This window comes from Anarrhichthys ocellatus, unplaced genomic scaffold (genome assembly GCF_004355925.1).
Source record: "Anarrhichthys ocellatus isolate YVR2014 unplaced genomic scaffold, GSC_Weel_1.0 scaffold8, whole genome shotgun sequence".
NCBI classification, from domain to species: domain Eukaryota; kingdom Metazoa; phylum Chordata; class Actinopteri; order Perciformes; family Anarhichadidae; genus Anarrhichthys; species Anarrhichthys ocellatus.
The window spans coordinates 7,515,499-7,647,871 of NW_022280038.1; the positions used below are offsets into that span (position 1 = coordinate 7,515,499).

Consider the following 132,373-nt stretch of genomic DNA (forward strand, 5'->3'; position numbering starts at 1 on the left):
CTTTACTTGACAATTATGGTTACTAGTTACTTTGCAGATAAAGATTTTGTATATGAAAAACACAATATCATCAAATATGGTTAGTTATAGATTAAAATGCACAACAATATATGAAGTAATACAAATCAGCTCCACTCAAACTATTTTTACTTGAGTATGAGATCTAAGTACTTCCTTCACCACCGGATATGTGATGTATAAGTATTTTCATGTAGTCTAGCCGGTGAGAAAAGAAACTAATTGTTTTTTAAAGAGTCATTCCTTGTCTGTAAAATGTATCACACCATAAAACGCTTCAAATGAACCCGGTGCACTTGGATACATTGATACTTTGTATATTTCAACCCCTGATACTACTAACACAAATAACTTCTATTTAGCAGAGCTATACTCTAAGGGGTATGTCTTTACATATTAACATAATTTAGGTAGAAGTAGCCATGACACGATGTAAAAATAAGCCATTACAAGAAAAAGTCCTGCATTCAAAGTCAATATAAATAAAAACAAATATATTATTAAGCAAAAATGTATTATTAAAAGTAAATATCTTATTATGCAGCAGAAAACCCCCTGTCAGTTTTTATATAATAATGTATTATATTGGAGTTTAATGTGTTACAGATGAATGTGCATAATGCAGTTTAATCTGTAACAATGCCTCATATTGTATTTCCAGATTCTGAATCTGGAAATTAGTTAATTACTCCCTTAATATGTCATGAATGCACTGGAGTAAAAAAAGCAGCGTTAAGTAGAGATACCCCAAATAAAGTGCAAGTACCTCCAATGGAGTAATTGAGTGAATGTATTTAATTAGATAGATAGATAGATAGATAGATAGATAGATAGATAGATAGATACTTTATTAATTCTGCAAGGGGACATTTGTTGCAGCATTATGATACAGGTAAGCAATCAAAATAACAAAGTAAAAAATAAAAAATGCAAATATAAAATTGCACAATTTATACAATAAAAAAATAACAGTATATGTTAATATTAAATGAACTAACTAAACAGTAGTGCAAAGATTTTACCAACAACAAACAAACAACAGTGTAGCGGTGTTATAGTCTTGTGAATGATTTGTCCAGAGGTGATATAATATATCTTTAGAGTTTAAATTGTAACTTAAACTCATTCTAACATCACATTCACTTTATAACCCATCAAACATTGCCATGCTCACAACATCCAGAGGACTGAAACTGGTGAAACATGTTCAGTTGTTCATGGATCTGAGGCGATCCAACAGCACCATCTATAGACGGAGAGCAGGCCTGTCGCTTCTCACCACCCGGACACACACCACCTCACCATCGCTGCAAAACACAGCACAGGCCGGGCTACTGACTGTCCCCGAAAAAGAGCAACGAAGACCACCAAGATGTCAGACATGGAGGACGATTTCATGTGCGACGATGAGGAAGATTACGACCTGGTATCTGTAACTGCAATTTCATTACTTTGTGCATATATACTCTAACCGTTTTATCCGTTTAGCGCTAACAGTTAAGGGTCGACAGTACGGGCTAGCTAATGTTAGCTGTTTAGTTAGCTTGTAGGCTAATATCAAGCTGACAGCGGATGACTTACGTTTAGCCTCCTAGCTGGCTAATGATAGTTGGTTTTAGCCACTAGCCTTATGCAGTTGGCTAATACTAATACACATTAGCCATCCTGGATAGCTAACTTTGGCTATATGCGTTCAGCTGCCCTTTGGGTTTAAATTACTGGCATGAAAAGCAAACCACCCCCCGCTATATAGCACGCCATGGCGTTGGCTAACTTTGGCTAACGTTAGCTCAACGGCTCATACTTGTAGAATTAACCGGTATATTCAGGGGCAATCTATTTCCCCCACGTTTGTTTTAGCTAGCTAAGCATTTCGGTATATTTTGTTAGCAAACGCAACTTGTATGTTAGAGCTGGATTTTATGATTTGAACTTTGACATGATTATGTGATTACATTTAGGAATACTCAGAGGATAGTAACTCAGAACCCAATGTGGACCTGGAGAACCAGTACTACAACTCCAAAGCCCTGAAAGAGGATGATCCCAAGGCAGCACTCAGCAGTTTCCAGAAGGTGGAGTTGTACTCCAATAAAAGCAATCTGTTCTTGTTTCAGTTATTTAAAAAGCACAATATTTACTGACGTCTCTTGGTGTTATCGTGTGCTCAGGTGTTGGAACTAGAAGGTGAAAAAGGAGAATGGGGATTCAAAGCATTGAAACAGATGATCAAAATCAACTTCAAGCTGGTAGGCTGTGCAAGATGTGCCATCATTTTTTTTTTACACCTTTCCTACCACACATGAATTCTTGAGAAGTTGTTTTCTTTATGTCTCAACCCTGTAGACAAACTTCCCAGAGATGATGAACAGGTACAAACAGCTCCTTACATACATCAGAAGTGCCGTCACCAGAAACTACTCGGAGAAGTCCATCAACTCCATTCTGGACTACATCTCTACCTCCAAACAGGTAGGGATAGACGATACGAGACTAAAAAATACAAGTGGCAGTATCGGATGTTTTGAATCTGTCTTTCTGAAATGCATTTCTTGTGTCGCTAGATGGACTTACTACAGGAGTTCTACGAAACCACGTTGGATGCTTTGAAGGATGCAAAAAATGACAGACTGTGGTTTAAAACTAACACAAAGGTATTCAACGGTTCTTCACTGATTTCAAAGCAGTCTTAAACCATAATTTCCTAGTAAACAGGTGTTTCAAATTCTCATTTTTTTGTTCCTCTCCTGCAGTTGGGGAAGCTTTACTTAGAGAGAGAAGAGTATGGGAAACTGCAGAAGATCCTGAGGCAACTTCACCAGTCATGTCAGGTAGTAAGATAAAGTCTTTATTCCTTTTCTACCTGTAAATGCAATAATATGTTGTGGGGTTTCTATTGATACAAAAAAAAGGTTTAACCTTCCAGATGTCTTAGAATAAATTGTGGACTTCTTGATTGTTTGGTCATTCAAACCTATATAATTAGTAAAGTGTATCAGTATCACCATTTATGATGCCAAAGTATTTTTATCAGGTGTGAGTGTATATAAATATATGTAGATTTGATCACAATATTGATCCAATAAGTGGTTGTTCTATATTTATATCAACTACAGACGGATGATGGAGAGGATGACCTGAAGAAAGGCACACAGCTGTTGGAGATTTATGCTCTGGAGATCCAGATGTACACGGCACAAAAAAACAACAAGAAATTGAAAGCCCTGTATGAGCAGTCGCTTCACATTAAATCCGCCATTCCTCACCCGCTCATAATGGGAGTTATCCGAGGTATTATTGCTGCACATATCTCCTTCGTTCATAACGCAGTTGTCTAGCTTTGTGCTCAGCGTGACTTGCACTATAAGTACTGACATCACTGTCTGTTGAATGACTTGTGCTTGTTTGCTCCTGACCAGAGTGTGGTGGGAAGATGCACTTGAGAGAGGGGGAGTTTGAGAAAGCTCACACAGACTTCTTTGAGGCCTTTAAAAACTATGACGAGTCCGGCAGCCCAAGAAGGACGACATGCCTGAAGTACTTGGTCCTAGCCAACATGCTGATGAAGTCCGGAATAAACCCTTTTGACTCACAAGAGGTATGAAAGTCATTTTACTGTTGGAAATGTTTACTTTTTATATATATGCATACTGTATGTAAGAACATGAAACACGAGAGACACAGACTTGTGGTTGCCACATACACTTGTGCAGGTTGCAGTTGAATTTTTAGATAAAGCGCAGCCGGAAAGTCTAATCAGAATCACTTGCTGAACATATTTATTTAAGTTTTAGTGCCAGATGTAACTTTTCATGTTTTTCTTCCACAGGCCAAACCATACAAAAATGACCCAGAAATCCTAGCAATGACAAACTTAGTCAGGTAAGCATACATTAATGTATTTCTTTTGTCTTGCCATATAGCATTGGCAATTATTTCTACCTGTCATAACATTTTACTCACTAAATTAATTCGGAGCTTTATACCAACTTCATGGCCACAGCTTCACAAAGCAGCACAAATGGACAAGCAACAACAATAGTGAGACTACTTTGGTGTTTTTTAAACCTGACTGTGTAAACTATTTCTAAGTGAGAATAAAATATAAGCACCTCAATTGTTTATAACATAATAATTTGAATAAAGACTTTGTGGTTCACTTTATTTTAAAACGATAGGCTTCGAGGATATAGTTGACCTGTCTGATCGTTGTATGGTTGTTCCATACATTCAGTTGTAAACCTTTGTTTGACAGAGTCACTAAGCCACCCACTCTATCACTTAACATCCATAAGTATTTGTGAGGAGAGAACAACTTTTAAAAGAGAAGCAAAGGAGAGGTGCGACATGCTATGACCAGTCCCTAACAAGTCACACATTTAGTGTGATAATTAACCCTCCAGAATCTCAGTTTTTATTCAAACGCACCCTGGGTTTGTGCCAGCATGCCTTCGGAACAACTTTACATGAACTTCACTGTGCTTTGCGTGCTGCATCTTTATCTATCACAACAAAGTTGGTGAGGAAAATGTTATTGTTGGTAAAATATAAAAAAGAGACCCAGAGTGCTAGAAATAAGTGCTGAATGTATTGGTATCTCTTGTATGGCCTGTGGTCAGTATTTCAGCAGTGCTTCTCATTCCCTGTGTCCCAGTTGCATACTAATGCAGTTTGATGCGTCATGTTTGTTCACATTTTTAATGGATCCCTTTTCCTATTTCATCTTTGTACAAAATCATACAATAACAACAATGGTGGCCTTAATGTCATTCGTAGCAGTTAAACAGTGCCCTGTCAACATTGGTGTGCATTTCACAGTATTCGTATAAAGTATGGTTTATGACTTATGTCTTCCCGAGACCTTCAGTTCTCTTCTGCTTCATTGTCTGTTCTCCTTTGTCCTCATACTGACATAAATAACTGGCACTGTCCCAGATTTGCTCAGTTTCCATGCATATATTTGACATTTTTATTGCATAAACAAGAAACTAAAAAAGGAATCTCCAAAACTGTAATAAGAATAGTGTTTACAAAACAATCTAATAATTTGAAATGTGTTCGACAGCTATCAGGATGAGTTTTCTTGTAGGTCACGGAAACACATTGTATGTGGTGTAACAACACTGATTTTATTTTGTTTTTACAGCGCCTACCAGAACAATGACATCACTGAATTTGAGAAAATCTTGAAAACGAATCACAGTAACATAATGGACGACCCCTTCATTAGAGAGCACATAGAAGGTGAGTTGGCGAACGTGACTGCAGTCCACATGTGTGATATAAATGTGTTTTAGGAACATTGAGAAAAGATTATCATTGATTTTTTTGTGTTTCAGAGCTCCTGCGGAACATTAGAACTCAAGTACTTATCAAACTCATCAAACCGTACACGAGAATACACATCCCTTTCATTTCTAAGGTAAGTCCATGTGATCAGAACACATCCTGTCCGGTGACTTTCTATGTTGTCGTTCCTCTTTGATCGCATTTTCATGGAATGTTATTAGGTGCCATGTGACTTTGTGTGGATTGTTTCCATTTTTTGTTTTGTATTGTGTCATGGTCATATCAATGATGAGAAAAGTACCATTGGAAGAAAGCCCATAGATAAGCTTGTTTTCCACACGGAAGTGTCTTAGATTTACTCTAATAAAAGAACAGGTGCCAACAAGGCAGGAATTAATTCACTCACGTCATGGGCTCATCTCTCAGTACCATGACAGTCAACATTAATGCTTGTACATGGATGGTATCTGTTCATGCTTTTTCAACACATTCTCTTTATTTGTTTATATACTCAGTAGTTCACATACTTAGACATGGTAGACTGTCTCCACAGGTCTTTTGCAACACATCTAGCACACCATTTACAATCTGCAGTGTGTTGGATTCTGTGCCTCCTTCCATGTTAAATCATACTAGTTGACATACTTCTTTACAGATGTGAGGATAAGTCTCGTCTTTTTTTTTTTTTCTTGTGTTTCAGGAGCTGAACATCGATGTGTGTGATGTGGAGAGTTTGCTGGTGCAGTGCATCTTGGATAAGTAAGTTTCTGTCCCATGTGCCTGCTGAGATGTCAGAGCAATAAATAGCTCCCTTCCTGTAAATGGATGTAGTTCCTCATTCATCGCATTCTTTGGCTTTTAAGAGAGTCAGGCGGAATGAGTTGGCACTTTTAATTACATCTTGTCCTAGATTGATTGTCATACTGTCCTAGTGATCTGCAACTTACAGCCACACATCCCAGCTGTTCTCTTCCTCTGATGTAAATAACTTTCATTAGGAAGGGAAAACATCAGGTTATTTTGATGTACTGCTGAGGGAAATGTCATGCTCTGACATGTTAAAGGGATTCTTTTTAGATTTTTTTTATTATTGCCACTCATTTTGAAAAAACAATAATATAGTTTGTTGTTTTAATACAGACATCAATGTTTATAAAACAGTTGACCAGTCATTGACTTTCTTTACTGCATTATCCCATAATTTAGCAAATCAAAGATACAGTTGTAACTACAAGAAGACTAGCAACAGTTGAAACGGCAATTCAAGGCTCAAATATCATAGCTTGACTAAATTGTGTGGAGAATTAAGTTATGTTTTTATAGCAATATATGTGGCTTAAATGCTTACTTTGCTTCTTTCTCTCTTTCAGCACAATCCATGGCCGAATTGACCAAGTCAACCAGCTACTAGAATTGGACTACCAGAAGAGAGGAGGGGCTCGCTACACAGCTTTAGACAAATGGACAAATCAGCTGAACTCTCTCAACCAAGCCATTGTTAGCAAGCTCACATGATGGCATGTCAAATCAAGAGACAAGGAAAATGGCATGTATGAATACATCCATAAAGTATGCTACTGTGCTTCTTCAAGTAAATCCTCTGAGACAAGATACACAGCACAGGTTTTGAGAATGCCACCAACTTAAAGAAGACTCCAGGAACCCCCAAGAGCGTGTTCAAAGTGTGTTGTTTTGTCGTGATGAGAGGAAATCACTGGCACTTACTTTTCTGTTTTTTATGTTCCTGATTGGCAGATTCTTCCATGTGCATCACACAAATGCTTCAATTGTTTAAAAAAGAAAAAGAAAAGTCAAAAATGTGTATAAAGACTTGTACACAATATTTTAATGTATACTGTTGCCTGTTGGTAATAAACAGATTTCTCTCAGCACTGAAAGGATTCTGTTGAGTTTGACTAGCTACAGTTTTAACTCTGTAACTGGTGAGGAGGAATACAAATAAAAAATGTTTTTAACTGTCACAAATGAGATATGAATACATCTTTTATTTTACTTAATTTGAATCGCTCTTTGGAGACACTTCCTTGTACTCGTGACATAACTGCGTTTCCTAGCCAGTCAAAAGCTTTTTGAGCCGCGACGGCTTCCGTCCCAGGTGACTCCCATTTCCACACTCACACAGCGACCCCGAAGCTTTCAAGCTAGTCTGGAGAGCGCAGCCAGCTGACGCAGCAACAGTCGGTACTGATCCGTGGGGGTGCAGCTGTCGGTTAGCAGAAACTGGGTGTGAGTCTGTAAGCCTTCAGTGATTATTATTTTGTATTCACAATGAAGAAAATCAAAATGCTCACATCCTGACGTCTGCATTTTGGTCAATGACCGTCTGTCGCGGTGTCGGTGACTGACATGGACGCTAGTGACAATAAGGTAACGTGTCAGTTTAATTTAAAATGATCTGGGGTGTTTTTTGTGTTTTGTTTGGGTTGGATGGCTAAAGCTTTAGCCTGTGGAAGAAGGGGACACGGTTTAGGTAATGCTTCCGAGGCCCAACATCGCACTCTGGTCAACATTATTAGAAAACAATAATTATAAAATGCAGCGATGCTCAGTTGTGGCTTGAATAAGCTATTTGTGTCATTAGACATACAAATCGCCCAATAGCTCTAGCTCCGGTGTTTTGTAATGCAAACTGTTATCCCATTTGGCTAGCAAGCTAACGTGAACACAGCTAACGGTATCTGCAGCTCATTAAAAAAAGGACTCTGGATATAGCGTTCATTCGTGTCTGGTCTTCTGTCTTAGTGTCATGTGTCTTTGGTCATTTTACAAAATTATTCAGATGTATTTCCATGACAGCAATTATATGCGATAAGCTCAGAAAGACGGGTCTTGCGTTAAGAGTTAGCTTAGCTCCCTGTTAGCCTTAAAGCTAAATATCTCTTCTGTCATTTGACGACAGATAGCGTTACAGCCAGCAGTGTTTTCGGAAAGGGTAGCTTTATTGTTTGGGTCACAATTTGGAGAGGTAACCTTGGATGACATAAGGTTTCAGTCGCGTCACCAGGAATGTGTACTGTGTTGTTGTTAGGAGAGGCGGACAGGTTTCGTGGATCGTCGGCAGAGGAATATCTGGTTCTTCTGCATGTATGGCATTCTTGGAGTTAAATTGGGTTTTGTGTCCCGAGGCGAATTGCCAAATGCTTCAGATTAACCGGTTAGCATTGAACGATGGTGTGTTTTTCTGGCTGACATCACGGGGGGTGTGCGAGATTTTCGTGCATCTGATCGAGTGTTGTGATATTCGTCAGTTCTGTTAAACCCCTTAAAAGTCTCTATGCGTTCTGCTCTCCTGTCTACACAGACCATACAGAAACAGACGCTGCCTGTTGGTGTTTTGAACGCAACTTGTGTAAGAATAAGTGGTCACACAAACAAACAGAGGCTTGTGAGATCAGTAGTCTAATTACTCGGAGATCTGTCACCCCCCCCAACCCCATGCACATCTGGGTCTGACCTCATTGTCTTTTTCCACAATCCCAGCTATTCTCACTCAGCCTCTCCCTGACACTCGGATACTACAAAGACACATATGGTTGATTCAAGAGATGGATCCACTGGCCAGCTCTGTTTTCATTCACAACTTTTATTTTTTGATAGTTGGATTTTTCCACTTGTGTTCAGAATTCAGTGCACACGAGGCCTCCATGCTATGGCTTGCCGTATAAATAGCTTATCCTGTAGCACTGTCCCTACTTTATCCTTTCCAGCTTAATCCTATAACACAGCTCCCTATCAGCTATACTGTACGGTGGTACATGTTCAGACCGACTACTCGAGTCCTAAACCCTTGCAGCGATGTCAGTCTGCCACGGAGGCTGCTACTACCTGGGGGTTTGTAAAAAATCTTTCATTGCAACTGTAGTTTGGTCTTCTTCAGTGAACCGGTTGACCTGGCTCCATTCACCATAGATCGGATGGGTTCTATAGATAAACTGAGGAAAAGTCAGAGAACCACCCACGGACAGTAGCAGTGGGAGACAATAGCTGTCTGTGTGACATCCACTGGCCACACTGATGACTCTATTCATGCACCCCGACCACTGTTTCAGAGAAGTGAGGGGGAGCCTTTGTACTCTAAACCCTGTCACCTCTCCTCATCCTCTGCAAAATGGGAGATTATTTTAACGGGACCTCTTGCACGGAGCTGCCACCTCGGGTTAGATCAACGCCACGACGATGTCAAAGGAGGAGCACGATGAGGTGTGAAAGATGTTCCATGACCGCAATGGAAAAATAATACAACCGCCCTTCTTGTGCTGTCCTTTAATTCGAAGAAATGTTGTTTAGTGTAAATTTCATTACGTCAAATTTACAGTTTTATGACTTTATAGCAATAACTCTTTGACATGTTGGGCAAGTCACTGTAAACTGAGAAATGGAAACGTTTGACTACTGTTTACATTATTTATAATTTCAAATAAAAAAGTACACATGACTTTTAAATATGGAACACTACGTTGTAATACAATGAGCAACGCTTTGCTCTGTTGTTTTTACATGTTCTATGTTTTCTGGTTTGATTTTTCGCTCGTGATTTATTAAGCAGATATGTAGGCCTGCCTGTTAGCTGGTATCATCACCAAGCGAATCATATCCATATGAGCTTGGAAGTACTTAAAGTGTTTCAATCTCGAGCCTGACTTGTATTGCCCCGGCGTCTTATCTTTGGCCTTTCTGTGGCCTGCTATAACGTTTCCTACAGCACAACAATCTGACTGTTGGGTGCGTGTCTGGGTCATACATCTGGAGACCCGTGAAATCAGACCGACTAGAAGAAGACGTCATCGAGTTTGTGCACAATGACTTGAGGAGGACATTTTTGGGCCTTTGCCTGCCAGAAATATGTAGATTTTTATTTTTTTTTTTAAACCAAATTGCTCTCTGGATTGATTTATATGGCCTTTTATGTGTTGTACACAGGTAATAGCGTTCTGTCTGACTCTGCCAAAGCTCTAAATGTAACACAAAAGTTACGTTAAGTCCTTAAATTGTTAAAATGATCTACAGTTTGTGTCTCGTCTGGTGTTTATACCTGGGTGCCATTGAGGGACTGTAACAACATGACATTTAATCCTCAAACACCAGCTTTTAATGTGCATCTAATATTACCTTACTTATCTATATATAATTATCTATATATAATGTTTCCAAAAACAAACTATAAACTTGTTTTTGGCTTTGAGGTACAGAGACTCGCCTCATTGTCGACCATTTTGACAAGAAGCTTTTATATTCTTCCCCTTGGTTGATCTAGCTGCAGATGTGAGTCACATGAAGAATTGACTGTCAAAAATAGCCGGAGTCCTCTTTCGACATGTTGTGTACTGTGCTTAGATCCTCTGGCAGTAGTGTGCCATGTCACCTTTGTTTTTATGAGTGTTACGGCTTGATACCTTGTTTATTTATTGTGGTAGACACGCAGGACTGTAAACCAACTAGAACAGTGTGACGAAATCACTAAACAAAGGAGAGACTGATCAATAGACCGTCTACAGCGCTTTGTCTGTCAAGACATTTAGTACTCAAGTTAATAACTTAATAACATCTCTGTATAGTTCTTCTCTCACAATTTTTGGAAAGTTGACGCTTGTAAGTTGTATCATTAGTCTTTAAGCCCTTTAGAGAGAGCTTAGCAAACCTACCCAAAACAATAAAGTTAATTTATGGAAGACTGGAGATGGAGTTGTTACTACGCTGATATGAATTGTTGCTTTCACTTTAGAACTAACCCATTTGATGTTGCTCACAGTCTGACCGTGATGGCTGTTCGTTTGTCTTTCGTGCAGGATGTGAAGCTTTCAGCCGAAGTGGAACCGTTCATCCCACAGAAGAAAGGTCTCGAAGGATCTCTCGTCAGCATGAGTCTTTCTGGCGAGGCAGGCGGAGGGGTAGGTGGCGGAGGAGGAGGAGGAGGTGGTGGAGGGGTGGAAACCACTCCCATACCCAGTTACCTCATCACCTGCTACCCTTTCGTCCAGGAGAACCAACCCAACAGGTACGGTCACTCTTTTTCAGTGGGGAAAGATTCTGGAATAGAAAAAGTTAGACGTTTCAACCCCATTCAACGGAGAGCGAATGGCACCAGTGGTTTAGGTTCATTATCATTTTGGATTTTCCCGATGCTTCCCGCTTTGGCAGAAATATTGCCATTCTTTGTGGTATTGTGGGAAGTCTGGTGTCCCCATTTGGAACCGCCCAAGAACAATCTGCTCTCTTATGGACCTTTCTATTTTCATAACTCATTCAATGTACTATTTACTTCAGCAATAACAAGAACACACTGTGTCCATAATCAGATCCTTAGTGCCATTAGATTGTGCAATAGTTTAAGACTGCTTAATTATGAATGGAAACCCTCCCAGAGTTGGAGTTTACTTGGAACCACAATCAATGTTTCCAGTGGCTCTTTCTTTGTCCCGAGTGATCTGCTGTATCCTTGCACACATCCGTTCCTCTGTTTCCTTCCCCCCCTATTTGAATGCAAGGAAATGCCCACTATAGTAGGCTGGCTGTGAAAATATCATCTGGATCCTTATCAACATTTCTGCATCGCATGTACACACCCCCTAACAACCCAACCACCATGCACTTCCCCTCAGCTTCACAGATGTTAACCCGGGGAGCGTCAGCCTTCTCTCGCTAAATGGGCTTTAGCCTTATTTTGTGGAACACACTTTAATGCATCTCCCCAACACTGTTGCATGTTTTGAGAGGAAACACCAAGTGAGAAATATTTAAGATAAGGGAAACAAAGTACCAAAAACTTCACACACTGCTGTGGTTAACTCAGGATGTTGCAAATCATGTTTCTTGAAACTGAACATGTGAGTTTCTCAGTATTGAGTATCTGCCAGTACAGAGTTTCATTTAGTTTCTTTTGAATCTTTTTCTTTCTCACATAACAAAGGTGCACAGTGCACACCTAGCCTAAAGTTGACCTACAATAGAATAACACTTGGCTGTAGGAGTCAGCGGTTCAATCCAACATACCGGCAGGATAAATCTGGGTGGGGAAATTGAAAAGCAGCGTTTGCCCCTCCCTCATTTCCACCACTGAGGGGCCCTTGTGCAACTGCTCCGGTGGAGCTGCTCAGTGGTCCGCAGATCAGACTGTTGTTGGACTCGCAGGTATGAAGGGGATCAGGGCATTCCTGCAAAAGAGAGCGTTGCTTCCATTGAAACTCCCCCTGAATAAATAAACATGAGAAAGAAAACGCATGAAAACTAATTAGATTAGTATGAAGACAATTGAACCTGCACCACAGCCTTTTTTATATGGTTTCATATATAACGTTTGTGGAGTGTCCTGTGGTATTTAGTTTGATATTTATTGGGGGAGGAGTGACATTCAGTTAATAATATGGCAGGACATTTTGGATTGGATTTGGACAGCTCCTCAAAATGCAGTTATCAACCAAGAAAACATTCACTAAAATAGACAAAAAAAAGTAATTGAACATGTTACCTCTCTGCTCTTTCACAGACAACATCCTATGTATAATGGAGGGGAGCTGCGCTGGCAGCAGCCTAACCCCAGCCCCGGTGGTTCGTACCTGGCCTACCCCATCTTGTCTTCACCCCAGCCTCCTGTCTCCAATGACTACGCTTACTACCAGATTATGCCTGCTCCATGCCCACCGGTGATGGGCTTCTACCAGCCCTTCCCTGGCCCCTATGCAGGTCCTGTGCAAGCTGGAGTAGTCAACCCTGTCTCAGCCGATGTCGGCGAAAGACCTCTGCCTCTGGGGCCAGCGTATGGGATGGCCAGTCAGAGGGGGAGAGGCATGGTGCGACCTAACGGTCTCCCAAAGGTACAGAGGGTCAACAGCCTTATCCTGATACTGTCACATTGACGTCGCATGTTATTTGTGTCACTGAAAAGTGTCCGTCCTCATCCTTAATCTATTTAGTGAGCACGCGCTGCCTTTCTTTCTTTCTCCTACAGCAACAGCTGGGTGTGTGCCAACCTCCAAGGGGTCGTCGGCCTCCAACCAGGAGTGTAGCTGTGCAGAAGGAGGTGTGCACTTTGGGGCCTGATGGTAGGACCAAGATGGTCATGCTGGTGGATGCAGCACAGCAGACTGGTAAGAATACTGCGGCAATAATCAAAGCTATAACTACGTCCTACCATGCAGGGTGTATACAGAGGGTTTTTAAACAATAATACAAAAATCGAACTAAAACTCTGCTAACTAAAGATGAGAAGTTGCAGTTGGTTTTGTTGCAAAGGCTGCATCACATCCGTGGACAACAAATAAGCAGTAGTTTCACAACAACTAAAGACAACGTTATCAACATATGTTCTTAAAAACATTCCAGACTTTGTTAAAGTTGTCTGTTTTGCCTGTGAACAACAAACTTTCCCGTCGGCACACAATGCCAGTAAGTCTGCTGGCCGGTCGTACAGGTTGACGTTGATGATGCCTGTGCTTATCTTCTGAAAGAACTGGAATGCAGAGTTTCCAGGTTAATATAATCCAGGTGTGCATCTCATGTTGTCAGCAGTGATGTCTCCATTTTTGAGAGAGCTAATGAGCCTGTGTAAATATTTTGGCAACTCAATTGTGGTTTTAAATCTCATGAATGATGTCCGACAAAGTAAACTCCGTCCAAGTTTGTGGTTAATGAGTCTCGACTGATTCATCTACTGTAATAATTGTTATTTTGTATGTTAATGATTGCAGCAGTTTGATTCCACTTTGTACCACTGTGTAACAAGTTCACTTCTGGTCTGAGCTTCTCCTACTTTGTCCTCAGATTTCCCGGGTGAGGCGTCAGGGAGGTGCGCTGCAGAGCGGGCTAGTCCCCTGCTGTGGAAGAACAGGCAGACAAAGAGAAGACGGGCGTCCCATCCAGCCGAAAACTACAACGAGCAGGGCGCCAGTGAGGCAGATATAGACAGTGACAGCGGCTACTGTAGCCCCAAGCACAACCAGGCTGCAGGGGCAATGCAACGAACTGCAGAGAATACAGCAGCACCCACAGTAAGTTGGCTGCTTACCACCAGCTCCAGACCCAACAGACTTACAGTGGACTGTAGAATTTGATTTAATAATAATTCTTGATTCCTGTTTTTAGCACATTTAACACACACTAGATATCTCAACATGTCTTTTTCTTCTCTACCCTCTCCATGTCTTCTGTGTTGTACAGGGAGTAGAGGCTGGTGTAATGACAGGTAAGCTTGATGCAACATGTTGTGAACATCCACACATCGTGCTTTCATATTCATAATTCTTATGCAGCCTGTATATAACATATTACAAAGGAATTTAGATTTTTCTTTTCCCTTCTATTCACTAGCGGGTACCTGGGTAAATGTAGCCTCTCAGGCTACCCAGAAGTCCTGGGGGGACAGGAACGGCCAGTTTCACAGAGCAGACCAGAGGAAGAATCCTGAACAGAGAAACTTCTCACAGGTACAGTAGATGTCACTGGAGCAGACGCTGAGTAGAAGGTTGCTGTACGACTGGGGAGCAGCTGTAGTGTTTAGTTATGAGAATAGATGAAATGCTGTTAATGTTGGCGTAAAGACTCTGTCCTGCGAGTCACACTTAAGCTTAACAGAAGGTGATTAGAAAAGCAACAAATCAACATTTTCTTATTCTAATAAATTATCAAAAATAATCTCTTATACAATGCACATCTGTCCGTCACACAGTCAATAAACAATTCAAACAAAACAGGTATTTACATGAGTCCACTTATAGGGAAACTTTTATGAGCAAGAAAACTATTACCGACAATAGTGATGCAGCGCCACACTCCTTTCCAACCATGTTTCCCTCACTTGACAGTTGAGTGGTCTATAAAATGTGAATAATGTCCATCCATGTTTCTTAAAGTACAAGTTGATGTCTTAAAATGTCTTGTTAAGATGTTCAGTTTAATATATTAAGCAGGAAATCCCCATATTTGAGTCTGTAAACAACATTTTCTGCCATTTTTGCATTAAGAATTGCATTAATCGGTCACCAAAATAGGTAACGATTATTTTTCTGTCGATCAACTAATCGTTGCAGCTCTACTTGACAGTATTTACAAGTACACAGAGGATAAAGTTATTGAATACCACCGGTACCCTGTTTGACTTCTTTGTTCTCCGACCGTCTCTGCATTTCAGGATTTCCACAGTGGCTATCCGGGGCGTGTGCAGCCCAACCAGTCAGAACAAAGGCTGCAGCCAGCAGCGGTCACTGGTACTGGGGTCTCCCCAGAGCCCCTCTACTTTGAGGTGAGAGAGGGTTTCTTGTGACTTTCATTGTGATGAAGTATCAGTGCAGCACGGTCAACATCACACTCATTATAGATCTATTTTAGAGTTTATTTGTTGTGCTAAAATGTTTTCTACATGTTTGTCAGGATGAAGATGAATTCCCAGACCTGGCTACTGGAGGGGCTGCCCAACGCAGCACCAAACCAGAATCTACTTCAGCCCAGACACATGCGCAACCTAAACTTCCCAAAAACCTGGTAAGGTTAAAGCTGTCTATGAGGGGTTCATTTTTATTTCAAGTACAACATTTTTGGTTAATTATTGTCAGCTGACCACATTGCCTTCTTATTCCGGAAGCAAACGCCCAAAGCCGACCCGCAAACCACCAACTTTATGAAATCACAGTAGCAAAATTGTCAGAAACAGGACAGAAGTCTGAGCTGGTTGGGTCAACGAGGGCATCACTGAAATCTACAGACTATCTGTCCAAATGAACACCATTGCTATTATGAAAGCACGATTTGTTTATTTGTTTCCACCATGGAAAAGTTTATGACATCATAACAACAGTTCCGCTTCATATTTTCTCGGTCACGCGCACTTTGAGAGCTACTGCTGTAAATATACAGCACGTAGTTCAGTAGCAGTTTAGCCTTGAGCTAGGAGACGCTTCAGCATTAACTGCGTTACTTATCTTGTGTTGACTGCTCCTCCTGGCAGCTGTACTGTCGGTGTACAGTGTTTTAAGTTAGTAGCAAGGTGTGTGGTGCTCTGGGCGTTTTCTTTACAATACCTCTGCGTGTTTTGAAGACTGTAAATGCAATGAAAACATCATGCAGCATTGTACACAATGGTACTGACATTTTGACTTGACTACTTGAATCTTGACTATGTGATTTGGCACAAGTTGCATTCAACGATTAACACACATGCTGTAGCAGGGGTTGGCAAACCTTTTGATACGAAGTGTCATTTTTTAATTGTCTCGTTCATCAGTGTGCCATATCAAAATAAAGGTTAATCTAACTATGACACCACTTCAAAATGTATATCTCTAACAGATCCGGGATTTTATTCCATCCATATAGGAAACGTGTTTGGCAATATTTAAAAAACAACAATCTTTTCCCGCTATCAAGACATTGTAATTATATATGGAGCACGATACAAGGAGGCTGCCAACTTTGTGAAAACATCCACATTTGAGTTGAAGTCATTAATGCTACCAACCATCCACCCATCTTGTTCATCAGCAATAAGATCTGTGTTTGTGTATCTATGCGGCCGAATATATCTGACTCTTGTATCGGTTCATCTTTTCATCCCGACTAATTACTTATTTGTGTCTCTACACTAATCGCAGCTGGATAACCTGCCAGAAAACTCCCCCATCAACATTGTGCAGACACCCATCCCCATTACCACCTCTGTTCCCAAGAGGGCCAAGAGCCAGAGGAAGAAGGCTCTGGCTGCTGCGTTGGCCACTGCACAAGAGTACTCTGAAATCAGCATGGAACAGAAGAAATTACAGGTATGAACACGCACTATGTCAACTGGTCATGTAGGATTGGTTCAGTTTGAGAATGTTGTGGCTTGTTTCATCGGTTCTTGTCCTCACTGCTGCCTGGCTTATGGTCAGGACATTCTGATCTTCAGTTGCATTTGACGGGTTCATTGGTGTGACCTTCTCCTGCCTTTTCTTTCCGCGCCCCGGCAGGAAGCATTCACCAAAGCAGCAGGGAAGAAGAGCAAAACCTCCGTCGAGCTGGACCTGGGAGATATGCTGGCAGCTTTGGAGAAACACCAGCAGGCTATGAAGGCCAGACAACTGAACAATACCAAGCCGCTGTCATTCACAGGTATTCATTAACTCAGTCAGACACCAACACGTGTTTAAGAACAGAAACAATCACACTTTTACAATACATCAGCCTTGCATTAAATGCTAATATTGAGTTCAGGTATGTATCATTGTTCAGCAAATAACCTAATAAGTAATTCAGAAATTCCATAATTGTTGTGCCTTTTTGTAAATGTTCGCATGAAAACCTGTTTTAAGGATATAGTGCTTGTCAGACTCATAAAACACATGCCCCTAATGTTGTTTTAACTTGCATCTACACCTATCCACATTCTGCTTGTGTATTAATGTACTTTGTTGTCCTTCTCTCCAGTTGGAACAACCACTCCATTCCACGCTTCAAGCTTGGTCAGCCTGCCGTCCATGTTGAAGGGCCATCAGCAGACATACTCGGTCCCACACAATTCCCTGGATTCCACCGCACCCCGTATCAAGAGGGGGAAGGAGAGAGAGATCCCCAAAGTAAAACGGCCCACAGCCCTGAAGAAGGTAAATGATTTAAGTTGATCATTTCGGAGAGGTGGGAGGAAGATGTTGTTTAGTTCACATGAAAGTTAGTAAAAGGAATGGAGATCTTTTTCATTTTTGATTTTTTACATTTTTGTTCTGTGTTTCGATAGATCATCTTGAAGGAACGTGAAGGGAAGAAGGGGAAGACGAGCGTGGAACAGGAGTCCTCAGGCCAGGAGGAGCACGGGGAAGAGAGTTTACATTTTACTGATGATCTTGCACGAGAGCCTGCCTCCCAAGAAGGTGAGGGTAAATTATTATTAAGAGGTGAAAACTATTCAGATGTGTACCCATTTTTTTTTATCCATCATACATTTTCTAATTGTTATTTGTGGTCTGCTGTTTGTACCACAGACAACGGTCTGAGTATGCCCAGCGATGCATCCCTTTCCCCGGCCAGTCAGAACTCTCCATATAGCATCACCCCGGTGTCCCAGGGTTCTCCTGCCAGCTCTGGCATCGGGAGTCCCATGGCCTCAAACGCCATCACGAAGATCCACAGCCGTCGTTTCAGAGAGTAAGTAGACGCGCTCAACCTGCGTGGAGCGAGAAACGGAATGTCGAGCCGACATTTTGTAGGAATCCCAAGCATTGAAATGTCTCAAAAATGCACAAAAAATAGTGAGCAAAGCAAATACTTGTCCCACTCGGAAACCAGAGCCTTGGCTGGGAGAAGCGTACTCTGAAAGTTATCGGGTGTTCTTAAGGGCGGAACTGTACAATAATGAATTGTAGAGTATGGCACAGATGCCGAGCACATTGTCCCTTCTTAGCGAAGATGTATGCCGGTTTTCACAAACACAGCTTTGTCCCTCTGTGTCCTCTGCTGTGGGCCTATTGTCCCAGCCCACCCTTCTCTAACAGATTTAGCATTTAAAGCCTCCAAAAGGCCTCTGTAGCCAAGCTCCTCCCCTCAGCTGTGCCGGCCAGGACGCTTGCTCCTCAGGCCACACTACATCGATCTTCCGATTCGGTATTTCACCAAACCATAAAGCTCCTGGGAGTATTCATCCTGTTTTATGTGTGATAGTGTAAACATAACCAACAAAGCTGTATACACTTTGAGTCACTCTAATAAGAGCAACAACGATGAAAGCCACATAGGGCTTCAACATTTATTTTCATCACGGACTGCTTTTGGTTATTTTTTAAATCATGAAATGTAAGAGAATAATGGAAGATGCCATCACAAGTTGACACCATCTAATTGCTGGTTTTGTTTGACCATCACTCTAAAACCATATCTATTCAGTTAACTGTTGCATTAGATAAAAAGAAGCAGCATATCATGACAATTTCGAGCATTATTTTTGCTAGTTACCATTAATGGTGATCATCATTGTTAGCTAGGTAGCCACCCAAAAGATGAAAACACTCTTTTGAACATCCATAACCTTATTTTTTTCTTTCTGCAGGTACTGTAACCAGGTGCTGAGTAAGGAGATCGACGAGAGCGTGACTATGCTGTTACAGGAACTGGTTCGCTTCCAGGAGCGGGTCTACCAGAAGGATCCTACCAAGGCCAAGTCCAAACGCCGCCTGGTCATGGGTCTCCGAGAGGTCACCAAGCACATGAAGCTGAATAAGATTAAGTGTGTCATCATATCTCCCAACTGTGAGAAGATCCAAGCCAAAGGTAAAGAATGTTGTAAAACCACCCAGCGTTAGTCCATATTTTCGTGTTTCATGGTATACCCATATGCCAAATTTCCATAATCTCAAAACGGCAGGTTTTTGCACTTTGTGCTCAAGTCACTAGCTGGTATTTCCTGTTGTTTTAGTTCATTTATTTTCTGAAATTTGATACATTTGAGTCCCTTATTGTTGACTATGTTGCAGGTGGTTTGGATGAAGCTCTGTACAATGTAATTGCCATGGCACGGGATCAGGAGATCCCGTTTGTGTTTGCCTTGGGCAGAAAAGCTCTTGGACGCTGCGTCAACAAACTAGTGCCGGTTAGTGTGGTTGGCATTTTCAACTACTCTGGAGCTGAGGTAAGTCACTTTCAGAACACGTATGCATCAAGTCAGTAGTTTTCAGTATAGAGCAGTAGAAACACAGTATTTTGTTGTTTTTTTGCCCCTCGCTAACTTGGTTAAACCTTCTTCAGAGTCTCTTCAACCGTCTGGTGTCTCTGACTGAAGAGGCTAGGAAGGCCTACAAGGACATGGTGTCAGCTCTGGAGCAGGAGCAGGCCGAGGAGGCTCAAAAGAATGACAAGAAAGTCCCACACCACATGGGGCACTCCCGCAACCACTCTGCTGCTTCTGCCATCTCCTTCTGCTCCATCTTCTCTGAGCCTATTTCAGAAGTCAATGAGAAGGAGTACGGTAAGCTCCCTCATAAGCTCCCTCATTTTCTGTCAGTTATTTAGGGTTATCTATAATCAGTAAATAAAAGCACCAGTTATGGAGCATAACAACTCTATTAATTCCTTCAGAGACCAACTGGAGGAGTATAGTGGAGAATTCAGATGCCCTGGAGCCGGTAGAGGCTGAGCCGAGTCGCCCTGCACCTTCCACAGCCACCCAAAAAGACGGTGAGACTCTGGCAGCCACGGCCAACGCAGCCACGCCTGGCTCAGCTGCTCCCCAGCCAGCCAGGCTAGCACCTCCGACACTGACACAGGGTACCGGTGAGAGAGACGAGGTCCGGGTAGACGACCGGCTGGAGCTGGCCTCTCAGCAGAGCACAGAGACGGGCTCGCTGGATGGGAGCTGCAGGGGCCCGCTGAACTCCTCCATCACCTCCACCACGTCCACCCTGGTCCCCGGTATGTTGGAAGAGGCGGAGGAGGAGGAAGAGGAGGAGGAGGACTACACTCCTGAGCCTATTTCTGTGGAGGTGCCTACCCTCAGCAGCCGCATTGAATCCTGGGTGTCAAAGACCCTGGAAAACCTGCAGCTGGGGAAGAGCCAGGAGAGTACAGAAGAGGAAGACGACGACGAGGAGGAGGAGAAAGGGCAGAGTGAGGAGGAGGACCTTGATTCAGCGGATATCACAGAGACGAGGACCGAGGGCAAAGAGCAAGTGGAGGCTAAGAAGGTCACAGGTTGATGTCGGCTCCTCCTCCTCTTCCTCCTCCCTCCTCTGTTCTCAGATACACTCATTCCCTCTGTTGCTCTCACATTCTTCTTCACAGCAACCAGCAGCTTCTCTCCTTTGTCTCCAACCCCTGACACCAGACATAATCTCAGGTATCAACCAACTGACCAACACTTACACACATTACAGAGAAAGTGACCAACTTACCAACACACACCATCGCAGACCAAACAGCAACTAACACAGTCTGAGGGACAGTCGTCGACACCAACACTCCTCTTGTAATTGAAAAGGATGCCCTCACTTCTTCGGCCCATAACCTGCTACACTTGAATTCAGAGGGAAGTTTGTGACTTTCCTCCTCCGAGGCTGAACTCGTTTAGAGTCGGGGACGTTTCTGGGAGCAAGTGCTTAACAATGGTGAACTGCTGTCTGTAGCTCACAGAGAATGAAGGTTGGAACCGTTCAGCTCCCATCTTATTTCATGCAGAGCTCAGAAGGTTTACAGCTCTGCAAGTATTTGTGTGCTTGTGTGTGTGTTTACAGGCACATAGTTTGCATTTATTTTTTGCTGTGTTCTTTAGCTTTATCTTTGTATATAATGGTTTTTTTTGAGGGAAGGAGAAACATGCATTTCCTGATTACTTCTTGGTTGATATTTAGCTTTTCTCACAGAGCATTACAGTGCCAGGGGGTTCTGTCTTTCTACCAAAACCACGCCCACCCTTCAGTCTTCAGAGTGTTATTTTAATGTTCAAATAATAAGTGTCCCATTCTGTGTTCAGATGATTCGGATGACTTTAACTTCTAAGAAGCAAAATGAGCTTTTGTGTATATAACCATGTCTATGTGGTTCTACTACAGTATATATTGGTTTGTCATATTGATTCTGCCTCGTGTGAAACTCTTTTGGTTGTTTTTCCTCTGACTGGAATTGTCTTGAGTTCCCAGATGTCTGTGCTTCAGAAGAGGAAAAAAAAAAAAAAGAAGAAATGTTCGTGTTGTTCCCTCTGGTGGTGTTTGTTCTCTGATGGGGAGGGCGGTCTCAAGCGGTCTTCTTGGTAATGACATAACATTTTTAGAAGCCCTAATATTGAGATCTGAGGAGATCCACAGGGCATAGTTGTGTAATGTATGAAATAATCCTGGTACTGGAAAGTCATTGTTTTACCAGTATTCACTCCATTTCCTTAAAAATGACACTTAAATCAAGCAGGTGTTTACTGGTATTGATAAAGTTTAACAATACCCAAGTAGACCAAAAGTATCAGATATGGATCAATCCGTTTAGAGCTTTTCTAGATTTTACAGACGGGTTGCCGAAAGTAAGTTCACCACAGCCGAGAAGCTCCCTCATCGTGGGCAGAGGCACCCTGGAAGTGGTCCCACAGTCGTGCTCAGACCTTTGTAAATACATGTGTACAAAAGAGATTTTGATTTTTCATTGTATTAAAACAAATACAATCATCCTGTTCTTAAAGCCATTTGATAAGTTTTAACAATTTAACAGTTTGAATCCAATTTGATAATGGTGTTTGATGGTGAGATGTCAGCCAGTCGACGACGAGGCGGTGTGTTTAAATGCAGTATGCCGGGCTGTATGCAATGTGGAGCCTTGAGAGGGGAGATGACTTAAATATCTTCTTAAGACATCTTAAGACATCTTAATGTCTTAAATATCATACTTGGGATTATGAAAGTATTTCTAGTTTGGTAACAAGTACGCTGTGTGTAGGCTTTCGGTTGCTCTGACTTCCATCAAAGTGTTTGAAGTAAGTTAATTAACAGCAAGTGTGTTTCTTTGCACTATGTAAATACAGTACTGGTAAAGGTCTTGTAACTAATGTGAACAAAAAAAAAACAGAACGGTTCAATGAAGTACTTTTTTTTTTCTTTTTTTTTCAGCGTGTTCCTCGTCTTTATATGGATATTTAAGACCGTCTCCTTCAGACTGTACATCACTAGCAACATTGTTCTAGGCTGTTTCTCATAATCCTGTTATTGCTCTTAACCTATATGAACTGATGATTATTAACATCATTAAAATGTTGTTTAAGTAAATCGTTTGACTCATACCTTGTCTTCTTTGTTGTGTATATGATAGTAAATTGAATTTATTTGGGTTTTGGACTCTTGGTTGGATAAAACAAGCTATTCCAAGAAAATACAAAAGCCATTTTTTAAATAGTTTTGTGATATTCCACAGAAATAAACGACGCTTTAATCAATCAAGAAGCCAGTCCTCGGATAATTGATTATCTAAATAATTGTTAGTTCTAGGCCTAGATTGCAGTTTCACCAAACAACCACTAGGAAGGGACAAAACTCTGCCGCACACTGTTTCATGCACCCAGACGTGTCACATCCAGCTTATTTACATATAGTATGCAGTGGACCCGTTATCTGTAGTTAAATTATTTGTTTTGAAGAAAAATCCTAAAGTCAAAGAAATAGCGCTTTACTCTTATATTCCAGGCTGAAGGATGAAAGTACTTCTACACTCTGTCTGCACTTTGCTTTTGTTTCCTATTAATCTTTTAATCAGTAATGAGTGCGATATGTAAATCACTCTTTAGTCGGCGTCTGACATATTGCTTTAATTGGAATCAAAGGGAAATGCAGATGTTTTAGGTAAATGCCCTTACTCTTGCGTGTTCATGCAGGTCATTTGAATAGCACATGCACAAGGTACAATATGGAATGTATTATTGGGTAAATCAAGTCACTTTGATTAATTTCTACAAAAGATGTCAACCCCTTATGTTCTTAGATTAGGAGAAAACCTTTTTAGGGCAAAGCTAGTGTATTAATATCCCACTTTAACAGCATCTCTGAGGTGCAGCTGATGTTAGACTCAGCACTCATGTACTGTATTGGCTCTGCCTCAGTGTATGTGTGTGTGTGTGTGTGTGTGTGTGTATGTACAGCATGAGTCACCCTACTCGCCTGTGATTGGATGGTAGTTTATGGGTGAGGGAGGGGGTGAGAGCCTTAGGGGGCCATCTGTCAATCTCTCCTCCGCTCCATTCACACATTCATCTGCATGCACCGTCATAGAGAGAGACAGAGGAAGTGAGCGAGAGCCTCTCATTCATAAAAAATTTTTTAAAAATAGAGAAGTTCATTCATAAAAGCTGCAAAATTCCGCCGTGCCTCAAAGAGAAGAGACAGAGGGGTGGAAAGTTGATGTGGAGGTTAAGCAGAGCTGGAAGCCTGGCAACTGTCTGGGTCATTCTAGTGGGACTACTCGGCAGGACTAGAGCACAGCAGACTGGACGTTAGACTACACGGGACATCCGCTGTCCCACGCTGGTGAGTTGAATCTACTGTAACGTACGGTAATAATCTGAGGACACAGTGTGCCAGACGCTTAGATCACTTCCCAAAGATCAGTTGATTCGCAATTGAACCGAAATGATCAACTTCAGAGGCATTTCATGCCTGTCTTTTTAGTCACATCTATGTAATCGAGTCAAACCTCTGTATGAAATAACTGTGATTCCTGTTTCTGCTCTGCTGTGTCCTAGTGCTCCACCTCGTCCAGTTTCTTGATTATGAGAGAGCAAACCTCACCCAGGTTCAAATCACAGACGGGACTTCTACCAGGTAGCTCATCTCTTTTGTAGTCTTTGCAGACATAATCAGTGCAATGAAATGCACTTTGCTGGACGTCTGCTTCATCTTCTACAGGCATGCTGAAGCGCACCAAATACAGTCGTCTGCGCAACGATTCGCTGACGTCCCTAGAGGATCGGCCCCAAAGAATGCTGCCCTCAAAGAGGGACCTTTGCCTTGACTCTGATTTTGCACAGCTGGATGCCGGAGCGCCGACACACCAAGGAACGTCCACCCTGAGGGACTTCATCCCCCGCGTGGCCAACATCCGATTGCAAAGTCCAATTTCCCTTTGGGGCCTGAGGGGACAGACGAACACAGACCGGGACAGAACCATTGATGGACACACTGACAGACCCTTATCCAGGGCAGAATGGGGCTCAGGGCCTGATCAGAGATTTTGTAGCCAACCTTCCCTCAATGTGCCCCTATCCACTGGCCAAAACCTGACCCACTCGGCTCTGCGCTGCACAAAAAGATCCATCACCCTGCATCGGATTACCAGCCTCCCCTGGACCCCCGACTGTCCTCCTTGCTCACAGCACAGAGACGGTCTGTGCCCTTTGAAGACTTCCTCAGCAGTAGACCACTGTGCAGTGGTGGGGATGGCAAGCAGAATGGTTCACCATCACATCAAGGTACCTATCACACGTGCACTAATAACAGCGCATGAATACACTCGGCTGTGCACAAACAGAAATCAGACGGCTGCTAAGAGTTCCTTACCTAATCTTTATGTTTTTCACTTTTTTTTAAACCATTTGCCTAAAATTGTTAATGTTTATTACTAAAATATTGATCGGTTGTTAGTGTAAAGCTTCTTCACTTTAAACTTTGTAAGAAAGTGCAGCTAACCTCATATCCAGGGTCCCATCAGAGACTTGAGGTCTAATTCCCACTGGTGCCAACACAAAAACACATACACGTGAACGAAGAATGCAAACACACATAGAAACACTCTGTCTCACTGAGCTTTATCCACACCATCACACTCACTCTCATACGTTCATCCCCTCCCTCTCAGATAGAGCTTCCTGTGTAGGCAGTAGTGACTCATCCTGACTCTCTGCTCCTCACTAGATCTGCTCTGCTTCTGTGTGTGTGTGTGTGTGTGTGTGTGTGTGTGTGTGTGTGTGTGTGTGTGCGTGTGTGTGCGTGCGTATGTGTGTGTGTTTGTGAATGTATCCGGTATCAGCAGAGCCCATGCTGTCCTAGAACCGGAGGTGTGTCCGCATGGGTGATTAAGAGCAGGGTCTGTGAGCTGACCACTGATGGAAATGAGAACGGACTGTTTGATTGTCCTTTATAAACAAGCACACACATACATTACGCACTACCGCCCACTGACCCCACTCACACATACACACACACACACACACACACACACACACACACACATTTTGATTTAAGTCCGGTGTTCATCAGTGGTCTTACTCATCCTGCCCTCGGCCTATAGAGTCTGCTCTGCTGAAGCTCATGGCCAATAGAAGTGGGACTAGCCAAAGTGTATCCAAGCACATAGTCTAAATGTCGCCTGGTTGCATTTACTACATGTCAAGACTTCCAAAACTATTTCTTTAGTGCAGAAGTTGCATGTCGGATAACTACGGATGGACTAGTCCACAGTCCACAAGCACATCTGCATGTAGATTTAATGTTTAATGTCGCAGTTATGAGTGGAAAATAAAAGTGTCACATTATACTAAAACTATTATTTTTCCTTATTTATAAAAGTCACAGGGAGAAAATGTAATCGTGATGTGTTTTTTTTAGCCATGTTAGTGGCCTCAAAGAATGGCAAAGTTGATCGGTCCAGACTGAAATATCTCTACAACTATGGTTGACATTTTGGGGTTTTGATGTCTTATTATTTAGCTATTACACAACTATTGGATGGATTTGGTTCGGATAACCACTCTGCCCAGAGGATGGATTCAAGTGATGTGGATGATTTCTCCACTAGAACCACAAGCAGTGTTCTTATACTCTGAAACATCTCAGTATCTACTGGATAGGTTGGCACCACATTTTTGTTCAGACAACTTTTCATCTGGCGCCATTAAGAGATTTTGAATGAAAGGTCTCGTCAACTATGTATTACCTTGAAACTTGTTAAACATCCCCCCTCAATGGGGATATAACAACTTTGGTGATTTCTTAATTTTTCATCATCAATTGTCCAATACTTTGATTTGGAGCCTCAGTAGTTTGTATTTTGTTCTAACTAGCAAATGTTAGCATGCGAACATGCTAAACTAAGATGGTGAACATGATATCTGCACGTTAGCGTTGTTCCTGCCAGCATATTAACATGTATTATAGCCCCACAGAGGCACTAACGTGGCTGTACTCTAAGTCGTGTTTACTTGTTTTTGTTAAATCGTTATTTTAACTGATTTCCTCGGTAGTCATGCTAAAGATTTCTGCAACAGCCAAGAAGAGAGAAAAGCATGACCCCATTTAAATTGAGGAGAAACAGGACAGAGACATTGCCCACATCAGCACTCTTTCTGAGATCACATAATACTTTTATTGTGGCTGTATTGCTTAACATTTAAATCAGTGAGTAACTGGTGTTTTGTTGTGTTTTCCTAGTACATGGGTAGTGTGGAAGTGACCCAGTCCATGAGAACCCTCGACTTTAATATGAGAATGAAAGTCACACGGTAGGAAGTCCTCCAACTACCACGCACGCACACACACACACACACACACACACACACACACACACACACACTCACACACACACACGCACGCACACGCACACGCACACGCACACACAGACACAGATAGATCATAATAAAACTAAAGATCTGACTGCTGACACTGTGCATGGAAGAAGAAATATACATACGTATATTTGCCAAGCGTGTGTGGTTTATTTGGAAAAAATGTTTCAAAGGGGGAAATCAAATTAAAAGTATAATGTTTCATAAACCGGGGCTTTCTCCTCATCATTTGATATTGACATCCTTGTGCAGGATGCCAAAACACAGCTCGCTCTGTTCACAACAACACTGCTGAATGATGGGGCAGAAAATCCAATTAGATAAACTTCCTCCTAATGATCTCTCATAGTCTTATTAAGAGGAGAGGGAGAGAGACCTCAATCCATTACATACAATTTGTTTTCAAGGAGAAGAAAAGTACTTCCTGGAAAAAAGTCTTACTTCCTAGATAGTGGGATGTTAATTTAGTGTGCGTGTGTGTTTTTATGGTTTGGCCTCTGTGATCGAAGCATCAGCAACTATACAAAGCTGAGTATGTATAGCTTTTCTAAACAGGCAAGGGCTCACTGATATTCAATTGATAGGTGAAGTACATGTTGGTAATAATACTTTTGCTTAAGTAGGATTTTGAATGCAGGATTTTTGCTTACAACAGAGTGGGCTTAAATTGATGTATTAGTAATTTTATGTTCTTCCAACATTGACCTATACTTGATAGATTGCTTGGTAGTCTGTAACAATGTATGTATTGTTTTCTTTAAATGTTAATCTGCAATAACTACTCAAATAAATAAAGTAATAAGTACATACATATAAACGTATAAAGTAGCATAAAACAGAAATACCTGAAAACTGTACCTGAGTAAATGTATTTTGTTACAGTTCTCCACTGAATATAGTACTACTTTTAAAAGTAATGTTAGTGTATTTTATTTCTCTCATATACTGTAGATGAGCTTCTTGTGATGTAGTTTCCTTCCTCTCATGTTCTCGCATGCAAGTCACATGTTAGTAGCTGGATCCCATATTCACAAAGGTATCTCTGTGTTCGGTGTGTGTGTGTGTGTGTATGTGCGTCTGTATGTGTACATGTTTATAATCTCTGTTTGTGTGTGCAGAGAGGCAATCAGCAGACTGTGTGAGAGGACATCAGCAGTGAAAACTAAAAGGGTAAGGTACACAAACACACACACACACCAATGCAATCAACACAGACCCAACTAGAATAACAGATTTTTGTCATCATCAGCCTGTCTACAAGGGACTGTCTGCTCTTCTGGGTCAAATCAACCTACAGTTTTCAGGGAGCAGAATCATCGTCACTGTCTCCACAGACAGTGTGACTCTTATCGCTGCCGCCTCCTTTCAGGTGACCGAGTCAACACGCTTAACTGCATTATAACTGTCACACATCTTAATTATTGAGGCATGCGGAGTAAAAAACAAACAAACTCTGTGCTTGCTTTGTTCCTCTCTCTTCTCCTCCACAGAAGATTGCCCACCACCCCATGCAGGCCATTTCATTTGCCTCAGGAGGAGATCCAGTATGTTCATATTCTCAAATGTTTCACATGAACAAACATGTGAACACTCAACACTCACACACACACACACACCTACACACACACACACACACACACACACACACACACACACACACACACACACACACACACATATACATACATACACAGAGTGACTAATTTGATTTAGCTTTATTACTGCTTGGTTTGCTGCCATGTGTGGAGGATTGAATTATTTCCGACCCCAACGCTTGAATCTTCTTCACTTTTAATTGGTGGTGTGAGGTCTGTATTTATCAAGCCACTAAAAGTTACATTTTGGACACAAACTCAAGAATAAAAGCTATTCATAAAATCCTTGCAGCTTAAAAAATTACTCTTACAAAGAGGATTTAAAAGAAAGAAAGAATAATCAATATGGAAGATGGGGAAATTCTCATCTAAGAATAATTCTTGGGATAATGCACGACTATAAGCAACAATTCATGAAATCCTTTCTTGTGTCACAACCATCAAAGCTGGTTTGTGCTTTCTTTGTCTTTACACTGTAAAGCTTTGAAACTTGGTAAAGTTTACCAAGTTTGTTTCAAACTAATTACTCTTATGTGTTTTAATTCTCTTTCCCTCCATTCCTGCATTATTTCCATATGAAAGAATTTGGGTTATTCATCCTGAGTGAAACAAATAATATCAATGCTGTTGTCTAAATAGCCAGCAGGACATGTCAGTTATTAGCTGCAAACGGCTTGATGAACAAAAATGCTTACTTATGATTTGGTTTGTGTTCATGAACTCCATTGTTCAGCTCGAACAAACAATGAATACAAATGCTGGGTTCACACTGTACCCAGCATTTGTATTCAATATTTCATTTCCATTGTGATACTGCGACGTCGGTCTGGCCAAAGATTAGAGAGAACAGGAGGGCGGTTTCTCTCAGGGAAACACAACACCACCGCAGCGATGGATGGGATTATAGCTCGCTGCTTAATTAATTAGCTAAAATAATCTTGTAGTGTGCTCTAAGTCTCGGCTCAGTTGGCTTCGACACATAGAAGATAGCGGGGGAATTAAAATCAATCTGCCACAGAGGCTTTATGGTGAAACATATTCCGCTGACTCTGCTCTTGTATTAGTATCAGAGAACCACTGATAGGAAGTGAATTATTTAAACAGAATACACGTGGACGACCAGTTAACTGAAAATGTCTGCTGTGTTTTCCATTATAAATCATGAATTATAGAGACTAAACCCACCAGATGCACAGGTTATAAACTGAAGAACACAACAACAGAGTCAGGAGGTTTAATAGCGTCCTTGTGCGCATACAAATGCTTTCTAAAAGACAAAATAATACTATCTTTCTTTTACAAATTAAAAGTTCAATTTTTGGTTAATAAAAGTCATACTACTCAATTCAATACACTTGCTACAGTCTTACTTGGTCTGATATGACCAGTAGCTTATGGAAGCTAATGTAAGCTAACGTAGACAGTTACGGTTGTATAATTATTGAGTCGTGATCTCACTTATTGTTATCTTATCTATTTGTGCTACTGTTAAACTGTATGTATACACTATATTAGAATTTAGCTTCTTGTAATTGCCATTCGTTGCCACGGAGTTCAACAAAGTTTACATAGTTTTGCTGAAAGTCTTCTTGATTTTTCTCTCTATCTGTTTGCAGGACATGGCTGATTACATCGCTTATGTTGCCAAGGACCTCGTCAATCAGAGAGGTATAGCACAGTTTAATTTCACATTATGATGAGCTCGGCTTCCACTGGACTTATGTCTCTCTCCCCCCCCCCCATCAGCATGTCACATCCTGGAGTGTCCAAAGGGTCGTGCCAGTGAGGTTATCAACAGCATCGGTCAGGCCTTCGAAACACGTTTCCGACAACTTCTGAACCACACGCCATCGCTCCTCTCCAACAATCCCAGGTTGTCTTTCTGTCTACCTTAACTGTCTCATTGGTGTGTTTAATGTACATTTCACCCATCTGATCAGGAGTGCAATTAAACAATTCTGTGCTGGCCAATTATTATTTTCACTGGCTTTTACAACATCATAGTTCTTTGAGAGTTTGATCCAAGGGGCCCTTATTGTTAGGTGACTTAGTTTTTGTGTTTGTATATTTGTGTAGAGCTGAACAATTTGTTGAGTATGTGTCTATCTTTGTGTGTATGTGTGTGTCTGTGTGTGTGTTCTCGCGTGTGCATTATAGTAACCAAAGTCATGTCACAGCTTCTCCACAGTGGAGGCAGTGAGGTGAACATCATGTAACTCTCTGCCTGCAGGTCAGCAGTGAGGATCTGTCACAAATGGAGCACAGAGGAGACGATAACGGAACAAAAGGCCAAGCGAGCCAGCGAGCACCGTGACTACTACAATATGATCCCTGGAAAGACACCACCCGCTGCTGGAATAGAGGACCTGCGGATCACGAGCGCGGAGAACAAACAGGATCCTGATATAATGGGGGTAAGAGTGACATTAACATTAACATTTAGTCAGCTTCAGGGAGACCAGAAAAAAAGTCCAACTTTTTTCCAAAGCTTTCAACCACATCTCCTGGCCCTCCTCAGTATATTAAGTTATTCTGCGGCCATGGAGATGGTTTAGTAGTTCTCTCATGATTAAACAATGGAATATAATAATGATATCATGTATTGGCATTATATCATATAAGCATAGATTAGAATATATATTATACATTGTACTTACCGAATTACTGAGCAACTCCATCCACTGAGGAAGGCCATTAGATATGGTTGAAAGCTTCAGAAACGAGTAAGTTGGAACGTGTGCATGATTTTGGGGGGAAAGATGTAGACGGTATGAGCTAATGCCATTGGATTAATAACTCTTCTTCTGCTTCTTGTTCTTCTTCCTGTGACATGAAGTGATTGGAGTGAGTCCTTGGGTGTGTGCATATACAGTATATTGTATTATATTCCACTCTTAACTTCCTCCACAGTAGTGGAGTTGTACATGTTACAATGGTTTTATATGTGTAGCTGTATATCTCAGTAATACACTGCCTAATTTGAATAAAGCTCTTTTTTATCGACACCCAAAAGATCATTTTACATTTTAAAAGAGAAGAATAAACTAATTTCATCTCCAGAAGCACTTGAGCTTGTTCAAGGACGCCTCAGTTGTTTGTAATAACTTCCCAGAATTATCACGCTAGTCTGGGAATTAAGTCTGCGACTTTCCGGTCATGAGCACATGTCTCTAACCTTTATGCCATCACTGCTCCTGCATGCACACATGCACACACAGATCTTGTCTGTATGACTCATCTAGTGCTGTTGCAGGTTTGTTCATCTCAGCCTCTTTCACTGTATGAGAACTGCTCCATCACAGAAGAAACTCCAGCTCCACCTGCAGGTAAAACTCATCAATACACTGCAGAGTGTCTTCAGACTGTATGTGTCTGTCTGGAACCACTTTGTGTTTCTATGTGCATGAGAAAGTGTACTTCAAACCAAAATTAGGGTTAATTATAGCTGAAGTAAACTTTGTTTAAAATGATTAAACCAGATTTTAAATCCATCCCATCTGTGCTGTGTAATTTCAATGAAAACCTGATAAAGTAAACCAAATTATATGGTTGCAACCAAAGTGCAATATTGGTTTAAACCAAAAGTAAAACTACTATAGTTCAGGATTATTGAAACCAATCAGTAGCCTACACGGTAGCCTACATCTGAATGAGAAAACAACATTATTTATATGTCACATAATTAGAGCATTCTTTTTATTGGATTGTTGACTATTGGACTCTTTGCTGATGCTGCAGTGACTTAAACGTTCAGAATATGTTATTCAGCAGGGTTGAATCTGCCAATTTCTCTTTCAAAATGCAGCCATTTTAAAAGACCTCAACTGTCAGTTTAACGTTCACCACTAATCTGAGTTTAAATCTGAGTTTTGCATCCTGGAGCTGATTTGAAACTAGTTTTAGAGTAAGATTAGATTTTAAGAAAGGTCTAGAACTAACCTTATTAACACTGAGTTTATAGATTTGGTACAACAGCATAGTTTAAAAAAAAGAAAACATGATATTATCTTGGTTTGAAGTTACTAAGCAACCCACCCTTGTGGACAGTTATATTATTCCTCTGTTGTTTCTCCATCAGACTCAGTGGTATCTGACATCAGTGCTGAACAGTGCATTCCTCTCTCTGAGACACGGATCCAGGACCTGATCCAGGAGGAAGTCTGGTTCCACGGCAGGTAATCAACATCCCCGTCCTTCACTACCAGTGAATTACCATCTTAAATGTGTTTGTCGTATAATGTATATCTCCTTCTTCCTTTCTCACTAACTTTGTGTCTGTCCTTCATCCCAGATTAGGAAGGGAGCAGGCGGAGTCACTTCTCACCTGTAGCGGTGATTTCCTGGTCAGAGAGAGCAGCTCTGCCTCTGGTCAGTACGTACTCAGCGGGATGGAGGGAGCCACCGTGCGCCACCTACTGCTGGTGGATCCACATGGACAGGTAAAGAGCTTTAGTGTTGGATTGCAAATACTCAAAGCATGCAGAGAGGCAAATGCCAGCTGGCTTTAATGTTTAAACTTGTCTGTGTTTTTGCTTAACCAGGTGCGGACCCGAGATCAGGTGTTTCTGAGTGTTGTTCACCTGGTGCGATTCCACATGGAGAACCAGATGCCCATCATTTCTGGAAGCAGTGAGCTGTGTCTGAGACAGCCAATCCTACAAAGACACTAACACACACACACACACACACACACACACACACACACACACATTCATAGCATGTATAAATTAGCCTGCAGCAGCGGTTCTCTACGGTTTTGAGCTGAGGCACAACGTGCACAAGCAAAACAACTTTAAACCTGTCAACATGTGAGACATTACTGAGTACATATACTGTACATGTGCAGTGAGTTGTTTCTTAATATTTGAGTCAATTCTCACTCTTGTGCACACTGTGCCTCACCCCGCGTTGACTACAGCTGCTGGCCTGCAGAACATCCTATCCCTCTCAGGCTAAATTAGCTGGTGTTTACTCAAAGTCGAAGCATAATCACTGGTGTCAGCAGACACCATGTTGGCAGACTTTCAGAATCTTTTTTCTTTTTGACATGTGAAATTTGTCTTGTGTTCATTTGTTTTTGATTTGTTAGTGCTTCGTGTCCCCATTTCCCATGCTTGACTTTTGAATCCGACTTGTTTGTTACATTCTGTATAAAAAATTAAAATGCTCTTTGTCAACAGAGACTACAGCAACAGATGTGCAGTCTCAGATAAGATGGCAAATATGCAAATAGTAATGTTTTTTTGTTTCCAATAAGGTAATCAAATACATCATCAGTTCTTTTACAGAATGGATCACTGGATTTAGTTTTTAATTTGCCAACATATATTTTGAGGTTACACATGGCCGTTGAAGATATTTCCCACTTTCAGTTATGTGCTGTTTGGCTCCTTTATCCCACAGATCAAAAAGGACATAAGTATTTGATAGTGGAGGCTCGAGGGAAGTTGTGAGTGCATTTTGTTTTCAGGATTATTTCAGCAAGCAAACTGTACATTAGTCAGATGATTTATAGATCATTGTAAACAATATACTTTTTATTGTGTTTAATTTGTACTTACACGTGTAGCTGAGACATAAAGGTGTAATTTGCTGTCTTATTTTGGAGGAGTCTATTTCCTGAAGAGTCCAACAGAAGAGGAAGAGTTGATTGATTTAATATATTTTTTACATTTGCGTGTGAAGTGTGACCAAAGAGACATGGAGTCAAGTACCTCTGGGAAGACTTCTGGAGACACACACGCACCAAATGTCCCTTCAATAAAAGTACAAAGCTACTTTTATTTAAAAAGTTCTTGAGGACACAAAAATAATAGTTTTACTATTGTAAAAAACAACAACCAGTGAGTGTTAGCCAAGCGAAGGGGCTACAACATACACGTAATTGAAGACAATTGGATAATACCTACATCTCGCGTAACATTAGCAACGGGATCCAGATCCAGGAGAAACACTGCTGAAACAGAGAAGACATGATTGAAATGGAGGTAATGAAATCAGTTATAACACTTGTTTTGGTCTGTTTAAAGTTCTCTTTAAATATCGATACAATTAATATGTATTTTTGGATTTAATGATAGGACAAGGTGTTGGTGCGAATATTAGGTGATAATATTGAACTCGGAGCTGAAGTAAAAGTACAGTAAAGGCAATCATGCATAAAGACCAATCTGGTCTTTATTTACGTAATTGGTATGTGGTAGGCTATTTACCGGTGTTTGTAGTTTTAGAGAATGTTATTTTCAGTAACATCTCTTGATCCCTTTTTTTGCTCTTAGTGTTAAAGGTGAAAATGCTGGTGATGAACCAGCAAAAATTGCCACAGAAGTGGAAGTGGAAAGTTGTTTTGAGACGGACTCAAAACAACTGGATTTGGCCAGTTGGCAAGCTGATTCAATTGGGATTTTGATGATGCTTCTTGGTGGTGTGGCTGCTGTCCTCTTGGCTCCGATAACTACACAGCAAAGTCTGACAATACCAAGCAGTTGCAAATGAAACATATTCAGCTGAAGCAACTTCTGAATTCCAACAGTCAGAACGTCACGCTTCTGGAAAGTGAGGCTGGCCAACTGAAGTTGCTCATAAACGCAACACAGTACAGCTTCACTTTGTTGTCTGCTGAGAATATACAGCTGAGCCTGAAGGACACATCAAGAAAAAGCACAGTTACAGGTGAAGACCCTGGAAAACTGTGACCTTGTGGAGGAGGAGAACAGAAAACTGAACCTGCGTCTGAATCGATCCTTGCACATCTTCACCAACATCTGCACCTGCGGTTAGACAATGAGCAACAAACATCTGCACAGCTGCAAGCAGAAAATCAACTTGCAAACTGTCCTTCCTCTGGACATACTGCAACAAGGACTCACTGCAGTGTTCATGCTGCATGAGTTTAGTGTAAGCTAAATATGTAAACAAATATGTAAATAATAATGATTTTTGTTTACCATGAAGTTTAAATAAATAAATGGTCAGTTATTTTACAGAATGGATTACTGGACTTTGTAATGTATTTCTTGTTTTGATGCCTTATTTTAATGGAGACTGTAGGAGCTATTTATTTGATGTTATTTAATTCATAAGTAGTATTGTTTAATTATTCTAGACGTTTGCTTATTTAGGTTGGATCATTTGTTTGATATATTGAGATTGCTTTATCTTTTTAATAGTCATTCGTTTAGTTGAATTATTTTTTGTTGTTGTTTAAGTATTCTTAGTTTTTGGGTTAGTTCGTCATTTATGCTTTAGGTAACACTGTGGGCCCCTGTGGTTACTTATAGAAGTAGGTAGGTATAGGACCAGCATGCACCGGGGTGGGCCTATGTTTTTTTTACCAGTGCAAGAGAGACAGCGACAGCAGTTTTCTTTGTTCTTTTTGTTTGTTTGCTTGTTTTTGTTTGCTTTGCCAAATAAATGACAAAAATGGAATCCTGTATGGACAATCTACTCTTTTTGCCTGCGAAAACCACAAAACCCACGGTGCATCAGTGGCCCTTTCATTAATGTTTGTTTCTTTTGATTTATTGGACAAACTGCAGAGACCAAGATGGCATTACTGTTGCAACAGCCAATCAAAGTGTGCATTGCAATGTGCTGCACAGAGAGAATGAAGAGTTCATTGATTTCTTCACATTCTGGTGTCAATGTGACCTAAGACACACACACTCACACTCAAATGCGCACATAATTAACTACAGACAGGAGATTGTTCACTTTACTGTGACTCTTATCCTTGGGGCTGTCTTCACATGTTGCAACTTGAAGCAACTCCAGTCCTGAACAAAGTGCGTGAGAGCCATGTGATGAATATTTCATTATTTGTTCTGCATGTTTAGGTGTCTGTGGTATCTAGCAACAGTGGGAATGCCATGCAAATCTTTCACAGACACTTCAAAGCAGGATTCTTGAATCCAGTCTGCAGAGGCCCATACGGTTTCATAATTTATATTCCAGGTTGTTATTTCATATGCCCTCAGTAATTGTGATTTTTAAATATATTTGGCTTATAACTCCTGTTTCACATGCTAATGATACATAACTGGAAATCCATGTTTTTTTAAATGTTCCTTTATAAAGATCTTACTATGACTTCAGTTACTTCACTTGAGCCACACACGGAAAAACAATTACTCAAGCAATCCACTTTTTTTAACTGCCTGGATTAATTAAGCCACAAGATGGCGCTATCGGCCTTTTAAAAAAGCTCATTCTCCTTCAGCATCTACCGACATGTGTTTTATTGATTGGTCAAATACTCTCTGGCTTGAGTTCTTAAATTCTTCTAAACATTGGTTTATGTGATGGTTGCATTTCTCCCTGATCTTATATAAAACATGTTCTTGATGAAATATATAATCTGATTATGCATATATGCTCAAGCCACTGATTTAAAATACAGTGACATCCTGCATTTTTTCCCGCTATTCCTGTGTTCTTGAGACAGATGTGTGTCTGAAAGAGCAGTGAAAATCACTGGTAGTAAACAGCCTATAATAATTGCTGCAACACTTCTCACAGCTTTCAGCAGCCTTTCACTTTTGGTGAAGTGAAAGATGACTGTGTGCTAAAAGTATGCAGCTGACTGTTTTCGGGCTGTGGCCCTCATCGTCGTCTCGAGAGGCCTGGAGGGTCTCGCCCACATTAATCACCCTCAGCACAGCTTGTTAGGCTGAGATCAGGGAACCACCGGCAGCTGATGAGGAAAGAAGCAGCTCTGCCAAAGGGTGATACAAACACTATAGGGTATCTGAAGAAAAACATCACTTCAAGCCTTTCTGTTCAGATAACTCTGTCAAATGTAATCACAGATCTCACATAACTTCCCACAATCCCTAGCTCTTGGGGCGTCAAAAAGAGGGCTTATCTGGTTTGTTACAAAGATCAGGAAATGAATGCACTTGAAATGCTATCTCTGCCCTCTTCTACACACTTTGTGCACAATTTAAATATGATAAATGATATCTTCATCTTATCTGATTCAGTCAGTAGACAAACAGAAACTGAAAGTGTCTCTCGGCAAACTAAAAATCAGATAGAACTGTCATCTATTAACATGAAAGCTATCATAAGTGTAAAATTAAATGATTCTTCAACCGAGTTAAGTGATTTTCCTGCTTCTATTACGTCTCTCTGGACTTTCTCTGAGTCACACGGACCTCGCCCAAAACAACTCACCAAGACCAGCAATGACCCATATGTGTGATGCCTTTCTTGCAGATGTGTGAGGCCTGCTGATGGACACATGTTTCCAAAACTGTGAGGTCACTGTTTGACCTCCGACCCCTCATTCATGTCAAAGCAGCAGCTGGTAACCTGTGTGGTGTTATCATATAAGCCGTTTTGGGAGGAACATAAACTGGGCCACCTTTTTAGCGATTTTACATGAAAAGTAATAAAAACCAATACTGGCAATTTTAATTAGGATTATTAACATGATGCTAAAGGATATTTCAGAACGCATTTATTTATAATTTGTCATGATGTTGTTTTAATGTATGTATGTTTAAATGTAGCTATTTAATTACTATATGTGTATGTCATTACCATTATTAATATTATTTACTTTAGATAATGGAGATTTATTCAAACCTCCATATTGAAATGGTCAGATTTGTTTTATTTGGGGCATTTATGTGGACTGAGTGGGCTATAAAACGGATCAAACTATTATTTATATTAATACATAAGTGTTACTGTGGATAACCATTTTACATTTATTACGTACTATAGTAACTGCAGCCCGATAAAATTACTCATAATGCATTAAACAATTACAATTGGAGCTGAAACTATTCCTTAAATAATTGATTAGTTGACAGAATAGGAAATGTATGAATATTTGCTAGATTTAAAAAAAAAATTCTATTGTAGTAGACTGAATATATTTTGGTTGTGGACTTGCAATCAGACAAACAAAAGCTATTTGAATATGTCGACTTGATAATCGTTAGTTTCAGTCATACTAACAATATCTATAACTTTTTCAATCATATAAACCAAGGAGTAAATCATCATAGCCTCCACTACATAACCACTCTGTTCACCTGTAAATCATTTTATAATAATCTAATTGAAAAAACATCCCTGATAAAGTCATCAGCACCAGTAATAAATGTAGACATTTGTTATCACTGAGAGGTTTTAAGCTTTGAGCACAAACATCACCAGCAGAAATGAAAAGTCTGCAACTGAAACTACAGTAGGTATTTATCTTAATCTATGCAACCACATGTTGTGTGTGCATTTGTTAGTACATGTGTGTGCATTCCTTGAACCGAGGCAGTGACATGACTCTGAAACAGGAAATGATAAACATTCAGTATAATCTTCAGGTTCTGTGTCTTTGGTTCAGATCCAGAGCATTAAAAAGCCTGAACTCCTTGAATTCCTTTATAGGATAAACTTGAGTGCTGATGAGCCTGAGGGCATTCACTTTACACACACACACACACACACATACGCGTGCGCGTGCGTGCGCTCGCTCATGCACAAACACACATATTGCGCATATGACAAAGCATTCCCAGACCCTGAAGCACCTTAATGGAACAATTAAAGTCATAAAAAGCACCCAGAGTACGAGAGCATGAAATTGTTCCTCGTTTCAATGTTATCAGAGTCACACAGAGTTCAAATCTGGGAGGAAACCAAACAAGACTTGGCCACTGACTGGGCCGTGTTGCAGCAGCATGTCAAGATCTACACGTATGTTCCCCTAGAGACGATTGAGTCATGTGAGGTGCGCAAACAAATGCACACAAATAAAGAGACGGGCTAGTTTTTGGTTCCTCGGTTCTGTTTCCTGTTTCCACAAGTCCACAAGTCAGGAACCAGTGAGGGCACGCTGTGCAGAGGAGTGAGCCAAAAGTCTCTGTTAAATGAGTATACAGTAAGTTGCTGTTGGCCAGAGTCAGTGCAGAGTGGATGAGTGTGTGTGTGTGTGTGTGTGTGTGTGTAACCCCCACGCCTCACTCCTCAGCAGTGCTCTAGTTGAGCTTTTACCTCCCTCTACATTCAGGCCTCAGCCCTCTACCCCGGCTTAGCGTGACGGCTCGTCCCTGTAGCTCTGATGGGTGTATGGACTGTTCTGGCAGGCCTTTCTGAGCAAAAACACACACGTATACTCACATTCACAACACACTGTGTCCTAAAGCACAATAGGCCCTGAAGTTTCTTCATCTTTCCACTCACTCTTTATCATTAACCCTTTGGAAACTAGGTCATGCCATTAGCTTCTGCTCCAAGTGTATGCCTGTGTGCAGGGGGGGTGTTTGTTGTGTGTGTGCATGTTCAGTTAGCAGCAACGCTTATCTGCCACTTGGCTTAAGAACTTCATTGAAGATTTTGAAGAAAAGTTTGTTTTCATGCTCTGTGGTCGTGGATTGAAATTGGGTCTGCATTAGTGTGTGTGTGTGTGTGTGTGTGTGTGTGTGTGTGTGTGCGTGCGTGCGTGTGCGTGTGCGTGTTTTACTTATCTTGTGGACACATGAATCTGTTAACACAGTCACATTGTAGGGACTTGGCTTCCTTATGTGGACAACATGGGGGTCTCCATAAGGTAGGTCATTGCACTTTAGGGTGAAGGCTTGGTTTAGTCTCCAGAAAATGAATGTGAGTCAATGTAATGCCCCAAAAAGTCATGAAAACACAACTGTGTGTGACATGGTGATGATGAGGGGGTGGGGGATTCCAGGGTTATTGCATGAGGCAGCAGGCAGATATGGGAGACTTGAATCAAAACTTTTCTGTTGGCAAACTTCAAAAGGCAACTTTTCCTCCAGTGTTGATCCCTTTTCGCTCTCCATTCCTCTGCAACTTGCTCTTGCTTTGGCCGGCAGCGCACACTTCTCCCTTGGATTTTAAGCAGAGGCCGGGATCAAAACTTTGATTCTAGGGATGATTCAGTGAATCTTTGTCTTGCTGAGACTTTTTGTTTGTGGTTTTCCTAGAGAACCTGGGGCATCTTTAGCAGCTCAGAAAACCAACTTAATATTGTTTTTATCACGTTGATACCTCCATGACTTTTCCTAATTTATGGGACTTTGCTTGTCTTAGAGACCCTGGCTGAAAAATATAGTTAAATACAATGGATATAATTTGTTATCTGTGATTGGTGTTAACATTACTTTGACCCCCCCTACATTAGCAATGTAGGTCACTCTGTCATTTGGTCCACCACCTTGGCCCACACTTAAATGTCTCAATTATTAGATGGATTATCTTCCCTGAGGATTAATCCTACTGACTTTCACGATGTCTTTACTTTTCATAAAGTGCAATCAGCAGGTCAAAATGTTCACAGTTTCCAGTGAAATAGCTGAACATATTGTTTAAACGTTAAGAGTGTAATAACTTTGGTGATCATCTGACTTGCCATCAGGCCAACATTTCAGTTTGTCCAATATTATTGCCAAACACCTGCAAAACTAAGGACATTCAAAATGAGCCTCAGCTGTACTTTGTGTTTTGGGCTAATCAGCAAATTATGGTAAACATGTTAAACATGACCTGATAAAGAATTAGCAAGTTAGCATTGTCAATGTGACCATGTTATCGTGCCGAAGTTCAGTATTCAGCTCAAAGCACTGTTAGTGCAACCTCACAGAGCCGCTAGCATTGCTGTGGAGTCTTAGTCTTGTTTTTACACATATAGTAGTCAGGCCCAAACAATGAGGAAGCGAAGCCTTTGTCTACAGAACTCAGTAGCAGTTAAGTTCTGCCATTTTTTTATCTACAGTATCTCTTTTGAAAACCCCTTTCTCTGTCATCCTTCTCACCTCCTATTCTGTTCTCCCTGTTTTACAAGAAAGCGTTTATGCCTTAGCATAAATGCATCCCATACTGAACTAGTGTGTATATTAGTGTATTTCTCAATGTGTCTATTTGCATAGAGTGTATTTATGGGTCTCTACATCTGTGCTGAGTGTCTATTACAAATGGTGAGGGCGAACCCCTGGCGGGAAAACTCAACAGGGAATGTTTTCCATCCCTAAGATGGTCAGATCCGTGTGGGGGAACACTGACTCTGCATAAATCACATGTGGAAGGGAGATAAGTGAGAGGCTAGACCAGCCTGGATGAATGGCTCAAGCCAAAAATACTATCCACTGTGCCCCGCAGGCGAAAGACCCTGAATAAATCTGTATGTATTCAAACACAGTGTGTGGACAAAATAACACAAATACCTTATAATATATTACAATTCAATATCACCTACTACAACCTTCCTGAAGTAGAATTAACAGCAATGTGTATGAAAATATATTATTAACTGCAAACTGTAGTTTTTATTGCAGGGCAAGTATATTTCAATGATGTATTACCTCTGGAGTAGACTTCCTTAAAGGCAGTGGTTCAGCATTTTGGGAAATACACATATTTTTTTTCTTGCTAAGAGTTAGATCAGAAGATTGATACCACCATTTCTCCGTTAAGTGTGAAGCTACAGCCAAGACATATTAATCTTAGGTTAGCTTAAGCGTTAAGACTGGGAGCATGGGGAGAAAGCTATGTTAATTGGTCCCTCTTCATGGTTAAAAGCTATGATAAAACATCAAATTTTGTCAGTTTGGACAGAGCCAGGCTAGCTGTGTCCCCCTATTTCTTGTCTTTAAGATAAAATGCTAAGCTTTAAGCAGCTGCTGGCTATAGCTTTATATTTAACAGACAGATATGAGAGTGATATTGATCTTCGTATCTAATTCTTGGCAAGAACACAGATAAGCTTATTTCCAAAGTTGTCAACCTATTCCCCCAAAGTCCCTTCTATTTGTGCATTGGGTTCGTGTGAAGCTCACTACAGACACACAAAAGGAACGTGCATACACTCCTGGGTGTTTATACCAGCAGATTCAGAAGTGTTTATAGCTGAGATTGAGGATCTGGGATTTGAGAGGCTTTTGCACTACTTTTCTCCATCCATGGGGGGTGTTCTAATGCAATGTCCTGTTTTCTCAATCAGGGGTGACGCCAGAGGCCGAAAAACATCCAGGGTAAGCACCAGCTATTAAACACTGGTCCCAGGACACTTAGAGATGACTCATACTGTCAACCCTGTTCCCCCTCTCCTACTCCTCCTCCTCCTCCTCCTCCTCATAGCTATTGCTTAAAAGAGGCATCCTCACCATGAAAAGGGACCAATTACAACTTTTTTATGACCTGAAAATTTCTATTCTGTTCGTCTGGTGAAACAATTTTTTAAGGGAAATGAGTCCATGCAGCGCCTAGGTACACACAGGGAAAGTGATCCATTTGGAGGCAAAAGGGGATTCCTCAGAGTTATTTTGTGGTGATTTTGTACTGCAGCAGTGCACTACATGTGTGTGTGCGTGTGTGTGTGTGTGTGTGTGTGTGTGTGTGTGAGAGAGTTAGTGAAGGAGACCATATGTGATAATAGACGGCCAAGCCCATACTGTTGATAGAATTCTATCATTATATTATCCTTATGACAAAAAAGCCAACTCCAGAATAAGTAGAAGTAACCCCATTGCACACACACATACACACACACCCACACACACACACACATACATACAGAAAGAGAGAGAGAGGAGGGGAGGAGGTGGAGACTCGTTTCTGCTGCAGCTCATTTTCTTGAAATATTTCACATGAATATTGGCAGCAGTTGTGCTGCAGAAGACAAAAGGAAATGAACCGTAGCTGCTGAAGCCAAAGACAACACACAGTGTGAGAAAGTCTCGTTGCAGTTACTGCTCGCAGCACAGTGAGAGACAAGCTCAATCTAAGCTATTAAAAACTGCCTTGGGATATATGAAACACATGAACACAGAAAAGGAGTCGGTGAAGGAATATCTGTGACGTAGCCAGAGAAAAATGAGCTTCTGTCGTGGTGGACATTAAAGCAAGAAACATTTCAGTGCACGAGTTGTGTTATTATTAAATGATAATAAGTTAATTGCCTGGTGTTTGGTATTGAAATACTCCACAGAAATATCCAGACTACACTCTTAAAAAATGTTTATCCAACCTCTTTATAATCTTGCTATTTCAGGCTTTTTAGTTCAGCCATTTCAGGCCAGTGGAGTAAACATTCCCCAAAATGAAACCCGCGCTCAGTTACTAACAGTAAGGGGATTAACTGAAGAAAGGATGGGGTGAGACGCAGAGGTGGGTGGGGTGGAGGAGGTGGTGTCTTACTGTAAATGACACCTCCTCTGTGTTGAGGAAGAGCAGAGGGCAACCCTTCTCTGCTATCCATCAGTTTTCTCTCACAATACGTCTTGTTGAGAACCATGACTTGAAGCTTCAGGAGAAACAATCCTGCAGTACGCTCCGCTCTGACGTCACCCCAACAGGATGGTGTGTGTGTGTGTGTGTGTGTGTGTGTGTGTGTGTGTGTGTGTGTGTGTGTGCGTGTTTGAGTATACGTATTCTTGTCTTTAGTGGTGGTCTCTCTGCATTTTCAGCCAAATTATCCTCTGCATGTCAGAGTGTTATACACCTGTAATTATTTGTTTGTTATTACTAATGCAGTAATTAGTAATGAGTAATCTAAGTTTGGGTTTGGAGATGACACATTTATAACTGAATTGACCTTTGATATTTTGTGATGATATAATTATCATGATTACAGGGCTGACTACAGCTGTCACGTAAACTATTAAATATAAATATATTTCCCTCTGGAATGTAATGAATTAGGAGAATAAATAGCATATGATAATAAGTACTCAAGAAATACCTAAAAACTGTACTTAGAAGAATTCTTTAACATTTTGGGAAATAGTCTTATCTTCATTTTTGCCAAGAGTTAGATTAGAAGATTGACAACACTCGTAAATATGAAGGGCGGCAAACAGGGGGAAACAGTTAGGCCGAATCAGTTCATAGATTTAAAAAAAAAAAAAATGGCTTTCCTGTGATCTTGGATCTCAAATTAACACGTATCAAAAACCTTCTGGCCATAGCTATATGTTAAACGGACAGATGTGAGTATAGGGTGGAACATCTGCAATAGAAGCACGTCAATGCCCGACGTCGAGCGGTGTCAAAGGCAAGGCAATGCTTATGTTTCAGAGGTTGATCTCAGCTATACGCTCAGAGAGAGAGAGAGAGAGAGAGAGAGAGAGAGAGAGAGAGAGAGAGAGAGAGAGAGAATCGAGGCTCCAAGACGACCAGGGAGAGGCTGTCTTACTGTCAAAACAAACCAATCAACAGTGGCCACTTCTGCCCTCTACCTCTCCCCCAGACTCTCTCATTCCTTGACTCAAGACCTTTTCTCCTTTCCTCTGGATCTTTGTCTCCTCTGTCAACTCATACATACCATTTACTGTAATTGATGTTCCTATCTTACAACACGTCCAATAGAAAGATAACGTTTCAGCTCTCATTTACATCACCAACCTTACCAGTTATTCCACTATTATATTACTTTCATAGTTATAAGGCACAGGGATGTTGAGCCTCATATAATATTTCAGCGACAAGATAATGACAATGTAAGAGAGCAAAAGAGAGGGAATGGATTCAGTCAGAAAATTATAACTGAGTAGCAGAGAGAAGAAACAGGAAAAGGTGATCTGTAATTGTGATTAATTACTCCAAACCATGGTGGTTAACATGGACTTGAGTCAATAAAAATCTGAAAGATTGTGTGAAAAAATGTGCCTGTCCAACAGCTGTGTAAATGAGTTAATGTCTTGACTTGGTCATAGATCATGAAGTACACGAAGGAAGAGACTGTTCTTAAAAGCCAGGTGCAGTATATATAATGATGGAGGTCAAGGAAATTGCCTGTGACAGAGCAATACATCCAAATATATAAAGACACAACCGAGGTTTGACATGAATCTTGAATGAATGTTGTGTGACATATACGTATAGTTTTGGATTTAGCTTCTTGGTGATAGGAATTTATGAATAACAGATGATGGCAGTGGTGGAAAGTTAGTTACATAGCAGAATATCTGGGGCTTTACGATCAGTTTAGCATGCGACATCCTCTATTCTTTGACACTCAATTCGGATAAGGAAAAAACTTCCAACTCTAACTAGTACATTTGCTCAAGTTTTGTACTTAAGTTTAATTTACTTGAGTATATCAATGTTTTGCTACTTTATACTTCTCCGCCGCTATAATTCAGAGGCAAATATTGTACTTTTTACGCCATAAAAGTGCAAAACTTTAGTTGCTAGTTTGCTAGTTACATATTTTGATAACACAAAATATAATCAACAAATAAAATATGACGTATCGTTATTCATCAAGATAAAATATGAGTTCTCTAGAGGGAAATGTACAATACACAGCAACATATAAAGTAATTAAAAGTTGTCCCGTCTTAACCAGCTGTAATAATAAAATGATGAACACATTAATGTATTAATCATTTTTATTTCAATCATGTAATATACATTAATCTGAAATGAGCCATTCTGCATAATGACTACTTTTATATAAGTATATTTTCATAATACTTTTGTACTTTTAGTTAAAGAAGATTTAAACGCATGCTTTTACTACTTTTACTTACCGTAAGTATAAGGTCTGAGTACTTCTTCCATCACTGGTTGGTGGTTAAGGAATTTGTCATTTTCAACAGCAGTAAATGAGACATGATGCTGTACAGACAATAAAACCAATACATGGGTACTAGCAGGGACTCTAGGACTCAGCACCTCAACGGTTAAGAGGCTCATGAAACACATGTGTGTCATCTTCATTCCTGCTCCTGTGATCACTCTTGTGCACATGCTTCCTTGGGTCATGACTGTGCAGGAGTAGTGGCAAGGCGAAGTGCTGGGTGTCGCTTCCCTTACATTGTAAATTATTTACGTCTTGTGTTTTGGTAGATATAGTATGGTGCTTATATTTAGTTGTATCTTGTTTTAGTGCTGGTGTTGGCCTCCAGTCACGAGGACCAGCTGGTGTACTGGGAGGTTGAATTGTGGTGATATGGTTTAAAGTTTGCTGTGGCACTGGTAGTAGTTTGGGTGTTTTTTTCCTGTTATTGGGAAAACAGGGGTTTGTCTTGTGTGTAGTTTTAGCTATCCCCTGATAGCATACTTCCAGTGCATCGGCCTGCTGATTGGTGCGCTGCAAGTCTACAAGACACTTCAACTTTTAACTTCTTGAATTGATGCTAGTGACCCCGATTATCGTAAACCACCCTTTTATGGCACTTTGACCCAAACTGACTGTTGACTCATTATTTAAGATCACCTGTATTCATATCAAAGTTTAGTCGGGTGTCACACATGCATAATGTCCTTTTTTAAATAATAAGGTGATTTCAACAAATTACAGAGGTCAGGAGAGAGTTTTTTTTAAATAATCAAGAGAGCATTCAAATCATATTAATAATATACTGTAGTGTGTCATCAGCGTATACAAATCTAGATTATTTCATCATTCAGAAGTGAGGTCATTAACATGCAAAAAGAAAGTATACTAGGTGCAGATTCAAATAAAAATGTACACAGTTTGTTTCCTCCACTACACAGCTGGCAAAAAGATGAGAGGAGACTTAGTGAAGCGATGATCAGAAGAGCTGCAGGGCAAGAAAACATCTGAACCATGACATGGAGGTATGGAAGCAGAAAGCCTAAGCATTTCAAATTACATACAGAAGGTCATGGGCAAGCAGGAAAGGGAGTTTACAAAGGGAGTAGATCGAGAAACTTGTGAAACTGAAGATGGGGCGGCCTCCAATATTTTGGTGGAGTGGTTGGGGGGTTTACAGGGCGTGTTTTTGGGAGGTTGTCTGAGAGAGAGCTGCAGTAGCCCAAACAGGACATAACTATAAAAGAAATAAAGAAGCTTTTTAAGGACAGTGATTAGAAAAGAAATTAGCAAACTTGCAGGATTGCACATTGGTTGCTGCCTGAGTTGTCTTGAGGCAGACAAAGACTCTTGGCAGTCAGTTCAGGAGTAAACGTGGTCTTGTCAGCGGTGATGGAGAGGCCTTGCAGAAGGCAGGACTTTCCAGGGGGAAAAAAAGCAGTGCAGTATTGTTGAGACTAAGTTTGAGAAGGTGGGCAGACATCCAACTGGAGATGTCAGCGAGGCTAGTGGAGATGCGTGCCTCAACCTGAGTGTCAGACGATGGAAAATAAAAGTTGTAGAAGTTAATAATATATATACTACCCTGTGCACCAGATGAAATACTACATACGGCAAGACGCCTGTCGGAGCAGCTTCGGCAGGTCACCGCCATTTGTTTTTTTTTGACAGAAGAGGTGACGAAAAGGGCTTAGGGTTGCGGTTTAGAGGCACAGCGGAGTGGGTCAACAGAAACAGAAAATGTAATGTTTTGTCCCAGCCTTTCACTTACAAAGTTCTTCAAAGTCGTGGTCATATTTCATGACTACTATGAAAACTATTGTCCATGGTCAACAGTGTAAGATCGAATGTGCTAAATCAACACAATCTATGAGTAAGTGCAGGTTGAGGCCGTGTTCGGACATGTGCGAGAGGAGAATGTGGATGATAATGAGAAGAAGAAAGAAGGGAAAAAGCTGATAGTGGAAACTAATGTAGTGGAATATACAGTGTCAAGAGGCTTTAGAGTGATAGCATACTTGAGAGAGGAGCCAGGCTGACTCTATATTTGCTGGGTGTGGCTGCAGACATGAATCAGTGTGTGTGAAAACTATCACTGCACTGGACAAAATTCCTCAAAACACACAGCATGCACAGTGTATATACATATAGGACATAATTCAATACTAGATGAAGCAGATTGAAACAGTTTAAGTTAGGATTTTGTGAACTAAAATGTGTCTATTTAGAAGTCACTGACAAATTAGCTATCATGATTCTCTGGTGACATTTGGGTACCTGTTTCGACAGTAAATATACATTTAAACGATGTATAAGTTGTAACAGTGGCGGCTGGTGGACAATGTTCAAGGTAGGGCTGTGCCACATCCAATCAATTTCAGCAAAGATCCCAGTATGATTTAATGCAAAACAATTAAGGTATCAAACACGTATTACTACTTTGCAGTTAAATATTTAACCTTTATTCCAATATGAAAAAAGCAGTAAATAACACTTTGACAAACACGTCAGGACATCTTATTTTTGTCACCCTCACAAGCAATTCAGTATAATATCATAATATATATATCATATAATAATATTCACTATAATATAAAACACACACACACACACATATATATATAATTATTTATTCATCACTATATATCCATTTCTCAGACAGTTTCCATTTCCCTCACTCCCTAACTGTCGGTGCTGGATCTGTCCCCGTTGTTTTAAAAAGCTAACTAAGTTATTAGCATGACGTCATCCAGCTAGCCTAACCTGTCTGGTACAGCTAGTAGAGAAGCTTTGCATGTACTGGTTCCCTTTCCTGCTAGTCTGCTGTCAAAGTTCTCCTCTCAAACGGGTCTTGGGGTACATCAGACGTCCTCCATCAGACGTCCTTTATCAGACGTCCTGCTAAAGACGTCCTCCATAAGACGTCATTTCCAACTTCCGGTTGAAACCGGTTCAACCGGAATCGAGGAAATTACAAATAAGAGACAAGTGGGTACTTCTCAAGTCTCTTAATTGTCGTTTCCTCGCTCCTCGATCCTCGCTTAAACCGGAAGTGGTTTCTGCGCCGCCATATTGACGGCCGTCCCAAAGCTCTAATGTAGCTCGGAGGAGGGAGGATGGAGGAGGGACCTCGGAGGAGCCATGAGTGAGGAACCACGAGAACAGACTTCCAGGAAGTCTTTTAATGGCCAACACGCCCCCTCATTGTTCATCGGTTATGTGATTGGACGCTGCAGCCGATCGGACTGACTGACTGGAGTTTCACACCAGAGTGAAGACAGATCACAGAATAAACTCAAGCTTTATATTTGATTAGTTTTCTGATTCACAGTCTGGTTTAAATAAATGTTCATTGTAGCCTGAACAACAAAACGACCACAAACAACTTTCTTCATTTATTAGAAAGATTTGTCTTTTCATAATCTGATGTTTCCCTTAATAACTTTTATTATGGATACAATTAAAGAAAGAGAGAGCTGGAGAAACACTTTTTACATCATTCCTGAGTGTTTGATGAGTTTTATCATTTAAGAGAAACAATAATCATATTCTGGGTTATTTAATAATGACGCCACAGTCACAATTTCAAAACGTACAGACGCAAATAATTCATAAATAAGACGATCGCATTCAGCCGGTAGAAATGGATCCTGTGCTTATAAACAGAACATAGGACACAGTTTGTTAACAGACTACGGAGAGAAACACCTCTACAGTGGTGATTACTGTGTCTTTATTAGTTATTAGTATTATTAGTTACTATTATTAAGTACAGTGATCATGTGAACAGACACAAACTTATCAAAAGTCTCTCCAGCTGCTAAAGCCGACTGACAGCTGATCCAGCTGTGATCGTCTGATCCTCCATCATCAGTAACAGATGTGGCTTCACGTGACGCAACTGAGGAAAGGACGCCTCATTTCTCTTAAAACATATTTCCTCGTTCCTCTCTCCTTGCATGGTTTCCTCCACGCATCCCTGGTGGGAGGGACTAAGACGCAAGGAAAGGACGCAAGTGAGGGAAACGGGGACGCAATTAAGAGACTTGAGAAGTACCCATCATTTCAATTGTCATTTCCTCATTTCCTCGCTCCTCAACAACTCCTTGAACCGGAAGTTGTTCTGCGCCGCCATATTGACGGCTGTCCCAAAGCTCTTATTTCTGCTCTGAGGAGCCATGAGCGAGGAGCCACGAGAACAGACTTCCAGGAAGTGTTTTAACGGCCGACACGCCCCCTCATTGTTCATCAGTCATGTGATTGGACGCTGCAGCCCAAGCTGAATCTATTTGAGGAAGCTGATTGGCTAAATTGTATGTCACACATTTATATCTTTAATCAGCAATTGGCTGAACTGCTTCATAGACCCGCCTCTTTTGGGCAGTTTCTCCAGCGCCCCAGAGAGCTGCTGAGACGTGCACACGCAGAGAGGAAGTAAAGACAGGCGGAGAGGACGTGCAGGAAAAGCATATATTTACCGCAGATATCATATTTTACACATATTACTGGGTGATTCCATATTTCAAAAACACAAATATTGACAATTTGTATAGTTTATTATTATTATTATTTATTTTATTTTATTTGTTGTGGCTCAAGGTGGGGCGGCGCCCTAGCGCCCTCTACTGACCAGCCGCCACTGAGTTGTAATAATAATGGACATCAATTTGAAGTTGTTTCTTCTCTTCCAGCAAGCTGCAGAATTGTAACTTAGTCCTCTTATTCAATTAGGAAGAACCTTCTGCAGCAAACATGTTGTTGATATCTTGTTAACATTTATACCTGCAGACTTTACCAGCCAAAGGGATGTTAGTTTTTATGAATGGCTCATAACTGATAGAATTAGCAAATTGTTTATCAACATTAATAAAGGCATTTTAATAAAGGTTATTAACCCTTTTCCCTGTTCGGAGGTGGCACACACATTTTACAGTCAAGAGTTAACAGGTGCATTGTTTAAAAGAAAAATAGCAGATTATTTATAGTCTATATTTGACACAAATTAATGCATTACAAGCTCTGTCTTCTCCCTCTAAACTTCTATGAGTTAACTTTCAGGTTCAAAGTCGAAGCTAGTGGTTCAGAGTTTAACTTGTGCTTTTTTTTTTTGCACTCAAGCTTTTGTATCGCGAGAGCAGCGGAAGAAAGAGAGAGAAAAAAAAAGTTTTAGGGAAAGTTGAGCAGAGCAGGGATGAGGAAAGAGCTCTGCTGAGAGGGAGAGACACAGTGAGTTTTGCCATTCTCATCCTCTGGAATGCATCAGCTCCTTTAACTTATCTGTGCAAAGTCAACACACAACTGGATGCGCACCAGCAGACTCCAGAAGTTACGATGCGCATCTATTTATAGGAGCTCAGCGAAAGGTTTGAGTGACTTTTCTTCTTCTCCGCAGTTTTCCTCTAAACTTATATTTAGCAGTACCTGCAAGTGAGAGTGAAGTAGTCCTCTGTCGGGTCTGAGGCGAATCTCCTGTTCGGGAGACAAGGTAAAGTAACGACTCACTCGTGCGCAATTTTGCACATGGTCATTTCTACACTGCATGCTTTGCTTTTGCGATTCTTGAGCTGAATGATTTTACAACTTATTAATGATAGAAGTGATATCACAGCAGCCACCTCTCAGAGTGCAGCACAGCTGTTTTTCTTTTGTGCGCAGCATCTCCTGCGCTCTCCTCTGCGTCTTTCACAAACCTTTTTGAACTTTTTTTTTTTTTTTTGGTATTGTTTTGCAGCTTTGACTGCAGAGGTCGACGGGGCTGGGAAAGTAGTTTAGGATACATTTTTTTCTACCGAGCACTGGAGCTGCGTACACTTGAGAGTGGATATGCCCGACAGTAAGTGTAGAGGACGGCTGCTGCAGTTGGCCGTGGCTCTGCTGGCCTTGCTGTCGCTCTGCACCGAGCTTGGAGACACTGCAGAGGTGGTGGACACCGAGGACAGCGAGACGATGACCAAGCAGACCGACTCCAGAGCCAGCAGGGCCAAGAGGCGGGGAGGCTCGGACGTCCTCAGAGGGTAATGTGACTATGATAATCCTATTTGGTCCGATTTTGGAACATTTTAATTTTCTAACACTGCCAGTTTTTTTTTTTACACGCAACCTTTAATTTAAATGAGCATCTTCATGTGTGTTTTAGAGCAGGTGTCTGTTCTTCTATAGAACACCTTCATGATCAATGAAGGTCAGAAAACACTTTTTTTGAATCAGGCAGGCTGAGACCCATGAGTGACATTGTCTGTGATGGCAAGTTCGGAGCAATTAGATACTGGCAGGAATATCACATTCCTGCCGACCGCAATAATCAATTATATGCAAACAAAGGAGGCCATTGGTCGTGTGTGGCTGTGGTAGAGAGAGAGAAAGAGGGAGAGACTAACAGTCTAATCCCTCTGGCCAAAAACACCACACCCCAGTTGTGGATAAATCACATCTGCAGCTGTACACAGTGGGTCACTGCTGGAGAGGTTTTGTGCATGTGTGTATGTACGAGAGAGGGAGAGAGAGAAAAAAGAAAAGAAAGAACTTGTGTGTCCAGCGATGACAGCAAGCAGCTGATGAAGGTCACACTGTAGACAGCTCAATGAGCATCCTCCACAGGCATTTTTATTTGACATGTCTTAAGTTCATTTATCAGAACATCTGGGTTCAGAGGAAGGAAGTGCATACAGGCCGCATACTGTGTCACGCTGACGTAACCAGACATCCATCAGGTTTCATTTTTCACCTCAATCTGTTTGGAGTTACACTGTTCAGTATATACACTTAGCCCTGGGTCAATACATGCCCAGGCGAAGCTTACAAATTCACATATGTAGTAGACCTGTTACAGACCTGCAGCAGGATGGCCCAGGCAGTCACTTCCATGTCAGATAGAATATTTATTTATTTTTTACAGGTGTATCAAATTTCTTAAAACACCTTGTGCAGCATAATATTTTCCTCACCAACAATATTTTGATTTAGAAAAGTGTGCCAAATGCGGAATGCCAGGCCGCGCCCTACAGTAGCAACAGCCCCGCAAGGAACACACACCTTAATACCAGTCCAGTGGTTCTCGTCATAAGTGGGTCACAAGATGAATCTAAGGGGTCACTAGATAATTGCCGGGGTAAATAATACCAGATAAATTGTCTTAAAACTTTTTTTTCTTGTGAAATACTTCATAGATTTACCTATTCAGGACCAAAAAGGAAGGGAAAAATCAGTCTTCGATTGAGCTGCTCACTAATCATGACATCTATGATGAGGGTCATTAGTAGGCTCTGTGGAAAATGTGTGCAGAAACATATTTCAGTATTATGGGAGGGGCCTTGCTAATCCTGCAAACGTCACAGGAATGTTGAGTGATATGGAGCCGAGCATGTAATGAATTTTGATCCTGTTGAAGTGTCCTTATTTCTGCTGCGTTTGATGATTCTGGAGAGGCGGTACAGTATTAGTTACAGTATGTGGATCAGTAATCACTGAGCTTTCAGCAGTCGAGGGTCTAGAGACAGAAGATGTTGCCTGTTGGACAGGTTGTAAAGCCCTCAAAGACAGATCTGTGATGATGGTCTTCATGAATACAATGGACTTCACTTGAGAGCGATCTGAACTGGTTATTGGGTTATTGACCATCTGATGCTGCGTCTTCCTCAGGCCAAATGTGTGTGGCTCAAGGAACAACGCCTACTGCTGCCCTGGCTGGAAGACTCTGACTGGAGGAAACCAGTGTATTGTTCGTGAGTATTGCCTCCATTATTCCTGTATCGTGTTCAATTCAGATCAGGTAGAATTTTGAGCTCTTCATGAACATCTGTAATTTTCAGATTCCAGCACCCTGCTGTTTTTGTATTGGAGCCATCCGGTCACAGAGTGTTACACAAAGTGAATGCATGTAACATTACTTAAAAAGTCCTACCTCATCGGAAAAACAACAGGAATGGGACTCCTGCAGACCAGACCTTTATTTTAATTGATCAGCATATAAGAAATTAATTCATCTTTTGTCTTAACTCTATCTAATTAATACAGCAGGAATGAAATGCACTGTACTATATTACTATACTATACATATTACTTTAGTATGTAACTTTACTTTATTTATTGCACTTATTTAGTGAGTTTGTCACAAAAAAACTGTATTTCAGATAATGAACAAACATTGATGACTTTCAGAAGTGTTGTTGCATTCAGATGGTTCAAAGTTGCAACAGGTAAAAAACTACATAACAGTTTAAATTATCATTCGATTATTGTATTAGCAAAAACTTCTAATAACAGTAGTGAAAACAATCAGTAAAAGCTTATGGCAATTTATCTTTTGTTCTCTGACTCACCTGTCTTACAGGTGTGTGCTTTTTTGTTTTATGATGCCAAATATTTGTCCACTTGCCTAAATATTGGGACTCATTAATTGGACTTAACTAAGGTACAAACCAAATATTTAAAGGTGTTTGATCACCCTATGATTTTTCATTAGCAACGGTTTAGTTGGGTTAATGATCGCAATAAGCCGATAACGTGACTTAAAACAAGTGGGAAGTGGTCATTCATTTTGGGCATTTCCTCTGGTATTCTGGCAGTGGTTTCTTTTTCTGGTTTGTTTTCTCTTTGTATTTCCTCCCCACGCCTTTCTATCCCCCCTCTCTTTCCTTCTCCCTCTCTCTCCCTCTCCCCCTCAGTAGACAGGAAGGTCTGAGGGGCTCTGGAGTTGTGTGATTTCAGTCTGGCGGGTCGGCTGGCCGGATGCCTGTCGCGGCAACTAATGACATAGTTTAGCAGTGGGGTTCAGGGAGTAGGGGTCAGTGGCTGGACTCTACCTGATGGGAGCTGGGTTCAGGGGACCATGCCAACAACAATCTGTGGGAAAGAGAACAACTGAGTGAAAACCGCCTGTGCCAACTAAAAACACACACTGGTACACATTTATGGCAACAAAACTCAAAGAAGAAAATAGCTCGATGCCAATTGGGCTTCTATAACGTAGCCATGATGAAGGTTAAAAGGAAGGTTTGGCCAAATTTGGACTGTGGTCTGTTTTAGTTTTGAAATATTACAGGTGAGAGTTCAGTATGGTGTTTAGATCATGGCCTAAGTTGGACCAAATGAAACTCAAACCTGAAATTCAAAAGCAGCAGGGGACAATTTATTTTCTCTCACGCACAATCCAGACAAATCCTGGCACCGTAAAGTGAGCATTGGAGTGTTATTTTACCTTTCACCTGTCAAAGGAAGTTTGTTATGTTGTTTGACCGAGTGTCATGTTCTCCTTTGCAGCGATCTGTCGGAGTACATGTGGAGATGGTTTCTGCTCCAGACCCAACATGTGCACCTGCCCCACCGGCCAGATCGCCCCATCCTGTGGATCCAAGTCAGGTCATTAAACAGTGCCTCCCCTTTCCCACGGAGTGAACTCCTTTGAAGCTTGCTATCATCAGCCTTACGTGTTTTATAATATAATGTGCATAGATGAAGGCGTTCACTGGTATTTGGCCTATAGATAAACACAGTAATGATATGATTTATGTAAATAGGAGAATATGTGAAAAAATTGTGTTTCGGAAAGCACGGCCTAGAACACCCTGCATTTTTTTAATTAAAAGAAGCTGTAATCTGAAGAACAAACATTTCACCATGCAGTAACAACAAGGACAAGCAGTGACAGATTATAGATGGCAGAAAATGTCATATGGCAGTCTTGTCATATCTTATCCTCCTTAGGATAAAAATCAAAGAGGTTGTAATTGGCTCAGATCTTTTCATCTGCATCTTTTTTTCTTAAGTTTTCTTTTCCTCATCATGAGTAATGAGCACTAGCTAGCATGGCACAAATATATGAGGTACTAAGCCAAAAAATCATCCCTTGAAACTGCGTCAAGCAATTTATATATATACGTTGCAATCACGATCTTGCAAATAGTGTGTGTGTGTGTGTGTGTGTGTGTGTGTGCGTGCGTGCGTGCGCACGTGAGTCCTTTGGGTGTGTGTGTGCTTTGGAAGACGTCCACAGTAAACATGTCCTCCATGTTGCTCTTCTTGCAGCTCTCAGCGCTTCAACCCAATGCGCTCATCTGTTTGCACACCATAACTTTCTAGGAAATTATATCTGAGCATATATCTGAGCATGACTTTGGAGTTCAGAGTGCATTCTGTTTATGTTGTAAATCTAATATGCAGCGCATGTTTGTGTACTCTGAATTTAACTCGCAAAACTGCTCTGTGTGTAAATGTCTGTGTGTGTGTTTGTGTTGTTGTGCCCACAGTCCAGCACTGTAACGTTCGGTGTATGAACGGGGGAACATGTGCCGAGGACAACTGCCAGTGTCAGAAAGGCTACGTGGGAAACCACTGTGGTCAACGTAAGGATCATCCTGAAAATACAACAAGGCCGCTGTGACACACTTTAACATTGTCAGCATGTTTTAACATTTACATCTTAGATTTATTTAAGAGAAAGACATATAACATCCATTTCCTAAAGTTTATCCTTTTAAGCCTGAGTTTAGTGCTAATTAGCAAATGTTAGTATCATACTTAACTAAGATGTGAGCATGGTAAACATTAGACTTGCTAAACATTAGCTTGTTAGTGTGTCGCCATGTCAGCCTTAGTGTTGAGCTCAAAACGGCTGTGCCCAAGGACGGCCCCTCAGAGCTGATAGATAGTTTTGGCCATCATTCCTATTAGTAACTAGAAAAGCACACACAGTAGATTGCAGATCCTCGCCAGGTGGGTCTCCCTCTCTCCTCCCAAACAAAGAAGAGTTGAATCTCACTCAATTCACCCTTCTTTAAGCCCCCCCCTCCCTACCTTCCACCGCAGACTGGCCAATCATGGCGTAGCACCTGCCACCTCTGAGACAGTCAGACAAATACGGCTCTGCTTCATAGAATAAGCTGGCTGATGGGTCCAGTAGTATGCGAGTTTAGTGGACAGATGGGCAGATGCACACGCGACTGAAGGCATGATCTCCACCCAGGCTTAGGTTATTTCTGGAAATAACCTAGGGCAAGAGGGCAAGAAACAAGAGCAGTCAGATGCAAATTCAGACTTATTTGGAAGAGAAAACAAATTTAAACTGTAACATTTTCAATCAAACTCTTTTAAACATCTGTTACTGTGTACAGATCATGTTCCTGATTCAACTTGCATACTTATAGTTGTGTGTGCTGTTTTCAGTTTTCCAGTGTAATGAAGGATCATTGCCAGCATTCTGGGTTTTACCTCCAAATAAAGTGGTTTAGATAATGTGCCTTAGTTTGTCTGTGGCTGGTCCGATCAATAGCTGCTCTGTTTGTTTCCCCATCTGACTTCCTTTTAGCGATGTCGTCATGTTCCTAGATGTCTGCAATTTATTTAGTGACTGCATTGTTACCATAACCAATATAAATTATAGACCCATACAAACCATAAAATATCCTGTGAATTTTTTACTTGTTTTGTCATCATGTCATTGTTTGTTTTTCTCTCTTTCCTTCTCCAGCGGTTTGTGAAAATGGCTGTCTTAACGGAGGAAGGTGTGTGGCTCCCAACAGATGTGTGTGTACCTACGGCTTCACCGGGGCTCAGTGTGAGAGAGGTAATGAGTGCCACACTTGCGGTGCTTCGCGTTTCTCTCACTCATCTTACATCACACTGTCTCTGTGCTCTACATTCACTACTCACTACTGATGAAGTGTTTTTAAAGCCACACGTGCTGCTTATGTGACAACGTGACTGGACGCTGAATGACGTTATTTTTGTTGTGACTCAAGTCAAATTCCTGCTTCGTCATGCCACCAGCACCAGGAATGTGGTTTGATGTGGAACATTTGCATGTCAAGCTTGAGCTCAGAAATTACAATTATTTTCCACATCTGTTCCCAAACAAGGCTCTGGGGAATGTAACGTCTTTCTAAATATGCACTGTTTGTTAACTGAAGACCTCCCAACCTCCTGTGGTTGCTCTCTTGCACATGAGAGCAAAGGCTCCAAAGTATACAAGCACACGCAAACCGAGAGCAGCCTAAGCTGTGTTTGTGCTTGGGGTCTGTGGCTGTGATGGCCTGTAGAAGTCAAAGATGTGACCGTGTAAAGCTAATATTTGGATTGGCAGCAGAGCTCCTAATTAGTAACGTCCCTTTTAATGAGGCCATGCTTCAGAGAGCTGTCTGTCGGGTCTGGATGAGGATTGGTCCTTTAGTTTACTTCAGTGTTTTCTTCCACCCTGCAGCTAATAAGACTCTATCTGGTTGCTGGGTGGGTTAGCGCCAGGTCTTATCTGCTGAAGCACACTTCTACATGTTGTGACTTTGGTTTCCACTCTTTCCTGTGGAAGCTTGGCCAAAGAGCTTGTGAGACTGTGGAGGAATTCAAAATCAGCACACAGTCTCTTCTAGATTCTAGTTCATACTTTTCAGGGAACTTAAGAAATCTCTGCGAAACTCTGCTGTTGTTTCTTGTGTTGTATTTGTGATGAATAAATATTGTACGGGAAAAAGATATGACCACATAGTTTGTCTTGTAAGGTGACAAGCATGCAAACTGGCCACTCACTGTCTGCTGCTTTATGAATGGTCGTTTCTTGTCTGCTATAGTGATAGTGTTGTTCTATGATTGAAACAGGCAGACTTTTTGTTGTGTGTGTGTGTGTGTGTGTGTGTTTGTGTGTGTCTGGGAACAGCTTCCGTCTTCTATCAGTCATCTACACAGTTCATTGTGCTGAATATATCTATAGAGGTTCTCAAAAGTGAGGATCTGCTGTTTTATCTGTTTTGTATGATCATTAATTAAATATTTTTGGGTTTTGAAGCTATTTGAAGATATCTTGTTTGTATTTGGGCACTTGTGATGGGCTTTATTTACGACACATTTTATTGACTTTTACCGTTATCAACTACAGCAAAATAATCAGTATTTGCAGCCTTGTAAATTGATCAATTATTTGGTCCTTTATCTTGCATTTGGTTGCACCAAGAAAGGTGGAGAAAGTAGGCCAACGGATACAGTGGCGTTTTGGGTTAGGTTACTTTCGTTGGAATTTCCTTGGCTAGTATCCATCACCTCCCAAGGGAAAGCCATTGTGCTCTCACACAAACACAAGCACATGCATAGAGTACATGTGTACACACATCCATGCGCACATGCACGACCCCACACTGTTTTTAATGCAATTTACAGAACCGTGCCCCATTATGGCCTGATCTTATCACATTAACAAAAACACAAGGGTTTCCACAAACACGTGATCTGACCAGGGGAGAAGTAGCTGCAATCAGGAGGTTGTCTTGGATGTGGAAAGATCCTGGTGCAATCAGGGCTCAGCGTGAACACACCACCACTGCGGAGCTGTGTGACTTTGAGCTGTGTGCTGCTGCCAAATGACTGGCGATCTGCTGACCAGTGGTCTTACCACCAGGCACAGCTGACTGCAGTGAAAATGCAGCCTGGTACATCAACGTGTTCTTTGTTGGTTATAAACGTGATTTAGGTCGGAATGTGGGATTGGTGAGATCCAGCTCGCTGCTGCTGATCGCACGCAGGGCTCTCTGCTCCTGCTGCAGAGTCGTTTAGCTACGGAGCAATAAAGCCAAGCATTCGGTGTGACGCCATCGAGTTCACATGGGATGGTGGTGAAAGACTGGCCTGAAAAGTGGTAACACGTGAGTTACACAGTCGATAAGTCAGCAGTCAGAGCACAACAGGGAAGCCGGTCAGTCAGCTGAGGGGCTCTCTTGTCTCTTAATGCCTCACTGACTTTCCCCTATCAGGCTCTGTTCTAGCCCAATGCAAACCTCAGTAGATAGATAACCAACTGTGTGTCATTGAGTGCATGCTCAACTTGTTAGTCCTGGGAGGATGGAGAAATCTGCTGACGGGCCAATAGGGAAGGCCCCACCCAGATATAAGACCCCATAGCACATGCATGGAAACACACGCAAACATGCACACACGGATGCATGTGCACAAATTCCTTGTGCTAAGGCATGTAAGGATGCTGTGAATACCATCTGCAAGGAGGTAGATTGGAGAAGGGTGGATATGGAAAAGCTAGATGGATTTTTGTGTGTGTCTGTGTACAAAAATGTTGGAGTTAATCCAGGAAACTCTTTTAACCAACTTCCCTGCGGGCTTCCCTCCTGTTCACACCGAGGCTGTTGTTGTGCATAAACTCACCGATCATTGAGGAAGCCAGCATTTCTGTTTTGTTCCAAAATTAACTGAACCTCTGCACAGACATGAAATTGTCTGTGCAGAGAAATCTGCTCCCATATTGAGATGCATGTTTACTGAAGCAGCTACCATAATATGCAAACATGTTTCCAAAAGTAGAGCAGTTAAGCAAAAACAAGAGCGGCATTTTTGCAAGTTTTGGTCTGTTGAGATCATCTCTGGCTAGACTGCAAATGAGGGGCTGGGACATTGGCTTAGATTCTGTGTGTGTGTTTGTGTGTGTGTGTGTGTGTGTGTGTGTGTGTTTGTGTGTGAACATATGTGATTGCTCCCAGATGTACAGGACGTGGGTGGATCCCCCAGATGTATGCAGTTCACAGAGAGACAGTGAGATGACAGATGAAATGACAACACTTTCACCATACAGCTGTCCGCCTCTCCCTGTTTACCTCAGCTGACTGTTTAAGTGCTGCACTTGTATTTGCATTCTTTCATGCTCAGATCTTTGTGTTTTTAGTGTTTGCTCTCCTCCACTAACAGCTGTAATGAGCAGGTATTATGTCAGATGGATTATGTGTGGCAGCCCGACTGTAACAACACATAAACCTTAATCTGATGAAAAGAGAAACTTGAGTTCTTTACACAGTCTGCTGTACTTATTTGGGCGCCATGTAAAAACTTTCCATAGCTCCTGTAATTGCTTTTTCCTATACGGTGTATTGCTTTGTTGTTGTAGGTAAGGCACATAATGTAGGCTTTAAGTAAATACAGACGATACCTGGCAACTTGTGTTTGTTGTCTGCAGAAAAGTTTTGGATGAAAGTGGTGGTGTTTCCCACCACCAGTGTCCCTTTAGAAAACCTCAAATTTTAATGCAACAGGATCTGACAATCTGCCCCACTCAGTCCTGGTTCTGGTTCTCCCGTGCCTCCCTTTTCTCTAGCAGCGAGGTGTCAGAGCAACGAGGCAAAGCTCTGTTCCTGGCAGGAAAAGGAGACGCTGCTACGGGGCACTCCTCCTCCCGCCGGAGCTTCCGACTGCAGGTCGAAGGCGACAGCGTAGCCGTATCTGGATCTGTCCGTGGTGGGCTGGTCACTGCCGGAAGCCCCACTTGACTTACTTGTGAACCTGCATGATTTCATCTGATTTTGCTCGTAATCCGACCCAGTGGTACTGATGACAAACATTATGAATAATTATATAGAAATAGCCAATCTTCTCGCTGATGTCTTGTTTAGGATTATGTAGTGTATGTAGGTCATAGATTGATCGATTTTTAAAGGAATGGCTATGCAATCATTAGCTTTCTTGCATAGAGATCAAGAAGAATGATATCACTCTCATATCTGTCTGTTGAATATAAAGCTTAGTTTAGTACCAACTAGCATGGCTCTCTCTTAAAGTAACTGTCCTACCTGCCGACCTGCACCACTAAAGTTCACTAATTAGCATGTTTTACCTTGTTTGTTTAAGCTGTAGAAAAACGGAACTGTAAAAACAACAGGTTGCGGTTTTACAGGGGCCTTTGTGCAGGACAATCAATCTTCTCATCTAACTCTTGTATTTCCCAGAATGTTAAACTATTCCTTAAATGTTCCAGCTGGTGCGATGTCAAACTTATTGTTCTTGGACTATATTGTTATAGTTCTGTTACAATAGCAAGTACTAGCTTTCTGGTAGCTCCCTGGTGTAGAGGTTGCACAAAATGGAAATAATCAAGTAAAGTACTAGTACCTCAAAACTGTAATTGAATGTCCTTAGTTACATTCCTCCGCTGGGTGAACAGAGAAGTAGACTAAGGATGAAAAGCATTTGGTCCCCAGTTGAGCCAGAGCAGGAGTGAGTGGGAAAGAGCAGGAGAGATGACCCAGTTCTGTTTCACACAGCGCTGGTGCCACAGGCAGAGAGACCGTGGAGGTTGTGGTGCACGTGACGGATCTGGGCTGGGCCCCTGTCCACACGGGAAACGCACAATGTCTCGTTTGTTTTAAACGACTGCACTGTTGGAACTGGTCTCCCTCTTTCCTCTCGCCGTCTGTTGTCTGCCGTGAAATGTGGAAATGATTTTTGCTTCTGGATCTCGGCCAGATTCTTTTGGGAGGGATGAGTTTTTCACTCTCTCTTTCTTTCCGCCCCCTATCTCTGTTTCGCCATCTTCCAAATCCTCACCTGATAAGATTCAGTGATTTTGTTAAATCCGTGGGGAGTTTGCAGCTAAGGAGTGGTGTTTGGAGAGAGGATGAAGTGAGGGGTTAGATGCATGCAAGCAATGGGATCAAGGGAATGAGGAATAAACCAGTTTGAAGGGGAGGTGAGGTGAAGAATCTTGACGATGGGACTTTCTTCACACACTTGAGCTCATATTTAAGCTATTTAGTCTGTAATTCCCGGCTGCTGTTGCTGGCGGCCAAAATCACCCACTGTACTCCGCAGACGTGCCCTGTCAATCAGCCCCTGCTGGCCTTAGGGATGATCAATTCCCTAGATTGTGTATTACCAGAAAAATGAGAAAAAGCAGCACTCTCCATGGTGAATTTGTGATATTGCCTTCAAACACAATACAGGCAACTAAAGAACTGATGATCATATATCGTGTGCAGCAGACTGATTTTTCATTGTCTCTGTTTATTCTAGCTTGTGTCTTTTACTCTCCACATCCGCCCACACAACTTTAAAAGGTTTTCCAGACCCTTTCCCTATCTCTGCTTTTCTCTATCACACACACACTCACACACACACACACAAACACACACACACACACACACACACACACACACACACACGTACAATGCACCTGAGAGCCAGACCGATTAAAATGCCAGGAACAGACAATGCATTCTTTATGGAATGTGTTACTGTCCGCTCTGCTACCCTTTCATCACATATAGTGTAAGGGAGTTGTGAATGTCATGCAAAATTGCATTCAGTTTGAGCGTTTCTGTTTGTGTAATTTCACAATCATTCACTCACAGAATCAAGTTCGGGTTCTAGGTTTTACAGGATTATAAACTTAAGCTTTCTTTGTCACAATTTTGGTTGAAGTATTTGACAAATTTAGTGTTCAACCAAAATTTCTCTTCCTTTTTACGTGTAAGACTGGCAACCAAACTTTGCTGTTTTGCATTGCGTTTGTACTGGAAATAAAGAAACTAATTTAAGTTTCCACAAAAACGAACTCTTGCTTTGCCTCTGCAGACTACCGCACTGGGCCGTGCTTCGCCTCGGTGCATAACCAGATGTGTCAGGGCCAGCTCACAGGCATTGTGTGCACAAAGACTTTGTGCTGCGCCACAGTGGGACGGGCGTGGGGTCACCCCTGTGAGATGTGCCCAGCCCAGCCTCAACCCTGCCGCAGAGGGTTCATACCAAACCACCGCACCGGGGCGTGCCAAGGTAAAGTCTGTTCCTCATCATCTCTGTCTCTTTTTCCATTTTTGTCTGTTTTTTGTCTCTCTGTCACCCTCCCTCCCCCTCCTTCTTCAGGTGAAGTGCTGCTTCTATCCTCTCTGCCGTTTTAACTCCTTCTCCCTCTTTGTCTGTGTTCGCCCCTCTCCCTCTGTCGTCCCCTCATCCCTACCCATCATCCCCTCTCCAGAGGATTAGTTCTAATTGGGTTAAATTGGGGTGGGTGGCAGTGCCTCCCACATGTGTATGGAATGCCCGCAGACACCCGCTGTGGCGGGACTGTCAGAGTCAGTAACACGGGTCAGTGGCGGTGCCACGTGGGAGAGCTCATTTATGGTAAGACGGCCTGTCTGCTCCAGACCCAACAACATCAGAACCTCTGCAGGGGAGGCGGACCTGAGCCAGGACCCAGAGCAACATGGAGTGCTCTGAGACTGCATCAGGTCACAGCCTCCTGGAGGTTTTCAGCCTGAGACCTACATTTTTTTTCTGTCAAATTCATTAAATTACTTTCATTACTTTCATCAACACAACTCACACAGTCAAAGAATTTAAGTTTTTTTTTTCTCCCAAAAGTTATTGGATGGATCGATTGATAGAGTGTCCCTCCTTTGGAAGTAAATCTTCATGTTATTCTTTGTATGTGATCACAACTATTACCTTCTGTCTAACTGTAGACCTGTCTTTTCTATATTTCTATCTCTTCCGTGGTCTACTTGGCTTTGATTTCTGTTCCTCTTGCAGGAGACATTCCTTTCTCTCTCTCTCTCCCTCTCCCTCTCTCTCTCTCTCTCTCTCTCTCTCTCTCTCTCTCTCTCTCTCTCTCTCTCTCTCTTTCCTCTTTCTCTCTCTCTCTCTTTTCCCTTGTCACTCACTTGATTGCAGGAAGGTCAGAGCCAGACTCTTAAAACAGACCCAGTTTCTATCCAGGCACATCCAAACGTGTGCAGATTTCTGTGTTAATGTTAGTCTGTGTGTGTGTTGCCCTTTTGCCCCTGAGTGTATTTTTTATCATCTCTTTATCATTTTCCTTGTTTTGTACATTTAAGTAATGTGTGCCCATGTGTGTGTGTGTGTGTGTTAGAATGTGAATTAATTTGTGTGCTTTGTATGTACAGATGTGGATGAGTGCCAGGCCATCCCTGGCATCTGTGAAGGAGGAAACTGTATCAACACAGTGGGATCCTTTGAATGTAAATGCCCCGCTGGGCACAAGTTCAATGAGGTCTCACAGAAATGTGAAGGTAGGTATTAAGCTAGCAGCCGTCACATTAAAACTGTGACTGTCAGTGTGTGCTTGAATGACAGGGTAGGCTAAAATAAATTATTTTAAAAGCTCCCAGCTAACAATGTGAAAGTAGAGTTAAAAGCCACATCCGTCTAGATGTGGTTAACTTCACCTCAGCTGCGGTATTCTGATTATTACTTTGTGGGGAAAGACCACACATAAGCCACTTTGCCCTCCCCTTGAAATGCGTTTAATTAAACCAAAGCAGCACTCAGCTTTCTCTAAGTAATCCCGTTTAACACTTAATTGTGAGGCTTGAAAAAGGCTTTCCCCCCACTATACGCGTGTTAAAGAGAGACTATGTAACTTTTGAAAGTCTAAATAACACCTCATCCAAATAAAACGTTGATGAGCAATAAATACACTCCAGGGTTTTGTTGCTTTAACCTTACTTGGTCTGGTCTGACCAGTAGCTTATGGTAGCTGATGTTAGCTTAAGTTAGTAAATGTAAATAGTGGCCCTCACTCTGCATCACTTCTAGTCCTCGGCACATAAAGACCCACAGTTAGCTTGTTGTGTAAAATATTGACTCATTAAAACCTGAATATGACAATTTCCAGACCAAGTTGTACTCTAGTGAAACAGGCTGAGCAGGCTTTTGTGGCACTCATTTGCAGAGTAAAATATGTGCTATTTTATGCCCAGAAATAATTACCGGAAAACTTCTGGACTGTGTAAAAGACATTTTGAACGGGTCTAAGTTACAGTGTATTTCTTAAGAGACTTTGTGCAACGGTGCTAACGGATGAGCAGCTACAGAGGCCCCTGGATTTAATATCCTGTGACAATGCCTTATTTCCATTGTCCCTGCCAACATGTGCTCAAGTCACTTTTGAAAGCATTCACGTTTCATCTGAATCGCTTTCATCGAAAGTTAGGATTACTGTGCAGTTTTTAACAAACAGGAAGTGATCTGAAATGTTTTGAGACATTCTCGATAGCTTTTTTTGTTGTTAATTTCCTCCTCTCCTCTCTGTAGATCTGGACGAGTGTTCAAACATTCCAGGTCTCTGTGGTGTAGGTGAATGCTCTAATACTGCCGGCAGCTACTTCTGCAAGTGTCCCCAGGGATATTACACCTCCTCGGACGGATCCAGGTGTATAGGTGAGCTGTCTGTCCCACTGGCTGCAAACCTCTCCGAAGGATAATCGCCTGCTTTGTATTTGCTTTGGTTCGTTGTCACTATGATAGATAAAATATGAGACGAAGCAGTTGAGAAAAGAAGGTGCTTTCCTTTTTCCACCCTATTTTGGTTCTTCCCCCTTTATGCCTGGCAGGAAGAACTGAAATCTGTCCAACGTTCCAGCTGGTAGAATTTAGGTCAGTAGTCACTTGTTTCTAGTTCCACAACAATGAGCTATATTCTCTTTAAACTGAGGCGACATGACGAGAGAAGTAAAGCGAACTCCTCTCGTGCTCAGGTGACTTTGCTTTTTGACATTACAGTGTGTGTGCATTTTTCTATCAGTATGTGCATGCTGGGAGGTTGATAGCAGTCTCGCACGCACACATATACACACGCGATCACCAGAAAAGCCTGTTAAGCTTGCAAGTTCAGCTCAGTTTGACCCAAAACAGACCAGGAAGGAATTTGGATCAGAATAGACCATTAGATGTACACGCACATACTCTTACGTGCATGTATACACGCATGCATTCGCACACAAACATATGCAAACCCACACTCAGATTACCCCCACAGGAGAGGATGTTTGCAAGAAAGGAATGTCTGAGTCTTTTGCTCCAGAAAACTGTTGTGCCAAACATTTTAGTTTGTTTCCCATGCAGCATCGTCTACTCCGACCCCTGAAGGGCCCAACTGTTTTTCTTTCAACCAACTCTACGCTCGCCTGACATCTTGTCAAATGTAACCAAGCAATCAGTAGTGTCGCCTGTCAGTTTCTCCATGTGAATACGCTGGATGGGCTGGGTGTGAAACAAGACATGATATATTTATGTTAATAAAGAGCCTGAGTGTTAGTAATGCTAGTGCACAGTGCCAGAAACTGCAGGATGTAGGAAAAATTCTCATAAATAGGAAGTGATGACTATTGGCTTCCAAATGATGGAAAATCTGAAGCATCAACCACTACGTTGTGATTGTTCTTGTGCCAATATGCTCAACATGAAGACAACACATGCCATATTCCATACAGCACGGTTAAGTCAACTTCATGCTGTGATGTTTCCCACAGATTCTCGAGGTGGGTATTGCTACACTAGCCTGCTGAACGGGCGCTGCGCCAAGCAAAACTCGCAGCTGTTGACCAAAATGCAGTGCTGCTGTGATAATGGACGCTGCTGGTCTGTTGGATCCACCCCTGAAATGTGCCCCATTCGTGGAACAGGTGGGGTCACTCACCATCACATGGCTTTAAATTTCTTGTTCTCATCTATGTGTCTCAATGCCTCAACAACACAGAGCTAACCTCCTGTTGTTTTTCCACATGTGCTCATTTTAGAGGAGTACCAGAAACTGTGCTTCCAGATACCCGATGGGAACGGTGGAGGGCCGATACCTGGTCATGTCCCAGGGAGTCCTGACTTTCCTGGCATCTACCCAGTTCCATATCCTGGTCAAACTCCTGGGCAAGGTCCTGGCCAGGTACCTGGAGTGTTTCCTGGTCACATTCCCATCCAGGGCCCTGGCAATGTTCCGATTCCTGGACAAATTCCACATTTTCCATTTCCTGGACAAAATCCAGGACAACTTCCATTTCCAGGACAACCACCACCAGGTACGCTCCTACTTTCTGCTTTTGTTTGGTTCACAACGTGTACATGTATTGTACGGCCCACTCGCCACATCCGTCCCGTTGGCTATCACCGACCGGCCCACAGGACGTCAATGGGAAATTAGGAGTAAAACGTAAATAATTGTACATCATTCACGGAATACAGCTGCATTGCTTTTATTTTGAAGGCGACTGCTGCTGTTTTTTATCTCAATTTACGTACGTTAGTACGTTCGTGGATGTGTGCGTAATTCATCCCGAGACTCAGCCACGTCATTTTGGCTACCTGGGATGTGTTGGTGATGCAGAGCGGACACGGACATCTGAGGCTTTGATAGCTAAGCTGCAAAAGCAACATGCTCAGAAGATGTTGGTTCTCTTTGGATCGACCTCCATATGTGAACAAACATTCTCCGTGATGAAGTTTAACAATCCAGATCCAGATCCTCTCTCACTGACGATCACCTGTCAGCTGTCCTTCACATCTCACCTCACACATTCAACCTGACTTCAGTCACTCGTTCACTGAACGGAAAAACAGAAAATGAGGTCATTGACTACAAACAATAGTGATTAAAGTACTAATTTATCAGAAACATGATCCCTGTCAGTGTTGTACTATTATATATGGATATTATAAATGTATATTTGTTTGGATTATTATTCCTGCTGCAGATGTTTAAGGTGGAGTTCATTTTAACTCCTTTGTACTCTGTTGTTCAGTTTGGGTAGTTAGGAAAGTTTTGAAAAATGATAATGTGCAAAGTAACTAAAGCTGCCAGACAAATGTAGTGGAGTAAAGAGTACAATATTTCCCTCTGAGATGTAGTGGAGTGGAAGTACAAAGTTGAATAAAATGGAAATACTCAAGTAAAGTACTTTGACTGTGTACTTAAGCAAATATACTTAGTTACATTCCACCACTGATCATAATATTTACTCTTACCACTCGCAGCTTATCAGAACCATACAATTTACTTTTTATAAAGAGGTGGAGTAATATAGAGCAGGACTGAGTTCAGTCTATTGGTCCGGCCCTCCACAACAGTCTCTGTTACTCATGTGGCCCCTTGGGAACAATAATTGCCCACCCCTGCTCAACACCCATTGGTCTTCTGTTGCCATGTTCAAAATTCCAGTTTTGAGCAATCACAACACACACCCTCCAGCTAATGAGCTACATGATGATGGTTACTTTTACTAAGACTCTAATTGTGCACTGACGTAAGGCTGCTCGTTTCATTTGGGTATTGGTGTATCAACAGATACAAAAGTATATAAGCGGAAAAAGAAAAGCTTCTGACAAGTTTGCAGACCAGACTATGTCAAGAGTTTATTTAGGCAAAATCCTCCGCAACAGCATTTTACAACATTTTACAGGGGCGCTTGGAAAAGTTAAGGCTATTCTTAGGAAATTCAAACAACTCTGAGCTTTTTTGCCTTAATTAGAATCATAGTGACTTTAGTACATCTGGCAATGCAAGACTACGTGCTTATGACATGCCAATTTACTTTTGCAAGCAGTTGAGATATTACGTTTCCTTTCCTACTTTGTTCAGACATATTGTATGGTTCATTTCGGTTGACCAATTATCCTAAAAATGTAAAACAAGACAAAAAAAGAAACAGTATTTCTCATTATATTTTATTTGTGTGAATGTTTTTGTCAGGTATTATCCAAACCCAGAACATCACCAACATGTGCCAGGCCTACCGTAACCTCTGCCAGAATGGCAGGTGTATCCCCAAGCCAGGCACCGATTATCGCTGCGAGTGCAACATGGGCTTCAAATTGAATGATAGAGGAGATTGCTTCGGTAAGTGAGTGAGGAGCAGGTTTCTCAAGCATTAAACTGGAGGCACACAAAGGTGAAGAAGGTTTGTGAGCTTTACGTTTGTCCCCCAGATGATGATGAATGCGAGAGAAGCCCGTGTGCACACGGAGATTGTGTGAACACCCCTGGGTCTTACATCTGTCAGTGTCCCGCTGGATTCCAGACTACTTCAACCAGGACAGAGTGCCGAGGTTACGCATACACACACACAGACACACACATGTGCACACACCTTTAAGAGGATGTATGTGTTTACTGTGCTACGTGTTTGTGTCCGCCAGATCTGGACGAGTGTGTGGCCAACGGTCGTATCTGCAACAACGGCCGCTGTGTGAACACTGTGGGCAGCTTCCATTGTGTCTGCAACGCTGGATTTGAGATTTCAGTAGATGGAAAAAACTGTCGAGGTTTGTCAAGTTCTAACATCTGCATTCATGGAGTTAAGACATTTTTAAAGGGTAGTTCTCTGTAATAACCACAGTATGTGTAATGTTTATGTTTAATGGACCGTGGATCTGTTGGAGGTGGTGATTTAATACCAATGCCTGTTGGAGGCATGTGCCGTAATAGACAGCTTTTTTAATTATCGTGCTGGTGGTTTTGTGTGTTGCAGCCTATTAACAAAATATACAAAATATGTACATTTTAAATCACTACCAACCTTTTTCCAAAGGACTTCATATTATTTGTATTTACTTCTCTTACCTTGCAGGCATCGATTTGTTTCCATTCATTTTAGTTTGCTATAAAGTCTTGCAAGTTTTGCCTCAGATAGGTAGTCCATCACAGGAAACCTTTTGTTGAGACTAAGAGGCCAGTTTATATATCTCTATATCAGAACTACGGTCGAATTGCTTTAGAACTTGTTTATAAATACCCTCCCGGACAGAAAATGCTCGCAGTTATCCCCATTTTAAACAATATCCTCCCTTTCTATGATGACCGTCTCTTTCACCCGCCTTCCAATGTGGCCGTTCTGAACAGCTTCAAACACTAGTCAAATAAGTATTGACACATGGGAATTACATTACAAGTGTATTGGAAATTCCACTTGCTGTTTTGTTGAAGAATGCGCCAAGATCCAAAATTCAAGGGTTGGCTACTAAAAAGCAACATTTGTTGTCCAAAATGTCCTGGTTCCTATGTTTGCCTCGTGTTTGTCCTCTGGACTTCATTTCCTGACAGCATACATAGCTCGCCAGTGTAATGATTTGGCAGAAACTTCTCCAATGTGTGAAGGAGGGTTTTGAATATAGCCGCTGCATTGGTAAAAGAACAGCAATATAACTTTGATTAAAGCAAGCAAGTTCTATTACAATATGATTGTCAAGACAGAATATAGTTAACTGAAGTGTAGTTTGTCTCTGGTCAACGATTATGAAAGCTGTTGTTAATGTACTAAACCATGGTTGTGCCTTTAAACACTCTGTATATCTGTGTATCTTTCCTAAAAGCACTGCTATTAAGCTATCAATTTGTTTCTGTTCATCCACAGACCAGGATGAGTGTCTGATCAGGAACATGTGTCTAAATGGATTGTGTATCAATGACGATGGCAGCTTCAAATGCATCTGTAAACCTGGATTCCTGCTTGACACCAGTGGACGCATGTGTGTAGGTGCGTTTGTCAGAAAGAACCACGGATTATTACAGTCACATCTCTACGTTCTAATGTAACCAGCTACTTCAACCAGTAGAAACTTTGAGTCAGTTTACTCTTTTGACCTTCATATTTAGATAGTTTGTAAGGTCGCTTTCTCTCTGGCATGTAGCAAGCAAGCCAAAAAAATCCCCCTAAAAGCCTGGAAATCACCCTCAAAATCCTGGCAGGCCAGCTGGACATGCAGACTGTTGGGGCACGCCTGTTATCAGATTCAGACAGCCTTCCCTAAACCTGTTCAATGCAAAGAGAAAAGAGATTTAGGCCTTCTCCTGAAATCAACAAAACATGCCACAATAAACACTGGTTTGATTAGCAGGATCCACCATTCATGGTATATGTACTAGATGCTGTTTGGAAGCTTATTTGCAACATCAAAACAGACTAATTAATGTAATGTTTGAAATACATCTCCAACTAGGCAAATCTTTTGCAGCCATTTTGCTCCACACGGCTTCAGATACAGACGTTTGACCTCAGAGACACTGACCTGGTTAAGTCATAGTAGAATAAATAAATAGGGGAGTAGGGTGTAGGTGAAGTGTCCTGATGTATGCAGTCATTAATGACATGTGTAGTCTAAAGGGGCCCTGGGGCCTCATCATTTCTATCTACAGTCTGTCTGTTCCCAACACAACCAGACAGAGCACACATAAAAACACAGTTATGCTTGCATACCATATCATTGTTTACGCTCATTAGGATAATTATTGTAATACGCAGCTGGGATCAAGAGGAAAGGAACAGAATGTTTTCTTAGCTGAGGTCGTAAAATTGAAACTGTGCAGCAGTTTTGGCTCAATTGGTTTTAATGAATCAAGCACCTGAGGACTTTAATAATGCTTAAGCAGGAAATTGGAGCTTCATAACATTCATCTTGTAAAGAAAAGTAAACAAAGGACTGATTTTGCTGTATCTGTTTTTAGACATTGATGAGTGTGAGACTCCAGGCATGTGTATGAACGGCCACTGCGTCAACACGGAGGGATCCTTCCGCTGTGAGTGTATGGCTGGGATGGCAGTGGGCCTGGATGGACGGGTCTGTGTTGGTGAGTAAATGTTGTGTTTCCAGGAACGGTTCATGTGTTCATTTTGGATACCATGGCAAACAGTAATCACACAAAACAAAAACTTCTTTGTTTTATCTCCGGCATGTGTCCCCTTGTTTGAGTCTGGCTAAAAGTTCTCTATTGTTGCATGGAGAAGATGAAAATTAAGTTATTCTATTTTATTTTTTGCAACATGTGTGTTTAAGAACTTAATTGAATACTTTGGGAAATAATTGGTACTTCCAGCAGTTTCCTGCTAGCACATATGCTTAAGATTCTTGTAAATTCCTGCATTGGTGATCAAAATGTTGTTCCTACTTTTTTAAGTAACTGCAAGCTCAGAGTGAGCAAACTTTTAAGGATTTATCTCACTGCTGTCTTCACATTTTACCCAGAATAACCACAACACAAGCATTTTCCAGTCAAGTGATTAAATAAACAAAACCGAATGTGAGCAAGCAGAGAATAATCGCGTTGTAATAAACTTGACCAACAGCTCATCCCTGTTGCAAACATATGCTGACTATCATTAATGAGCATGTGTTGATGAATGTTTTCCTGCCTCCTTGGGCTCTAATCTCCTGGACTGGGACTCCGAGAGCAGATCTGTTTATGCCTCTATTTTCAACATTCCTACAGTATATTCTCCCAAATTTCTTTGTGTATTGAGTGGAAAGTGTTGAAATGCTGTTGTTAGTTCTGGGTGAGTTCTTCGTCTGGATGATATCAGCGCAGAAGAATGCTTCAAATCCCTGGATATTATGGAGAGGGAACAACCATTTGTTTTGCCAGTGTTGTTGCTTTTTTGGAGCTACGGACTCTTGCCTCCCTGTCTCTCTCCTTCGTTCTGTCTCTAGCCTCTTTCCAGATCTTTTGCCTCATCTCTGTTTCGCACACACTCTTGTCTTTTTTTTTTGTCCAAAACAGATACACATATGCGCAGTTCATGTTATGGTGGCTACAAGCGAGGGCAGTGTGTTAGGCCTTTATTTGGATCTGTGACCAAGTCGGAGTGCTGCTGTGCCAGCACAGATTACTCCTACGGAGAGCCCTGCCAACCCTGCCCACCACAAACCTCTGGTACGGATACTAGAATCACCCCGCCTTTTACACATATGGAGCCACCTCCTGCCGCCTCACACATACACACACACACATACACACACACACAGACACACACACACACACACACATGCACACTTGTGTTTAATTCAAAACACACCTGTCAAAGTCAGGATGACCAGATCAAATGCTTCGTGTTCTCTGACATTGTAGCTTGGATTTCACAAATGACAGAATAGCGGTGATGAAGTCATGGCTAACTTGCTTGACAGAGACACCCACAGTTAGGAGACATTGACAGCCTCCAAACACACACACACACGCACGCACAAACGAACACACACGTCATCCAGTCACTTGTCATTAGTCCTGCCAATTAAAGTTTCTGTATCAAAAGACGCCAGAGCTCCACCACATTAAGGAGACGGTTTTATATACATCTTGGCTAAATGACAAAGCATGGAAATGGATAATGACATGGTATTAAATGTTTTGCTTTGAGATTTCTTGAATTTTGGCAAATGTGATATTTTCTCAAAAAGCTGGTATTTCTTCTTTTTTATCAAATATATATATGTTTTGTTGCAGCTGAGTTCCTGGCTCTGTGCCCCAGTGGCCCTGGCATAAGCGGCGATGCAAGAGGTAACGAACGCAAGCTCGTCGTGGGTCTTCCATTGATATTAAACCTAAATTAAATTATCACCGGTTATTACTGGTGGTAAGGTCTTTTCATACTGTGACGTTCAACAGGTTATTCTTTGCCTTCTCAGATATTAACGAGTGCGCCCTCGACCCAGACATCTGCCAGAATGGGGTGTGTGAGAACATGTTGAGGTCCTACAAATGCACCTGCAATGAAGGCTTTGAGGTAGACCTGACGGGCAAAAACTGTGTCGGTAGGTTAACTGCTCCTTTATGTCCTCGTCCTCTTTGAAAATGAAAGCATATAGCCCTCATATCAAAAGCCAGTTTGAGGAAAGTCATCCTGTCTCTCTCTCTCTCTGTATGTGTTTTTCCCTCAGATATTGATGAGTGTCTGATGAACAGGCAGCTGTGTGAAAACGGTCTGTGCAGGAACACGCCAGGCAGTTTCACCTGTCAGTGTCCCAAAGGATACGTTTTCGATCCTGAGACAGACGTCTGCACGGGTCAGAGACTCATTCATTCTGTTGTACAGCACAATGTCACTTCCTCACTGCACGGCTGCTATATCAGATGGATAAGAAATGACCAAATTGGGAAAAACAGATCTGTTGTTTGTTTTTTGTCTCCCACAGATGTGGATGAGTGTCTGTCTAGCCCCTGTGTTAATGGAGATTGTAGGAACAGCCAAGGGTCCTTTGTGTGTTTGTGTTCACTCGGCAGTTCGTTGGACAGCACTGGGATGGAGTGTATCGGTGAGTGAGCATCGTGTTGTGAGAAGAGTTGGGTCAAATGCTCTACCAGCACTGTCACACTTGAATGAAATAAGCTCATAGTGAAGCCAGGAGAGACTGGTTGTCCTGTCTAGGGCAAGTTGACTACAAGTAAGCCATTCAGCACTCCCTTTTATTTAAGAACAGCTATGAAGATTAATTGATTCAACTAATTAAATACAGACCTTTGGCATCAAAGATCTATATTCAACATGTTGACCCACGTGTTATTTAATTCCACATAACTGAATGTCAAGTGACTATAAGGGTTGTTTCATTAAAACAGAGACTACTAAGAGCACCTGCTGGCTGAAGATAGTCAATAATCGCTGTGAGGTCAACATCAACGGGGCTACACTGAAGTCCCACTGCTGCTCCACACTGGGAGAAGCCTGGAACAGTCCGTGTGCCAAATGTGAAAAAGGTGAGATGATCAACATGCACCGTTTTTGCACATTTTAGTAAACCACATACCTGCATTGACTGACATTTTATTGGGTGCCCTTCTTTTTCAGATCCAATCTGCGGTAAAGGCTTTGCCAGAGTCAAAGGAAATGTCTGTGAAGGTAAGGTCTGCTTTGATTCCGTTTAGAACCAGAGATGCACTTGTATCTCGTTTTAGTAATTTGAAACACTGGACCTGCTGTTGATGTTGCTCTATTTTCTCTGCCGACTGTCAGATGTGGACGAGTGTCAAGTGTTTCCCGGAGTGTGTATCAATGGCAAATGCATCAACACACCGGGCTCCTTCTTCTGCCAGTGCCCTCCAGGAATGACTGTTGACGTGAGCGGCAGGACGTGCATTGGTGGGTACTGTCCACGTGTAGTGGAATTGATGTCATCTGTTAAATGTGTCATTTACACCACTTTACTACAAATGCATGTAATATACTGTACGTGTGACTTCCAGACCTGCGTATGGAGCATTGTTACCTCACCCATGACGATGAGCGCTGTGGGGCTCCCATCTCAGGGAAGCAGCGTGTGGATGCCTGCTGCTGCTCAGTGGGTGTAGCCTGGGGCCCCGAGTGTGACGAGTGTCCGGAGAGGGGCACTCCAGAATATGCCCAGCTCTGTCCACGTGGCCCAGGCTTCTCGCACAGGGGGGACTTCATCAATGGCAGACCCTTCCTCAAAGGTACCGCACCCTCCACAGACAGACTGCGTGGGTTGTTTCATTAATGGTCTCTCACCTGTCGTCAACCCTCTGCTCCTTCCCTCAGATTTAAATGAATGCAGGATGATAAACAGCCTGTGCTCAAATGGAAGGTGTAGAAACACCATCGGGAGCTTCCGGTGTCGCTGTGATGGCGGCTATGCTCTGGACTCTGATGAGAGGAATTGCACTGGTGAGTAGTACTGAAGCAATTAGACGATTAATTGTCATCTAGTCGACAAGGAAACTAATCAACAACAAGTTGATAATTGATTCATCATTTTAGTTATTTATCAAGCAAAAATATCAAACATCTGCTGGTCCCAGCTTCAGAATTGTAAGGATCTCTGTTTTATACCATTGTTATTTTTATCTCTTTGAGTTTTGGGGCAATTTGATGTTAACTATGACTCTGGAAAAATTGTGATTGGCATATTTCACTATTTTCTGACATTTTATAGGCTAAACAACACATTGAAAAATACTTAACTGATTAAAAATCATTATTTTTACCAAAATAATTTGAAGCTCTTCTGGAATGAGCTGTTCACATTGCCAATAATATAAAAACTGATATACATGTACTAGCTGCTATTTTTGGCTGGAAAGTTTGCTTAATATCTCAGCTCCATTGTAAATGTACCAGTTGAGTCATTCTTCATCAGTCCCCTCTCTGAATCCCTCTGCCAAGGCTAATCACAGTACTGTGGTGGTGGTGTAAAGCCATTGCCCACACTCAGCTCATTCAGTCTAATGAGAGTATGGCTGCTTTGGACTTGTTGGAGCTGGTCCCTGTAGTCTGCATTACTGCTCTGGTGAAATGTGCACACATCATTTTAGCTTTAAATGCCAGTGTCATGGCTTTATTTTGAAATAATGTATATGGTCTCAGTAAGTAAATTATATCTGAGGCCTTTTAACCCCATATGAGTGAGATCCCAGCAGAGAGTCTTTGTATTGAGTGTTTCAGAATGTGGATTCAATTCAAAGGGGATCAGTTCTTTAGCTTTAGACTTTGGAAGAATCTGCTTGAAGAGCTAAGGCTGCCTAAGTCCTCCATAAATTCACCTCTTTATCTCATTTTACAACCTTTCTTTGTTGTAACCTTTTGTGCTTTTTCGCTTGGTTTGACTTATATTCATATTTTGTACCTTAGCGTCATTGCTTTTTGCTACTTATGTTATCAGTTCCTCACTTCTTTGTTCTTAGTTACAGAGTTGAAAATATCTACAAAACAAATGTTTCATCATGTTTTTTTAAAATTTGTATCTCTCTATATTTGTAATGAATCCAGGGCGCTCTCTAAATGTTTTTCTCTGCATGTGGGAATGTTAATGGTGTTTTAAAGAGAAGTTCTACCTTGCTGAGTTTTGTTGCGTTCCTGTCCTGCAGACATTGACGAGTGCCACATCTCTCCGGACCTGTGTGGACAGGGCAGATGTATCAACACAGTCGGAGATTTTAAATGCGAGTGCTTCAAAGGTTATGAGAGTGGCTTCATGATGATGAAAAACTGCATGGGTGAGTGGCGAATCCTCACACACCGACACCTGCAGACGCTAAAAACACCTACACTGAATATTCAGCGGGAGGTGATTTGGTACCGCTACATGCAGAGACAGCACTCTTTCATATGAAATCATTTAGTCTGTGAGAACATGTGCGAGAAACTTGATCTTCTTAACAACTCTCTCACGCACCCTGTTAAATGGGCAACATCTAAAGAGCAGACAGCTTTGCCAACCTATAAAGGTCTCCAAGTATAGGGAAGACCTGCCTCACAACCCGGCCATCTCCTCCACACTCCCTCTGGATGAGGTGCTTAGGCTAACATGCCAGACACGGGGCTCACTGTTTAGACGGCTGATGTAATCTCAAATTTGCAGGCTGTGTGCATTTGTACATATATATATATATATGTGTGTGTGTGTGAGAGAAAGACGGAGAATTAAACTGACTTCATTTAAACCCCTGTTGGGTGTTGAAAGGGGTCTAGTCTGTGCAGCCAAAGTCTCGTCACAATCACTTTGAATAACTGCTCCATAAAGTCTTAAAAGATAATTGTTCTTTATTACATACTTGACCTGCATGTGAGGGACACGCAATGATTTTCATATGCAGCTACAGTACAAGTCCTAATGTTCTGCCATCTGAGAAAATACTTAACGTTCTATTTCTGTTCTGGTTCGTCGTTGTTGCCGTTTGATTCAATTCTTAGGAGAAGTTGTACACACAAAATGGAGAGTCTCAATACTTTTGTCGGCCTAAAGCTGCCTTTAGACCAAAATTGGCACGACAAAATTTACTTGCAAGCTGTGGCAAAAGAAAAAGCATAAAGGAATGGAACTAATGCAGACGGGTTTGCAGTCATAAGATGTTGGTACTGACTGGGCTAGCAGGCGAACAAAAATAACTAACATGTGAAATAATTATAGACCTTTTTACCAAACACTTTATCGTTGTTACCATCATGAATCTAGCTTCTTAACATCACTTCCAGCCATGAAGCTGCTGAACTCTAACACTAAGGCCTTGTTCAGACTGCCAGCTCAAATAGGTTTTTGTCATATCCAGATTAATTTTAGAAAGTCTGAACAGCAAATAAACAACACATTAAATAGGATTTCTGCAAACAGGATCTAAATCACAGTTGCAGGTGGTTTTAAATGCGGTTCCAAATAGGATTCTGCAGATGCGTCTCAGTCTGGCGCTCTGGCCGCTCGAGAAACAAATCTGATTTGCCTGCAGTTTGAACATAACATAAATATCTACTTGTGTCCACTATCAGACATCGATGAGTGCGAGAGGAACCCTCTGCTGTGCCGTGGAGGTGAATGTCTAAACACAGAGGGCAGCTTCCAGTGCGCCTGCCCCGAGGGACACGAGATCGCACAAGATGGCTCGGCCTGTCTAGGTGAGTGATGAGGTCGTCAGAGAGGAGAGTCGAGCAGACTCAGCGTCTCCGAACTTTTTCCTCCTTCTCGCTTTTCTCCTTTGTTTGAGAAATCTGTGTTGCACAATATAGTTTCAACTCTATTTTCCCGAGAGAGGAAAGAAGGTCAAAAAGAAGATGAGTAAGTCCAATTGCTGCCTCAGAGGAGACAGTATGAGTGACAAGTAAGCTTTGGCTCGTCCTACTCCATCTTCCTCTGTTTCTGCCTCTGTGTGGGGTGGGAGTGTGTCAGTGTTGTGGCTGATGAAGCAGCACGGGCAAGAAGGATCCAACAAATGCAGACAGACACGATGAAGATAGTTTCATAAAAAACGTACTGGTACAAAAAAGGCAGGTAACAGAAAAACAAAACTTCATACAGCAACTAAACAACAAAGACAAACTGACCAAAGACAAGCGGTGACTAAATACACAACTTTTATTCAGAAATCTCTTTTTGAGAGGACAACTTTTTTATGTGTCTAGCTCTGATTGGATAATTGAGATTCAGCCATCTTGTTGTCTATATATGGGCAACTTGTTGCCCCTTTTCTGTAAAACGTCCCAGTGAACACTTTGTTGAAACATGTTGGCTCAATAGTGACCAGTTTCTTCCAGTAAGTCAGTTTGTGTGAATTCCTTTTTTTCACATTTTGATTACTCGAGCACCTAGTTGACTGGAAAAGTAGCGACAGCACACTCTTTCCACCAGAACGAGAGTAGCGCCTGACTTTTCCCGTGCTTTCTATAGTTTCACAACTCAACCCATGTTTAGTTTGCATTGCGCTGATCATGCAATATTCACTGGATGTCATTCTGATGACCTAATTCAGAGTATTAAGGATTCAGTCCATGACCTAATGCTCAACCACTGCCCTTCACGCTCATTTATTTTCTTTCTAACCCCCCAGAAGTAATAAAAACAATGAAAGCATTACTGAAAACTGCCCACCTCATCCCTTCTGAGACAATGGTCTTCATTATCTCTGGTGAAGTAACACGTTGAAGTGCTAAAATGATGATAGTGATAATAAACCTTGGTTATTTAGCATATTTCAGAGATGGGTGTGATACAGTGTGCCTAATGATGTCAGATTCTTTGTTGGAAAGGTCCTATATATCATCATTAAGTACTGAATCCATCATGAAACATCTGTCACAAGTTATACTTGAAGTATGACTCGTGTCTCCACTGTAAGAGTTTTAATGGTGCAATTAACTGAGTGTAGAGCCGAAACGATCATCAATTAGTCGATCGACAGAAACTTTAAAGGCAGCTATTCTGATATTCAATTAATCATTTGTCAATGCCAAATGACAAAAAATGCAATAATATTAAAGGTTCTAATATTTAAAATATGAACAGTAGTTTCCGTAGTATTAAAATGAATATTATTGAGTTGAGTTTGGACTGTTTTGTAACATTTGTAACTTTGGGTTTTTGTGAAATTGTGAAATGTTTTTGATATTATGAGCCAAATTATTAATCAAATAATCAAGAAAACAATCAACCGGGAAATCGATAATGAAATTAATTGCTGGTGACGCCATACTGTAGGTGGGTGCCGTGCTCAAAGGCACTTCGAAGGGCAAGTGATTGACATTTAGGAGCATGTGACTTGCTCCATTTATTCCATCCTGACTTGCAAGAAGATTAAAACCATCATGCAAACATGCCGATGGCACCTTCAGCTTTAAAAATGAGGGGGTTATACGTACTGATTATTTATTTATAAATACTTTGAATTTGCTTTGTTCTTTCACAGATATCAACGAATGTGACCTGAGTGACAGGCTGTGCAGGAACGGCCAGTGTGTCAATATGATCGGCCGCTACCAGTGTTCCTGCGACACGGGATACAAATCTACAGAGAACAGACTGGAGTGTGTTGGTGCGTATTCAACATATTACTGATCATTTCCTCTCGGAGATGTTTCTTTTGATTCCATCTGAAGTTTAAATGTGACGGTGGGTTTTTCTGGCTCTCAGACATCGACGAGTGTACCATTGAGAACGGTGGCTGTGAGACTTTCTGCACCAACTCAGAGGGAAGCTATGAGTGCAGCTGCCACAGTGGATACGCCCTGATGCCCGACCTGAGAAGCTGCACAGGTAAGTAGCTTTGTGTCTTATCTCTCTGTCTGTCATTCTGTCGTAGTTCATCTTTTCATCCCTACAATTTGGAATAGATGTGTTATCTAAACAAAACTACCTTTAAATTATTTTAATCAAGGTTTTTGAGATTGAGAGAAGATTGCACATGGAGCAGTACTAAAGGAATTTAAAAGGTTGTTTTTAGAGAGAACAGATTTAAGAGCAGGAACACACAGAGACAGTCACTGCTTGGATTTGACTGGCACATGTTCAAAGAAAACATAAGTTGGTCGGCAGACAAAAAAAGTTGAGGCCAAATCTGACAACTTATCATTTGCTATTAGATCCAAAATGTTACGAAATAGAATAGATAAGTAGATGGTGCTTGTTTATTGATTCCTGGCATTTCATTTCCATGACTGTAGGCCTCACGTGTCGTACGTAGACTGACTCCTGTGATTCCTATTCTTTTATTTACCAGAGACAGATATACAGACAGAGATCAAAGGCACTACAAGGGTAATTTCAGAGTAGTTTGTGCAAAAGAAGAGCTTGAAATAACTTGAAACATTGTTGTAAAAGCTGTGTCCTATATTGACCGTGCTGATTTATGAGTGACAAAGTAAATGTACTTGTATTCTCCTGTATTCTGCCCTACATAGGAAAGAGGAATATGCCCCTGAAGTCACATTGTTTTATGTTGTGGTCTTGATGTGTTCTATTAAAATCTGTGGGGTAAATAATAAATCAACATTCAATCCTGGATTACCAGTACTCATTACAGTTGTTCCTGTCCTCTACACTTTGTCTGCTCACATTTCATTTTTGATTTGCCTCTCTGTCTTCAATCTTCAGATATCGATGAGTGTGAGGAGAGCCAAGAAGTCTGTGATGGAGGCCAGTGTACCAACACTCCAGGGACATACCAGTGCCTGTGCTTCGACGGTTTCATGTCATCTGACGATATGAAGACCTGCCTGGGTAATGGATGCACATTTTATGCCTGAAATAAAACATCACACTCTTCTGGTGCTCGGCTTTTACTAGATTCAGTGGGTCCTGAGAGATTTACTGAAAAAAACTTAATGATTATCTTAAAGGTTATCCAAGATATGAGTCATGAGAATAAGACTTAATGACTCAGATCTATGACTCTGTGTGTGAGAGAGAACAGAATGTAATGTTGTTGTTGTTGATTTACAAGACAGTGAACATTGTGTTAGTTTGGGTTGAGCATGGAGGAATGCATGACATTTAGAAGTCTGGTTCCACTGAGCGAGGAAACAAAACCCTTCCATCAATGATGTAAGGACTTTTAGATCGGTGAGCACAAACACTCTCTTATTGCTGTATTTATAAAGGTTAACACATTTATTTTAGTTCTTAATGTAATTATTTTGTGACTCACTTCCATATATCACATCTTACAAACTAAAATGAATTTGATCAATTTGTAATGATCTTTTCCTTTATTATAGTTGTGTTTAGCAAGTTAAAATTCTTGCTCTTTCTCTGTTCCACTCTTCTCTTCCCTCCCTGTCTAGATGTGGATGAGTGTGATCTGAATCCAAACATCTGTCTGAATGGGAACTGTGAGAACACGAAGGGATCCTTCATCTGTCACTGTGACCTGGGATACTCTGTCCGCAAGGGAACCACAGGCTGCACAGGTGAGCGAAACAAACCCACACATTCCTAACCACAACAAAACATCCTGTCAGTGGAAGAACATGGATGGGAGTGAAAACGATGGTGAGTCAGTAGAGCGCTGCTGCTGATTAAGTGGTGAAGGAGAGGTGTGTGTGTGTGTGTGTGTGTGTGTGTTTGTGTGTGTTTTGTTAAACTACAGGAGTGAAAGCAACTCAAAGACAGAGGTGAGAAATGAGAGGACGCACGAAGAATGTCTGGCTAACCAGAAGCCGCTCTAACATTACTCACCCTCATTCAAGAGCTCCTGTCTGACTTGACGAGAAACACGCTCACAAACACACGAACGTCGTTAACACACACACACACTCACACGGGCTACTAGCAACTGCTGCAGGAGCAGTGAGGTCACTGTCTTCTGTCAGATGCATGCATCACATCGCACCTTTGTTTATTCCTTTGTTGCTCTTTCATTAAGGTCAGTTAAACATTACGTGATGGTTGGAAGAGTTCTGCAGCATGCAATCACCTGAAAGGGCTCCAGAACACATAAATACAAAGTCCGTCCGGCCAGTAGAGCCCTTTTGCTAGTTTGGACTCACTCCTTGTCGAGCCAGAGTTAAGTCTGATTTACAAGGGCACTTAAAAGTTTGGAATTGAAGGGTAGTTGAGAGTTTTCGTTCAGCAATCTTATCTGACCTCATCTCGGTTATCGAAATGAGTCAGACACACAGTTAGCAGCAGCGTGTCTTCCTTCAGACGTAAATAAACAGGTCTGAAGTATGATTCAAACTCACTCACACACACACCCTTGCTCATTCTACTCGCATTAAAATGTCCATACAGTATTTCACTTGTTTTGAGAAAGCTGGGGTTGCAGTAAAGCAGCCGGTGCTGATTCACAGGTTTGGAATTTCAGCCCCAGAATACCAAGGTATCAAGACACTAATTCCTCTCAGGCAGGCAGGATGTCTTGTTATAGACAAGTGAACAAAACCTGCTAGTCTATTTGGGTCGGATCCGCTTTCAATTCAGACGAAAAATGAATAAGAAATGTGTTGTCATTGTCGAAAAGCTTCACGTGACCACGTTGGTATGCGTGGATTAAATCTTCTTGCGTGTGTGTGAGTGTTAATGAGTAAGTGGTGCTCTCAAGCTCAGATCTGATCCAGCTGTGGATGAATCTCCCACAATAATTATTTCTCTTTTTATTTATTACACACTACAACACTGACAACTCAGTGGGCAGGCATGGAGTCAGTGTTTGTATGTACACTTACGGAGTTTTATGTCCTTGCGTGTGTAATAGAAAGTTAGGACTGGGTGGAGATGTGCTGGGGGAGTTTACAAGGCTGGGAGTGTCCTAACTTTAAAGAGAGGATCAGGGCGAAAGCTTAATCGTGTTGACTTTGTCATCTTAAAGCTAAATGACTAAACTGTCAAACATTTTGAGCATAATACATACCACAATCTTCCTCTTAAAAATTAAAAGTTAAGCTCAAAAGCAGTAAAAAAACAAGTTTTGCTTCCAGTCTAATTTGTCTGGTATAACCTGTAGCTTATGTTGGCTAAAGTTAGCTAATGTTAGATCCTTAGTGGTTACTTTTAATATTCGATTATATAGTTGTGTAACCGACATTACTGATTCAGTTTGTTAACTTAATGACTCTTCTCTACTTGTTACCATTGTCCGGTTATTGCCACATAGTCTCCCTATAAATGAGTCTGCTTAGTTTGGTACAACCAGTGGCTTATGTTGGCTAAAGATAGCTAATGTTAGCCTTGGACCGTAGCGCAATATTTGCTTTTTTTGGGGCGGAAATGTCTTGCAGGTAGGCGGTGAAAGCCGCTTTATCGACTTGTGCTAATGTTACAATGCATTTGAATGCTTACCATTATCTCCCTGTTGTCTTGTGGCCACAGATGTTGTAGTTTATCAGAAATTACACAGTGTCAGGATTCATTGTGTCAAAACAGATACATAGAGACGAAACAGTGGAAAGGGGCTCGTCAGGGATGAAACACAAATAGCGAGGGGAGCCTTCAAATTTAGTAAAATGGGATTATTTAATGTGTTTAATATGGCTTGGATCAGCAGATCGTTAGAATTTCTATCTATTTTGTAGTGTATAGCTATTACTTCAGGGCTGTCAGGAGGGCAGCCATACTAGCAGGCATTTAGACATCGAGCAAGACAGGCAGGCAGACATATAGACAGAAGGACAAACAGATACACAGGTAATCAGGCAGGCATACAGACTAGGAGACAGCTGGACAGCCAGGTAGGCAGATGTGTAATTCTTTGTTTTCCCTTTTATATCCTTTTTTGCCCTTCATCTGTCAAACATTCGCCATAGTCAAATCAAGCCTCCTCTTTGACACCAGCTGTGACCGCTGACAACAACCCCTGTTTGCGTTTTACATTTCCACAAGAGAACCTGTGTCTGTTTGTTGTGCTCTCTCTGTCATCAAAGGCTTGGTGGGAAATTATCTTTAATTCCGTCTGTAATCCAGGGAGATTTGTTTGCTACCAGCCCTCATATTAACCCCGTCATCAAATGTAGTGTAAATATACCGTACCCTCTCCTCAGGAAGACTGTAAACCAGCAGCAGTAATCTCTAATTGACAGTGTTTTGAATTACTACCCTCACAAAGACAGACACACAGAGAGGGGTGCGTCGCATTGGCTGATAAGTCTTAACATCTTGATCGAGTTCATGGCATGGCTTCCCTTGATGTACAGGGACACACACATTCACACACAAATTTGCACAATCTCTCTATCAAAGCTGTAACACGGGGAAAGACATTGTGTTGGTCAGTTTTCACAGGGTTGTTTTGACTCATATTAGCAGTCGTCATTGTTGTAACACCATACAGGCTTTTTCCATTGTCCCATGTAGTTGATAATGTCAGAACTGCTTGAAGAACAAGAGCTGCAGAGCCACATTCACAGTATCTCGTCACCGCCAGCTGCTTCATGGAAATCTTATTGGTTACGCCGGACAGAATGTAAACAACTTCATGGGCAGGGCAGATTTTAATAGTAGCCAATTTAATTGTTCCCATTAATTGCTGTTGTTCATTTATTAGAGTCCATGACCAGATACAATAGGTTAGCCCATATAGAGAGGTACTTTTATAACCGCATTATCTGCTAAGTGCCTCAATATTTCATCCAGAGTTCAGATATAATTTTAATGGTTTTGCGTGAAGGAATGTTTATTTGTAGAGTTGGCACGTTACCACATCGCATTTTTATAGAAATTATATTTGGGAAAGATTACATTTCCAAACTTGACATCTGGGGTGGTGAGAAAACCAAACATGAGCACTAAAAGAGGGCTGTTATAAAAGCCTCATATGAGAGGTTCTGGGGGTCTGTGTGCAAAGAGGGAAATCTTTGCCTAAAATAACCTCAGAAATACTAGTTCAGACTGAGCAGACAGAACAAGGCCTTAGCGTTAGGATATCGTTCTCCCTCTTGGCGTTCTTCATAGCTCCCCGGACACACTTGCACAATGAAAATCCAGAGACGGGGTCTGCTCATTAAACCTCTGCAGGAAGGCTATTAGTATTGGAGATCATGAGAATGTCTCTTTGCCTTCTGCTCTGAAATACATGGCGGAGACAGTGACCCAGAAAGACTTAGTCCCGTCGTCTCCTGCTGCTGTCTGTATGCAATTCAAACCAAGCATCAACTCGCCCCACAATGCCAAGAACCCCACTGGACTGAGAATGCCGACCCAAATTATCAGACCATCAGAGCACTGCCCATTTTTCTTTACATGGCCCCTCGTTTTTTTCCTCTATTTCAGATGTCAATGAGTGTGAGATCGGAGCACATAACTGTGACAGACATGCTACCTGCACCAACACAGCTGGCGGCTTCAAATGCAACTGTGCTCCAGGATGGATTGGCGACGGCCTCAAATGCACAGGTAAGGCTGATGGCCTTTAACCCCACAGGTAAATGCTGCCACTCAATGGCTCCATCGATCTCATAAAAGGAATAGACATTTCTTTAACATTTTGGCACTATCCTAGAAAGCTGATGTGAGAATATCTCACTGTTTTTGATTTAGCAACCAAAACAAAAGGTTACAAATACTCTGGCATGACAAAAGCAATTTTTTGGATGAAGTAGTTTCCACGTGCATACATGTTATGGGACTTTGTTGTGTTTCAGACCTAGACGAGTGCTCCAATGGGACACACATGTGCAGCAACAACGCTGACTGTCTCAACACCATGGGCTCATATCGCTGTGCGTGCAAGGATGGATTCTCTGGAGATGGATTCTACTGCTCAGGTCACACTTCTAAAACCACATGTATTGCTTTTTTAAAAGATACACTAATGCATTGTGTGTATACGGACTGTGAATGTGTGTTTGATCACCCCTACAGACAGCGATGAGTGCGCAGAGAACGGCAACCTGTGTGAGAGTGGCCACTGTCTGAACATGCCAGGAGGCTTCCGCTGTGAATGTGACATGGGCTTCATCCCATCTCCTGAAGGAAAGGCCTGCGAGGGTAAAACAATACAACACTGCTATTCCTGACTATGTTGGTTCCAGACCTTTGAATTGGTGCCCACATCCTAAATTAGGTTGAGTGATTCAAACAGGCCTGGTGTTCGGCTACTCTAATGAATGGTTGTTTGTTTCCCTGTTTGGAGAAACAAATGATCCAAACAGATGTTGCCTTCAAATGGCACTCATGAGATCGAGATAGGAAGCACACAATGAGCTCAGCGGCCAAGTGGTTTTAGTTATGAGAACAAAGAGACTGACAACTTTAGAGAAATTTGGTTGTTGGTTTGGTGGTCGGTCAAATATTTTTAGTTTTTTTTAGTTTGAGGGTTAAAATAGCAGACATCGGCTGATGACAACCTTGCTGTCCAAACGTTTCTTGTTAGATAATGTTATTTTAGCTAATGTGTTCACTGTCAATGTAATTCTGCTTTTGTCCCAAACATAGACTATGTGTAAATATTTGTATTAATCTTTTTTCATAGTCTATTTTTCCTGTTTTTAACCTATTTTCACTCATGTTACTCTGTGTTTGGTTGAGCAGCATGAGGAAATAGCTTAAAGGTGAGAACACTAGTTAGCTAACATTACCATGCAATCGTTTAGCCTTCTTAACACTCAGACACGAGGTTGAGTGGGCACTGACTTTAGTTTTGTCTTGAGTTAATTAAACATTCCCTTCATTGGCTCATGTCCATGTTATACAGTTTAGAGTGATAAAGGTCTGTGATTTTTCCTGATACAGATAAACAATGGACTGGGTGAAAGGAACTCTTTTTTGCACCATAGAAATTCACGCCCAAAGATTTTTGCTCCCCTAAAGTGCAAATTGTCATTGTATTTAAGGCAAGTTTATTTCTATTTAACATTTATTGTGCAAAAAGTCTGTCTATACGCTGTACAGACTTACAAAGGCTACAGAATACAGTGGTAACAAAAGGCCATGTGGTCTGAATCTAATTTCTGACATCCTGCTGGCTGAACTGATGTTTACATTGGTCTAGAAACTGTCTTTTATTCTTTTCAAGTTCTTTTTTGAGATATTGCTGAACCTTTAAGACACATCTCTGGATTAAAGACATTGGTGATATGCTTACCTGCAATTCAGGTTTGCCTTATTTCAATATCCCACAGACAGTAGATCTGTCTAGCTAAATTACTGTAGCGTCCACACAATGAGCACATTTATGACTGGTAGAAGACGAGTGTGACTCATGCTTCCAGTGATAAGACATTGCTGGATTCAATCGAATGAGCAGCAGACTGACCTCATTGTGCTGATGTGTCTAACATCCTGAAATAACCTGTCCAGTCCTGCCTGTCTCAGCTCAGGCAGCACTGGACAGTAATGATTTGTGCAGAGTCTGATGATGTGGAAGAGCACAATTTCATAACCTTGGCTGCTGCTCTGATAGTGTATGTGTGTGTCTGTCTGGGCATTTTTTTTTGCCCCAGAACTGTCATTCTTTCGCAAAGGTGAGCGGCCTTCACTTCCTATTGCTGGCTGCCAATTTTCCACAATGATCCCATGATCCACTAATCCCTCACAGCTGGGCCTCTCTCTCCTTCTTTATCACACTCTCTCTCTCTCTCTCTCTCTCTCTCTCTCTCTCTCTCTCTCTCTCTAACGTTCTCTATTTTACAGACATAGACGAATGTACCTTTGATGACATCTGTGTCAATGGACGTTGCCAGAACATCCCAGGACTTTTTAGATGTGAATGTAACATTGGTTATGAACTGGACAGGAGTGGAGGCAACTGCACAGGTAAGACTAGTCGACACACCAGTCAAGCTGCCAGCCCCAATGATGCTCTGTTTATGCCCCAATGGGCTGAGGAGATTTTTTTTTAAATGTAAAAGAAATGGAGCAACAGCAGTGAACAGCTCTCATATCCCCTCTGAGATTTAGAGGGGAAGTCACTGCTTCTCTCTTGGCTGTTGTGAACATATTTCTGTGGAGATAAAGAACATTCATAGACTGTTGCTTTGTCTTTTTCTCTCAGACATCAATGAGTGTGCAGACCCGACCATCTGTATTAATGGAATATGTGTCAACATCCCTGGAAGCTATCACTGTAACTGCCCTGCAGACTTTGAACTCAACCCCACTCGGGTGGGCTGTGTAGGTGAGACTCAACAAGTTCTCACTACACATTGTTGGTTTTTGAGCTTAGCTAATCATTTAACTAATTCTGAGGCAAAGGCAAGACACACCTGTATACCTGAACACCTGTGTGTGTGTGTGTGTGTGTTTACAGACACTCGCTCTGGAAGCTGCTACCTAGATGTTCGTTCTCGAGGAGATGCATCAGAGAGCTTGGAATGCTCCAATGAGATTGGAGTTGGTGTTTCCAAAGCATCCTGCTGCTGCTCCCTGGGCCTGGGCTGGGGAAATCCCTGTGAATCATGCCCCTTCGTCAACTCAAGTGAGTCAACCCATCCTTATTTAGATTTTGCCAGCATAGTGTGTGTTTATTTTTATGTTTCAGTTCGATAGCAAGGTTTGCGAGCTCTTGCCAGAGATGTACGGAAGCGACATATCTCACCTCCCAGCAGCAAGTTCTATCGCTTGAGACATTAGAATTTAATGATTTATTACTTACTTCAATTAAAACCTCCTCAAGTTATCGAAGTGAGTTGTTTATTTAGAAACAAACAAGTGCAGCGTTACTGAATGAACCTGAATCAACAACAACATGCATCTTTTTTTAACATGAGAGATGCAGCAACATTTTTGAAGTTATTTCCACCAATCCAAGTCAACCACAGAACTCCTGATACATGGGCATATAATTAAAATGAACAATTATGCCATTATTTTCACAATAGAGTCAGTTGCAGATGATAAGAATGGATAATAAGAAAGGAGAGCCAATACAAATGTCAAGAAACAAAGTCGCTGCTACGTTGTCAGGTATTTTCCTGCCCTGAGACCAAAGTTGTCGTTTTTTCAGTTTATGTAGCTGAGTTGTCTTAAAGTTTCAGTCTCTGTCTTGTCATCAAGACAGAGTAGACTCAAGAGTTGAGTAGACTTTGGATTACTGAATGGGCGGGGAAGTGGCTAAAAAATGGATTTTGAATGTCACTATCTGGCAAAGTAATTTCATTGTCACTGGCTTTGATCAACAGCCTGTCATATCCTTTTATTAGTTGTTTTGTTCCATGGTGTTTGCTGTAAATGTTGTTGCTGGTAAAGATGAGACAGCTTTGTGCAACTTACTTGAAATTGCCAACAGATGGTTCAAAACATTGCAGGGAATGACTCATCCTTTTCAGCTCGAGGAAATACTTGCTTCTATGACTAGAACAAAAACTGTGAATAACTCCTGAGATCTGAGCTGGCTGATAGTTAACGTCAAATCCTGCATTAAAACAATCTTCATTGTGGCTTTTGCGCTGTGTCGTTGTTGCTTGTTCATGTGTTTGTTACTGTACTGTGTTACAGCCGAGTATAAGACGCTGTGTCCTGGAGGAGAAGGCTTCAGACCAAACCCCATCACTGTCATCTTGGAAGGTCAGGCAGCAACATGCTACCATGTCTTTGTGTCAGTTTGCTCCTGTGCACATTTAGAGACACAAATAGCACACACACACACACACACACAATGCCCACTGAGTGTTTCCTCTCTCTCTCTGGCAGACATCAATGAGTGCCAGGAGCTGCCAGGCTTGTGCCAGGGAGGACAGTGCATCAACACCTTTGGCAGCTTCCAGTGTGAATGTCCGAGAGGCTACGCCCTCAACCCAGATACCAGAGTCTGTGAAGGTATTAAACACACACTCACACACACGTATTTATATTCTTATGCAGCCCCACTGACACATGAACACACAGGCGACCTATTCCACTCTAGCTCTTGCCCTGGGACGTTTCAGTGGGATGGAAATTGAGTTCATCCGCAAAGGCCTTCGTTCAGCGAGGACACATGGAAAGAGGGGAGAAAGCATTGAGAGCAAAGAGACAAAGAAGTATTGGCCCCTTTTTGTCCCGTAGACGACACTGCAGCTCATTCTAGCTCAACGTGTCTCTGCTCGAGTTCCCCGTCTGTTGCTAACCCTGCAAAGCTCAACTAGGATGATGAGACAGCTGAGCGCCTAACTGTGTCCAGAGGAGCGAGGCTCTGATGTGGTCAGCCCTCTCCTTGGGGAAGTACACTGAGTACCCTGTAGACGGGCCAGAGATGACAGAGGGAGGGAGCGACGAAGGAATGAAAGATGGGAAGGGGGGGGGGCGAAGATAAATGAGAAGGGTGTTTAGAAAAGAGAAACAGGAACAAAGAGAGGAGTGGAGGGGGCTAAGGGTTAGACAATGACATGTGGCTGGCGGCATTTTAATTAGCGTGTGTTTGTTGGCCAGGAGAACAAAAGCGTGTGCTTGCTCTGTAAAGTCCAGGACTGCACATCCACTATGTCTCTAGCCAATCAACAGTTCAGCTGTTAGCTGGGCTGTAAGGAACAAGCAGTAATGTTGATAGAGAAGTATAGAAACAAGGAAAGCTATTAGGAAAATTATTATTGATATGAGTAGAAGATGTTAAAAGCAAATCCCAGCATGTGTCTCGCTGTAGTTGTGTGTGTGTGGGGGGGTTGTTAAACACAATGTATATGATTGAAATATCTAGCAGAGAGGTAGATTTCTAGAAGAAATTTGTATCGTGTGTTATCTTTATCGCACTCATTCCACCTTGCTTTTAATTCCACATTTTAAATAAATACGTTTTTTTCACCTCAACTACAACAATAAAAACATTGACTAATTGCCGTCTGTCCTTCTTTCTGTGTGCAGATGTCAATGAGTGTGAACGACCGGGTATCTGCGGCCCAGGCCAGTGCTACAACACCATTGGAAACTACACCTGTATCTGCCCTGTGGACTACATGCAGGTCAACGGCGGGAACAACTGCATGGGTAGGTCTGCACGCCGCCCTCTCATGAAGTTATCAATCAGCAAGATATAGTAACATTCAGCAACATTTCTCTTATGAACACACACAGATATGAGAAAGAGCTACTGCTACAGGAACTTTTACTCTGATAACGGGACATGTGACGGAGAGCTGACCTTCAACATGTCCAAAAAGATGTGCTGCTGCTCCTACAACATTGGCCGTGCATGGAATAAACCCTGTGAACAGTGTCCTGTGCCCAGCACCGGTGAGGTCTCATACACACACACACGTGTAGAAGGTATAAGTAACTAAAAAGGAGCTTTTATAAACTCATGTCTTATGTCCTCACAGACGGGTTTGCGATCCTGTGCGGCAGTGAGAGACCAGGATATTTCATCGACATCACTACTGGACGGGTCATTGGTAAGATTTCAGAATTCAAAGGGTTTTATGATGAAAATAAATGTTAGTTCTGTTCTAATGTTTTCCCCTCGTCTATTTCCTATGTGCTAGATATTGATGAGTGCAGGGAAATCCCAGGAGTGTGTGAGAATGGAGTGTGCATCAACATGGTTGGCAGCTTCAGGTGTGAGTGCCCCATTGGCTTCGTCTACAACGACAAGCTGTTGATTTGCGAAGGTACAGTAAAGCCTGCACTCAATTTAAGTCCTACCAAAAATGATGCCAAAATGTAAAATACTGACAATTCTTCCTCGGTTTTTAAACTAAGTCAGTCTTTTTATATTTATACCCTCTTTATAAAAGTGTCACCCGTAGATGACTGCCTTTGAACTCGTCTGTCCCTGTTGTTAGATATTGACGAGTGTCAGAATGGACCGGTGTGCCAGCAGAATGCAGCCTGTCTGAACCAGCCAGGAAGCTACCGCTGCGATTGTAAACCTGGATATCGCTTCACCCCCACCGGACAGTGTCTCGGTAAGGCTGCGGTGGTGATCAGGTATTGTCCTTTAAAGAGGTGAAATGGGTCAGCAGCACTCAGATTATACAGTGCATTACTGGTGTGATGCTGGGTTGCCTCAGGACCTCAGTGGAGATCATACAGAATTGGTGGAAACACAGAGCAGGATTAGAGAAAAGATTAGAGGAAGCAGCCAAAAACACTGCTGTCTTCCTTGAGGATGATGCCTTGCATCCTCCTGTGGCCTGATGCTGTCTTGCCTCCTCAAGCTCTTGTGTCAAACTCAGTCATATGAAACTCTTTGACCTGCACATTCTAGCCAGTTGTAGGCCACAGATAAAGCACCAGAGGCAGCACAATGACAGGCTGAATAGGAATTCTACATCGTGGGCTTGTTATTAAAGGAGAGAGGATGTGGAGCATGTGTTGAGCTGTTGAACATATGCTGTTGTATATCTGAAACATGTCACTGTCAGTCCTCACCGATAAGCAAATGTTAAATCAACATCCTGTTTTGCTTCCTGCTTTTCATGCAAGTCCTAAAAACAAAACACGGTCAGACTCCAGTGAGAGAGAAGCTGAAGTGTGAATTATATACAGTATAGGGATTTTAAGAAACAATAAGCATTGCTGCAAGGCATTATGTGGAATAGAGTATTTAAAAATAGACATATTTTGACTTAAATGTTACTCCTGTATGAGTTCTTGGCTGGTTTCACACTGATGTCTGAGTAAAGGAGAGAGCAGCATATCGTCTATTGTCCAGCTGGATTCAAATGACATGTCTCAATCACGAGCCTTGCCAGACAACAGCAGATTTATTGACTGGCAATGCAATGCTATCAGACTGTATGCTCACATTTACAGGACACATTTACTTTTTTCTAGACAGAACTGAAGAAAAAAAGGTGTAATTTTGATTTGAAAACAAAATACATTTTGACGTATATGATAAATGAAGTAATAGAACAGTACACTGAAGGACAAAGATAACAATATAGAAAGGGGATCTTCATTTAATGGTGTCTAATTACCCCATAATATACCAGTGGAATAAATCCAAACAGTAAATTAGTCAAATAACTAAATCAGTTATAATTGAACAAGTTGGTTGTTTTCCTCCTCTTTCAGACCGTAATGAATGCATTGAGAGTCCTGGTATATGCAACCCAGGTCAGTGCATTGACTCGCTGGGGAGCTACCGCTGCATCTGCCCCAATGGCTTCAAAACAACGCGGGACAAGTCGATGTGTGTCGGTAAGCTGCGTTGGTTCCTGCCAGTTTCTCGCTTGTGTCTGACAAGGATGTGAGTGCTGTCTGAGGTGAAACTGTGTGTGACGACGCTCTCTGTTTTTTAGACGTGGACGAGTGTGAGAGGCAACCCTGTGGCAACGGGACCTGTAAGAACACAGTGGGCTCCTACAACTGTCTCTGCTACCACGGCTTTCAGAACTCACACAACGGTGACTGCATAGGTATGTGCGTCTGCGGATATGAGCTTGCAAAAGAGAAAAAGCAACAGATTTCATGGTGTTAATGTGTTGTGTTTGTGCGTTGATCAGATGTCGATGAGTGTTCGACCCAGAGGGGCATGTGTCGAAATGGCCAGTGTGTGAACACCGTGGGCACCTTCCTGTGTGTGTGCCACGATGGCTATGAGCTCACTTTGGACGGCAGACAGTGTGGAGGTAATGAACCGCCATTTTTCATTTTGAACATTTATCTGAATGTAAAAGGTATGTTTTTACAATGTATTCCTTATGAATTCCTTTTTTCCTCAGATATTAATGAATGTGCAGTGAATCCAGGCACATGTGGCGCAGGAACTTGTCTGAATCTGGATGGCTCTTACAGGTGTATCTGCCCACCTGGCTACTACCTCCATGAGGAAACCTGTGAAGGTACAGCGGCCTTAAGTTCATTCTGCGTCACGGTCAATAAATATATAAGCCAAATATGGAAAATAACAGGAATTTATGAAGTAATAAAATATCTGCATGTGTGGGGGTAAATCTCACCTCAAGCAATTCATACAGCACCTGCTTACATGCAACACGCTCACTCACACAGACATACACAAATCACAGCTCTGCTGAGGTGTACAAGAATAAACGGCTTCTTCGCCGCCTCCTTCTCTTCAATCGCCTCGCTGCTACAAAACACCCCTTTTCTCCCTTTCACACGTGGGAGTGGGCCCAAGCCAGAACACTTGGATTGTTTATACAGTGGGGCTGATGAAGAGATATTCGGCAGACTTCAACACATTCCTGCTCTGTGCTCTGTTCCTGGAAGCAGGGAGGAACAGCACTGCATTCTCAGCATCAGTAACAGCAGCAGCTGCTCATTGAGATGAGCGAAAATGTGACGTGGAGGCTAAAATACACCTTTATCCAACTATCCATTGTTGAGATTACATGTATTAAGTCATCCTTGCGGCTATGGCAATATTTTAAAAAAAAACGTAGATGTCAGTGAAGCACTGCATGGGTGAAACTTCTGATGGTGAAAATTAGAAATGGATTTAAAATTGTGAATTTGATGAGGTGGTTGATGCCGTTCCTCTTTTTGTGTGTCAGATATTGACGAGTGCTCCCAGGCACCGGAGATCTGTACATTTGGAACCTGCTCCAACAATGAAGGAAGCTTCACCTGCTTGTGCCCCGAAGGCTTCCAGGTCTCTGCCTCCGGACGCAGATGTTTAGGTAATTGTGTGTGTGTGTGTGTGTGTGTGTGTGTCTGTGAGGAAGAGGAGAGACAAGGCTATGAAACTATCTTATGCATCAAGTTTAAAGTGCAAAGTGTAAATACTAGTTCATCTGTATAGTCTGTCTCTGAGTGCTAGTGGAGACAAAGCAGCAGTCAGTGGTGTTCGACTTTTCCTGCTCTTTCATGATAGCACACAGTGTTCCAGCTGGTTCTGCTGCTGCGGCCTCCTCAACAAGGCCAAGGGTGGCTCTGAACAGATCACTTTTCCATTTCCTCACCAGTGTGTGTGTGTGTGTGTGTGTGTGTGTGTGTTTATGTACATACGTGTGTTTTTGGGTTGGGTGGGGGCGCGCTGAGTCCTCTGTTAGGGAGTTCCCCCTCCAAACACTGAAGTGATGACATCATCAGTTCAGTGAGGCAGTTTACAGTTTGTATTTCACTTTTCTCTCCAGTGTCATGAGTGCTCGACTGAGGGTTGGGGGATGAACGGGAGGAGAAGGGTGGAGAGTGAGCAACATGAGCAGTAAAAGTCATCGAGGACAAAGCCTGTCCCACTAAGAAAAACCCTTGTTTTTATTTAAAATGATGATTGACATGAAGACAACCATGATGACAACAGTGATGGAAATCATTTGTGGGTCTTTGTTTGCACTCATTTATATTTAATATTAAAACATAGATGGGGGAATGTTACTCAGTTACAGACTTGTGATTTTTTGGTTAAATTGAGTTCATTGCTAATTATTGCATTGACTCATAAAGTTGCAATGAACGGTGAGAATATCAATAGTCATTAACACAACATCGCTTGTTGTGTATAGGTGCAGTTCAGCTGAACCTGTGTTCGTTTATGTCTTCAATTCTCATCTTTACTTGCGCCTTTTTCTTTTCACACATTTTGTAGTAGCATTTAGGAGAGAGCCTGGGAGCAAGAGTTTCATTTCCAACTGCTCCCCTGTAATTGTTTTGCAATTGACAAATAAAGACTCAAAACCCTCAGGACTAGCTTTGCACGCAGCTGTGTTTTAAACCACTGCAAGTTCCACTTTAGCTGTACCCGTTCTTAACCACATGTTAAGCTATTTAGATGCTAAGTGACAAAACAACAGCCGCAGAAAATACAGTCCTATTTTTTTCTTCGTCCTTATTTATTTAATTTTTTAGGCATTTATTGCCTTTATAGGAGCAGCTGGAGAATGACAGCAAAGGGGGAGAGACAGGGGATGACCAAGGACCGCAAAGGCCACTGCAAAGGACTCCAGTCTACAGTCTCAGTCTTTATTGATAGTCTATACACATAGGGAGAGACACAGGGGGGTTACGTGCAACATCGGTCCCTGGCTGGAATCATACTTGCGATAACAGTATATGGTATGTGTCTTAACCACTAGGCCACAAGTCCCCAATTAATAATATGTTTTAAATTAAAATGCCGTAGTGGTTATGCTAATTTACATAATCATGACCATTAAATCTGTCACCACCCACACCACCATCAGATTTCCATCATCACTGCCAAACCAGAACTGTTGATTTATTTAAAAAAATATATATATGTAATTAATTGTTTTGTTATTTTTTTCCGTATTAAATTCAACTCTGATTCGAAAAATGACATGGCCTTGACATTTTAATCAGACCACAATATTTAAACATTTGTACCATATTTCAGTGTACAAACTACCAGATACGAATGACATATCCACATGCAGATGCACTTGTGCATGCGCTCACACACACTTGAACAACAGCTGTGCACAGGGCACCATAAATCTCTTTTGCGGAAAGGCTGACAAATCAGTTTGATGGAGGAAAGTAACATGACTCTCTTTGACATTCTCCTCAAAGCACCAGGTGTTCATGTATGTGATCCTTGCCTCTGAGCCAGGTGTGTGTGTGTGTGTGTGTGTGTGTGTGTGTGTGTGTGTGTGTGTGATCTATGGTGGTCAGAAAGCTTATTTGTGTTGAGTTCAGTGAAGGCCAATGCTAGCAGGAGAGCGCGACCATATGCTTCTCATTACAAGTAAATGCCTGCCTCGTCCAGGAGGAACAAGAGCCCTCAGAAGCAGGGAGAAAGACTGGCAAACACAGATAATTCAGGATAATTAGCCAACCTCTGTCCTCACTGCAAATACATCATCAAAAAATGTAAAATGGTGGTTTAAAAGAAAAATACATGAAAAGAAAAGTTGTAGTTTTGGTCAATTTACAGTACCCACAGGTGAGCATAACACTGAACTCACGACTCGCTTCTCCTTCAGTCTCTAATTTGTCACTACTTTTCTCACATGTGTGTGTTAACCCTCAGATATCCGTGTGAACTACTGCTATACCAAGTTTGAAAATGGCCGCTGCCTGGCTCCAAAGCCTCAGAACACTTCTAAGGAAGCGTGCTGCTGCACCGGGATGCCAGGTCAAGGCTGGGGAGATCCCTGTGAAATCTGCCCCACCAAGGGAGAGGGTACGTACACCTCCTATCACATACGCCGTGGTTACACTTTTCTGTTCAATGCGACTTTCGTCATCGGATGCGCCAGATCGTAACTCAGCTGCGTCCACATGTAACACTTCAGTAGGACCTGTCTAATCGGATGGTGATCGGATATATTTTATGGTCAAAGGAACAACAATGAAATTATGTGTATTACTGAATGTTATTCATGACTTATTACATCTCATGGTTCCAGAGGGTTATCCTCTTCTCTGTCCCAATGAGGGATATCAACGGGGAACAGACGACCTCCCAAAAGGTATGTGTGTCATTAACACCGAACCTTTACTGTCCTACACCTCTGTTAAAGTTGTGGCATGTAATTCATTTGGTGTTGATGTTTTTCAATTGTAGATATTGATGAATGCCTCAATGACCCTTGCATCAATGGCCAGTGCATCAACATAGATGGCTCTTTCCGCTGTGAATGTCCCATGGGATACCATCTGGACATTACTAGAGTCAAGTGTGAAGGTCAGTTTTCTCACTGTTTCTCTCAATGTCTTCTTATCCTCATCTTCCTCCTCTCTCTGTCATACTCTCATTGATTTATTTACCTTTATCACTTATTTACCTTTTGTTCTGTAACACTAACATGCTTTTTGTAACTTTCTTGAACACAGACACTGACGAGTGTGCCGTTGGCAATCCCTGCGGCAACGGCACATGCACGAACGTCATTGGTGGCTTTGAGTGTACATGTGATGACGGCTTTGAGCCTGGGCCAATGATGACCTGTGAAGGTCTGTGAAGTTATGTCTGCACTCTCACTTCCATCCTGTCTTTGTAGTGCTGTTCTGCAACTGTAACTTGTTGCCTTCTGCTTCTTGTCCAGACATCAATGAGTGTGCCCAGAATCCTTTACTATGTGCCTTCCGCTGCATTAACGTGGTGGGCTCGTACGAGTGCAAGTGTCCCACAGGCTACGTGCTGCGCGAGGACAAGAGGATGTGTAAAGGTACTACAGCGAAATGACTCACTCATACACCCTGCTTTGTTAGTCATGGTCCATTTACTGGAAAGTGTTGATAGAAAATAAACTAAGTACGTCATGGAGACATGGTGGCCCCGTCCATAAAGTTATGTAACACACTATCTCTGCGAGATCCTCAAGAGTTCTCTGTCTCGGACGAACTTAAAAGGGAGTCACTGTTTACACCTCCGCTCTCTCAGATAGCTCGGGCACCATAGCAACGGTTGTATTTGGAGGGAAGCGCTGAGACAGGAGGAACTTGTCAGTGTCTATAGCGTCACTGTTTACATTAGAGCTCCAAACAGACCACCAACCCTCCCACTACACGCCTGTTAGCGCTACACAGCTCAGTGTTTCATTGGGTGGTTACATTAAACTCTTGAGTGCTGCAGTTTCCATGAGTGTCTGTGTTACACCACTGGTGTGCTGCACATGCATGCATACACAGATATCTGTCTATTCTTACTTTTGCATCCTCTTACTCTGAGAACATTGTTTGTTTTCCAGACCAGAATGAGTGTGAGGATGGTATAGATGACTGCGCCAGCAGAGGCATGACCTGCAAAAACCTGATTGGTACATACATGTGCATCTGTTCCCCTGGTTACACACGGCAGCCCGGCGGAGAAGGTTGCATGGGTAAGATTATCATAGTGTCCCACTGTAGGAAGTAATGAACCGTCATTCTTGTTTATGGCCTCCAATCTTGGCTTCACTTCGAATGATACAATTCTGTTTTGCCTCAATCTGTTTTGATATGCACGTCTGTGCAACAGTATACAAAGATGTGAAGAAGTTGTGTATTCTGGATTTGAAAGTTGTTAACCCCCCCATTTCCTGTCCTGGTAATTAGTGGACTTGTCACTCTCATGCAGTGGACTTGAGCCATTGGTGACTTTGCAAACTCACAAGAAAAAAATTCTGGATGACAAACTTAATCCTTTCCATTTGTGCCATTAAAAATCAAATGTTAAGCTCTGAATATTTGTTCAAAATACTAGCAATGTCCAGCTTTAGTCAAAATATCAGGGTTCACTCTTGATATTTTGGAAATATTTACTTCTTATTAAAATCCTCCCTCTGTAAATAATGTGTTAGTCAAACCAGAAGAAACCATCATGAGTAAAAGGATTAATTACTTTATATACGTAAGTATTCATGACACACAACAGTATGGAATAAACCCTTAACCCTAAAGGCTTACGGTTGTACAATAAACTTGTGTTTGTAGGAGAGATGATGGCCTTTTATTAATGGCTATGTCCCTGATTGTGAAATGTATTTTTAAAAAAGGCCATAAGAAATACTGTGTGTTTCTGATGTGTGGACTTCCTGGTTGAACTTCTACTTTAGTTTAATTTAACTAAGTTTAACAAATAACAGAGAGTCCTGTGTAACAAATGTGTATCTTTACACTGTTCATGTGTGTCTCTGTGTTAGATCTGAATGAGTGTACAGCCAAACCAGGTATCTGTAAGAATGGCCGTTGTGATAACACAGTGGGAAGCTTCCGCTGCAGATGTGACCAAGGATTCGTCGCTAACCCCACGCAGACTGAATGTATCGGTACGTACATTGTTATCAATGTATATATCTTGCTCGTACTGTGTTCATTGTGCTCTAACGTCACTGATCTGAGTTCACTGTCAGTTTTTAACAGGATCTCTAATTTGACTTACCCCAGTTTGTTCAGAAGGGGCCTCTTGTGTTTAGACAGCTTATAGAAAATAGGGCCGTAAAGTTATAAACTCAAAAGAAAACACTTGTATTTATTGTCATTTTGTTTCTGTATTTCAAACATCTCTGACTGAAATAGGATGTTTGAATGGATTGTAATACTGGGATGGACAGTTCAGGACACCAAAATATTAAAAAAATGTTGTAAATAATCTTTTGGAAACTTTTTGAAATTGCTAAATTAATTGAACAAGTTGCAGTCACTGTGACAGGGATATGGGTTTGATGAAAAAAGCTATACTTCTCCCTCTCACTCAACCCCCCATATTAATATATGGGTCTATATATATATCAGTTTAAATATCTGACATTATCAATATTTTAGAGTTTAACATAGCCACGTGTTGTTGTTTTTTATGGCCTTTATATCTGGATAGAAATGTTTCATGCTATTGAATCCTGACTAACTAGGTGAAATAAAAAAAATGTAACCATTCCACGACACTGTACCGTTAAGAAACAGGCCTGTTACTGTCAAGATAGGAGAGAGGAAATCCTTTCAAAGTCTTCCTCCCTAATCTAAATATATACTTCTGGACAGACGTGATGTGCTGAACTCGGTGAGAAAACCACCAGGGAGATTTTGTAACCTCTGTGGTTCTATGGCTATCTTACTCCTCACAGACAGTAGTGATAGAGGAGTGTGGGTTATCTATTTACGTCTGGTTCTCTCAGGCCAGCTCCTGTCTGGGTGGTTTGGTCTGCTTTCCTCGGGCCCATCTCTTTGTTTGACTGTCCTTCTGTTGCTCTCGCTCTTATATTCATTACTCTATCTCTCCCCCCTCCTCCAGATAACCGCGAAGGCTTCTGTTTCACTGAAGTTCTGACCACTCTGTGTCAGATGACTTCTAGTAACAGGAACTTGGTGACCAAGTCCGAGTGTTGCTGTGATGGAGGCCGAGGCTGGGGCACCAACTGTGAGCTGTGTCCCCTGCCCGGGACCACTCAGTACAAGAAGATGTGTCCTCTTGGACCTGGGTTCACCACTGATGGCAGAGGTAGCTTACTGCTGAAGACACTTTAGCTTAAATATTACATTACATTACATTACAAATATCAATATATTTTTTCCATGATTTAGCCTTGAACAATGATCCTCAAATTTCAAAGTGTTAAAGGTCTCTATGAGTTCATGGTCTATGTGCACTGAAATGATCGGAAACCATCCGGATAAATTGCTGCCTGTAAAGTACGAAATCAATTGTTGTACTTTTTGAATTTGTCAGCAGCAATGTTCACATAGAACCACTCGTATAGTGAGTGTTAAATTAACAGATGGTTGTTGTTTGCAAGCATTGATTTTTTTAATTTGTCAGTTAAAATCAATACTTTTCTACTTGACACAACACTGATGTGTAACTAAATGCATAGAACCAAATCCAGTTCTTAGCATATACACTGTAACACTGTTATCCCCACTCTGGTAATTCCGTTCCAGTTTATCTGGATCTAACATTTTTTGTTTCCGTCCAGATATTGACGAGTGTCGTGTGATGGGCAACTTGTGCAAAAATGGTCAGTGTCTCAACACTTTGGGCTCCTATACCTGCAACTGCAAGCCTGGCTACAGCACTGACTTCAGCAGCACACTGTGTGTGGGTAAGTCTTACTTTCACCTCCAGCACTTACACTTTATGGACTCTCTTCCTACCATGCCTACCTCCCGTTCTCAATCCTGCTGTCTAGTAAAGAGCTGAAACTACGTGGGTGGACTGCCCACACACTCCTCAGAAAAATGCAGCCCAAGTCTGTCTGGCTATAGGATCAAACTCTCTCTCCCTCACTGTCTCACCATCACCCTCACCCTCTCCCTCTCTGTCTAGATGTGGATGAGTGCATACAGGCACCAAAGCCTTGTAACTTTATCTGTAAGAATACAGAGGGAGGCTACCTCTGTTCCTGCCCCCGCGGATACATCCTACAGGAAGATGGAAAGAGCTGCAGAGGTGACACACACTCACGCACACACACCAAAAGAGAACCTCTACATAGTGGAGAGTAGCCCACATTAAGCCCAGTGCTACTCAGACCAGTAGAGTTTAGTGGCGTGTGCTTGGAAAAAGGGCACTGGTCTTGTAGCGACCAGAAGCAGGTACTTGGCTGTGAGACAAATTTCCCCTTTAGGACAATAAAGTTTAAGTTATGCTTGACTTACTTTCCAGGTTAGAGCCACTGTAGTGCTGAGTGGGGCAGGCCCCCTGCCAGGGATCTGCTCACCGTCCAAAGACGCTCCACTTGGACTGGTTTGTTCATATACACGTTTTTGTTCATGAACGTGTACCCTGCATCCAGGGCCTGTGACAAAGTGCAGTGTCTCTGTTTATTGGACTTGTTTGTGAGTCTAAAGAGGTGTGCTCGTGGTGCTCAGTTTTTCAGGTCCTCTTTCATCTTTATTTACCATAGCTTTAGTTTCCCCCTCTACGGACCCCCTCCGTGTTTCCGTTGTCTGGTTCATTTGTAGGTCACTGACTGTAGAAGGACTGGAATTTGACTCACAGAAAAAGAGCAGCGCCCAAACAGTAGTAGTGATCTGAAACAGTATCTTAGATGAACTACTCAGCAGTTTTTACTTTTCTGTAGAATTTATCGGTGGTTTAATGTTGTGCAACTCCTCTTTTTCAGATCTGGATGAGTGTTCGACCAAACAGCATAACTGTCAGTTCTTATGTGTAAACACCATCGGCGGGTTCACCTGCAAATGTCCTCCTGGCTTCACCCAGCATCATACTGCCTGCATTGGTAAATGAACAAACGCAAAATAGAGATATTACTGCACATCCAAATATTTTGCAATTAAAAATGCTCTTTATGCACTTTTCTGTTTATTCCCGAAAGCATTGTTTTTGAACATTTAAACTAATGCAACTAACACTATATGAATCATTTCATATAATATCTTCCTGCCAAGCTCATGAAGACCCGTGAACCATCTTAACCTTTACTAACTCTTATTCAGAGTTGATGGACTCCAGCTGATATCACACTGATCTTATTAGGCTGGACTGGTTTGGAGTCATGGCAGCTTAGCAATGCTTTGTTATGGAACTTTGCAGTGGATCGCCATGACAACCACAATCTTTTTTCTTTTTTTTTCCAGACCATAAAACAGCTCCCATGACCTCACATCAAATTAGGGACAGGGAACCCTCAGTTTTGACTATAGGAATAACACCAGGCAAATGACACACAGTAGGTGTGGACGTGTTTTTGATTTAGGAGTAAGGAGGTTGGAGAAACATGGGTGGAACATTAAAACACTTGTTCAAATCATACCTCATTAACTACTGCTGATGTGCTTTAGTGTAGGACACTAAACTCCAAACTCCTTCGGGGCAGGTGCCCATTGGCCAAAGACACTTCTATTGATCTGAATACTTTCCAAGACATGTTGTAAATACTGAATGTAAGACCCTCTTGTTCCTTCCAATACATCTGTTCCTTGAAGCTGCTGCTGTAAGGAAATATGTGTCCTTTTCCAGTATAATAGTACTGCTTCCTTTCAAGCAATACTTGTTTGAAATCTTTATTTGGATTTCCAGGTAATGCTTGGAGAAATCAGACCTTCCATCTATGCTTTTGAGCACTATGGCCCACACACATCAGCAAACAAATATCTAAATCTGGGAACACATGAGACGACTGTCAAAAGGATCACACATAAAACCGATGACATTGCAACCTTCTCCTCTTTCATTTGAGTTGCTAAACAGTTTAAACTGCCTAATTGGGTTCAGATTTGCCGACACAACAGCTGAACAACAACTTTTGTTTTCCCGGGAAAAGTTTGTAAGTGGGCGTTGTGTTTCGATTGTTTTGTCAATCTATTATTCCCAAAGTCAAGAATGAACTTTCACACTCATATGTGATTATATCCTCTGGTCTGAAGTCAAATCAGTAGGTGAGAGATTGTATTCCTAAAGCCCTGCAGACTGTGAGATCATTTGTGCCACCGGCCTATAGTGGACCTGTCCTATTATCTTGGAACCAATGTCGACCCCTGTGAATTAGAAAATGTCTCTGCACATCCAAATCAGGGTTTTAGTCAGCCGTTATATCAAATGTCCCACTTTACCCTTGTCTGAACCTTCCCTCCTCTCTGTGTAGACAACAATGAATGTGCATCGGACCCTAATCTGTGCGGCTCCAACGGTGCCTGCCAGAACACTCCAGGGAGCTTCAATTGCGACTGCCAGCGGGGATTCTCATTAGATCCCAATGGACAAGCCTGTGAAGGTCTGACAACGATTGATACCAACCTGAGTATCAGCTGATTCATTACAGAAAACCAGGCTCTTACTGTAGTTTGTGTGTTTGTCCCTGACAGATATGGATGAGTGCGACGGTAGCCACAGGTGTCAGCATGGCTGCCAGAACCTGGTGGGTGGATACAGGTGCAGCTGTCCACAGGGCTACCTACAGCACTACCAGTGGAACCAGTGTGTGGGTGAGTAATGCTGTTGTTTTTATCAGCAAATGTAAAAATTCTTTCCTTTTGGGGCAACCTGATGACTTGGTTGCCAAAGTATGTACCATGCAGCCTTGATGTTCGGGATTAGAGTCTGGCCTGGAGCCTTTTTAAAACAAGTTATCCATCCTTCACCTCTTTCCTGCCACTCTTAAAATATAAATATGTCAAATATGTTTTTCCTTTCCTCTGGAAGTTTGACCCTTCCCTTTCTGCGGTAAGGTCATGAGAAAAGGATATGTTATGTTAAAACAAAATGCTCAAAAAGTTATTATATATATCTACTAAGTAATACAAAGACACAAAAAACACAACTTATGAGGGTGATAAGAGATGTTATGGAAATATCTCACTCTAAATGGATAAAGAGACCCAATGAAGTAGGGACAAAAAACAAATGAAAAAAGGAGGATGATGCAACACCAAACTCTGTAAGTACTAAAGTAATCAGAAATAGTTCAAGCATAGACAAAGTAATTGTGTTGTACAGCGTGCGTGTGCCCTGGTGTAATGCCCCAAAATAAAGAGCTTTTGTTAGTTAAACATCTATTTTTAGTTTGAATCTCTCCACATTCATGGCAGACTTTCCCAGTATTGTTTGTGTCCTTTAACTGGACTGACCTCTTGTTTGTTTACTTCCCGTCAACTTCCTGTGACCCAGATGAGAACGAGTGTCAGAACAGCCAGATCTGCGGGGGAGCGTCGTGCCACAACACCCTGGGGAGCTTCCGCTGCCTCTGCCCCACCGGCTTCAACTACGAGCAGACGGGCGGCGGCTGCTCAGATGTCAACGAGTGCTCCACCAGCCACAACCCCTGCAAGTTTGGCTGCTCCAACACAGACGGGGGCTACCTCTGTGGATGTCCAACTGGATACTTCCGTGCAGGACAAGGGTACGTGAGCGAATAAACTGTGTGTGGAAGCTCTCTGTAGAGGTTGCTAGTCGACTGATGGCTTTGTCTTCGTTTCAGGCACTGTGTCACAGGTCTGGGCTTCACTGGTGGCGACTCCAGTGCTGGCCAGGGAGGGGAGGTGGATGATAATTCTCTGTCTCCTGAGGCCTGCTATGAATGTAAGATCAACGGCTATCCCAAGAAGGGACGCAAACGTCGCAGCACCAACTCGACACAAGAGGACCCTCTGGAAGACATGCAGGTAATCTTGTCTGTGTGCAATAACGCTAACGCTGAGGATGCAAAAGTCATGGGAACCTTTCGGGTCTTACCCACCTGAGGGGACTTAATATTCAACAAATAACAACATAAACAGGTTAAAAACGGATTCCAGTCATTTCGCAATATGTATAGATTTTCCTACTTTCGGGCCAACTAAATGATAAACAAATACAGTAAACGATTCAGCATTTACCTGGCCTTGTTGCAGCATTTAGACATTCATGTTGGGAAATGAAATGTACCAACAGTTACCTTAAGAAATATCTGAATAGTTAAAACATGATAGAAACCTCCTGTTTGGTTTCTCGTGAAACGTTTCTGCAGGTAGTAGGGACTCATTGACGGAACTCACTACAGCTAAAATCCTGGCAACAGTCCAGTTTGCACGTACTTTTATTCTCTGCGCAGGCGATAGCCGTGGCCGGAGGCATTATGTTTTCAGGTTTTCTGTCCATCCGTCCGTACGTCCCATTATCCCAGGAACCCCTTGAGAGAATTTATTTTTGACCCAAGGATGAACTGATTCAAATTCGCTGGTCTAAGGTCACTGCAACCTCACAAAACATATTTTTGACCATAACTCAAGAATTCATATGCTAATTATGACAATTCCACACTAATGGGTAAGAATCTGTGTCCACATAGCGTCTTTTTCTGGAAGAAAAAAGCACCCACAGGCTCGCAGGCCTTCATTCCAGCATTTCATCAAAAAAACGCTCCAAGCTCTTTTTTTATGTTTCTGTGACAACAATATCTTAACAACATATCACTACTCTAACCCCCTTTGTATGATAGACTAGTATCGCTCCTTTGGTTTGTATTGTCTATTTGGCCTACTATCCATTTGTTTGTCATTGTTTTTCACCATGAGCACCGACCAAAGGATGTCTGCTTCATACTTTGTGTGGATGAGCTTGTGACCGCTCAATCCGACAGCTATAAAGCGACGAGGACGTTCAACACAAAAAAGGCGGAGCGCTCAGAGAAAAGACACTGTGTGCAGCGCTTTTATGCCCTCTCCTCGTTGGGAACAATTACAAATTGACACTGGTGCTCATAAAAAAAACGATCTGTGGACACAGGATGTAAAAGGATACAACGATGAAGTGATTCGATTTTGGATATGGATGTAAACTACAACTTGACTGGTTGGGGGAAGCATACATACTATTACAACTTGTTCTTTTCCCTCGCTTGATTAATGACAGAAAACATTATGTACTCTAGGACAAATGTCTTGTATCCACTAAAAAGTTGGGCCATGTTTGTCTTTCTGCAGCTGACTGAGAAGGAGATGGTCAGCCTGGCCAGTGTTGACATCGAGGACACTCTGCAGTTCCACTTGAACATCAGCGACCTGAGCAACCGCGACCACATCCTTGAGTTCACCCCGGCCTTATCGACCCTCACTGACCACGTGCGTTACAGCATCGACTACGGAAACGAAGATGGCTACTTCAAGATCAACCAGAGAGAGGGCGTCAGCTACCTGCATCTGAGCAAGAAGAAGGCCCTCCCCCCAGGGGCGTACTACCTTCAGATCAGCAGCATGCCGCTCTACAGGAAGAAGGAGCTGGCTGAGCTGGAGGACCAACACGATAAAGACTACCTCACAGGACAGCTGGGAGACATACTGAAGATGAGGGTGCAGATCATCCTCCATTAACCATCACAAGACTGAGACAGGCAGACGTTGCTAAAGCTGCTAATCCAGTGTCAGGCTCACAATTCGCCAAAAAGGCCAAACATCTCTGACTCTGGATCAGTGGTTAGGGGCAACTTCTACTTGCTCCAACAGGGAGAAGGGCTCGCCACCAAAGAGACAAGAAAGGGGTGGGTGGGGGGACTGCGTCGTTTGATTGCCAAAGATGATTCTACATATCATAGATACAATTTATGTGGAACATGCCAGCTGAATGAGGTAGTATGAAAGATTTCAGTCAAATGAAGAACATATTGCCCCGACACACAACGTCAGCTGTGTGTGAAGCACTATTGAGAACGTGAGTGGTTTTTAATCGTCGGGTTTCATGTTGTATGATGATATGTGGAATCAGGTGCCACTTTGAAGTGCATGAGGACTGCAGAAAGCTCTAAAGGCTGAGTTTTTTTTTTAGAACTCGGCTTAGGTGGAAGAAAAGGGTGAGTCCCAATAGTCTGCAATACATTCATTTCCTCCCCTCAGGTAAACAACTGAACAAACCTGGATACATGAAAGTGAACACATTTCCTTCCCCAGATGTTAATTTAACGGAGTGAAGATGAAATTATGAGAATGTTTAGGAGAGGAAAGGAACCCACTATGGACTATTGAGATGTAGCCATGTCTGAGCTTGAATGACTCCAACTGCATATTTAAACTATGCTTTTCCATTTTTCCTACCGACTAGAATAATTCATATTTACTGGTGCTAGCAACACAACCACATAGACTTCTGAATGCACTGTACTACTCTACAAAACTCAGTAGTCAACAGTACAATCCCATTGGTCATTCTGAAGATTTCATGTCTTTGCAACAGTAACAGCTAGCTGCATAGCCTGTCCGCTCTCCTTTATACTACATGTAAATTGTGTTTATACTGTAATAATCGATGCCACTTTTAATCTATGAAGCATTTGTAAACTAGAGGAAGCCCCTGGAATAGAGGGGTTTGTAATGGTGCTTATAATGACCAACTACTTCCTTTGTAAACTGTGTATACATACACACACACACACACACACACACACACACATTGATGATGCCAAACCTGGGCCTTCATGATTATGCACTGAGGTCTTCATGGCCACACATTCTCTCACAAAATACAATCAGTGTTGCATTGCCACAGACCAGCCTGACACCAGTCTGTGTTCCCATCAGTAAAGGTTTAGTTGTAAATTCACAATAAAAACATGTTTGGTGTATATGTATTCACCGCTGTACCTTCCCCTTCATCCAGATTGAATTATTAATGTGACAAAGTTAAACTAAAGGCTGTAAAACTCACTGGAGTTGAGCTTAACATGGTTAGGTTATTTACCCGAGAAGCATTTCTTGTCCTGCACTGCCCCCATGTGGAGATTTGGAAGATTGTTATTTTTTTACTTTGGGGTCAGACAAGAAGTTCACCTGACAGAACTCAAACTGTGACAGTCCCAGTAAAGACACCAAAACTCTCCAAAGTACAAAGAAAAGCATTTTATTATCACCCAATCAATATATTTTAATCACCAATAATATTTGGAGCTTTCAGTTGCGTCCAGTTGATCCAAAACCTCCAGCACCACGCTCCGTCTCATCAAGCGTCTGAAAGAACACAGCCATGAATTTAAGATTAAAATCTATCCGATGACAAACATGAAATAAAGCCAAACATCTAATGGAAAATCTGACAATGTTTCCACAACAATTTGAAATGGGTAAAGCACACTCAAGTTGCCAGTTTTAGGCAGTCCAATACAACAGTCCTGCAATAAATTCTACCTTCATGAAGGTGTTGAATGTTCACTTTATGTTGAAGCTGTTTCAGAGAGGTGTTGATTCAACTAAATGATTCTTTCACGGGATGAAGTTTGTGGTTAAATTATATTGCATTTCCGAGGTGTTATTTTGCCTATCCTCCATGCTATAATTGGGTTGGGTAAAAATAGAAAACACCCGTCATTGTAACAATGAAATTCCACAACACCACAAACTAAAGCCTCCAAAATGATCATTAAGTTGAATCAACACCTCTCTAATGCAGCTGACAAACACTGAACATTATAACCTCCAGGAGGGGAGGATTTACTGCAGGACCGCTGGTTAAAACTAATGCAGTTTAATACAAGTGTACCCAATAAACTGGAAACTTAGTGCGTATACATTAGTGTTGTTTTTTCAACCTGCAGTTTACCTTTTGCTCCACCAGATCTGGGTAGCAGATCCTCTCGCAGACCAGCTGAGCAACTCTGTCGCCCTTTTTCACTGGAAAGACAAACAGACGGAGGCAACAACAACAAAAAGACAACAATTAGTCAATTGTAGCAAAGACTTTAAAAAAAATACATGTATAAAGAGCTTCATATATTTAGTTATGTACAGGATGCAATAAGCAAATGTTAATAGCAAAAATGTTTCTTATTCATTTCTAATCAAACAAATATTCCAGGTTAAAAAATATTTTTTAATTTAATATTAGTTTTAGCCAGTTTTGTGTTTTACCAAACGTAGAGAATAATTTAGTGTCAGAGATGCAATGACCTCATTCATTCTGCTATACATAGATTTATTGAACAGTTAAATCTGTTAACCTACGGGGAGCTGGGTCAGATTTAAACTCAACATGTTATGTTTACTGTGAATGACACCCCCCAGCCTTACGTCATCACGATGTATTTCATGAAGGCCACTCACCATCAAAAGAGGCCTTGCTGAAGTTGAAGAGCACAACTCCCACATTTCCTCTGTAGTCTTCATCTACAACTCCAGCTGAGGAGAGAACATACAGACGCAGTCGGGGGGGAAAAAATTAAAATGACTGGACGTGTCCCGGGTTAGAACATCACCTGCTCACATGGATTCTAGTCATAAGTAGATCAAACATGCAAAGACTCACCGCCAACATCAATGAAGTGTTTTGCTGCCAGTCCAGACCTCGGTGCTGAGAATGACACAATGTACAAAGACACATCCTATCAACTAGTGTGACATAATCCTGACATGAACTCACATGCAGTGAGCTAAACCTAAGCAGCAAGTAGACAAAGCAGGAAAAACATGTACTGGCAGAGTTGCATCAGTATGTCAAACACTCACCCACTCTCCCATAGCAGCCATGTGGTACTGCTATCTGGATGTCTGTCTTCACCATGGCCTTATCCATAGGACCAATGGTGTAATCATATGCACTGTTTCAACCCAGAGAGTTAAGGTTGGCTGGTTAACAGACGCTTTTACACAGCACTAGGATACAACCGTTGCAGCTATATCAGTAAAGCTAAACATCATATTAACTCATCGTGTAACCAACCTGTAGAGATCATATCCCGCTGCTTTAGTTGAGCCTCTGGTCGGTGTCGTGGCATACTCAGAAAGCTTTGCAAACCTGAGGACAGATCTGTCTTCTTCACGCTTTGTCTCCGTCCTTGCCCTCTTCGATGGAGAAATTGCAGATGCATCTGTAACTTCTAGGGAGGGCATGTTGGCAAAAGGTTTGACAGTTAACACCGACAGTACACTGAATAACGTATACGGACAAAAGACTAAGCAAGACGTGGAACTACAACAGCCTACTGGAAGGTTAACAAGCTTCTGCTCCGGTGTTCTTGGCGGTCCCTGCTATTTGAATGAAATCTCCCGCGTTGAGAGTTGCGCCAAATTGGCCCCTCCTCAGAAGACACGTAACTTTAAATATATACTGTATCATACACCGTGACACGTCGTAATGGCAACTCCAAGCTCTTATAAACGTTGCTACAGAACTGTCAGAGAATGTATTGTGAAGAAACCCCATTTTTGATAGATAAATCTGCAAGAAATAACAACCCTTTCGTCACCACGTTGCACATGAAACCAAGTTCTCGCGAGAGTTCCTAACGTAAACAACCGTAACCTCTATTAAAAATACTGTCACCAAAGCGCATACTTTGTATAATAATAAGCCTCGCTTTACTTACGCATTGCACCAGAATAAAGCAGAGGTAGTGTTGCTGGTCTCTACAAGAAAGTGCTCGACGGATAAATATTGCAGCATGCTAAAAACATGCTAGGCAGGCTAGCGAAGCTAACGTCAGTAAGCGCTCGACATGTTGCTCGTGGTAACGGTATCCATCCTAATATCTTGCTTGCCTTTGTTTAGAGTAAGCGTCTGAATATGAAACACCCTTCCTAAGAGACGGGGAGCAACGTCAAAGATCGCAGAGCATTGTAGCTGAAGATCCCTTAGCCTCAGCAGCGTTCGTGTCATATTGATAAGCTGACGCCAGGCTAACAGCTAACTAAGCGCTAGCATCCTCTCAGCTGATTGCACTGTGACTGCACCTCCTCCTCCTCCTCCTCCTCCTCCTCTTGTCATACAGCTCCTCCTCTCTCTGCAACAGACGACTCGTCAGAGCCGTGCATTGCGGCAAAAGGTGGGGGGGGGGAGGGGATATCAAGAACAGCATGCTATCTCACTTTATGTTGACCCAAAGACATGTGCAGCCATTGATTCGCTTTTATTCATTTGGAAAAACAAAACTGAAACGATTACGGTCGACCCTCATCTACCTGCATGCATGTCTTTTATTGTTGTTTAGCTGTGTCTGACTGATTTATATTTTTCACATACTCTGCGTGCTTTTATGTTTTGTGCCTCTGACATGGATATTTTTAGTGTCTAACAATGCAGCATAATCTTCTCTATGGTCCATTTCTATTTAGTTATCCCTCATTTTATTTGCTTTGTATGTGTTTAATTTGAGAGCCTCTGTGTTGCATGTCTTGTTAATACTTGACAATGTAAACATGATGATACTATTAATATTAATATTCTCACTTCTTTCATTGTTTGTGCACGCATTGTAAAGGGTCAATATTGCATAACTTTGTAAATGTAATCTTATTATAATCTTATTATTATAATATTCGGTTTCTAGGTTTACTTTGTAACATCTGCCTTGGGATTACAGATGAAAAATAGCCTCTTGGCTAACTCTGGCAAATTTACAGCAATGTTTTTATTAATGTACACTGTCTCTTATCAAATAAACCAATAAATAAATAAAATAAAAACATGTATTAGAAGCTACTCTGAAGCAGGCTTATGCATTAGATTTCCAAGATCTATTTGGTTAAAACAGTGTTTGTATGAATTTTGTCAAAGATTTTGTATTCCTAATTGATAAATGGTGGCCTAAGATTGCTGTGATTAAAAGTAATATAAAGCTTGTCGTAAAAAAAACAATTGAAAGTCATGCTATACTATGTCATATACAAGTCATAGTCGAATATTTCATAACAAATTTTGATTAAAAAAATGTCCCAGCATTGTTAGTCACATAAAAGTCTTGGCAGCGTATTTCAGAAAAAAAGTAAATTCAACGTATTCATGTCGAAATGTAATTTGTGGTTTGTTTTTTTTGTGAGACTGCAGTTTATCTTCACCTGGAATAAAATAATAGAACAGTTGCAATTCTTCATCCTTGCTTTGTTTGGTTTTAGAGAATAATCATAATGTGTTTATTTCATATCAGTATACTGCTGCCTTTTTTCCTCAGAAGCTGTTACTTTTTTACTAATTTAAAGCAGCTTTCAGCGTTGCCTACTGTCATTGGGATTTATGTTTAATTATCTCTTCCTAGAGCGCCCTAAAGAGTCATAACCGTCATCACCAAAAAACCAACCAGGAGTCCTCCAATCTCCACTGAGCCACAGCTTCATCTAATCAAGCTGAGATACTCCTGTTCCGGCCCAGCTGCAGTGTGTGTGAGCTGTCTGCAGATGGCGATACAGACACTCGGGAGCATCAGTGGGCCTCAGCTGCCAGCCTCTGAGAACACTGATGAGGCTGCTGCTGCTGGTTGGATGGGTGAACAGCCAGCAACTTTCTGCTCTTCTTCCTTCTCTGCAGCTGAAGTTGCCTGTGTGATTGCTGGAGGATAAGATTAAAAAGATAAAGAGGCAAAGTGAATGTTAACTCCTACAGCAAGCCCACTCACACTTCCAAAAAACTCCTCAGAGAGATCATCACATCCCAAACTTCGTACGCCGTTTCATTTTATTCAACCCAAAACTATCTCAAAGCCATATTTATATTCATATCAATTTTGAAATAATAGTCCATGAAGGAGATTGTGTCAGCACCCCGTAAGAAACAAAAACAAATTGTCAACAAGGATTGTTGTGAGAATTCTTGATTAATATGTCCAAGCTTGTCTCCTTGGTTTGGAGATTTTTTCCACAGACTTTGTTCTGGTGGTGAAACAATGTTGCTTCAGTGTTTGTCAACTTCCATGTTACCATGTTTATATCATGGATTTGCATAAACACACAAGTTCTCGTCCTGTTTGTCCACGAAGTGATTTGAATGCAGATATTTAACGCAAAAACATTCAGATGTATCTGATAGGAACTGTTTTCTCTGTCACATCTCTGAAAACGTCATCGCAAATATCCAAATTGACATTTTTTGGATATACTGACCACATACTTTTAGTCTAAATAGTCACTCTGTGGCCTGAAAATATACAAAGACAAATTGACACATTACCAGGTTGTAGCCTGGCTCAAAACCTCACGACTGACAGCCGGTCTCAAGGCACCTTGACGCAATGCATTCTGGGGCAGTTGAGTATGCACAGAAAGCTCACGTCGCATACTCAGAAATTGTTGCTATATAATCTACATCCGGGCATTTATTGCGTTCACAAAATCCACATATGAAGTGTGAACAAACGTACTCACTTTCACTTTCACATCATACTTAGCATTTATAGTATACAAGTATGCAATTTTAAACAGTCATTAAGTGCACACATTTCACTGGTCAAACACATACGTAAGCACAGACATCCACATCTTTAATGTATTTTACAAAGCAAGACAAGGCCAGGACTAAATCTAATTTACAAAATCCCTTTAGAGTCCTACTTTTCCCAAAAAACACAAACTTTCTAAATGGGGAATAAACATTCACCACGGCTAGATTTATTCTTTTAACTTTTACCATGTTTGAGATAATGTCCTTTTTCCTCTTCACAAATAAGCCTCGACAAGTTCTCACTTTGACTACTTAATAATCCTTTTAGATCTCCATGCACATTGGCCAAAACAGACTGTTGCACAAATGTCTTTTGGTGCTGGACTGAATTCAAACAATACCTTATTTTCTAACAGACTATGTACATTTGCAGATTTTTTTAATTGTCTAAATGGCTGTAAACTTAACAGGGCTTTCGAGTCGACTCTCTCCTCGAGCACCTCGGGTTGTCAAAGAGCAGACATGAACGAGAAGCAGTACTTTGGGATTCAAATTAAAGTGTATGCATGTATAACCCAATGCTGTGAAGTTGGTGTAAATATTTGGACCACTAGCAAGAAAGAAAAATATATTGATGTGTTTTGGTGGTCGAAATCAGAACGTTTTGCAGGTTGATTGGGTGAAAATGTGTTGACTTAATAACTCATTCCCATCCTTTCACTGCAAAGCCTGTTTTATGTGATTTGTGATGAACAAAACTACAGTATATTCTATTCTGTTTATAGGGTTATAAGCAATCTGAGGTTAAAGATAGGAAGGTAATCAGGGTTGAATGGTGATGTAAAACGGTTTGACATCATTTCTGTGACTGTGATGTAAAGAATATTGTACTTTGTATTCTCTTTAAACCTCCCAGCCTACTTTCTGGAAAAGCAGGTGGACGTTTAGAGCCGGTGTCATGTCAACCAGGTTATTTGTGAATTGTGTCAACAACAAAAAATCTAACAAACACACATTTGACTTGGAATTGTTTACAATTTTATTTGGTATTGTACAAAAAGTGTGAAATAAACATATATACAGCACATAATACAACATACTTATTAAAGAAATTCATATAAATTATTAACCAAATAGCTACATTTTTTCAATAAACAACTCTATTCAAGGTAAAAGTAACTCAATATTCTTGGCATAAAATTTCCATACAAAATTGTACAAAATACTGTACAATTGAACAAAGCTGTGCAAAACAGCAAATTGTGTCCCAGAAGCAGATCATGTACAGTGCGCATGCGCTGAGTTAGCAACAAACTTGAGAGAAACTTTTTTTTTTTAACAATGACATTTATGGGGTCGCAGCTTCTTACAAATCTGGTCACAGTCTCATACGAAAACAAAACATGGGTTATATTCTCTCTATATTTGCTTATTTTTAAATAAATTAAGATACTGTTATTTCTTCTTCGTCTGACTCTGAGAAGTCCGAGTGCTTACTGGAAAGAGATGGAGAGGAGATGCTGGAGTGCGCCCTGATTCTCTCTCTTCTAAACTCTTCTTCCTCATCTTCCTCCTCAGCCGAAGACTTCTTGCCCACGTCGCTGAGGTCCGGGTGCGGGTTGGCTTTGGTGGGCAGCGTCTGCTCGCGGCAGCCACCGGATGACAGCAGCTCTCGTTCCTTGGAGTTCCTCCACTTCATTCTCCGGTTCTGGAACCAGATTTTCACCTGTAGACGGCGAGACAAAACGGTGAGTGAAAAAGTTCTGCGTTAAGTGCAGCGGAATGCACAACAGTGGTGTTACGCGCAAATTACGCACGACGTATTGAAGATTTGAATCACTTGTGAAGTTTTACCTGTGAGTCTTTAAGGCCCAGCTTAGAGGCAAGCTTCTTCCTGTCGGGCTTGCTGATGTATTTCTGTTTCTGGAACATTTTCTCCAGAGCTTTGCGCTGCACATCGGAGAACACGGCCCTCCTCAGCATCCCTCTCCGGGGTTTTCCTCTGGCGGCCAGGGGCCAAGAAAAGGTCCCGGGAATGGGGACAACGGATGAAGATGCTACAATACAAACAAAGAGGAGAAATTGGAACTTGTTAGCTTTGCTTTTTTTGCCACATCTCCGAAAAAAATACTGTTCGCGGAGAAGAAATGATCCTTAAAACGACCCTGCAGACACAAATGACCAACTAGGAGATACTGAATATTCTTCTGTTGTCTAACTCTAAACTAAAAATCCCTCAGAAATCTATATGAATATAATGATTTCCCTTTAAGCCCGTAGCCTACTTTTCAACTTTTTATTGGAAGTTTTCTTCCTTTAGAACTGTGCAATACGTCTCCGTTTTGAGTGAAATGGCACGAGGTGACTAATTAGCACATTGGCCGGTCTCCAACCGCATTGGTATGGTAAAGAGGTAGCATATCCTTTAAGGAACCCTGTGAGTGCGGATAGAGGAGTTAATAAACCGTGAACGGTAATTGTGTAGTAATGAACTAACGCAGAAAAGACTCTGGACAGGCGGCGAAGGCCATATATTATCGCAACAAAAGGAGATTTACACTTTCAAACTAAACACAACTGCATACCAGAATACTGATGCCCGGAGGGGGGAGTGAAGAGTGGAGGGGAATGGCGCTTTTTTTTTCTTCGTGCCTTCAAATCATTTCATTAAATGAACACGAAAAGCTATTCAGCACGCTGGAGTTGTTTTGTTGAGGCTTTCAGCTGAGCCCATGAAAAGACTCCATCTCCATTATTATTTGTCTGAATGAAAGCACAGACTAGCGACTTTATAGACTTTTCTAAGAGATTATTCTTTATCTCAACTCGTTGATTGGCCCGCTTGGAGAATAAACGTTTAGGGCACAGAGAGAGGGAGGATTGGAGGTCAGTGGTAACCTATCCTATGGGCCGAGCAGCACGCAGGGACAAACGTCCCCCAGCTATGACATTTTTGGATGCAGTAGGGCTTTTTTTTTTTTTTAAATCGCCTTACTTCAACTCCCTCCGCGCGAGACACTCTTCCTGTCTGCGTTCTGCTAACTGGACGTCTTCCTGACAGTAGCTGCCCTGTGGCCGCAGAAGAATCAGGAACAACGACGCGCTATGTGGTCTTGTGAGAATATTGAAAACTCTCAATAGCGCCTAATAGGGAAATTAGTGCATGACTGGTTCACGCCTTTGCCCCCCCCCCTGGTAAAAGTCACTCTCCGGGGTGTGTGGGTGGTTCGCCCGGTGGGAGCTGACCAAATTGGTCATGGTGCTGAAGGCTTTGTTGCCCGCCACAGCGGCCCGCTGGCCCCCCGGGCTCTGTGGGAAAACGCGGGGCCAGAGAAATGCCAAAACGCCCCCCAATGGGAAGCAGGGGGGACTATAACTCGCCACCCCGCCTCAAATTTAGAGCGTGACGATTTGGGATAATTGGTTAATTAGGGGTGGGTGTGTGCGTCCGGGCAGGGGCCAGAGCTCCCCATTAATAAGACAGTGATTTCTTCTTTCGGTGGTTAAAAAAATATATGACAGGGTGCGAGAGTTTTTTACATTGAAAAGCAATTAGTTCAGACAGAATTCTAAAGGCTAAAGATAGATGGAGAAGTGCGTAAAAGTTGCGCCTACCTGGAAAATAAGGCGTCCTGAATATGGGGTGAAAGGTTCCGTCAAAGCAGGGGATGGGGAAGGTCTTGGCGTGCAGGCTGTGGAAAGGGTGTGAGGACGCTGTGGAGGAACATCACACGTTAATCATTCCCGAATGAGAAACAATAATTTCTAAGAAACACGTCAACTCAAACTGATGGTAGGAGCACGGAGTCCGTCTACTCACCGATCTTTGGTGAAGGTGCGAGGATGGCGCTCACTCCAAACTTGAGAAAAGTTGGGTCCTTGCTGCTCGACACCGACATTTTCGGCGAGCACGATTCGCGCGTCACCGTGGTCGTGGCCACCGCGCGCTCCGCGGGCACGCCGCTGAAGGACACGGTGGTGGTGGCCGTGGGCAGGGAGGCGCACGCTGACGGGACAGTCCGGTTAATGAAGGCTGCAGGCCGGCTTATCCGCAGCAGGTCCTCCACTAGAAAGCTGGAGTGGGTATGGAAGCCGGACGGGTGGGTGTGGTGGAACGGCAGAGCGGCGGCGGGCCGGTACAGACCCGGGTAGAAGGCAGGAGGCGCGAGGACGCTTGGGATCATCATGGTCCCGGATGAGAAAAAAGTCAGTGTGTGAAATCTGAGATACTCCTTGTGTCAGCTGGGAGAGAATCAGTCGTGTGAATGGCTGATAACTCCTCTGGTTTCCCCACTCAGGGGAGAGGTATTTTATAGTGGCCTGCCCCCCCTCCCCGGCCCTCCGCTCAGCGCTGACAGCCTCAACAATGGGGCTCAACAAAGTTCTCCACATGGGTCGCTTTCATGCCGCATCCCCCGGCCCGCTGATTGGCCGAAGGACGCAATTTATGATTGCATTAGACTTCATAACCAAGCAACACACAATGTCCCCACCACAAAAGAGGCTCAGTCATCAATTTTGCATGTTGACCACTTTCCTTTCAATTTGTTTTGTTTGGCAGAGGCAAGCGGCCTAATTAAAGAGCAATCTTTACAGATTCAGCCATTATATGGGGACTTTTAATGAGTACTTAAATAAAAGATACTTTATTCGTTCCCATTCATGGTGTCTTTCTGTTATGCAGATTATAAAAAAAATATACAGCCTACTCGTTAACAATGTGAAATTATTCTTTTATTCTATTTTCAGCACTGCAAAAATAAAAAATATATATGCATAAGATGATAAAAGTAGGCATTAAACAATATAATACTATTAAAATAATAACTGAGTGTATTATGTTAAATCTGGGCGAACATTTTCTACACTAGTTGCTACGCCGCGCAGCATATGAAATGTAAATCGGTTTTAGGGTTTCATAGGATTCTCAACACTCAATCTGGCCCTCGTCATGGAATAATGTCTTAAACGGATTTCTGCTATCAAAACGCTTTAACAGATGTGTTAAATATCACTCTTTTTGCAAAGGCTCTATTCAGTGCGCAGAGCCGCAGCTCAGTGCGCACAGGAGAAGTGTGCGGCCTGAGCAGTGCGCTCATGATCCTGTTAACCATGAACTAACTGTCAGCCTCAGCTGCGGAGGAGGCGCCCCTCGGCCTTTCTCTCCTGCCCTCTCTTCTCTTCAAAAAAACAGCCCAGAGGAATAAAAAAAAGCTTTATTTCTAAAGACGGTTTTGTTCTGCTATTTTAACCGGCTGAATAAAAGTGCATCTGTGATTTGATTTAAAACGCATTCATATGAGCGGACACTGAGACCCCATATAAAACTCTTATTAAAGCGACTTGGAGCCTGATCGTCGTGTTCTGTCAGCTTTGCCCCTGAAAACCCGTTAAAGCAAAGCAATCAGGCGAAAATGCATCGCAGAGCCAAAGAGGAAAAAGAAACGCCTAATTGTTACCAGTTTGAAACCAAATTAAAATAAGAAATACAATAAAACTATTTGGAAAAGTTTGATTTAGATTTAAAATACAAGAAATAAAAAACTTTATACATTTACTATTTATGTTTTACTTTGTCATGTATGCCCTTTATTGTCACAAATTGTCAAAAGTACGTCGACATGCTTGATCTTTAACACTCAAATATATTTTTCCACTTAACTAAAAAACACCGGAATATCCCATGGATAGCGAGTCTGTGTGCAGTTATTATTGTCCATTCATGATATTAAGAACAAAGCAATAATACTAATAATAATACTAATAATAATATATTATACTTTTTAAATCATATTTTATATTTGACAATATGATTCTGAAAGTGTTTTTATTATCAGTCAACTAAAAAAAAACGTAAGAAGAATGGCTCAATGTTTAATTGAAAGTGTGTGAGCAAACTTTCTCTTAATATAAAGAACAATTTACGGCAGCCGGTCTGTGCGCACAGTCAGCTTTACTGAGTGATATTTCTGTCGCTCAGTTTGCATCGGATCAGCTGAAATAACGATAAGTGGTTCGACATCAATCTAATATAAACTGGCCACAATTCGATAATTAAAAGGGAACGCCTCCGTGAAATGATCCTTTAGAGAGAGTCAACGCTTATCAGAGGTGCGTCTGCTTTATGAGCGCAGGACGCAAACAGGCGTTAACGCAGCGCTCCGCCAGCACAGCTACACCTCCGCTAAGTAACGAGAACCTTCAAAGCTTTTTTTATGAGCCCATATTCCTTTACTTTGCTGCCCGAAATCCTCCTTTTGTGAGCCGTAAGCAGATGGTTAGCAGGAAGCATAGGCTGCTCTGGCTGACCGAGACTAATTTCTACGAGCTTTGCAAGCTTGCCACGTCCCCGCTCCTTTACCAGGCCGAGTAAAAACAGCTGGCTGCTGCTGAATTAAGGCCATTAAAAGCACATCTCTGAAATATTACCACCAACAACACCCCCCTCCCCCTTGTTAGAGCCCACTCAAGTCCCATCGCCTCCATCATAGGATTCAACTTCCCATGTTAAAGTTGTCATTATGGGATAATTTGTAGTATTTATAGCAACACCAGGTCCATTATACATTTAGCCTATTGGTACGCATTTGTGAGTTCATTTGTACACTATTGTATCGGATCATATTTAATAACAACTGTATCAATATATTATATTTCAGCGTTGTATAATATTCATATTGACACCACCTAATTATATTTTTGTTCACTTATGGTGGGCTAATTCCCCCTTAGGGATTACCTACTGATGTTTATCACTTGTGGTATCCTTAGATATCCCTACAGGGAGGATTACTCATAATATTCATATAGGGATTACCACCTGACAATTAAACTTAAAATATTCCTAAATTAATTAATATTTTTCCAGATATTTCCAGCTATACCTGTAGCCTATATAATATAATCGAATAGTGAAATATATGCAAATATTATCGGATTGTTCTATTTTTTTCAACACGGTCATGCCAGTTTACCAAACAGATGAACTTAACCATTGTCTTGGCTCTCTTTCTACTTCGTTAAGTGAAAGGCGCTGAGTAAATATGTTACCCATGCATGAGAGGCTCTCTATGGGCCGTCCCATTGTACCGCGGGTCCGACAGGTGGTTAACTGTTTATTATTCCCTCATTATTTATCGGTGACGTGGACGCACCGACGAAAAAGGGAACTCCCCATCTTTTCACATAACAGATTGTGCTGACTGGTCGCAGGCTCGTATGTGACACCGGTCACCAGTCCATCCATCTCAGCCCTGCAGCCATTCAGCCTGCATCCAAATCCATCAGGGTTTGGTAAATTGAATGATTTATTTCACTTAACACATCCATCCTGACAGATTTAGCCATTTTCTGTTACACTGCATGCTCGCCAAACACAAGCAGGCAATTGATTTTTAATACGTTTAAAAACAACAACTACATTTATGAACATTATAATTTACGTTTAAGTGCCAATAATAATAGACAGAAAGACAGATGATATAGATCAAATTCAGAGTCACGACCGACCAGCCATGAAAACTAAAACTAAAATTATAAGGCGATTTTAATAATGTCAATACTGTTATTAAAATGGCCTAAAGATAAGTTCATAAGTAAATTAAGTTGAATTTGAGACATCTCAAATGTTGATTATTAAGGTAGTTTACTTATTTAAATTTTATATTTTATCATACATATTTGAAAGCTACATCTCGATATACTGTATATATACACAAAACATGATGCAATATAGTTAATTATAAAATGATCCCGTATAAATTTGCTGTAATTAGCTCGACCAGCTGCACCATAATCATTCAAAAATAAGCCAATAATACAAAATCAAACTCAATAAGTAGCCATTTGACATAATAAATCCATCATTTTACTTAAAGCTAAATTGACCTGCAATGAAGCATTATATATTGCTTTTACTAAAGTTTCTACTTCTACCACTATTGCACACTCATTTTTCAGACTCGAGTCCATCGGGCCTTAAAATGTCACAGTTCGTACAATGAATCCTCGCTCCTGCCATGTGATGTTAACCAAACATCTATTTCAGAGGATTCAGTTTGTGACCGGGCTTCACCTCAGCAGAGGCTCCCACTTGGGGTGTTTTGGCCGCGGCTTCACCTCGGCTCTGCCGGCGGCACTGAAGGTTCCTGCAGCATCTGGCGCAGGAGGTGCAAAAGCCCTGCTCAACACTGAGCGAATTAGCAATGCCACAAGATTCAGAAGAGCAGTGACAAGCATTAAATCGATATTAACTTTGTATTAAACATGGGCCCCTCCCTCTTCCCCAAATGGACTGGAGCCATATCAGAGCACAAAGCGGTCTGTATGAACTCTGGCTGCACCTGTTCCCCCTCACTTGGCCATGGGATTTCAGCTTCTTAGTTTCGCCCCAGGCTCTTTCGTCTGCTTCACCCCATACTGAATTCTTTCAGTTAGGCTTTTGTCATCCTTTTTGATCTCATCTCACCCTCGCACGTTTACAACTCATCAAGTCACACCATTATGCATTTCACATTTACATTTTCATTAACTGTCCAAACCGTTACAACACAAGTTCCACTTTCAACCGAAGAAAGTTTCAGGGAAAAACTGCTCTTTCTGGTCCAGACTGGGACACTTGCCTCCCCTTTTTTTGCTGTTCATTTATTAGTTGTCAGTATGGATGTCGAGTGGTGTCCTAATCCTCTTAAAGCGCATGTTGGTACAGTTTGCATATCATTTTCTCATCTTGGAGAAAGGCCACAACCCTCTCTATTCACAGGGATTCCCTGTCCTCTTTCAGTGCAGCCACAGCCAACAGCATTAGCATAATCTGACAACCAATACTATTGTCTGTGACCTTGTATGCAAAGTTAATTGCTCATTAATACCAGACAAAACAGAGGGGTGCAGAGGAAACACTGTAGTCCTCTAAATCCTTGTTTTAGAAGGAGCAGGCCGGCAGGTGGAACACCTTCCACTGACTCATTATAGTCTACCTGAAATCATTAGAACTTATTCAAAATCTAAATATTCTAATATTTAATTTCTGACAAAAGCATCTGGTGCTCAACAATACCTGGAAACGGGTGTAATAAGTATAGTTGTGGTTTGTTTTAACATTAATCTGGCAAGATATTGTATTAAATCCACATAAACACACATTGTATTAAGTCCACACACACACACACACACACACGCACACAAAGACTTGCACACACTCCCTCAAAAGTATATACAATTTGTCACAGTAGCTCAGTGTTAATCAATTGCAAATGTATCTCTCTGCGAGTTTAATCTCATCTCTACATTCGTTTCACGGACGCGGGGCGATTTGCCCCCCCACCCCAGCACCTGGCAGCCTTTTTTGGGTAGCGTCATGTAAACACCCACTGCTTCAACGGGTGCCCCGTCTGAGGACCCAAGCGTCACAGCGCAGCACGGAAAAGAAGGCGAGGCTGTGTGGTTGTCAACACCGGTTTAGCTTAGGAGTCCCGTTGTGACATTAGTGGTGACTCTTCTGGTCGGGCCGACCTGAAGCACTTGTTTGATATAGATACAGCAGCTAATATCTGATTATTATGGAATGAACAGGCACTAGACAGGGTTCAGAAGGCCACCACATGCAGCTGCCTAATACTGTCTTTGTGCTCTGCTCCGCCGGCAAGGACATGCTTGAGAAGGAGTTCAGAAAAAAACGCAATAAAATGCTTGTTTGTAGGATTTTATGTTCAGTGCACCATAAGCGATTATGATACTACTAGTTTTAGTCATGCACAGGGACATACGCATCCGTAAAAAGGTGCAAAGTAAAGTTTTCCATCTTTCCAAGAAAGTTTAAAACTTGCTACTTGACGACTCTGGCCAGGAGGTTTGTTGTTTACTGGGGCTGGAAGCTTGAAGAAGTGTGTATGTATGTGGGAGGGGTAGCTGTGCAGAGCAGTTGAAGAAGAAGAAGGTATGAATGGGGAAAGAAGGGGCTTGGGTGGAGGAGGGGATGCTTGACGGACTTCACTGCCTGTTGGCCCTGCAGCATTGATGCCGTGTTGGCCATATAATCGGATTGCCAGTGGGTGAAAGTGAGCCCGGGTGCTTATGTCAGTTTGCGTCTCGTCAAGCTGAATAATACGCATGGCCAGGGAGTGAAGCGGACGCTTGCCATTGAGGGCTCTCAGTACTTGGGGCTAAGCATTTCTAAAAGAGAAAAAAAGCCTCATTGGATTCATATATAATTCTCACTCAAGCGTTTTGAAGCATTTGCATAACAGGAGGAAACCAGTGATCTTTTCAGTGCTGCTGTTGCTCCTGCTGCACAAGTGTGTGTGTTTGCATGAGCCACTGTGTGTGTGTGTGTGTGTGTATATTTGAAAGGGCCCTAGCTGAGCCCTGCATATACAAGGCTGGACACGGTTCTTGCACTTGGCCTCTCATGATTAATCGAAGATCAACAACAAAACGACAGAACATTTAGCTTTTTTCACTTATCTTCTTTCACGTTGAGGAGAAGAAAAAAACAGAGCCGGGAGCGAGAGCTCAGTGTTTATGTCGTCATAAATGAACGTGACCAAAGAAATCACTGCCGACCTTCGGATTCTGTGGATTTCATTTGAAAAGTTTCATGGAGAGTCGATAGTGGGAGTCTTTTCTGATGCTGTATTTCAAACCAGTGTTCTTTTAACACATCAGCTGAGGCTCCTGTTGAATTTTGCCTGCATGAAAATGACTGAAAAGCCCTTTTTAAAACATCATAAAGTCGATGCATTTGGATTAATCCATCTTTTGATCCACAAGCTGAATTCTGTTCTTCAGCATTATTGTAGTGTGTTGTTTTAGCCCACTTACATGGTGAACCTGCAGTGCAGTCAGAAACTAAGACAAAACATTGTCTCCTCAAGCCCATTTAATTTGAAATCAAACAGGGACGACGATAAATGCCAACTTTCAGCTTTCATTTAACAACCACATCACACTACCACTATTATGCCCTAATAGATAGTTTCAGAACAATTCGGCAGGACACTGATCCCAACAATGCAATTAAGGCAATAACAGTTGTTTAGGGTATACAGTGGAATGTTCTGGATTGTCCAAGTCAATCACCTGACCTCAATCGAACTAATCAAACGCAGCAAAAAAACTCAGCAAAAAGATCCCAAAACAACAAAGAAGTGAAGATGGCTGCAGTGCAGGCTGAGCCGAGCATCATCAGGTAAGACACAGCATCTAGTGTGTCTGCGTCTTATGAATTTTTAAGGAAATACAATATTATGACTTTATACGAGTTGGTTTTTTTTTATTTGACTTTTTTTGTCTGCTTACTATACTCTAGCTTTTATGAGATTATACAGTGACTTTTTGTGACAAACTATACTATGACTTTTTATCTTTACTATACTACGTCTTTTTGTGACAAACTATACTACTAGACAACATGAAAGGAAATGCCCACATATAGAACCTTTTTCAAACTAATTTTCACGATCATGACAATGAGTACACATTGCCTTTCTGGAATCTCAGAAGGCAACAAATTGCAATCTTGACTTGTTATACTTCCAATATATATGATTCAGTTTATGTTAGAGCCCCTAAAATTTGGTATAGCATAAAATACTGTATTTTTTATCAGGACATATTGAAATGTCCATGTATATACTTTGGGGCGACTGCACAGTATATCCTTATCTAGTATCGAGTCTATATTTGTTATGCAATTGGAGATGGTAAATCAAACATGGATTGATGAAGCCGTGACAGCAGCCACATGGTTTGATACACCGCGGTGTGAGGTGGCAGCTTGCTGGCGGCCAGCAGCTGAAGCTGCAGTTCTCTTCAACCAGGATGTGGACCATCAGCCGGTCCATTTACCCCGTTGAAACTCTGTGAGGCATGATGACCATCAGGACGGGCAGGGTCTTTGGTCATACAGACAGCAGTAATGTGGTCTGACTTTCCACACAGCAGACCCCCCAGGTCTGATTCCTGGAGCAGTCAAAGTCCTGCATCTCAAAGTCACTTACAGCTATTTGGAGCCATTGGCCTGTGTTGGTTCTCAGTCCCAGTGCAGCCTGTAATTGATCCCATCATTGCATTATGGGGGATCTAATAGGCCCTAGGTGAGGTGACCTCAACTCCACCAGGTCTTTGACTCCCCTTTTCTGCTTGTCAGTTCTCCAAACCATCACTCTTCCACCCCTTTCACTATCTCCCGCAGTCCATTTTCCCCTTTCTTCTTCTTCAAGCCTCCTCTCTCCTCAGGTTCAGCACCCATGTTGAGCTCCGAGACATTTCAGCGTAATGAGCGAGAAATGACACAGTTTATCCAGATCCGAGACACAGTGAAAGGCAGGAATACTTTCATGTTTTGTTTTTTTTAATCAGCTGAGCGAACATTAAGACACCAGGATTGATATTGGCCTCTCACGACGAACTCATGACCAGGATGTGGGGTTAAGCCAGTCCACCATAAACAATATGGAAGAGGAGACATATCTCTAGAAGACAATAGTAGAATATTGTAGTAGAAAAGAAGAAATTGTAAACTGTTGAAGTCTGTAAATCTCTGAATCCGAATCTTCTTCAACTTTTCCATTAGTCTTCCACTCCTGGTTATTCAAAGTTGAATTGAGGTCTATCGCAGAGTACTTTGTATATTATCTTTAGCTGGAGAGTCTTCCTAGAGACCTCTTGTACTTGTACAAAAGCCGAATGGGGCGAGCAGGGGGAAGGGTCACCTATGCAGAGTGACCTCTGCTCTGCAGGGCCAAATGATAACACACTTAAGGTCAAGGAGAGCACAATGGCCTGACAGAGAGTCCACTCCAAAGACAACGAGCTGCAGAGCAGGAATTTGAAACTTTCACTTGGCTTCAGAAAATCACTTGAGGTGAAGCCTAGAGAAGAGAAGTTATCCTTTCATTTGGCAAAATATGAGCCGGATTAAGGATGGAAGGAGCTAAACCTGCTCTTAAAGCTTGCCTTCTGTTTAGGGAATATGGAAGACGTGGAAACCTGGAGAGTGACCTATTGTTTTCCCCGTCAGACACAGAGACAGAGTTTTTAGTTCCAGTTGTTTTACGTTGTAGTTTTCATGGGACAGTGTGATTCCAGCTATTATCCATGGCCATGGTTCTCCTTTAGTGTTTTCCCATCGTCTTTGCCTTTGTGTCTACTGTGCGATAGATCTTTACAGTCTTTTCTCAGAGGCCGATACAGTGGGACAAGCGGAGACTAATTGATCAAGGGAGAAGCAAATCTCAGGGTCACAGTCTTGGAGTCCAACCCTATTAGCTTTATGACGTGTGTCCAACCAGCGCTGCCTGGCCAGATCTCCGACAATCTCCAAGATCCAAGCAGATGGATGGGAAAATAAAGCTATACCATGTGTTGTTAGAGGCAGACATTGAAGTAAATCTCCAGAAATCATTCATGCAATCTGAGAATTTGAAATGGCTGCATGTTTGTTGAAATTTGTTTTATTTTTTAAATATTTGCAATTACAGTTATATGGGATATTTGCAGCTCGTGAGGAATGGTCTGTGAAAGGAGTGTAAGATGAGATGATAAACAGGCAATCACAGCATAATGAAAAATTCACAGAATAAAGACACATATGTTCCAATTTTACACCATTCATTGAAACGGGACAATATTTCAAGGATTAGTGATAACAGGCCATCTACTGAGTCCAGGGATCATGGTTGCATTCACATGCAAAGAGACTAGACACACACACACGCACACACTTAAACAACATTTTTACTCCTCTTTCATATGAAAATGCATTTTTAATGATAAAGATATCGGTCGCAATCGTCCATTTCCCACCAAAAAGATACCAACGATAATGCCGTCAACGGCACGCAAAAAAACCCGAATTAATAAAAGCACCATCAATTAATCCGCTATTGCGACATCTGACAAAGAGAGTAGAATGAGAGTGCATGAGAGCAAGAGACAGTTGGCAAGGGTTGCCAGTTGAGAAAGCTCTATTCAGTCTCCCTGAGGTCCTTCATACTCACAGAGGAGATGACAAAGAGCACCAGTTAATTAGCAAGAAGTAGCATCTCAAGGAGGACTGTGAAGAAAACCTCCATTCACTCTCTCTGCTCACCTCTCGCTTATGAGAAAGACTGAAGGGTTGGAAGGAGGGGGGCTGAGCAGAGAGCAGGCTAAGCTCAGACTGAGAGCCCGGCCGTCTGCATGGGGCTGCCTTGCTTGATTTCATTTGGACAGTCATTCCTTTAATTTGCAAGGTCATTGTATCTAACGGGGAGTTTCTATTGAGGCCGGCAAACAAGTGAAGGCCTTGGATTGCAAGTCAACGATGCCTCCCTTCTGTCTGCTGGATGAGACGCGGCGGAGGAAAGAGGATGAGAAGAGAAGGATGAAGTGGAGAGGGGGATTTAGAGAGAGGATGAAGTTTTAATTAAGGCACTTCTCTGTTTCTAAGCAGACTAATTTAAGCCATAGTTCCTCACAAGTGTATGAGACCATTGAAACAGAAGTGAGGGAGAGGGCTGGAGGGTAGCCGATATTAGATCTATTGTTGAAGAAGATTTTGAAGCGCCTCAATGTGTCATTGAAAAGAAAATAACAGATGGAGGGGGAAAAAGACGAGTAATCAGTTGGCCTATACTTTCCTTCAATAAAAATGAATAAACACAATCTTCACCTTCTATTAAGAAGATGCACATTTACACGATGCAGAGTTTGATTTCATTTTCAAATGCACAAAAGCAGATAAACCTGATGATATATTTTGCGGTGAAACTGCCGATTAGGAAATAATGTAAGGGCCAGAGGAATTAGCATTTACCATCGGACCAAAAGCAGAAGGGCAACAGCTTGCAAATAAATCTCTGATGGAGGGAACCTGGTTGGTTTAAATGCTGTTGTTGTTTCACTTGTTTAAATGGAGGCCTGATCAGAGCAAAGAACTCCCAGAGGTCTACAGGCTGAGGTGCAGACAAAGGTGGGCCTGCCTGTGCTAAGGTCCCAGAGGACTGAGGAATATGCAAAGCTCTGCACCTCCACACTGAGGCTGCATTTGAATGGCTTAAACCAGGGTGCACCATAAGGAGGCAACATTCAGCTCCTCTAGCCACTTGGATTTACATATAAAGGTTAGAAAATGTAAATGTATACAGTGAGTGGGAAGTCAGGGGTTTAAGAATGGAAATGCGAGTATGTATGGTGTCACTGTTGGGAAAGGGGAAGGCTAATTAACGGTAAGACAAATACAAATTAATGAATAACTGGAAAACTTTGTCTTAAATAACCCTCGTGTGAAATCCTGGAGAAAGAGGAGGGTAAAAAAAAAGACAGAGTTGAGTTCATTGCCTGTGACAGACAGTGTCAATCAAACCGCTGTGTGGAAAGCCTCACCGCCCAGGTCTTTGAGGGCGCATTGACTCTCTGTTCATCTTCATTGCACAGTGCTACACTGTGGAGAGACGACCACATGGGAGCTGAGCTGCATTCAAAATATCCGTTAGTCCTCTGTGTTACTACGCGGGAACTCATCAATCGACAGTACAACAACTTTCGTCAGCTCTTTATATATTTTCTCCCTTATCCCTGGAAGCTGTTTTGCTTTTCGGTCAGCTATAGTTGTACAATAACACTTTGTACTCTTTTAACATTATAAGTTGAAGGATTCTTGCCATAGTTTCAGCATATATACAACAATGTTAACTTTCAAGTGACAAGGCCCTTAGGGGCCGCAGGGATTTGGACTCTTTTGCATCAGGAGCAAAGCAGGAAGTCGAGTGACGTTGTTATAGAGCAACAAGGTCGGGGTGGATGGATGGGTCAAAAAAATGCCTGTTTCCTACCAGCAGTGAACCATAATTGCGACAAAGTTCCCTTAACTTTAACAAAGTAAATTAATCTTAAAAGTAATTGTAACCCAAACCATTATCCTTCCCTAAACCTAACCATATCATGTTTGTGCCTAAACCTAACCAAACCTTAACCAAAGAGTCAGATCATGAAAATGTATTTTTCCGATAGTGAATTGTAACTGTTTTGGAAGGCAAGAGACAAACAATGTCCTGTCAATAGTGGGGTATCTAAAAAATGTTCTGAGGTTTATCCTAACTTATTTTACGAGTTCATATCATGTTGAGTGGAAAGTTTGAATCTCCAGAGTAACAACTAAAGCCAACACGTTTTATACAATATATGCTGAAATGCAGGAAAATTCAGTCTCCCAAAATGTAAAGTAAAGCACGAATACATCAAAACTGTGTTACAGGATTTGGTAACTTAGTAAATATATCTAATAACTTCCCTCCTCTTATCAGTCAGAATGAATTAGCCTGTTCGTCCTATTGTGTCAATAAGTGTCGGATGGATTCTTTCTGCCACCAGGAAACTGCTGACAGGAGCCACGACAGTGCTAACTAGGGCCTTTATAGATGCAGGCTAATGGTTAGCTTGCCCTGATAACATCGCCGTTTCAGCATCTTTCATGTGTCGACAGGAAAGAAGACGACTGACAGAGCGCAGCACTTCTGTTTCCTGCCACTGCTCATCCTGATCAGCTGTCAAACTTTAAAGGAGTTTAAAGAGTGTGCTGCCAATCAGATGTGAATATTTCATGATTTATGTAATCATTTATCAGCTTTCTCTGTTCATATTGCTGTTGTATTTCTCTGCTAACAAAATACCACTTTCCACAAATATCGAATTTGGGATTATTGATACTTCCTGTAAAGTTTAAAAAAGCATTCAGAGGTAAATTAACCCTAACGGTGTTTCGATTCGTCATGAATATCCAAATAGCAGCGTTGTGCCTACAATGGTCAATATGGAAATGTTGACTGTCCATTTTGTGAGGCATGAACATTTGTGAGCATGAAAAGGTTGAGAGAAAGGCGAAGACTTTTTTTTTTTTTCTGGAGAAGTGTGGAAGACTTTCGGGAGGGAGGAGGGACGGAGGGGCTTGTGCTCAAATCCCCAGAAAATTCAAAGTGAGAGAGCGGAGGGGGTGGATCTGCCAGAGGAGGAGGGTGGAGGGGAGGTGGAGGGTGATGTATGGAAGCGTAAGAGTAAGAGTTTATTCACTGGTGTCTGAGGGAGCCTTTCAGAGCCACTGAGTGAGTCTCTATAGCGGGGCAATCAACCATAGGACTAGGAGGCTTTATCTCTAAAATACAACCCCACCTCCACCCCGCTCCACCCTTCAAATGCACACACACACACACACACACACATGCTCTCTCTCTCTCTCTCTC

At 41.8% G+C, this 132,373-nt stretch overlaps 6 protein-coding genes across 11 annotated transcripts; 4 read left to right on the forward strand and 2 right to left on the reverse strand.

Moving 5' to 3' along the window:
• Positions 1-1,293: 1,293 nt before the first annotated feature.
• On the forward strand, positions 1,294-7,289 carry cops2 (COP9 signalosome subunit 2). 2 transcript variants are annotated; one of them, XM_031848527.1, is made up of 13 exons: positions 1,294-1,450; positions 1,980-2,093; positions 2,190-2,267; positions 2,365-2,490; positions 2,583-2,672; positions 2,772-2,849; positions 3,135-3,309; positions 3,438-3,616; positions 3,848-3,900; positions 5,165-5,262; positions 5,358-5,440; positions 6,008-6,066; positions 6,678-7,289. In XM_031848527.1, exons 1-13 carry the CDS (start codon positions 1,391-1,393, stop codon positions 6,820-6,822), a joined length of 1,338 nt encoding a protein of 445 aa, XP_031704387.1. In that variant the 5' UTR covers positions 1,294-1,390; the 3' UTR covers positions 6,823-7,289. The 2 variants fall into 2 exon arrangements, with proteins under 2 accessions (XP_031704387.1, XP_031704388.1); XM_031848528.1 differs by having other exon boundaries at positions 1,294-1,444.
• Positions 7,290-7,419: 130 nt separating this feature from the next.
• secisbp2l (SECIS binding protein 2-like) lies at positions 7,420-23,021 on the forward strand. 2 transcript variants are annotated; one of them, XM_031848525.1, is made up of 18 exons: positions 7,420-7,554; positions 11,115-11,323; positions 12,812-13,139; positions 13,274-13,412; positions 14,086-14,312; positions 14,482-14,506; positions 14,632-14,747; positions 15,452-15,562; positions 15,691-15,801; positions 16,908-17,075; positions 17,262-17,403; positions 17,719-17,894; positions 18,026-18,158; positions 18,270-18,432; positions 19,331-19,551; positions 19,755-19,909; positions 20,026-20,245; positions 20,356-23,021. In XM_031848525.1, the coding sequence occupies exons 2-18, from the start codon at positions 11,187-11,189 to the stop codon at positions 20,970-20,972; spliced, it is 3,189 nt and encodes a 1,062-aa protein (XP_031704385.1). In that variant the 5' UTR covers positions 7,420-7,554; positions 11,115-11,186; the 3' UTR covers positions 20,973-23,021. The 2 variants fall into 2 exon arrangements, with proteins under 2 accessions (XP_031704385.1, XP_031704384.1); XM_031848524.1 differs by having other exon boundaries at positions 7,421-7,695.
• A 1,029-nt stretch (positions 23,022-24,050) lies between these two features.
• Positions 24,051-34,998, forward strand: LOC116384124 (SHC-transforming protein 4). The gene is made up of 14 exons (XM_031848526.1): positions 24,051-24,272; positions 24,488-24,566; positions 24,651-25,213; positions 27,171-27,241; positions 28,423-28,474; positions 28,554-28,673; positions 28,795-28,848; positions 30,516-30,567; positions 30,646-30,772; positions 31,130-31,313; positions 32,153-32,225; positions 32,978-33,074; positions 33,191-33,338; positions 33,441-34,998. Exons 2-14 carry the CDS (start codon positions 24,515-24,517, stop codon positions 33,567-33,569), a joined length of 1,722 nt encoding a protein of 573 aa, XP_031704386.1. The 5' UTR covers positions 24,051-24,272; positions 24,488-24,514; the 3' UTR covers positions 33,570-34,998.
• Positions 34,999-51,604: 16,606 nt separating this feature from the next.
• fbn1 (fibrillin 1) lies at positions 51,605-110,157 on the forward strand. 2 transcript variants are annotated; one of them, XM_031848253.1, is made up of 67 exons: positions 51,605-51,646; positions 51,813-51,905; positions 52,152-52,434; positions 54,059-54,141; positions 55,679-55,777; positions 56,665-56,760; positions 57,885-57,980; positions 63,749-63,946; positions 65,077-65,202; positions 66,227-66,352; positions 67,444-67,596; positions 67,711-67,986; positions 69,654-69,800; positions 69,890-70,009; positions 70,100-70,225; positions 71,314-71,436; positions 72,405-72,527; positions 73,455-73,607; positions 74,178-74,231; positions 74,360-74,485; positions 74,612-74,737; positions 74,867-74,986; positions 75,291-75,428; positions 75,520-75,570; positions 75,685-75,810; positions 75,915-76,142; positions 76,228-76,353; positions 77,553-77,681; positions 78,949-79,074; positions 80,859-80,984; positions 81,083-81,205; positions 82,043-82,168; positions 82,732-82,857; positions 86,654-86,776; positions 87,025-87,147; positions 87,245-87,370; positions 89,015-89,137; positions 89,376-89,498; positions 89,631-89,798; positions 90,818-90,886; positions 91,013-91,138; positions 92,159-92,281; positions 92,369-92,527; positions 92,614-92,685; positions 92,776-92,901; positions 93,076-93,198; positions 94,313-94,438; positions 94,540-94,656; positions 94,744-94,869; positions 94,963-95,082; positions 95,758-95,883; positions 98,196-98,348; positions 98,575-98,637; positions 98,733-98,852; positions 99,002-99,121; positions 99,214-99,336; positions 99,859-99,990; positions 100,792-100,917; positions 101,880-102,086; positions 102,562-102,687; positions 102,912-103,034; positions 103,711-103,827; positions 105,193-105,321; positions 105,413-105,532; positions 106,215-106,446; positions 106,525-106,708; positions 108,008-110,157. In XM_031848253.1, the coding sequence occupies exons 3-67, from the start codon at positions 52,244-52,246 to the stop codon at positions 108,392-108,394; spliced, it is 8,748 nt and encodes a 2,915-aa protein (XP_031704113.1). In that variant the 5' UTR covers positions 51,605-51,646; positions 51,813-51,905; positions 52,152-52,243; the 3' UTR covers positions 108,395-110,157. The 2 variants fall into 2 exon arrangements, with proteins under 2 accessions (XP_031704113.1, XP_031704112.1); XM_031848252.1 differs by having other exon boundaries at positions 51,609-51,905.
• On the reverse strand, positions 109,898-112,751 carry dut (deoxyuridine triphosphatase). Of its 3 annotated transcripts, none has more exons than XM_031848254.1 (7): positions 112,544-112,751; positions 111,726-111,882; positions 111,512-111,603; positions 111,312-111,356; positions 111,110-111,184; positions 110,610-110,680; positions 109,898-110,020 (listed from the first exon to the last, which is right to left on the reverse strand). In XM_031848254.1, the coding sequence occupies exons 1-7, from the start codon at positions 112,659-112,661 to the stop codon at positions 109,964-109,966; spliced, it is 615 nt and encodes a 204-aa protein (XP_031704114.1). In that variant the 5' UTR covers positions 112,662-112,751; the 3' UTR covers positions 109,898-109,963. The 3 variants fall into 3 exon arrangements, with proteins under 3 accessions (XP_031704114.1, XP_031704116.1, XP_031704115.1); XM_031848256.1 differs by having other exon boundaries at positions 112,372-112,633; XM_031848255.1 differs by having other exon boundaries at positions 111,726-112,633.
• A 3,794-nt stretch (positions 112,752-116,545) lies between these two features.
• LOC116384304 (homeobox protein DBX1-B) lies at positions 116,546-119,405 on the reverse strand. The gene is made up of 4 exons (XM_031848821.1): positions 118,975-119,405; positions 118,770-118,868; positions 117,009-117,211; positions 116,546-116,880 (listed from the first exon to the last, which is right to left on the reverse strand). The coding sequence occupies exons 1-4, from the start codon at positions 119,339-119,341 to the stop codon at positions 116,599-116,601; spliced, it is 951 nt and encodes a 316-aa protein (XP_031704681.1). The 5' UTR covers positions 119,342-119,405; the 3' UTR covers positions 116,546-116,598.
• Between the last annotated feature and the right edge of the window lie 12,968 nt (positions 119,406-132,373).

What these genes read in the sequence shown, in the direction of transcription:
- cops2 (XM_031848527.1), top strand. Translation starts at nt 1,391, where the DNA reads ATGTCAGACATGGAGGACGATTTCATGTGCGACGATGAGGAAGATTAC. An exon ending in GCAATGACAAACTTAGTCAG is followed by an intron (nt 3,901 to 5,164) that starts GTAAGCATACAT and finishes TTGTTTTTACAG; the next exon opens with CGCCTACCAGAACAATGACA. An exon ending in ACATCCCTTTCATTTCTAAG is followed by an intron (nt 5,441 to 6,007) that starts GTAAGTCCATGT and finishes CTTGTGTTTCAG; the next exon opens with GAGCTGAACATCGATGTGTG.
- LOC116384124 (XM_031848526.1), top strand. Translation starts at nt 24,515, where the DNA reads ATGAGAGAGCAAACCTCACCCAGGTTCAAATCACAGACGGGACTTCTA. An exon ending in CAGCAGTGAAAACTAAAAGG is followed by an intron (nt 28,475 to 28,553) that starts GTAAGGTACACA and finishes TGTCATCATCAG; the next exon opens with CCTGTCTACAAGGGACTGTC. An exon ending in TCGCTGCCGCCTCCTTTCAG is followed by an intron (nt 28,674 to 28,794) that starts GTGACCGAGTCA and finishes TCTCCTCCACAG; the next exon opens with AAGATTGCCCACCACCCCAT.
- secisbp2l (XM_031848524.1), top strand. Translation starts at nt 7,675, where the DNA reads ATGGACGCTAGTGACAATAAG. An exon ending in CAAGCCGCTGTCATTCACAG is followed by an intron (nt 17,404 to 17,718) that starts GTATTCATTAAC and finishes CCTTCTCTCCAG; the next exon opens with TTGGAACAACCACTCCATTC. An exon ending in GGCCCACAGCCCTGAAGAAG is followed by an intron (nt 17,895 to 18,025) that starts GTAAATGATTTA and finishes GTGTTTCGATAG; the next exon opens with ATCATCTTGAAGGAACGTGA.
- dut (XM_031848254.1), bottom strand. Translation starts at nt 112,661, where the DNA reads ATGACACGAACGCTGCTGAGGCTAAGGGATCTTCAGCTACAATGCTCT. An exon ending in GACGCTTACTCTAAACAAAG is followed by an intron (nt 111,883 to 112,543) that starts GCAAGCAAGATA and finishes TGCCCTCCCTAG; the next exon opens with AAGTTACAGATGCATCTGCA. An exon ending in ACACTTCATTGATGTTGGCG is followed by an intron (nt 111,185 to 111,311) that starts GTGAGTCTTTGC and finishes TTCTCTCCTCAG; the next exon opens with CTGGAGTTGTAGATGAAGAC.
- fbn1 (XM_031848253.1), top strand. Translation starts at nt 52,244, where the DNA reads ATGCCCGACAGTAAGTGTAGAGGACGGCTGCTGCAGTTGGCCGTGGCT. An exon ending in CAAAGGAAATGTCTGTGAAG is followed by an intron (nt 75,571 to 75,684) that starts GTAAGGTCTGCT and finishes GCCGACTGTCAG; the next exon opens with ATGTGGACGAGTGTCAAGTG. An exon ending in CGATATGAAGACCTGCCTGG is followed by an intron (nt 82,169 to 82,731) that starts GTAATGGATGCA and finishes CTCCCTGTCTAG; the next exon opens with ATGTGGATGAGTGTGATCTG.
- LOC116384304 (XM_031848821.1), bottom strand. Translation starts at nt 119,341, where the DNA reads ATGATGATCCCAAGCGTCCTCGCGCCTCCTGCCTTCTACCCGGGTCTG. An exon ending in CGCACCTTCACCAAAGATCG is followed by an intron (nt 118,869 to 118,974) that starts GTGAGTAGACGG and finishes GTTCCTCCACAG; the next exon opens with CGTCCTCACACCCTTTCCAC. An exon ending in TGGGCCTTAAAGACTCACAG is followed by an intron (nt 116,881 to 117,008) that starts GTAAAACTTCAC and finishes CGCCGTCTACAG; the next exon opens with GTGAAAATCTGGTTCCAGAA.